The sequence below is a fragment of the Somniosus microcephalus genome, chromosome 4 (genome assembly GCF_052327205.1).
Source record: "Somniosus microcephalus isolate GS21.2 chromosome 4, FLI_Smic_1.0, whole genome shotgun sequence".
Taxonomy (NCBI): Eukaryota; Metazoa; Chordata; class Chondrichthyes; order Squaliformes; family Somniosidae; genus Somniosus; species Somniosus microcephalus.
This window is the reverse complement of record NC_140990.1, coordinates 513,341-632,348: the sequence shown is the minus strand read 5'-3', so window position 1 is coordinate 632,348 and position 119,008 is coordinate 513,341. Positions and strand designations below refer to the sequence as shown.

The following is a 119,008-nucleotide window of genomic DNA, read 5'->3' as shown; positions in this document are numbered from 1 at the left end:
GGGCATAATCTAAGAATAAGGGGCTGCCCTTTCAAAACTGAGATGAGGAGAAACTTCTTCACTCAGAGGGTAGTAAATCTATGGAATTTGCTACCCCAGAGAGCTGTGGAAGCTGCGACATTAAATAAATTTAAAATGGAGATAGACAGTTTCCTAGCAGATAAGGGAATTAGGGGTTACGGGGAGAGGGCAGGGAAGTGGACGTGAGTCTAGATTCGGATCAGCCATGATCCTATTGAATGGCGGAGCAGGCCCGAGGGGCCGTATGGCCTACTCCTGCTCCTACTTCTTATGTTCTTATGTAAATCTTCTACCGGCATGTAAACAGTAAGCGGATAGTAAGAGGTGGGGTGGGGCCTATTACGGACAAAGAAGGTGATATATGCTTGGAGGCGCAGGGCAAGGCTAGAATACTCAATGAGTACTTTGTATCGGTGTTTACTAAGGAGGTGGATGCTGACAAAATATCGGTAGAAGTGGAAAAGGTAGAAGCAATGGAAGGGGTGATAATTGATAGACAGGATGTACTAGAAAGGCTGGGTATACTTAGTGTGGATAAGTCACCTGGGCCAGATGGCTTGCATCCCAGGTTGCTCAGGGAATTGGGGGAGGAGATAGCGGAAGGGCTTGCCATAATTTTCCAATCTTCCCTAGATGCGGGGGAGGTGCCTGAGGATTGGAAAGTGGCAAATGTGACACCATTGTTCAAGAAAGGGTGTAAGGACAATCCTAGTAACTACAGGCCGGTCAGTTTAACATCAATGGTGGGTAAAGTTTTAGAAACAATAATCAAGGAAAAAATTAACGGGCACTTGGAGAGGTTTAAGCTAATTAAGGAGAGCCAACGCAGATTTGTAAAAGGCAGATCGTGTTTGACTAATCTAATTGAATTTTTTGATGAAGTAACAGGCAGGCTTGACGAAGGGAATGCAATGGATGTTGTCTACATGGATTTTAGGAAGGCGTTTGACAAAGTACCACATAGAAGGCTGGTTAACAAAATTGAGGCTCATGGAATAGGTGGGTCAGCGGCAGCTTGGATAAGGAATTGGCTTAAGAACAGAAAACAGCGAGTTGTGGTAAATGGCTGTTTTTCAGACTGGAGGATGGTAGACAGTGGTGTTCCCCAAGGGTCAGTGCTGGGGCCACTGCTTTTTTTGATATATCTAAATGACCTGGATATTGGAATACAGAGTAGAATTTCTAAATTTGCCGACGACACCAAACTTGGGGGTGTGGCAAACAGTGAGGATGATACCAATTGACCGCAACAGGACATAGAAAGGCTAGCAGAATGGGCAGACAAGTGGCAGATGGAATTTAATACAGAGAAGTGTGAGGTGATGCATTTTGGCAGAAGGAACAGGGAAAGGCAATAAACAGTTAATGGCACAGTTTTAAAGTGTGTGCAGGGACAGAGGGACCTGGGAGTTAATGTGCGTAGGTCCCTGAAGGTGGCAGGACATATTGAGAGAGTGGTTAGCAAAGCATATGGGATCTTGGGCTTCATAAATAGAGGTATTGAGTACAAAAGTAGAGAAGTTATGCTGAACCTTTATAAAGCGCTGGTTAGGCCACAACTGGAGTATTGCGTCCAGTTCTGGTCACCACACTTTAGGAAGGATGTGAAGGCCCTTGAGAGGGTGCAGAGGAGATTTACCAGAATGGTTCCGGGGATGGGGGATCTTAGCTACAAGGACAGGTTGGAGAAGCTGGATTTGTTTCCATTAGAGCAAAGGAGGTTGAGGGGTGATTTGATGGAGGTGTACAAGATTATGACGGGTTTGGATAGGCTAGACGGGGAAAGGCTGTTCCCACTAGTTGATGGTACAAGGACTAGGGGACACAGATTTAAGGTTTTGGACAAGAGATACAGGGGGGATGTGAGGGAAAACTTTTTTACGCAGCGAGTGGTGAGGACCTGGAACTCGCTGCCGATGGAAGTGGTGGAAGCGGAGACACTCAATGTTTTCAAGGGGAGACGGGATAGGCACTTGAGGGAAATAAACTTGCAGGGCTACGGGGATAGAGCGGGCGAGTGGGACTGACTGGATTGCTCTACAGAGAGCCGGCGTGGACTCGATGGGCCGAATGGCCTCCTTCTGTGCCATTATGACTCTATGACTCCTCAGCCAGGGGAAATATCCTCCCATCTACCCTGTCAATCCCCCTCAGAATCTTATATGTTTCAATGAGATCACCTCTCATTCTTCTAAACTTAAGAGAGTACAGGCTCAATCTCTCCTCATAGGACAACTCTCTCATCCCAGGAACCAGTCTGGTGAACCTTCGTTGCACCACCTCCAAAGCAAGTATATCCAAGGCAGTAGACAGAAGGCTGGAAACTATAGACCTGTTAGCCTAACATCTGTGGTAGGTAAAATGTTGGAGTCCATTATTAAGGAGACAGTAACAGGACATTTGGATAATCATAATTTAATAGGACAAAGTCAGCATGGTTTTATGAAGGGGAAGTGATGTTTGACAAATTTGCTGGAGTTCTTTGAGGAAGTAACATATAGGGTGGATAAAAGGGAACCAATGGACGTAGTGTATTTAGACTTCCAAAAGGCATTTGACAAGGTGCCACACAAAAGATTATTGCTTAAGATAAAAAATCACGGGATTGGGGGTAATATTCTGGCATGGATAGAGGATTGGCTATCTAACAGAAAGCAGAGAGTTGGGATAAATGGTTAATTCTCAGACTGGCAATCAGTAACTAGTGGTGTTCCACACGGGTCAGTGCTGGGTCCCCAACTCTTTACAATCTATATTAACGATTTGGAGGAGGGGACCGAGTGTAACATATCAAAGTTTGCAGATGATACTAAGATGGGAGGGAAAGTAGTGAGTGAGGAGGACATAAAAAACCTGCAAGGGGACATAGACAGGCTAAGTAAATGGGCAGAGATTTGGCAGATGGAATACAATACTGGAAAGTGTGAGGTTATGCACTTTGGCAGGAAAAATCGTAGAGCAAGTTATTATCTTAATGGCAAGAAACTGGAAAGTACTGAAGTACAAAGGGATCTGGGGGTCCTGGTGCACGAAACTCAAAAAGTTAGTATGCAGGTGCAGCAAGTGATTAAGAAGGCCAATGGAATGTTGGCTTTCATTGCTAGGGGGATAGAATATAAAAATAGGGAGGTATTGCTTCAGTTGTACAAGGTATTGGTGAGACCGCACCTGGAATACTGCATACAGTTTTGGTGTCCATACTTAAGAAAAGACATACTTGCTCTCGAGTCAGTACAAAGAAGGTTCACTCGGTTAATCCCGGGGATGGACATATGAGGAGAGGTTGAGTAGATTGGGACTCATTGGAGTTCAGAAGAATGAGAGGCGATCTTATTGAAACATATAAGATTGTGAAGGGGTTGGATCGGGTGGATGCGGGGAGGATGTTCCCGATGATGGGTGAAACTAGAACTAGGGGGCATAGTCTTAGAATAAGGGGCTGCTCTTTCAAAACTGAGATGAGGAGGAACTACTTCACTCAGAGGGTGGTAGGTCCATGGAATATGCTGCCCCAAAAAGCTGTAGAAGCTACATCATTACATAAATTTAAAACAGAAATAGACAATTTCCTAGAAGTAAAGGGAATTAAGGGTTACGGGGAGTGGGCAGGAATTTGGACATGAGTCTAGGTTTGGATCGGTCATGGCCCTGTGGGTAGCGGAGCGGGCCCAGGGGCTGTGTAGCCTGATCCTGCTCCTATTTCATGTGTCTAATTCTGTTAGATTCAGGAGATAGTTCTGTGATAGTAGATTTGCGGTTAGGATCAGATCAGCCATGATCTTATTGAATGGCGGAGCAGGCTCGAGGGGCCGATTGGCCTACTCCTGCTCCTATTTCTTGTGTTCTTATGTTCCTTAGATAAGGAGACCAAAACTGTGCACAGTACTCCAGGTGTGGTCTCACCAAAGCCCTGTACAATTGTAGTAAGACTTCCTTACTGTAGGTAAGCATGCAGGTGCAGCAGGTGGTTAAGAAGACAAATGGTATGTTGGCCTTCGTAGCAAGAGGGTTCGAGTACAAGAACAAGGATGTCTTCCTGCAGTTATACAGGGCCTTGGTGAGACCACATCTTGAGTATTGTGTGCGGTTTTGGTCACCTTACCTAAGGACGTTCTTGCCATGGAGGGAGTGCAGCGAAGATTCACCAGGCTGATACCTGGGATGGCAGGAATGACGTACGAGGAGAGATTGTGTCAATTGGGCTTATACTCACTGGAGTTTAGAAGATTGAGAGGGGATCTCATCGAAACCTATAAAATTCTGTCAGGTCTGGACAGACTAGATGCAGAAAGGATGTTTCTGATGGCCGGGGAGTCCAGAACCAGGGGTCATAGTCTAAGGATAAGGGGTAAGCCATTTAGGACTGAAATGAGGAGGAATTTCTTCACCCAGAGAGTGGTGAACCTGTGGAATTCTCTACCACAGAGGGCGGTGGAGGCCAGTTCATTAAATATATTCAAGAAAGAGTTGGATATGTTTCTTGAGGCTAAAGGGATCAAGGGATATGGGGAGAAGGCAGGGACAGGGTACTGAATTTGGATGATCAGCCATGATCTCATTGAATGGCGGAGCAGGCTCGAAGGGCCGAATGGCCGACTCCTGCTCCTATCTTCTATGTTTTGTAATAAAGGCTAACGTGCCATTTGTTTTTAAAATTCGTTTTTTATGGGATGTTGGTGTTGCTCCTCCCTAATTGCTTGCTGTACCTGCATGCAAATCTCTGTGTTTCCTGTATGACGACACCTAAATCTCTCTGAATTCTAGGGAATATAGGCCTAGTCTCCTCAATCTCTCCTTATAGGACAATCCTCCCATTCACCACCAGTCTGGGAACCTTCGTTGCACCATCTCTAAGGCAAGTATATCCTTCCTTAGGTAAGGAGACCAAAAGTGTACACAATACTACAGGTGTGGTCTTATCAGGCACCTCAAAGCACTGGAGAGGTACCACCAACGCTGCCTCCGCAAGATCCTGCGAATCCATTGGCAGGATAGGCGCACCAACGTCAGTGTTCCCGCTCAGGCCAACATCACCAGCATCGAAGCTTTGACCACGCTCGATCAGCTCCGATGGACGGGTCACATTGTCCGCATGCCCGATACGAGACTCCCAAAACAAGCGCTCTACTCGGAGCTCCGGCACGGCAAGAGAGCCCCAGGTGGGCAGAGGAAACGCTTCAAGGACACCCTCAAAGCCTCCTTGAAAAAGTGCAACATCCCCAACCGACACCTGGGAATCCCTGGCCCAAGACCGCAGAAAGTGGAGGAGAAGCATCCGGGAAGGCGCCGAACACCTCGAGTCTCTTCGCCGGGAGCAAGCGTAAGCCAAGCGCAGGCAGCGCAAGGAGCGCACGTCAACCCAAGCACCCCACCCACCCGCCCCTTCAACCACCGTCTGCCCCACCTGTGACAGAGACTGTAGGTCCCGCATTGGACTCATCAGTCACCTGTGAACTCATTTTTAATGTGGAAGCAAGTCATCCTCGGTTCCGAGGGACTGCCTAAGAAGAAGAAGCTATAATTGCAGTAAGACATCTTTAATAACAACAGAAAATGCTGGAAAAACTCAGCAGGTCAGGCAACATCCGTGGAGAGAAATTTGAGTTGACGTTTCGGGTCGAACCCTTCTTCAAAACTGGAAAGAAAAGAAACTAGATTGAAGGCAGGGCTGCGATCGGACAAAAGAATAAAAGAAACAAAAGAAGTAAAAGAGATTAGAAGCTAGACGAGATGGTAATAGGCTGAGATTAGGTGTAGTGTACTGGCAGGGCAAGAGATAGCTGCCAGGTGTGAGAGAGAAACAAAAGGAAAGGGGGGGGGGCAAAGGAGTGGAAAAATTACAAGAAAAAATGAAATAGGGGCCGAGGTTATGATCTGAAATTGTTGAACTCGATATTGAGTCCGGAAGGCTGCAGACTGCCTAATCGGAAGATGAGGTGCTGTTCCTCGAGTTTACGTTGAGCTTCCGTGGAACAGTACAAGAGGCCAAGGATGGTGAGGTCCGAGTGGGAATGGAGCGGTGAATTAAAATGACAGGCGACCGGAAGCTCGGGGTCACCCTTACGGACTGAACGGAGGTGTTCCGCTAAGCGGTCACCCAATCTGCGTTTGGTCTCCCCAATGTAGAGGAGACCGCATCGTGAGCAGCGAATACAGTATACTAGATTGCGAGAAGTACAAGTAAATCGCTGTTTCACCTGGAAGGGGTGTTTGGGGCCCTGGGCAGTGGGAAGGGGGGAGGTATAGGGGCAGGTGTTACATCTCCTCCGCTTGCACGGGAAGGTGCCAGGCGAAGGGGAAGGGCTGTTTGGGGTGATAGAGGAGTGGACTAGGGTGTCTCGGAGGGAGCGGTCCCTGCGGAATGCTGAAAGGGGAGGGGAGGGGAAGATACGTTTGGTGGTGGGATCACTTTGGAGGTAGCGGAAATGCCGAAGGATGATCCGTTGAATGTGGAGGTTGGTGGGGTGAAAGGTGAGGACAAGGGGAACCCTATCGTGGTTCCGGGAGGGAGGGGCAGGGGTGAGGGCAGAAGTGCGGGAGATAGAACTGACACGGTCGAGGGCAATATCAACCACGGTAGAGGGGAATCCTCGGTTGCAGAAAAAGGAAGACATGTCTGAAGCACTGGTGTGGAAGGTGGCATCGTCGGAGCAGATACGGCGGAGACGGAGAAACTGGGAGAATGGAATAGAGTCCTTACAGGAAGCGGGGTGGGAGGAAGTGTAGTCCAGGTAGCTGTGGGAGTCACAGAATCACAGAATCACAGAATCTACAGTGCAGATAGAGGCCATTTTGGCCCATCGAGCCTGCACCGACACATATCCCACCCTATCCCCGTAACCCCACGTATTTAATCCCCTAACACTAAGGGTCAATTTATCATAGCCAAATCAACCTAACCTGCACATCTTTGGACTGTGGGAGGAAACCGGAGCACCCGGAGGAAACCCACGCAGACACAGGGAGAATGTGCAAACTCCAGACAGACAGTGGGCTTGTAGTGAATATTGGTCGATAACCTATCCCCAGAGATGGAGACGGAGAAGTCGAGGAAGGGAAGGGAAGAGTCCGAGATGGACCATGTGAAGGTGAGGGAAGGGTGGAAATTGGAGGCAAAGTGAATGAAATTGTCAAGTTCGGGGCGAGAGCAGGAAACGGCACCGATACAGTCATCAATGTATTGGAAAAAGAGGTGAGGGAGCGGACCCGAGTAGGACTGGAACAAAGATTGTTCTTTACTCTTATACTCTGATCCTTTTGCAAAGGATAACATACCATTTGCTTTCTGTACCTACATGTGATTCCTGTACAAGGTCCCTCTGAACACCAACATTTCCCAGTCTTTCACCATTTAAAAAAACTCTTGCTTTTCCATTTTTCCTACCAAAGTGGATAACTTCACAATTCTTCACATCATGTTCCATCAGCTATGTTCTTGCCCACTTACTTAACTTGCCTATATCCCATGGCAGCCTCTTTGCATCCTCCTCACAACTTACTTTCCCGCCTAGCTTTGTATCGTGAGCGAACTTGAATACATTGCACTCGGAAGCGAGATAAGAGGACGAGGGCGAAAGGAATAGGAGATAAGAACATAAGAAATAGGAGCAGGAGTAGGCCGGTTGGCCCCTCGAGCCTGCTCCGCCATTCAATGAGATCATGGCTGATCTTCTACCTCATCTCCACTTTCCTGCACTATCCCCATATCCCTTGATTCCCTTAATATTCAAAAATCTATCGATCTCTGTCTTGAATATACTCAACGACTGAGCCTCCACAGCCCTCTGGGGCAGAGAATTCCAAAGATTCACCGCCTTCTAAGTGAAGAAATGTCTCCTCCTCTCAGACCTAAATGGCCGACCCCTTATTCTGAGACTGTGACCCCTGGTTCTAGACTCCCCAGCCAGGGGGAAACATCCTCCCTGCATCGACCCTGTCAAGCCCTGTAAGAATTTTGTATGTTTCAATGAGATCACCTCTCGTTCTTCTAAGCTCTAGAGAATATAGGCCTAGTCTACTCAATCTCTCCTCATAGGACAATCCCCCCATCCCAGGAACCAGTCTGGTGAACCTTCGTTGCACTCCCTCTGAGGCAAGTATATCCTTCCTTAGGTAAGGAGACCAAAACTGTTCACAATACTCCAGGTGTGGTCTCACCAGGGCCCTATATAATTGCAGTAAGACGTCTTTACTCTTATACTCAAATCCTCTTGTAATAAAGGCCAACATACCATTTGCTTTCCTAATTGCTTGCTGTACCTGCGTGTTAACTTTCAGTGATTTGTGTACAAGGACACCCACGTCCCTCTGAGCACCAACATTTCCCAATCTCTATTTAAAAAATACTCTGATTTTCTATTTTTCCTACCAAAGTGGATAACTTCACATTTCTCCACATTACATTCCATTTGCCATGTTCTTGCCCACTCACTTAGCCTGTCTATATCCCCCTTGAAGCCTCCTTGCATCCTCCTCACAACTTACATTCCCACCCAGCTTTGTATCATCAGCAAACTTGGATATATTACATTTAGTCCCCTCATCCAAATCATTGATATAGATTGTGAATAGCTGAGGCCCAAGCACTGATCCTTGCGGTACCCCACTAGTTACAGCCTGCCAACCTGAAAATGACCCGTTTATTCCTACTCTCTGTTTTCTGTCCGATAACCAATCCTCAATCCAGGCTAGCATATTTCCCCCAATCCCATGAGCCTTAATTTTGTTTAATAACCTCTTGTGGGGCACCTTATCGAATGCCTTCTGAAAATCCAAATACACCACATCCACTGGTTCCCCCCTTATCTATTCTGCTCGTTACAACCTCAAAAAACTCCTAACAGATTTGTCAAACACGATTTCCCTTTAATAACCGTAAACTCGAGGAACAGCACCTCATCTTCCGATTAGGCAGTCTGCAGCCTTCCGGACTCAATATCGAGTTCAACAATTTCAGATCATAAGCTCGGCCCCCATTTCATTTTCTCTTGTAATTGTTCCACTCCTTTCCCCCCCCCCCCCTTTTCCTTTTGTTTCTCTCTCACACCTGGCAGCTATCTTTTGCCCTGCCAGTACACTTTACACCTAATCCCAGCCTATTACTATCTCGTCTAGCTTCTAATCTCTTTTACTTCTTTTGTTTCTTTTATTCTTTTGTCCGATCGCAGCCCTGCCTCCGATCTAGTTTCTTTTCTTTCCAGTTTTGAAGAAGGGTCCGACCCGAAACGTCAACTCAAATTTCTCTCCACGGATGTTGCCTGACCTGCTGAGTTTTTCCAGCATTTTCTGTTGTTATTTCCCCTTAATAAATCCGTGTTGACTCTGCCCAATCCTATTATTATTTTCTAAGTGCCCTGTTACCACGTCCTTAACAATAGATTCTAGCATTTTCCCTACTACTGATGTCAAGCTAACTGGTCTGTAGTTCCCCGATTTCTCTCTCCCTCCTTTCTTAAATAGTGGGGTAACATTTGCTACCTTCCAATCCACGGGAACCGTTCTAGAATCTGTGGATTTTTGGAAAACGACAATGATGATACAGTAAATGAAGTAGGGATGGGAGGAGGCTCGTGTGGAGCATACACGTCGGCACGGACCAGTTGGGCCGAATGGCCTGTTTCTGTGCTGTAAATACTCCGTAACAATGTCACATCGAGGGGGGCGGGGCAGTCCCGAAGGCACGGAATACGCAGGCACGCACCGCCGTCTGATGTCAGTTTTAAAAGTACAATTATTACAGTTGAAATATTTATTAATTCCGTTCATTTAATATATTCCAATTTATCAAACTGCGCCTTTAAATGGAACCTGCGTGGATTGGCGTGCGCAGACGACCAATGAGAGGAGACGTCAATCAGTTGGAGGAGCAGTCCTCCAACCAATTGCGGAGCGGAGAGGCAGTGACCTGCACTGGTAAAAGAAAGACTTGCATTTATATAGCGCCTTTCACGACCACCGGACGTCTCAAAGCGTTTTAGAAACATAGAAGATAGGCGCAGGAGTAGGCCGTTCGGCCCCTCGAGCCTGCTCCGCCATTCAATGAGATCATGGCTGATCATCCAAATTCAGTACCCGGTCCCTGCTTTCTCCCCATACCCCTTGATCCCTTTAGCCTTAAGAAATATATCTAACTCCTTCTTGAATATATTTAATGAATTGGCCTCAACTGCCTTCTGTGGTAGAGAATTCCACAGGTTCACCACTCTCTGGGTGAAGAAATTCCTCCTCATCTCTGTCCTAAATGGCTTACCCCTTATCCTTAGACTGTGACCCCTGGTTCTGGACTCCCCGACCATCGGGAACATCCGTCCAGCATCTAGTCTGTCCAGTCCTGTTAGAATTTTATAATGTTTCAATGAGATCCCCTCTCATTCTTCTAAACTCCAGCGAGTACAAGCCCAATCGACCCAAGCTCTCCTCATACGTCATTCCTGCCGTCCCAGGTATCAGTCTGGTGAATCTTCGCTGCACTCCCTCCATGGCAAGAACATCCTTCCTCAGATAAGGCGACCAAAACTGCGCACAATACTCAAGGTGTGGTCTCACCAAGGCCCTGTACAACTGCAGCAAGACATCCTTGTTCCTGTACTCGAACCCTCTCGCTACGAAGGCCAACATACCATTTGCCTTCTTAACCGCCTGCTGCACCTGCATGCTTACCTTCAGCGACTGGTGCACAAGGACACCCAGGTCTCGTTGCACTGCCCCTTCTCCCAATCTATTGCCGTTCAGATAATAATCTGCCTTCCTGTTTTTGCCACCAAAGTGGATAACCTCGCATTTATCCACATTATTATTATTCTGACCTCCGACAGCGGCAAGAAGCCGAGTCGTGGCAGTTTGGAGAACTACCCCCACTGACTAACTCGGCCACCGTGGGAGACTCGGACTCGGACACATTGCCGGTTATTGAGGTGTTGTTTTCGGAGTGAGAATTTTGCCGGTTAATAGAGAATTCCGGATATTTAGGTGCCGTTTAAACGAGAGTTTCCTGATAAGTACTTGTTGTAATGTAGGAAACGCGGCAGCCAACTGGCGCACAGCAAGCTCCCACAAACAGCAACGTGATCATGACTAGATCATCTGTTTTAGTGATGTTGATTGAGGGATAAATATTGGCCCCAGGGAGAACTCCCTCTGCTCTTCTTCGAAATAGTGCCATGGGATCTTTTATGTCCACCTGAGAGGGCAGACGGGGCCTCGGTTTAACATCTCATCCGAAAGACGGCACCTCCGACAGTGCGGCACTCCCTCAGCACTGCACTGGGAGTGTCAGCCGAGATTATTGTGCTCAAGTCTCTGGAGTGAGACTTGAACCCACAACCTTCTGACTCAGAGACGAGAGAGAGTGCTGCCCACTGACTAACATATCAAGACCTACTGACGATAGCAAAATACTGCGGATGCTGGAAATCCGAAATAACAACAGAAAACGCTGGAAAAACTCAGCAGGCCAGGCAACATCCGTGGAGAGAGAGACAGAGTTAACGTTTCAGGTCGAAACCCTTCGTCAAGACTGAAGAAGCACAGGAAATGAAACAGATTAAAAGGCCAGTTTGGGGGCTGGGAGAGAACAAAAGAGAAGTGAAGAGACATTAAGAGGTATTCAAAACGAGACGAGATGGTGATAGGATTAGTGGAGACAAAAGACGGCTCTAGATTAGGTGTGAAATGCGCTGGCAGAATGGGAGACAGCTGCCATGTGGGAGAGAGAAAAAGGGGGGAGGGGGAAAGGGCCAAAACAAAGGTGTGGATAAAAAATATAAGTAAAAATGTAATAGGGGCCGAGGTTATGATCTGAAATTGTTGAACTCGATATTGAGTCCGGAAGGCTGTAAAGTGCCTAATCGGAAGATGAGGTGCTGTTCCTCGAGCTTACGCTGAGCTTCCGTGGAACAATGCAAGAGCCCGAGTACGGTGAGGTCCGAGTGGGAATGGAGCGGTGAATTAAAATGACAGGCGACCGGAAGCTCAGGGTCCCCCTTACGGACTGAACGGAGGTGTTCCGCAAAGCGGTCACCCAATCTGCGTTTGGTCTCCCCAATGTAGAGGAGACCGCATCGTGAGCAGCAAATACAGTATACTAGATTGCAAGAAGTACAAGTAAATCGCTGTTTCACCTGGAAGGGGTGTTTGGGGCCCTGGACAGTGGGAATAGGGGAGGCATAAGGGCAGGTGTTGCATCTCCTGCGCTTGCATGGGAAGGTGCCGGGCGAAGGGGAAGGGGTGCTGGGGGTGGTAGAGGAGTGGACTAGGGTGTCTCGGAGGGAGCGGTTCCCTACGGAATGCTGAAAGGGGAGGTGAGGGGAAGATGCATTTGGTGGTGGGATCACGTTGGAGGTGGCGGAAGTTGATCCGTTGAATGTGAAGGCTGGTGGGGTGAAAGGTGAGGACAAGGGAAACCCTATCGTGGTTCCGGGAGGGAGGAGCATGGGTGAGGGCAGAAGTGCGGGGGATAGATCGGACACGGTCGCTCTCAGCTTCTGATGCTTTCTAAAGGTTAAAAGAAAACACGCTAACAATTGCAAGACTTGCTCTCTCAGCTTAATACGCTTTCTAAAGGTTAAAAAAGTTATGCAATGGGAATACTGTACTTTTTCTTTCACACTCACACATACATACCCAAAGTCTCTGTTTAAAAAAAACTCAATCTGCTTGAATAAAACTTTTGAATTTGTACTCTAGCCTCTCTTGAAATAATTCTGAAAAACAAATAAGCAGAAAATATTGGATTAGTACAACTAAGCGAACGGTATTTGTGCATCCTGGGAAATTAGGTACATTACGCAAGCTTAGACTGTGGAATCTAGTCACAGTTCTCGGCAGACTTGGGAATCCAGGTGCAAAGATCACTAAAATGTCAACAGAAAATAAGCCAAAAGGCTAATGGAATGCTGGCCATTATATCGAGAGGACTAGAGTACAAGGGGGTAGAAGTTATGCTGCAGCTGTACAAAACGCTGGTTAGACCACACCTGGAGCACTGGGAGCAGTTCTGGGCACCACACCTTAGGAAGGATATACTGGCCTTGGAGGAAGTGCAGCGTAGGTTTACCAGAATGATACCTGGACTCCAAGGGTTAAATTACCAGGAGAGATTTTACACAAACTAGGGTTCTGTTCCCTGGAATTTAGAAGGTTGAGGGATGATCTGATCGAAGATTTCAAGATATTAACATAGAAACATAGAAGATAGGAGCAGGAGTAGGCCATTCGGCCCCTCAAGCCTGCTCCGCCATTCAATGCGATCATGGCTGGTCATCCAAATTCAGTACCCGGTCCGTGCTTTCTCCCCATACCCCTTTAGCCTTGAGAAATATATCCAACTCCTTCTTGAATATATTTAATGAATTGGCCTCAACTGTCTTCTGTGGTAGAGAATTCCACAGGTTCACCACTCCCTGGGTGAAAAAATTCCTCTTCATCTCTGTCCTAAATGGCTTACCCCTTATCCTTCGACTGTGACCCCTGGTTCTGGACTCCCCAACCATCGGGAACATCCTTCCTGCATCTAGTCTGTCTAGTCCTGTTAGAATTTTATAAGTTTCGATGAGATCCCCTCTCAATCTTCTAAACTCCAGTGAGTACAAGCCCAATCGACCCAATCTCTCCTCATACGTCATTCCTGCCATCCCAGGTATCAGTCTGGTGAATCTTCGCTGCACTCCCTCCATGGCAAGGACATCCTTCCTCAGATAAGGCGACCAAAACTGCACACAATACTCAAGGTGTGGTCTCACCAAGGCCCTGTACAACTGCAGCAAGACATCCTTGTTCCTGTACTCGAACCCTCTCGCTACGAAGGCCAACATACCATTTGCCTTCCTAACCGCTTGCTGCACCTGCATGCTTACCTTCAGCGACTGGTGCACAAGGACACCCAGGTCTCGTTGCACTTCCCCTTCTCCCAATCTATTTCCGTTCAGCTAATAATCTGTCTTCCTGTTTTTGCCACCAAAGTGGATAACCTCGCATTTATCCACGTTATATTGCATCTGCCATACATCTGCCCAATCATCCAACCTGTCCAAATCATCCTGGAGTTTCTCGGCATCCTCCTCACAGCACACACGCCCACCCAGCTTTGTGGGGGACAGATAGGGTAGATAGAGAGAAACTATTTCTGCTGGTTTGGGGATTCTAGACTAGGGGTCATAATCTAAAAATGAGAGCCAGACCTTTCAGGAGTGAAATTAGGAAACACTTCTACAGACAAAGGCCTAGAAATTCAGTAAGGCCCCGCCAGGTCTTCAGCGCCCGAAATTTAGCGCTCGCCCGGATTCCCGCAGCGCCCGCCTGAAATTCAGTTGCGACGGGCCAAGACGGAGGCGGGCGCTACTGCAGGGTTTGGCCGCCTCGCTTGGGGCGATGAAATTCTATTTCAGGCATCCAGCTGCCGCTGCGCCACCCGATGCGGTGCGGCAGGCTGGGGTACTGCAGGCCTCCTCCTTCTCTTAAGGAGAAGCTGCCTGCAGCCGTGAGATCGCCGCTGGATTCCCCCGGCAAATGAGCCCGGCACCACGGAGAAGTGCCGGGCTCGCGGGAGTCAGACAACAATGCCGCGGGGGGGGTGGTGCAGGAGTCCGGGGAGGGAGGTGCGGCCATGCAGCCACCGGGAAAGCGGCCGGCCGCCCCTCCACCTTTATGCGCCGGCCTCTCGGAGCTGCAAGGCCCCGTTTTCCAAACGTTGTTTGCGGCCGCTGCGGGCGAGGCGGCCGCAACTGAATTTGGCCCTCGGAATGGAATCGCGTTGGAACTGGGGCGCTGCGCACACCGATGACGTCATCGGTGCCGGCGCAGCGCTACCGGCTAACGCCGATGTTAGGGCCCAACTTAATTTCGGACACTAAAAAACTTCCGGCGCAACCCACTCTTTCGCCCCTAAGTGGGCGCAAACGCAACTGAATTTCTAGGCCAAAGGGTGGTAGAAGTTTGGAACTCTCTTCCGCAAACGGCAATTGATGCTGGATCAATTGTTAAATTTAAATCTGATATTGATAGATTTTTGTCAACCAAAGATATTAAGGAATATGGAGTTAGGTCTCAGATCAGCCATGATCTCATTGAATGGCGGAACAGGCTCGAGGGGCTGAATGGCCTCCTCCTGTTCCTATGGGCAAAAATAACAATTTATATTTATAGAACGCCTTTAACCTAGTAAACCGTCCCGAGGTGCTCCACAGGAGTGTTATAAATTTGACACCGAGCCACGTAAGGAGAAATGAAGGCAGATGACCAAAAGCTTGGTCAAAGAGGTTGGTTTTAAGGAGCGTCTTAAAGGAGGAGAGAGAGGTAGTGAGGTGGAGAGGTTTCGAGAGGGAATTCCAGAGCTTAGGGCCTTGGCATAGAAACATAGAAGATAGGAGGAGTAGGCCATTCGGCCCCTCGAGCCTGCTCCGCGATTTAATGAGATCATGGCTGATCATCCAAATTCAGTACCCTGTCCCTGCCTTCTCCCCATATCTTTTGATCCCCTTACCCTCAAGAAATATATCCAACTCCTTCTTGAATATATTTAATGAATTGGCCTCTACTGCCTTCTGTGGTAGAGAATTCCACAGGTTCACCACTCTCTGGGTGAAGAAATTCCTCCTCATCTCAGTCCTAAATGGCTTACCCTTTATCCTTAGACTGTGACCCCTGGTTCTGGGCTCCCCCGACCATCGGGAACATCCTTCCTGCATCTAGTCTGTCTCGTCCTGTTAAAATGTTAGAAGTTTCAATGAGGAGAGGTAGAGAGGCGGAGAGGTTTAGGGAGGGAATTCCAGAGCTTAGGGCCCAGGCAGATGAAGGCACGTCTGCCAATAGTTGAGTGATTATAATCAGGGATGCTCAAGAGGCCAGAGGAATGCAGCTATCTTGGAGGGTTGTGGGGCTGGAGGAGATTACAGAGATAAGGAGGGGCGAGGGCCATGGAGGGATTTGAACACAAGGATGAGAATTTGAAAATCGAGGCGTTGCTTAACCGGGAGCCAATGTAGGTCAGCGAGCACAGGGGATGATGGGCGAACAAGACTTGATGCTAGCCCCGGCTTCTGTATGAGGCCGAGGACTTTAATGAAATAAACTTAAAACACAATGGCCTAGAAATTCACTTTGGGGCGGCCAGCTCGCTCGCGCCCAAAAGTTAGCGCTGGGCGGGGAGCCATTAGCGACTGTCAGATATTCAGTGTTTGCGCCCCAATTCGGAACCGGGCGCTATACCAGGGTGTGCCCGCCTCCGCTTGGGGCGCTGACACTGAATTTCAGCGCTCTTGGCGCCGCTGCGCCAGCCGCTGCGGAGCGGCAGGCTGCGGTACTGCAGGCCTCCTCCTTCTCTTAAGGGGGAGCTGCCTGCAATGGGGAGATCGCCGCTGGAGAGTGCCGTCAAATGAGCCCGGCACCACGGAGAAGTGCCGGGTTCGCGGAAAGCAGCCGGCAATGCCGCGGTGGGGGGGGGGGTGGAGGAGGCCGGGGAAAGATACCTAGGATGGCAGAAATGACGTATGAGGAGAGATTGGGTCGATTGGGCTTATATTCGCTGGAGTTTAGAAGAATGAGAGGGGATCTCATTGAAACGTATAAAATTCTAACAGGACTGGACAGACTAGATGCAGGAAGGATGTTCCCGATGGTCGGGGAGTCCAGAACCAGGGGTCACAGTCTAAGGATAAGGGGTAAGCCATTTAGGACAGAGATGAGGAGGAATTTCTTCAGCCAGTGAGTGGTGAACCTGTGGAATTCTCTACCACAGAAGACAGTGGAGGCCAATTCATTAAATATATTCAAGAAGGAGATGGATATATTTCTCCAGGCTAAAGGGATCAAGGGATATGGGGAGAAGGCAGGGACAGGGTACTGAATTTGGATGAGCAGCCATGATCTCATTAAATGGCGGAACAAGCTCGAGGGGCCGAATGGCCAACTCCTGCTCCTATCTTCTATGTTTCTAAACCTTTGAAAGTGGCAGGATAGGTTGAGAAATATGTCAAAAAAGCACATGGGATCCTTGGCTTTCTTCGACAACACCTCCCGAACCCGCGACCTCCACCGCCTAGAAGGACAAGGGCAGCAGGCACATGGGAACACCATCACCTCCAAGTTCCCCTCCAAGTCACACACACACCATCCTGACTTGGACATATATCGCCGATCCTTCATGGTCGCGGGATCAAAATCCTGGAACTCCCTCCCTAACAGCACTGTGGGAGTACCTTCACCACACGGACTGCAGCGGTTCAAGGCGGCGGCTCACCACCACCTTCTCAAAGGGCAATTAGGGGCGTGCAATAAATGCCAGCCTCGCCAGCAACGCCCACATCCCAGGAACAAATAAAAAATAAATAAACAAGGGGCATAGAGTACAAAAGTTATTGATAAACCTTTATACAAACACCGATTAGGCCTCAGCTGGAGTATTGTGTCCAATTCCGGGCAGCACACTTTAGCAAGGACTTCAAGATCTTGGAGAGGATGCGGGTATCAGTAGATGAGGGACTTCAGTGGCGTGGAGAGACAGCAGAAAATGGGATTGTTCTCCTTCGAGCAGAGAAGGTTAAAGGGGAGATTTCATCGAGGTGTTCAAAATCATGAAGGGCTTTGATAAGAGTAGATAAGGAGGGACTGTTTCCAGTGGCAGGAGGGTCGGTATGCAAAGGACAGCGTGATTTGGACAGGTTGGGTGATTGGGCAGATGCATGGCAGATGCAATATAACGTGGATAAATGCGAGGTTATCCACTTTGGTGGCAAAAACAGGAAGGCAGATTATTATATGAATGGCAATAGATTGGGAGAAGGGGAAGTGCAACGAGACCTGGGTGTCCTTGTGCACCAGTCGCTGAAGGTAAGCATGCAGGTGCAGCAGGCGGTTAAGAAGGCAAATGGTATGTTGGCCTTCGTAGCGAGAGGATTCGAGTACAGGAGCAAGGATGTCTTGCTGCAGTTGTACAGGGCCTTGGTGAGACCACATCTTGAGTATTGTGTGCAGTTTTGGTCACCTTAACTGAGGAAGAATGTTCTTGCCATGGAGGGAGTGCAGCGAAGATTCACCAGGCTGATACCTGGGATGGCAGGAATGACGTATGAGGAGAGATTGGGTCGATTGGGCTTATATGCGCTGGAGTTTAGAAGAATGAGAGGGGATCTCATTGAAACTTATAAAATTCTAACAGTACTAGGCAGACTAGATGCAGGAAGGATGTTCCCGATGACGGGGGAGTCCAGAACCAGGGGTCACAGTCTAAGGATAAAGGGTAAGCCATTTAGGACTGAGATGAGGAGGAATTTTTTCACCCAGAGAGTGGTGAACCTGTGGAATTCTCTACCACACAAGGCAGTAGAGGCCAATTCATTAAATATATTCAAGGAGTTGGATATATTTCTTAAGGCTAAAGAGATCAAGGGATATGGGGAGAAGGCAGGGACAGGGTACTGAATTTGGATGATCAGCCATGAGATCATTAAATGGCAGAACAGGCTCGAGGGGCCGAATGGCCTACTCCTGCTCCTATCTTCTATGTTTCTATGTTAAAACTCTAGTTAGGCCACAGCTAGAATACTGCGTGCCGTTCTGGTCACCACATTACAGGATGTGATTGCACTGGAGCGGGGTGCAGAGGAGATTTACGAGGATGTTGCCTGGGCTGGGGAATTTTAGCTATAAGCCGAGGTGGCTGGGGTTGTTTTCTTTGGAACAGAGGAGGCTGAGGGGAGACCTAATTGAGGTGTATAAAATTATGAGGGGCCTAGAGTGGATAGGAAGGACATATTTCCCTTAGCAGAAGGGTCAATAACCAGGGGGCATAGATTGTAAGTAATTGGTCGGAAGTTTAGAGGGGAGTTGAGGAGACATTTTTTCACCCAGAGGGTGGTGAGGGTCTGGAACTCACTGCCTGAAAGGGTGGTAGAGGCAGAAACCCTCATCACATTTAAAAAGTGCTTGGATATGCACTTGAAGTGCCGGAACCTACAAGGCTACGGACCAAGTGCTGGAAAGTGGGATTAGGGAGGATAGCTCTTTGTCGGCCGGCACAGACAAGATGGGCCGAATGGCCTCCTTCTGTGCTGTAAATTTCTATGATTCTAAGCCACAGGTTTAAGGCAATTGGCAAAAGAACCAAAGGTGAGAGGAGGAGATTTTGATCACGCAGCGAGACGTGATGATCTGGAATGCACTGGAAGCAAGTCAATAAATCCCTGAAGGCAGCAGGACAGGTAGATAAGGTGGTTTAAAAGGCATATAGGATACTTGCCTTCATTAGCCGAGGCATAGAATATAAGAGCAGGGAGGTTATGATGGAGCTGTACAAAACGCTAGTTAGGCCACAGCTGGAATACTGTGTGCAGTTCTGGTCGCCACACTACAGGAAGGATGTGATTGCATTGGAGAGGGTGCAGAGGAGATTCACCAGGATGTTACCTGGGCTGGAGCGCTTCTGCTATGAAGAGAGACTGGACAGGCTGGGGTTGTTTTCCTTAGAGCAGAGAAGGCGGAGGGGGGACCTGATTGAGGTGTACAAAATTATATGGGGCATAGATAGGGGAGATAGAAAGGAACTTTTCCCCTTAGTAGAGGGGTCAATAACAAGGGGGCATAGATTCAAGGTAAGGGGCAGGAGGTTTAGAGGGGATTTGAGGAAAAACATTTTCACCTAGAGGGTGGTTGGAATCTGGAACTTACTGCCTGACAGGGTGGGAAACATAGAAGATAGGAGCAGGAGTAGGCCATTCGGCCCCTTGAGCCTGCTCCGCCATTCAATGAGATCATGGCTGATCATCCAAATTCAGTACCCTGTCTGCCTTCTCCCCATATCCCTTGATCCCTTTAGCCTTAAGAAATATATCCAACTCCTTCTTGAATATATTTAATTAATTGGCCTCAACTGCCTTCTGTGGTAGAGAATTCCACAGGTTCACCACTCTCTGGGTGAAGAAATTCCTCCTCATCTCTGTCCTAAATAGCTTACCCCTTATCTTTAAGCTGTGACCCCTGGTTCTGGACTCCCCGACCATTGGGAACATCCTTCCTGCATCTAGTCTGTCTAGTCCTGTTAGAATTTTCTAAGTTTCAATGAGATCCCCTCTCATTCTTCTAAACTCCAGCAAGTATTAGCCCAATCGACCCAATCTCGCCTCATACGTCATTCCTGACATCCCAGGTATCAGTCTGGTGAATCTTCGCTGCACTCTCTCCATGGCAAGAACATCCTTCCTCAGATAAGGCGACCAAAACTGCACACAATACTCAAGGTGTGGTCTCACCAAGGCCCTGTACAACTGCAGCAAGACATCCTTGTTCCTGTACTCGAACCCTCTCGCTACAAAGGCCAGGAACCCTCACAACATTCAAGATGCATTTAGATGAGCACTTGAAACGCCATAGCATACAAGGCTACGGACCAAGTGCTGGAAAATAGGATTAGAATAGACAGGGCTTGATGGCCGGCGCGGACGCGATGGGCCGAAGGGCCTCTTTCTGTGCTGTATAACTCTATGTCTCTGTAATAATAACCTTCAATTTGAATTGGATAAGTACTTGAAAGGAGACATTTTGCAAGGCTACGGGGAAAGGGCGGCAGGGGGGGGGTACTAATTGGACAGCTCTATCAAAGAGCCGGCGCGGACACGATGGGACGGAGGGCCTCCAGCCGAGGACACAGACTGAAGCTAATTGGCAAAAGAACCGGGGTGGGGGGTAGAGGGTAAAGGGGGAAATGAGATGAGGAGACACCAGAGGCCGCCCTTCCAGTCCCCCTAAGCTCTCCCAACCCGGCAAACAAACAACATGCTGACAAGACGGCGAGTTCTGGCTAAACTGTCAAGGTCAAGTTTATTAAGAAACCGAAAATAATACAGAAGCAAAAATGGACCAATTAGCAGAAGTAGTGGAGCCGCTCCAGAGTAACTTGGAAAGTGTCTCGGAAACAATTAAGAGTTCCAAACGCTCGCGAGTCTCTCTTCGATAAACTTTGAAAGACGAGTCTTTTCCGTGGCCCCCGCCCGCACCCTCCTCCTTCCGATAGTGTCAAATAGGGAGACTAAGGAAATGTTTTTCGTTACCTTTTTAGAGAGCCTGGGTCCCCTGCTGTTGGGGGGGATCTTTGATCGTGACTCCTTTCTTCTTGAAGCGGTACTTCAGTTGGCTGCGGGCCGCTTTCAGGAGCTCTGGCGAGTTCCTGACATACTCGTAGAAGTCAGCGCAGGACATGCTGAAGTTCAGCTGCACCTGCAGCTCGGCCTTGACCAGCCCCTCGCTCAGCCGGTTGCGCTCCTTGCTCCAGAGCTGGGTCATGAGCCGGAAGACCCGCTCGCAGTAGCCGTTGGAGACAGGGATGGAGAGAACGAAGGAGACCAGCTGGAAGAGCTGGCTGCTCTCGTCGGCGGGCAGCTGCTTGAAGACCGCCACCCAGCGCTGGTCCACCCGCTGCTCCTGGGCGACGGCCTGGGCCCGCACCCGGTGCAGGGCGCAGTAGTCGTCGTAGAGCTTGTCCAGGTCCAGGTCCAGGCCCAGGCCCCGGGCGAGCGTCTCCACCTCGGCCCACCTCACCTCCCGGTCCAGCGACAGCGCCGCCATCTGCTTGTAGACCGACGCCTCAAAGTCGTAGCGCTGCCGCAGGAAGTCGACGCAGCGGGCGAGGGCCGCGCCCGCCTCCTCCTCGAAGCGGCGCCGCTCGTCGGGCGGCAGGGTGGGCAGCAGGGCCTGGGCCGACTGCCCGTAGAAGCGGTCCTCCCTCCGCCGCTGCAGCTTGGCCAGCAGGGCGCCCAGCACCCGGTCCAGCTCGGTGCAGGTGGCTTCCGGGCGCTCCAGCTTCGCCAGGGCCTGGTGGAAGGCCCCCATCAGGTGGTGGGCGAAGTGGACGTAGCAGAGGGGCCAGGCCTCCCGCCGGCCGAAGGCCTGCCACACCACGCCGGCGCAGTCCTCCTCGCCGGCCGCCAGGAAGTGGGCCTGGAGGGCGGCCCAGCCCTGCACCACCTGGCCCAGGGCCGGCAGCAGCGAAAGCCAGCGCACCGGCGCCCGGCGCAACAGTTCCTTGTACTCCAGCTCCAGGAAGGCGAAGAAGCCGCGCAGGGCGGGCGGGGTGCGCTCGGCGCTGCAGGCGGCCGAGGCGGAGGCGGCGGACAGCTCGCCACAGACCTTCAGCACCAGCCACTCCACGTCGAAGCTCAGCGCCTTCAGCCCCCGGCGCACGCAGTCGTGCAGCAGCCGGCAGCGGCAGCTGACCTGCAGCAGGGAGCCGTGCAGCGCCCGCAGCCGGCGGCAGGCCGCCCCGTGCTTGGCCACGTCCGCCGGGGCCACGTCGGCGATGTAGGCCGAGACGCAGCCCGCGTCCAGCCGGTTGGCCCGCAGGATGCCGGACAGGCGCGAGGCGATGGCCTGGCCTGCCCGGTCCGCCCCCTCCTCCTCCCCGACCCCCACGTCCTCCTCCTCCCCACGGTAACAGTCCAGCAGGCCATGCCCCAGGCCCCGGGCTCGGTCGAAGTAGCGCACGGCCAGCGGGAAGTAGTTGCGGCCGCCCCGGTTGGAGGCGTCGGTGGCCAGGGAGAAATAGCCGGCCTGCCGCAGCTCCCCGACCAGCAGCTCCCGCGCCCGGGGGGCCAGCACGTTCTCGGTCAGGCTGGCCGCCTTGGTGCGGCCGCAAGACACCGGCCGGGAGGAGGAGCAGGAGGAGGAGGAGGAGGGGGAGGCCTCCTGGGGCTCCGAGCTCCTCCGCAGCAGCAGCTGGTTGCTGCAGTCCAGGCTGGAGTAGCTGAGGTGGTGGGTCACGCCCCGGTAGATCTCGGCCAGCTCCGCCGCGGTGGCCTGGTCCTCCTGGGCCTCGCCCTGCCGCGGAGGAGGAGGTGGAGGTGGGGGGTCCGGCGGAGGGGGGCGCCCCCGGTTCCTCACCGCCTCCTTGTGGCGGCTGCAGCCGGCGTGCCCGCTGATGGCCCGCCGCCCCTCGTACTTGATGGAGAAGGCCTGGCGGCAGAGCAGGCACTGGGCCGTCGAAGCGTCCACCTTGCGCAGCCAGGGCCGGTACTCGGGGTGCTGGGCGCACCAGTTGTCGTTGTAGGTGCAGTAGTACTTCCGCCGCTTGGCGCCTGAGCCAGGCCCGGCCCCCGGGGCGCCTCCTCCTCCGCCTCCCACCGTCACCATCACCACATCCGGCCCCACCAGCTTCTCCATCCGACACTCGCCCAGCCCCGGGCCCCCTGCAAAGACAAGGAACCGACGTTTAGTTATAGGAGGGACAGGAGGCCATTCATAGAAACATAGAAGATAGGAGCAGGAGTAGGCCATTCGGCCCTTCGAGCCTGCTCCGCCATTCAATGAGATCATGGCTGATCATCCAAATTCAGTACCCTGTCCCTGCATTCTCCCCATATCCCTTGATCCCTTTAGCCTCAAGAAATACATCCAACTCCTTCTTGAATATATTTAATGAATTGGCCTCTACTGCCTTCTGTGGTAGAGAATTCCACAGGTTCACCACTCTCTGGGTGAAGAAATTCTTCCTCATCTCTGTCCTAAATGGCTTACCCCTTATCCTTAGACTGTGACCCCTGGTTCTGGACTCCCCGCCATCGGGAACATCCTTCCTGCATCCAGCCTGTCCAGTCCTGGCAGAATTTTATAAGTTTCGATGAGATCCCCTCTCATTCTCCTAAACTCCAGTGAGTATAAGCCCAACCGACCCAATCTCTCCTCATACGTCATTCCTGCCATCCCAGGTATCAGTCTGGTGAATCTTCGCTGCACTCCCTCCATGGCAAGAACATCCTTCCTCAGATAAGGTGACCAAAACTGCACACAATACTCAAGATGTGGTCTCACCAAGGCCCTGTACAACTGCAGCAAGACATCCTTGTTCCTGTACTCAAACCCTCTCGCTACGAAGGCCAACATACCATTTGCCTTCTTAACCGCCTGCTGCACCTGCATGCTTACCTTCAGCGACTGGTGCACAAGGACACCCAGGTCTCGTTGCACTTCCCCTTCTCCCAATCTACTGCCGTTCAGATAATAATCTGCCTTCCTGTTTTTGCCACCAAAGTGGATAACCTCACATTTATCCACATTATATTACATCTGTCATGCTTCTGCCCAATCACCCAACCTGTCCAAATCATACTGGAGTTTCTCTGCATCCTCCTCACAGCACACACGCCCACCCAGCTTTGTGTCGTCTGCAAACATTCAGCACCTCTCGTAGAGAGAGGAGGCCATTCAGCATCTCTCGTAGGGGCAGGAGGCCATTCAGCCCCTCTCGCAGGGACAGGAGGAGGTCATTCAGCCCCACTCACAGGGACAGGAGGAGGCCATTCAGCCCCACTCACAGGGACAGGAGGAGGCCATTCAGCCTATCTCACAGGGACAGGAGGCGGCCATTCAGCCCACCTCACAGGGGCAGGAGGAGGCCATTCAGCCTATCTCACAGGGACAGGAGGAGGCCATTCAGCTTATCTCACAGGGTCAGGAGGAGGCCATTCAGCCCCACTCACAGGGACAGGAGGAGGCCATTCAGCCTATCTCACACGGTCAGGAGGAGGCCATTCAGCCCCACTCACGGGGACAGGCCATTCAGCCCCTCACTGGGACAGGAGGAGGCCATTCAGCCCCACTCACAGGGACAGGAGGAGGCCATTCAGCCCCTCTCACAGGGACAGGAGGCCATTCAGCCCTTGTCGCAGGGACAGGAGGCCATTCAGCCCTTGTCGCAGGGACAGGATGAGGCCTTTCAGCCTATCTCATAGGGACAGGAGGAGGCCATTCAGCCTATCTCACAGGGACAGGAGGAGGCCATTCAGCCCCTCTCACAGCCCCTCTTAAATAAAGGAAATTACGATGGTATGAGGCGCGAGTTGGGTAGGATTGATTGGGGAATGTCACTCAAAGGGTTGACGGTGGATAGGCAATGGCAAACATTCAAAGACCACATGGATGTACTACAGAATTTGTTCATCCCAGTTTGGCATAAAAATAAAACAAAAATGGTGACTCAGCCATGGCTAACAAGGGAAATTAGGGATAGCATAAGATCCAAGGAGAGGACATATAAATTGGCCAGAAAAAGCAGTAAACCTGAGGATTGGGAGCAGTTTAGGATTCAACAACGGAGGACAGAAGGATTAATTAAGAAGGGGAAAATAGAGTATGAGAGTAAGCTTGCAGGGAACATAAAAACTGACTGTAAAAGCTTTTATAAATATGTGAAGAGTGTTGTGTTTTGAGTTTTGCTTCAATGAAGTTTGTCCCAGTTCCCGGGTGTTACCTGAAGGGGATGCTGGGGGACTCGGTTTTACTTTGCCTTTCACTTTCAGTTTCCGGTTCTGCCATGCAAACAATGTGCTGTAATGTCCACCCATTTACTCAGTAAATAGTGAAAGGTACATTCCGTCTCCTCTATTCATTACTGTTCGATCAAGATGCAATACTGGCGACGAGGCGGCTGTTGAACTCTCTAGAAGGACGGAGATAGACATGCGAACCTACAGCCGTGATATTGGAAATTGCGACGAGCGGGCCACTCAGCTAGCAACATCAACGGCATTTTGATAGTTGGCTAGCTGCGACGTAGACGGCGGACAGAGTATTGTGCGGGCCAGGCAACTACCGTGAGTGTAGCTACCGTAACTCTGGCCGGAGGAGAAAAAGAATTTTTTTTTTTTTTTTTTAAAGTCCGTGGATCTTAAAGGGACAGTGCACATTAAAACTATGACGACCTTGGGAGGTATTGAAGAGTTCTCTGGGGATAAGGACAGTTCATGGGAGGAATACGCAGAAAGACTGGGGTGTTTCTTTGAGGCCAATAACATTGACAAAGAAGAGAAGAAGCGCTCTGTTGCTAAGTGTATGCGGAGCTGCTACTTACTCCGTCCTGCGTTCATTGGTGGCTCCTCGTAAACCTAGTGAGGTGGATTATGCTGATTTGATTGAGAAGCTGCAGAAACATTTTAACCCAAAACCCTCAGAGATTGTGCAGCGTTTCCATTTTCACAATTGTAAACAACAGCCTGGACAATCTATTTCAAGTTACATTGCTGAGTTGAGGAAACGCTCATTACATTGTAATTTTGGTGACCATTTAGATAATATGCTCCATGATCGGATTGTGTGTGGAGTGCTGGACTCAGCATTGCAGATACAGCTGTTAGCGGAGAAGGCCCTGACGTTCCGGCTGGCCGAGGAGACGGCTTTAGCAGCAGAGGCTGCATCGATGAACACACGTATGCTCCGTACAGAGGCAGCACCATCTCAGGCCGCCGAGGAGGTGCACAAGACCACACACGCAGCTGCTGCTGCGAGAGACATGGAGGCAACTAAAGAGACAGGAAGAAAATGTTTCCGTTGTGGGGCTCTCCATGGTTCCACTACATGCAAATTTGTGTCAGCGGTATGTCATTTCTGTAAGAAAAGAGGACACATAGCTCGTGTCTGCATGAAGAAAGCTCAGGCTGCTGCAGCAGAGCCAACACAAGCATCGCAGACACACACCCTGACACTGGAGGACAACGATGAGTACACAGTGTATACCACGGAAGCTGAGCAGCTACCCCACAGACGGTGGGGATACACGGCAAATGTGATCATAAATGGGGCACCACTCTGCATGGAGGTGGATTCAGGCTCAGCGTGTTCGTTGATAAGTGAAGAGACTTACAATAGGCTGTGGCCAAGTGACCCCCCCGGCGATGGCTCAGGTCAGTGGCGTGCTACGGCAGTGGTCCCAAGCTCAACTCCAGGTGCTGGGTATGATTCATGTGGAAGTTAAGTATCAGGCAGTCAAGGACACACTTTCACTTTATGTGGTGGCGGGGCAGGGCACAAGCCTGCTGGGCAGAGATTGGTTTGAGCCCCTCGGTATTGAAGTGACAGAAGTACACACGGTACAGCGACAGCCCATAATGCCTATGTTGGAGAACTATGAAGAGGTTTTTGGTGAGTTCGGGGCCTGTCGGGGACCGCCAGTCTCAATCGAAGTGGACCCAGGGGTAGCGCCTAAGTTCTTCAAGGCGCGACCAGTTCCTTTTGCGTTGCGCAAGAAGGTGGATGAGGCCCTGGATAAGCTGGTGAACCAAGGGGTTCTCTTGCCAGTGAAGAACTCCCGTTGGGCCACCCCTATCGTGCCCATTGCAAAGAAGGATGGGGGCCTGCGAATCTGTGGAGATTACAGATGTACAGTTAATACTGCTGTGTTACCAGATGTGTATCCCTTACCAACAGTTACAGAGCTGTTTTCAACACTGGCTGGAGGCACTCTGTTCACCAAGCTGGATCCCAAGCAAGCATACCAGCAACTGGTCCTGGATGAAGAGTCAGCCGAGCTGTTGACAATCAACACCCACAGAGGACTTTTCCGAGCCACAAGGCTGCAGTTTGGGGTGTCTACGGCTGTGGCAATCTTTCAGAGGTTCATGGACACCCTGTTGGCTGGTGTTCCGGGAGTTCAGCCTTACTTGGATGACATACTGATTACAGGCAAGACACAGGAAGCCCATGATGAGTGGCTGCAGGAAGTACTACGCCGGCTGGCTGAGGTAGGACTACGCCTTCAGAAGGAGAAACGTGCGTTCGCTGCCAATGGGGTGGAGTTCCTGGGATTCCGAGTGGACAAAGACGGTGTGCATCCGACTACGGAGAAGGTGGAGGCTATCAGGAGCGCTCCCACCCCCAAGAACAAGACCGAACTGCAGGCATTCCTCGGACTGTTAAACTTCTACAGTTGTTTTCTCAAGGGCAAAGCCACAATCTTAGAGCCACTGCACAGGCTGTTAGACCAAGCAGCAGTGTGGAACTGGACCTCAGCTCATGAAACAGCCTACAGACAGGCAAAGGAACTGCTACAAGCAGATAAGGTTCTGGCACACTATGATGAAAACAAGCCATTGGTGTTGGTGTGTGATGCCTCACCATACGGGCTGGGAGCTCTGTTGGGTCACATAGAGCCAGATGGCCGGGAAGCGCCTATCAGTTTTGCCTCAAGAACACTCTCAACAACAGAACGTAATTACGCCCAGATTGACAAGGAGGCCCTAGCCATCATATTTGGGGTAAAGAAGTTCAGCCAGTACCTGTTAGGGAGACAGTTCGTCATCTACACAGACCACAAGCCACTCTTGGGGCTCCTGCATCACTCCAAGCCCATGCCCCAGATCATATCACCGCGTATGCTTCGGTGGAGTCTGATGTTGGGGGCCTACAGTTATGAACTTTGCTACAGGTCTGGGAAGATGCTGGCGAATGCTGATGCTCTGAGTCGCTTGCCATTGAACCGGCCGATGGCTGAGACGCCACCACCCCTGGAGGTGCTGCTACTGGAGGAGGTTCCGGAGGCCCCACTCCGTGCCCAGCGGATTGGCAGCCTCACACAGAAAGATCCAGTCTTATCACGGGTGCTCCGCTGGCTGCTGCACGGCTGGCCCTCCGAGGTCCAGGAGGAGCATTTCAAGTCCTTCGTTCAGAGGTGCCATGAAATGTCTGCACACAAGAACTGCGTGCTCTGGGGAAGCCGTGTGGTGGTTCCTGCCACCGCAAGAGGAGGTGCTGAAAATGCTGCATGACTCACACCCTGGGATTGTGCACATGAAGGCGTTGGCGAGAAGCTACGTCTGGTGGCCGGGGTTGGACCGAGACGTGGAGGAGGTGGTAAAGAGCTGTGAGACATGTCAGCTGACTCGCCATAGCCCATCCAAGGCTCCCCTTCACCTCTGGGAGTGGACCACTCGTAAATGGTCAAGACTCCACATTGACTTTGCAGGGCCATTTCAGGGGAAGGTCCTTTTGATAGTGGTGGATTCTCATTCGAAATGGCTGGAGGTGGCTATCATGAGCTCCATGACATCCAGTGCAGTGATCAACGCGTTGCGTTTGCTGTTTGCCACACATGGGGTCCCCAACGTGCTGGTTTCGGACAATGGTGCAGCCTTCGCGTCAGCCAAACTCAGCAATGGGGAAGAGTCCTGCCGAGATGCTGATGGGTCGCCGGCTGGCGACTGCACTGGACCAGCTACACCCGGACTGCAGGGATGAGATGCACACAAAGCAAGAAGAGCTGGCTAAGAAGTACCAGGGCACCGCCAGGCAGTTCGAGCCGTCAGAGACTGTGTTTGCCCGTTGCTATGCAGGAGGAGACAAATGGATGCCTGCCATGGTGGAGCAGGCCACGGGTCCCCGTCGTACAGCGTCCGTACACCTGATGGCCAGCTACACAGACGCCACGTAGACCAGTTACGGGGTCGTACTCCGGTGAGAGTAACAGAGACGTCACAGGCTAGGCCATTGTCTCTGCCACCTCTGCCAGGCAGTGACGGCCTGCTTCCTGCAACAACGACGGAAGCCACATCGACAGAAGGTGTCACGGAGTCATCAGCCACGGAGGAAGGTTTTCCTGCGGCTGGCAGTGGCACCCTGACTATGCCTGTCCAGCGGCGCTCAAGTCGGGTTAGATTCCGTCCCAGACGCCTGGAGGACTAAGGGGTTTTATCTGGGGGAAAGGAGTGTTGTGTTTTGAGTTTTGCTTCAATTAATTTTGTCCCAGTTCCCGGGTGTTACCTGAAGGGGGTGCTGGGGGGCTCGGTTTTACTTTGTCTTTCACTTTCAGTTTCCGGTTCTGCCATGCAGACAATGTGCTGTAATGTCCACCCATTTATTCAGTAAATAGTAAAAGGTACATTCCGTCTCCTCTATTCATTACTGTTCGGTCAAGATGCAATAAAGTGAAAAAGATTGGTGAAGTCAAGCGTAGGTCCCTTGCAGTCAGAATCAGGGGAATTTATAATGGGGAACAAAGAAATGGCATCCCAATTAAATACATATTTTGGTTATGTCTTCACAAAGGACACAAATAACCTCCCAGAGATGTCGGGGAATATAGGGTCTGATGAAAAGGGAGGAACTGAAAGAAATCAGTATTTGTAGGGAAATGGTGTTAGGGAAATTGATGGGATTGAAAGCCGATAAATACCCAGGGCCTGATAATCTACATCCTAGGGTACTTAAGGAAGTGGCCCTAGAAATAGTAGATGTATTGCTGATCATCTTCCAACATTCGATGGAATCTGGAACAGTACCCATGGATTGGAGGGTAGCTAATGTTACCCCACTATTCAAAAAAGGTGGTAGAGGGAAAACGGGGAATTACAGACCAGTAAGTCTGACATCAGTAGTGGGGAAAATGCTAAGAGTCCATTATAAAAGATGTAATAGCAGAGCAATTGGAAAACAGTGACAGGATCGGACAAAGTCAACATGGATTTACAAAAGGTAAATCGTGCTTGACTAATCTACTGGAATTTTTTGAGGATGTAACTGGTAAAATAGATGGGGGAGAACCAGTGGATGTGGTGTATTTGGACTTTCAAAAGGCTTTCGATAAGGTCCCGCATAAGAGATTAGCGTGTAAAGTTAAGGCACATGGGATTGGGGGCAAGGTATTGACTTGGATAGAGAACTGGTTGGCAGACAGAAAGCAAAGAGTTGGAATAAACTGGTCTTTTTCCGAGTGGCAGGCAGTAACTAGTGGGGTACCGCAGGGATCGGTCCTTCGACCCCAGCTATTCACAATATATATTAATGATCTAGACAAGGGAACTAGACGTAATATCTCCAAGTTTGCAGACGACACAAAGCTGGGTGGGCGTGTTTGCTGTGAGGAGGATGCCGAGAAACTCCAGGATGATTTGGACAGGTTGGGTGATTGGGCAGAAGCATGGCAGATGCAATATAACGTGTATAAATGCGAGGTTATCCACTTTGGTGTCAAAAACAGGAAGGCAGATTATTATCTGAATGGCACTAGATTGGGAGAAGGGGAAGTGCAACGAGACCTGGGTGTCCTTGTGCACCAGTCGCTGAAGGTAAGCATGCAGGTGCAGCAGGCGGAAATGGTATGTTGGCCTTCGTAGCAAGAGGATTCGAGTACAGGAACAAGGATGTCTTGCTGCAGTTGTACAGGGCCTTGGTGAGACCACATCTTGAGTATTGTGTGCAGTTTTGGTCGCCTTATCTGAGGAAGGATGTTCTTGCCATGGAGGGAGTTCAGCGAAGATTCACCAGGCTGATACCTGGGATGGCAGGAATGACGTATGAGGAGAGATTGGGTCGACTGGGCTTGTACTCGCTGGAGTTTAGAAGAATGAGAGGGGATCTCATTGAAACTTATAAAATTCTAACAGGGCTAGAGGGACTAGATGCAGGAAGGATGTTCCCGATGGTTGGGGAGTCCAGAACCAGGGGTCACAGTCTAAGGATACGGGGTAAGCCATTTAGGACAGAGATGAGGAGGAATTTCTTCACCCAAAGAGTGGTGAACCTGTGGAATTCTCTACCATAGAAGACAGTTGAGGCCAATTCATTAAATATATTGAAGAAGGAGTTAGATATATTTCTTAAGGTTAAAGGGATCAAGGGATATGGGGAGAAGGCAGGGACAGGGTACTGAATTTGGATGATCAGCCATGATCGCATTGAATGGCGGAGCGGGCTCGAGGGGCTCACTCAGAGGGACAGGAGGAGTCCAATCAGTCTCACTCAGAGGGACAGGAGGAGGCCAATCAGTCTCCTTCATAGGGACAGGAGGAGGCCAATCAGTCTCATTCATAGGGACAGGAGGAGGCCATTCTTCCCACCTCATAGGGGCAGGAGGAGGCCAATCAGCCTATCTCACAGGGACAGGAGGATGCCATTCTGCCCACCTCATAGGGGCAGGAGGAGGCCATTCAGCCCCTCTCATTGGGGCAGGAGGAGGCCATTGAGCCTATCTCATAGGGACAGGAGGAGGCCATTCAGCCCCTCTCACAGGGACAGGAGGAGGCCATTCTGCCCACCTCACAGGGACACGAGGAGGCCATTCAGCCCCTCAAGCCCGTTCTGCCATTCAATACGATCGTGGTTGATCTGTACCTCAACTCCCACTGACCCACCTTGGTTCCGTAACCCTTAATGCCCTGACTTACCCAGCACAAAGTCGATCGATCACAGCCTAGTCACTTTGCTTCCCGACTGTGGCCAGGCAACCAGCCGCTGACCCTTAAAAACAAAGAAAGACTTGCAGTTATACTCTGCATAGCATCACCTCAGGGCGTCCCAATAGAGCTTTATAACCAATTATTGTATAGAATGTACAGCACAGAAACAGGCCGTATGGCCCAACTGGGCCGTGCCAGTGTTCATGCTCCACACGAACCTCCTCCCACCCCTCGTCATCTCACCCTATCAACACATCCTTCTATTCCTTGCATTTATCTAGCTACACCATCTAGAGGAACCTTGGTGTGCATGTACATAGATCCCTGAAGGCAGCAGGACAGGTAGATAGGGTGGTTAAAAAGGCATATGGGATACTTGCCTTCAATAGCCGAGGCATAGAATACAAGAGCAGGGAGGTTATGATGGAGCTGTACAAAACGCTAGTTAGGCCACAGCTGGAATACTGTGTGCAGTTCTGGTCGCCACACTATAGGAGGGATGTGATTGCATTGGAGAGGGTGCAGAGGAGATTCACCAGGATGTTACCTGGGCTGGAGCGTTTCAGCTATGAAGAGAGACTGGACAGGCTGGGGTTGTTTTCCTTAGAGCAGAGAAGGCTGAGGGGGGGGACCTGATTGAGGTGTACAAAATTATGAGGGGCATAGATAGGGTAGATAGAAAGGAACTTTTCCCCTTAGTAGAGGGGTCAATAACCAGGGGGCATAGTTTCAAGGTAAGGGGCAGGAGGTTTAGAGGGGATTTGAGGAAAAACTTTTTCACCCAGAGGGTGGTTGGAATCTGAAACTCACTGCCTGAAAGGGTGGTAGAGGCAGGAACCCTCACAACTTTCAAGAAGCATTTAGATGAGCACTTGAAACGCCATAGCATACAAGGCTAGGGACCAAGTGCTTGAAAATGGGATTAGAATAGACAGGGCTTGATGGCCGGCGCGGACACGATGGGCCGAAATGCCACTTTCTGTTCTGTATAACTCTATGACCTTAAATGTATCTCCGCCATTCGCCTCAACCACTCCCTGTGGCAGCGAGTTCCACATTCTCGCCACTCTCTGGGTAAAGAAGTTTCATGCTGTCTACGGAGGTCACGGTCCATCATCGAAGACCCTACCCACCCCAGCCACAGTCTGTTCGCCCCCCCCTGCCATCTGGGAGACGCTACAGATGCATTCGCACCCGAACGACCAGATTTAGGAACAGCTTCTTTCCCAGGGCTGTCATCCTACTGAACTCCACAAATAAACTCTAAAGCCTACACATCTGCCAATGCACTTTATTATGTTTATGTATTACAAGCCAAATGAATGTTGTATGTTTAAATGTCTCCAAATGTACACTCTCGGGATCCGCAAGCCTACGTTTCGTTGTACTGCACTTGTGCACTAACAATGACAATAAAGTTGATTATTATTGGATTTATTAGTGACGATCTTATATTCATGGCCCCTAGATTTCGACACCCCCACAAGTCTACCCAATCGAACCCCTTCATCATAATTTTAAAGACCTCTATCAGATCATACCTCAGCACTCTCTTTTCCAGAGAAAAATAGTACTTTTTGAAATGTAGTTCACTGTAGAATCTTACAGCACAGCAGGAGGCCATTCGGCCCATTATGCCTGTGCCGGATCTCTGAAAGAGCTGTGCGATTAGTCCCCGGACCGGTGACGCCGTAAAATGTTTTCCCTTCAAGTATTGAACCCAAATCCCTTTTGAACATTGCTAAAATACTCCTGCGCAGCACCTTGGGACATTTTACTGCATTAAAGGCGCTATATAAATACAGGTTGTTGTGGTTTTTGTTGAATCTGCTTCCACCGCCCTTTCAGGCAGCGCATTCCAGATCACAACAACTCGCTGTGTAAAAAAGTGTCTCCTTGATATACCTATCAATTCCTCCAATAAAAGGCGAAGAGTTACGAAGGTGACTAAAGGTTTTTATTGACTAAATAACAGCCCACTCTCGTGGGTGATCCGATCCAAGCAGGAGGAATACCAGCCAGTCGCTCACCTTTATACCTGGCCTGGTGGGTGGAGCCAAGGCGGAGTCGGCAGTGGTCATCCCAGGTATAGCAGTGTGGCAAGAGGCGACCTCGTACCGTGATACAATAGTGGTCAGTGATACAGTTATAACGAACAGTGGTGAACAGTGCTAACGATAGTGAACGTGGTTTACCACATTCACCCCTTGTTTAGAATTAAGTCCGGCGGGGTGAAGTGTACTACCAATTCTGGTAGGTCAGTCTGTCCGGAGGCTTCGTAAGCCTCTCCGATCGCCGCAGCGGTGGTGTTGCCTTATCCGGTGCTGGTGCCTTATCCGGTGTTGATGCTGGTGTTTGCGTGGTCGGCGAGGGCTCGTGGGGTTCCGGCATGCCGTCTACCTGGACTGAGGTTGGGGGGGGTGGTGGCGGTGTTTCCGGATCGGCTGAGGGTGCGAGGTCTCGTAGGGAGACAGTGTCCTCCCGCCCGTCTGGGTACGCCACGTAGGCGTACTGGGGGTTGGCGTGCAGGAGGTTCACCCTCTCGACCAGGGGGTCCGTTTTATGGGTCCTCACGTGTTTCCGCAGCCAGACCGGCCCCGGGGCGGTCAGCCAGGTTGGTAGAGTGGTTCCCGTAGTCGACTTCCTGGGGAAAACGAACATTCGTTCATGGGGGGTGGTGTTAGTGGCCGTGCAAAGTAATGACCGGATGGAGTGCAGCGCTGTCGGGAGGACTTCTTGCCAGCGGGAGGTTGGGAGGCCCTTAGACTTTAAGGCTAAGAGGACGGCCTTCCATACCGTCGCGTTCTCTCTTTCCACCTGACCGTTACCTCTGGGGTTGTAGCTGGTGGTCCTGCTTGCTGCAATACCTCTCTCTAGGAGGAATTGCCGGAGTTCCTCGCTCATGAAGGAGGAGCCCCGGTCGCTGTGTATATAGTTCGGGAACCCGAACAAGGCGAAGAGGGCATTCAGGCACTTAATGACCGTGCTACTGGTCATGTCGGGGCAGGGGAAGGCAAAGGGGAAACGGGAGTACTCATCAACGATGTTGAGGAAGTACACATTACGGTCAGAGGACGGGAGGGGCCCCTTAAAGTCGATGCTCAGGCGCTCGAAGGGGCGGGTGGCCTTGATCAGGCTTGCTCGGTCCGGCCTATAGAAGTGCGGTTTGCACTCCGCACAGGTCTGGCAGTTCCTGGTCATGGTCCTGACCTCCTCGATGGAGTAGGTCAGGTTGCGGGCCTTAATGAAATGGTAGAGTCTGGTGACTCCGGGGTGGCAGAGCTGGTCGTGGAGGGTCTGAAGCCTATCGATATGCGCGCTGGCGCATGTCATTCGTGAAAGGGCATCAGGGGATTCGTTCAGCTTGCCTGGCCGGTACAAGATCTCATAATCGTAGGTGGAGAGCTCGATTCTCCATCTCAAAATCTTGTCATTCTTGATTTTGCCCTTCAGCTTGTTATTAAACATGAAAGCCACCGAACGCTGGTCGGTGAGGAGGGTAAATCGTTTGCCTGCCAGGTAGTGCCTCCAGCGCCGTACTGCCTCCACGATCGCCTGGGCCTCTTTCTCGACCGACGAATGTCGGATCTCGGGGCCCTGTAGGGTCCTTGAGAAGAAGGCCACTGGCCTCCCCTCCTGGTTTAGGGTGGCGGCTAAGGCGAAGTCGGAGGCGTCGCTCTCCACCTGAAAGGGGATGGACTCGTCCACTGCGTGCATCGTGGCCTTGGCTATGTCTCCCTTAATGAGGGAGAAGGCCGCGCACGCCTCCTCCGTGAGGGGGAAGGAAGTGGCTTTCAGGAGGGGTCTGGCTTTGTCCGCGTAATTGGGTACCCATTGGGCATAGTAGGCGAAAAGCCCCAGGGTTCTCCTAAGTGCTTTAGGGCAGTGGGGGAGGGGTAGCTCCATGAGGGGGCGCATTCTTTCTGGGTCGGGGCCGATGATTCCGTTCTCCACTACGCAGCCGAGGATGGCAAGGCGCGTGGTGTTAAACACGCATTTCTCCTTATTGTAGGTGAGGTTCAGCCGTTGGGCCGTACGGAGGAATTTCTCCAGATTCGCGTCATGTTCCTGCTGGTCGCGGCCGCAGATAGTGACGTTATCTAGGTAGGGGAATGTAGCCTGCAGTTCGTTCTGGTCAACCATCTGGTCCATCTCCCTTTGGAAGACCGAGACCCCATTAGTGACACCGAAGGGGACCCTAAGGAAGTGGTATAGGCGCCCATTCGCCTCGAAGGCGGTATACTGGCGGTCCTCAGGGTGGATAGGGAGTTGGTGGTAGGCCGACTTCAGGTCGATGGTCGAGAATACTTTATACTGTGCAATCTGATTGACCATGTCAGATATGCGGGGGAGGGGGTATGCGTCCAGCTGGGTATATCTGTTTATGGTCTGGCTGTAGTCGATGACCAGGCGGTTTTTATCGCCGGTCTTTACGACTACGACCTGGGCACGCCAGGGGCTGCTGCTCCCCTCGATAATGCCCTCTTTCAGGAGGCGCCGCACCTCAGAGCTAATGAAGGCTCTGTCCCCGGCGCTATACCGCCTGCTTTTGGTAGCGACGGGTTTGCAGTCAGGGGTAAGGTTAGCAAACAGAGAGGGTGGCGGGACCTTGAGGGTGGAGAGGCTGCAGGTGTTACGCGGTGGGCGGTTTAACGTTTGCTGGTTGTTGACTGTGAGTGGGGGGAGGGGTCCACCGTATGCTAGGGTTACGCTTTGGAGGTGGGATTGGAAGTCCAGCCCTAGTAGGACGGCAGCGCAGAGATGGGGGAGGACGAGGAGTTTAAAGTTTTTATACTCCGTGCCCTTAACCGACAGGGTCACGACACAGTAGCCGCTGATGTCCGTGGCGTGGGACCTCGATGCCATCGAGATTCGGCTGCGCGTTGGTAGGACAGAGAGGGAGTAGTGGCTCACCGTGTCTGGGTGGATGAAGCTCTCCGTGCTTCCGCTGTCGAACAGGCAGGTCGTGGCGTGGCCGTTCACTTTGATGTCCATCATTGACTTGGACAGATGGTGCGGGCGGGCTTGGTCCAGGGTGACGGAAGCTAGTGTGTAGCTGAGCGAGTCGTTGTCATCTGCGGGCGAGGCGGTCGGGCGTGGTGAGTAAAATGGCGTCTCCCACGAGGTAGGGCCCCATGAGGCACTATTGGGGTCGGTTGCCTTAATCAAAGATGGCCGCCCCCATGACTCATGTGTGGGGATGCTGGCCTCAGTTGCCCTAAACAAAGATGGCCGCCCCCATGACTCATGTGTGGGGATGCTGGCCTCAGTTGCCCTAAACGAAGATGGCCGCCCCCATAGTTCGCATGCGGCACTGCTGGCCTCTGAGGATCCGCTCCTGCAGGCCTTGGAGAAGTGGCCTTTCTTCAGGCAGGTTCTACATATGGAGTTCTTGGCTGGGCAGCGCGACCTCGGGTGCTTCTCCTGGCCACAAAAAAAACAGCCGGCGGCCCGATCGCGGATGCCCGATGTCGGGGCCGGTGCCGGGGGTGGCGGGGCCGGTCGGGTCCGGGACGCCGACGCAGAGGTAGGTCCCGGGGGCGGCGCTGGGAAGGGTGCTGTGGTAGGGGTCGGGCCCGAGTCCCAGGGTCGCGAGCAGTACCTGGTGAATGCTTCCTGATCTTGGTGGGCCACTTCCAGGGAGATAGCGAGGGCTTCAGCTTTTTCCATGCTGAGGTCTTTAGCTTCCAGCAGTCTTTGCCGTGAGTACTCGGACCGTAGGCCTTTCAGGAATGCGTCGCGGATATTATCTTCAGTATTTTCGGCTGCCGACACCGATTTAAAGTCACAGTTCCTGGCGAGTGCATATAGCGCCTGTGAGAATTCGGCTACTGATTCTCCTGGCTGTTGCGGCCGTGATCTTAGGAGGTGCCTAGCGTACATGTAGTTTACCGGGGTCCGGTACTTCTGTTTCAGCAGGTTGATGGCGGTCTCGTAGGTAGTCATGTCCTCGATGAGAGTGTATACTCTCGGGCTCAGTTGTGCCTGCAGGACACTTAGTTTGGATGCCTGAGGGACGCTGGATTCTCTCAGGTATGATTCGAAGCAGACCAGCCAGTGTTTAAAGTCTGCGGCTGAGTTTGCTGCTCGTGGGTTCAGGTCCAGGTACGGCGGTCTGAGGGCTCGCAGCCAAGCTGGCTGGTGTGGCTGTGCTCCTGGGAGCTGCGCTGGTGGCTCCTCCGCCGGTTGTGACTCGTTGTCGGACATCATTAAATTTAGTCAATAAAATTGATATACCTATCAATTCCTCCAATAAAAGGCGAAGAGTTACGAAGGTGACTAAAGGTTTTTATTGACTAAATAACAGCCCACTCTCGTGGGTGATCCGATCCAAGCAGGAGGAATACCAGCCAGTCGCTCACCTTTATACCTGGCCTGGTGGGTGGAGCCAAGGCGGAGTCGGCAGTGGTCATCCCAGGTATAGCAGTGTGGCAAGAGGCGACCTCGTACCGTGATACAATAGTGGTCAGTGATACAGTTATAACGAACAGTGGTGAACAGTGCTAACGATAGTGAACGTGGTTTACCACACTCCTCATGTCACCTCTGGTTCTTTTGCCAATTAACCATCAAATCTGTGTCCTCTGGTTAGCAACCCTCCTGCACTTGAAACAGATTCTCTTTCAAAATGCTTCATGATTTTGAACACACCGATCAAATCTCCTCTCAATTCTTCCAATAGTGGCTGTGGGAACTTTTACATCCACCCATGACCCTCGATTTAAACGTCTCATTCAAAATACGGCCTCTCCACCACTGCGGCGCTCCCTCAGTAAAGCGCCTCCGACAGTGCGGCGCTCCCTCTGTACTGCCCCTCCGACAGTGCGGCGCTCCCTCAGTACTGCCCCTCCGCACAGTGCGGCGCTCCCTCAGTACTGCCCCTCCGACAGTGCGGCGCTCCCTCAGTACTGCCCCTCCGACAGTGCGGCGCTCCCTCAGTACTGCCCCTCCAACAGTACAGCGCTCCCTCAGTACTGCCCCACAGGCAGTGCAGCGCTCCCTCAGTACTGAACCTCCGACAGTGCTGCGCTCCCTCAGTACCGCGCCTCCGACAGTGCGGCGCTCCCTCAGTACTAATCCTCCGACAGTGCAGCGCTCCCTCAGTACTAACCCTCCGACAATGCGGCGCTCCCTCAGCACTGCCCCTCCGACAGTGCGGCGCTCCCTCAGCACTGCCCCTCCGACAGTGCGGCGCTCCCTCAGCACTGCCCCTCCGACAGTGCGCCGCTCCCTCAGCACTGCCCCTCCAACAGTGCGGCGCTCCCTCAGCACTGCCCCTCCGACAGTGCGGCGCTCCCTCAGCACTGCCCCTCCAACAGTGCGGCGCTCCCTCAGCACTGCCCCTCCGACAGTGCGGCGCTCCCTCAGCACTGACCCTCCGACAGTGCGGCACTGCCCCTCCGACAGTGCGGCGCTCCCTCAGCATTGCCCCTCCGACAGTGCGGCACTGCCCCTCCGACAGTGCAGCACTCCTTCAGTACTGCCCCTCTGACAGTGCAGCACTCCCTCAGCACTGCCCCTCCGACAGTGCGGCGCTCCCTCAGCACTGCCCCTCCGACAGTGCGGCGCTCCCTCAGCACTGCCCCTCCGACAGTGCTGTGCTCCCTCAGTACTGCCCCTCCGACAGTGCGGCGCTCCCTCAGTACTGCCCCTCCGACAGTGCGGCGCTCCCTCAGTACTGCCCCTCCGACAGTGCGGCACTCCCTCAGTACTGCCCCTCCGTCAGTGCGGCGCTCCCTCAGTACTGCCCCTCCGACAGTGTGGCGCTCCCTCAGTACTGCCCCTCCGACAGTGTGGCGCTCCCTCAGTACTGCCCCTCCCACAGTGCGGAACTCCCTCAGTACTGCCCCTCTGACAGTGCGGAGCTCCCTCAGTACTGCCCCTCCGACAGTGCAGCGCTCCCTCAGTACTGCCCCTCCCACAGTGCGGAGCTCCCTCAGTACTGCCCCTCCGACAGTGCGGTGCTCCCTCAGTACTGCCCCTCCGACAGTGCGGCGCTCCCTCAGTACTGCCCCTCCGACAGTGTGGCGCTCCCTCAGTACTGCCCCTCTGACAGTGCAGCACTCCCTCAGTACTGCCCCTCCGACAGTGCAGCGCTCCCTCAGTACTGCCCCTCCGACAGTGCGGAGCTCCCTCAGTACTGCCCCTCCGACAGTGCGGAGCTCCCTCAGTACTGCCCCTCCCACTGTCAGTACTGCCCCTCTGACAGTGCGGAGCTCCCTCAGTACTGCCCCTCCCACAGTGCAGAGCTCCCTCAGTACTGCCCCTCCGACAGTGCGGAGCTCCCTCAGTACTGCCCCTCCCACAGTGCGGCGCTCCCTCAGTACTGGAAGTGTTGGCCTGGATTTTGGGTTGGATTGGAGAACCCTGCAGTGCTGATTTTGAGAAACCCAATCCAGGCTGCCACTGATGCAGAAGCCAGAGTGCTGCCACTGAGCCTGGGTTGACTCCTCAATCAGGGGGACATTGGCAGTGACAGTACCAGCAGCAATGAGTGCAGTCGCAGGGCCCCACCTCTGGGTTTATGCTGCATCTGGGGAAATCGGCCCCTTGGTCACAGGCCTGGACTGTCGCAAAGTGAAGCCAGACTGTCGCAAAGTTCTGCCGGACAGCCGCTCGCTGCGCACGTGACGCCCTCTCCGGAGGCCGCGCCGCTGATGGAGGTTCTTGCCGCCGCGCTCGGTGTTTATAAAAGGCCGCCGTTTGCCCCCCGGCCCCGCTGCTCCTGGTCCCCGGAGTTGTTGTTTTTTTGGGACGGGGGCTGCTAGCTGATCCGCGGGCGGCCTCTGTCTCTGTGGCTTTCTCTCGCACTGCGCATGCTCGGGCAGCTGATGAACCGCTCTGCGCATGCTCAGCACTCGCAGACCCGCCCCACACTGCGCATGCTCGACACTCGCAGACCCCCTCGCAACGTACTGCGCATGCTCGGCATTCACAGACCCGCCCCACACTGCGCATGCTCGGCATTCACACACACCCCTCACAACGCACTGCGCATGCTCGACACTCACCCCCCCCTCACTGCGCATGCTCGGCACTCGGAGACTCGTCCCACACTGCGCATGCTCGGCACTCGCGCGCGCGCACACACACACATACCTCACAACGCACTGCGCATGCTCGGCACGCACACTACCCCTCACAACGCACTGCGCATGCTCGACACTCACACACACCCCTCACTGCGCATGTTCGGCACTCGGAGACTCGCCCCACACTGCGCATGTTCAGCACACACACACACCGCACTGCGCATGCTCAGTACCAACAGATCCTCCCCGCACCGCGCATGCTCGCACTCCTCTCTCAGCCAACAAGCCTGTCGGCCATTGGAGATTGAATCACAGAATAGTGTTTGCATTTCATAGATAAACTATAAGGACCTCCAAACTGGAACACAGATGGTTTTTTTTCCAGACCCTCATATGTGCCTTTGTTATCAAATTCCAATTCAAATTCAAATTGCTTTATTGGCATAATGACAAGGTACATCTTATGTTACCAAAGCATCGAAAAACATTCATGGTTGAACACATAAACGCAGATCTATCCATACATACAGTGTATAAACAGATATATCCCTGAGTGTATAAATATACACTCATAATATGTATATAATCTTTTCTTAGGTTTAATGGTTGTCCCTCTGCTTATGGCAAGCTGTAACATAGTTTGCCGTTAAACATAGAAGATAGGAGCAGGAGTAGGCCATTCGGCTCTTCGAGCCTGCTCCGCCATTCAATGCGATCATGGCTGATCATCCAAATTCAGTACCCTGTCCCTGCCTTCTCCCCATATCCCTTGATCCCTTTAGCCTTAAGAAATATATCCAACTCTTTTTTGAATGTATTTCATGAACTGGCCTCCACCGCCCTCTGTGGCAGAGAATTCCACAGGTTCACCACTCTCTGGGTGAAGAAATTCCTCCTCATTTCAGTCCTAAATGGCTTACCCCTTATCCTTAGACTATGACCCCTGGTTCTGGACTCCCCGACCATTGGGAACATCCTTCCTGCATCTAGTCTGTCCAGGCCTGACAGAATTTTATAGGTTTCGATGAGATCCCCTCTCAATCTTCTAAACTCCAGTGAGTATAAGCCCAATCGACCGAATCTCTCCTCATACGTCATTCCTGCCATCCCAGGTATCAGCCTGGTGAATCTTCGCTACGCTCCTTCCATGGCAAGAACGTCCTTCCTCAGGTAACTTCTAACTTAGCAGGACCAGATGTCCAGGATATCTTTTCAACTCTACCGGACACAGGAGAGCCAGCAGACTACACTGCGGCGGTTAGTGCTTTGAATCACTACTTCGTGCCCCAGGTCAACGCAGCATTTGCTAGCCAGACTTTTTATAAGTTGTCCCAGAAGACAGGTGAGACTGTGCAACAATTTGCTACTCGCTTGCGGCAGGCTGCTAAAGACTGTGCTTTTGGGGGGGATGCGGATAATCAAATAAGAGACGCTATCCTGAGTAGGTGCACGTCAGCCTATGTGCGGAGGAAATTGCTAGAGGAAGGGCCAAGGTCTAACGCTCGCCCGCACGTTACAATTGGCCTCACAATGTGAAAACGTCGAGGAACAGATGTCAGCCATGTCATGTACAGAGAAGGCGGAGACAGATACTGTTTGTCGTGTTACACAGAAAAGAGGGTAATATGCAAAAAGCTCAACAGAGAAACCAAAGGGAAATGGCGATAGGAACGAAAGGAAATGTTACAGATGTGGACACAGACCACATGGGCAGAGATCCAAAATGCCCAGCACGGGGACAAACGTGTCATAAGTGCAAGGGAAAGGATCATTTCTCCAAAGTATGCCGCACAAAGGGTACAAAGAAACACAGTGTGAACAATGTAGAGGAAATGACTTTGCATTTGCTGTTACTGGAAATAACGTGACAGAGAGACTTACCTTTTGTGTAGGGGGAGTAAACCTGAGAATGTTAATTGATTCGGGTGCAACTAGTAATGTGATAGATGAGAATACATGGGAAGGATTAAAGTCAGAACACATTAAGTGTCAGTCACATGTCCCTAAGACAGAGAGAAAGTTATTCTCTTATGCTTCTAGCCGACCACTGTCAGTTAAAGGTGTATTCACATGTGGGATTACAATAGGTAAGAGAACTGAGCAGGCGGAGTTCATTGTGGTTAAAGGCCATGGAGAGCCGTTGCTAGGAAGGGAGACAGCCATGAAACTGGGAGTTTTAAAAATAGGCGCAGATGTCTCAGCTGTGGTAGATGTAAGACAGCTACAAGAACAGCGGTATCCAAAGGTGTTCCAGGGAGTAGGAAGGCTGAACACAAAACAGATCAGTTTGTATATCGACCCACAAGTGAAGCCTGTGGCCCAGCCACTCAGGCGTATACCATTCAACTTAAGGGGGGCAGTAGAGGCCAAAATAAAACAATTGAGGGACATGGACATTATCGAACCTGTAACTGGTCCCACCCAATGGGTAAATCCTGTGGTTATTGTACCAAAAGCGGATAAGGATGTAAAGTTATGCCTAGACATGAGACGAGCAAACCAGGCAATAGTGAGGGAACGATATCCAATCCCCACCGTTGATGAGATACTCCAAGGTATGAACGGCTCGACGGTGTTTAGTAAGCTAGACCTGAAATGGGGTTATCACCAGCTAGACCTGACCCCTGAGTCACGAGAAATCACAACGTTTGCAGTACATAACGGAGTATACAGGTACAAGAGGCTGATATTCGGTGTATCTTCAGCTAGTGAGCAATATCAGCACGAGATAGCTAATGCCTTAGCTGGAATAGAGGGTGTTGAAAACATCTCAGACTACATTATCGTGCATGCACATGACCAGGAAAGGCACGACAGACGCCTGCACGCTGTCATGACCAGACTAATGGAAAGTGGACTGACACTAAACTCAGAGAAGTGCCAATTCAACATGGACCGATTGATTTTCATGGGAATCCTGTTGTCTGAAAAGGGCATCGGACCAACAGCAGAGAGAGTGCGAGCGGTGGCAGAAGCTCGGGAACCAGAGAATGCTACAGAGGTGAGGAGTTTCTTGGGACTCGTTGGGTACAGTAGCAGATTCATCCCGCAGTTCGCAACGCTATCAGAGCCACTGCGACGCCTGACGAGAAAAGACACACCATTTAAATTTGGATCACAACAGAGACAGTCATTCAGTGCACTCAAGGAAGAGTTGGCCAGAGCCGGCACTTTAGCATATTTTGATAAGGACGCACCAACCAAGGTGATAGCAGATGCCAGTCCTGTAGGTTTAGGCGCAGTACTAGTTCAGGACCAACAGGGACAAGAGGTGCCAATATGCTATGTTAGTCATAGTTTAACAGACTGTGAGAGGAAATACTCTCAAACAGAGAGGCCTTAGCTCTTGTATGGGCTTGTGAGAGGCTGCATCCATATGTGTATGGCCGAAAATTTAACTTGGTAACTGACCATAAGCCATTACAAGTGATATACCGCCCACACGCTAAACCCCGTGCCCGTATAGAGAGATGGGTACTTAGATTACAGCCGTATGATTTTAAGGTGATACACATTCCAGGCAAGCAAAACATTGCAGACCCACTGTCACGATTGCTGGGGGAGACAGCAAAACAGGAGAGACATTCTCATGGCTCAGATGAGTATGTGAGATTTGTAGCTGTGAGTGCGACACCAAAAGCACTCACTACTAGAGAGGTGGAGGAAGCCTCTGCTACCGACCCAGAGCTGATTGAGGTACGGAAGGCAATCACAAACGGACATTTTGAGAACTGTAAAGCTTATGCAGCAATTGCAAACGAGCTGTGCGTAGTGGGGTACCTAGTTCTTCGGGGAACACGCATCCTGCTGCCCACAGTGTTACACACACAAGCCCTGGTGTTAGCACATGAAGGACACTTGGGAATAGTTGGAACAAAGCAACATCTCAGAACCAAGGTTTGGTGGCCTGGCATGGACAAGGCAGCTGAAAAACACTGTAAAGTGTGCCACGGCTGTCAGATAGTAGCCAGACCCGACCCACCTGAACCGTTGAGACCAACACCATTACCGGAGGGCCCCTGGCAGGATGTAGCTATAGACTTACTGGGACCCTTGCCATCCAACCACTCCATTTTTGTGGTAGTTGATTATTATAGTCGCTACTATGAATACGACATCATGACCTCCACAACAACAGAGAAGGTTATTGATAGTTTAGAGTCAATCTTCAGCCATCATGGTTTGCCAATCACCTGCAAATCTGATAATGGTCTCCAATTCAGATCTGAATTATTCAAAGAATACTGTGAGAACAACGGGATCAAACACCTGAAAACGACAGCAAAATGGGCTCAGGCTAACGGAGAAGTCGAGCGCCAGAATGCATCGCTGATGAAGAGAATCAGAATTGCTCAGTCAGAAGGACTAGATTGGAAAGGTGAACTTAGAAAATATGTGACTGTGTACAGGAGCATTGACCATGCCACGACAGGAAAGAGCACGGCAGGGCTGCTCTTTAAACGGAAAATGAGAGGAAAGCTGCCAGACATCACAGAGTCGCATGCAGACATGGAAGTACGTGACCGGGACGCAGAACAAAAAGGCAAGTCCAAACTGTACGCAGATGAACAGCGGAGAACACAATACTCAGAGGTGGAAGTTGGCGACACGGTGCTGGTACAGCAGGACAAAGTGGACAAGTTCACCACTCCTTTTAATGCCACACCCCACAAAGCTTTGAGTAAAACAGGGAGTCAAGTAGTAGTAGAATCTCCAGACGGAGCACGCTACTCGAGAAACACTACGTTTGTGAAGAAATACAGAACCAATGGACCAAAGGAGACACTCCATGAGCAGGAGGAAACACAAGGGACTGAGGACAGTATAGTAGACCCTGACACACATACCACTGTGACACAGGCAATACCCACTGACACCAACATGTCAGACATACCCAATACAGCCAGACCTCAAAGGGTTAAAAGAAAACCCCAAAGAATGTCTGATTATGTCACAACATAAACTGTGCGAGAACTGCATGGGTGATGTTAAATGTTTAAACCTGGGAATTATTTAGTTGTGTGGTAATACACAAGTTTGTAAAAAGTTTATAAATCAAGTAAGTTATGCAGAGTTATTGTAAGCAACTGTTTGTAAACTGCAAGTTTGTTTCCAAGGAAAAGGGGGATGTCGTGTATTGATTGCGAGTTTGACACCAGTCAATACGGTAATGTAATGTGCGAGTTTGACACCAGTAAATACGGTAATGTAATGTGCATTGCATCATGGGAATTACCCGGGAAAACGGCAGTCAGCCATTTTACACAATAAAGAGAACATCGTAGTTATAAGCCTGTCTGCCTGATTCTATGCTTTAATGCGTTCATACAACACAATGCACTCCCAACGTCACACCCTCCGTAACCATCAGCTCGTCCAAAACTCTGCTGCCTCTTGTTCCATCACCCCCTGTGCTCGCTGACCTACATTGGCTCCCGGTCCAGCAACGCCTCGATTTTAAAATTCTCATCCTCCTCTTCAAATCCCTCCATTGCCCTCGTTCCTCCCTATCTCTGTAATCTCCTCCAGCCCCCACAACACACTGAGATCTCTACGTTCCTCCAACTCTGGCCTCTTGAGCATCCCTGATTTTCTTCGCCCCACCACTGCTGGCCGTGGCTTCAGCTGCCTGGGCCCTAAGCTCTGGAAGTCCCTCCCTAACCCTCTCCGCCTCTCCTTTAAGATGCTCCTTAAAAGCTGCACTGCAGCACCTCCCAAACCGGCGACCTCCACCAGCCAGAAGGACAAGGGCAGCAGGCGCATGGGAACACCACCACCTCCAACTAACCCCTCCAAGTCACACACCACCCTGACTTGGAAGTATATCGCCGATCCTTCATCATCGCTGGGTCAAAATCCTGGAACTCCCTCCCTAAAAGCACTGTGGGAGCACCTTCACCACACAGACTGCAGCAGTTCAAGAACATAAGAAATAGGAGCAGGAGTAGGCCATTCGGCCCTTCGAGCCTGCTCCGCCATTCAATGAGATCATGGCCGATCTTCTACCTCAACTCCATTCACCGGCCCTATCGCTATATCCCTTGATGCCCTTACTATTCAGAAATCTATCGACTTCGGTTTTGAATATACCCAATGACTGAGCCTCCACAGCCCTCTGGGGTAGAGAATTCCAAAGATTCACCACCCTCTGTGTGAAGAAATTTCTTCTCATCTCAGTCCTGAATGGCCTACCCTTTATCCTGAGGCTGTGGCCCCTGGTTCTAGACTTCCCAGCCAAGGGAAACATTCTCCCAGCATCCACCCTATCAAGCTCTGTAATAATTTTGTATGCTTCAATGAGATCCCCTCTCATTCTTCTGAATTCAAGAGAATACAGGCCTAGTTTACTCAATCTCTTCTCATACGACAGTCCCGCCATCCCAGGAATCAATCTCGTGAACCTTCGTTGCACTCCCTCTATGGCAAGTATATCCTTCCTTAGGTAAGGAGACCAAAATTGTACACAGTACTCCAGGTGTGGTCTCACCAAGGCCCTATATAATTGGAGTAAGACTTCTTTACTCCTGTACTCAAATCCTCTTGTAATGAAGGCCAGCATACCATTTGCCTTCCTAATGGCTTGCTGCACCTGCACATTCACTTTCAGTGACTCAAGTACAAGGACACCCAGGTCCCTTTGAGCATCTATCTGCATTCCCCAATCTTTCGCCAATCAGGAAATACTTGCCTTTCCGTTTTTTCTACCAAAGTGGATAACTTCACATTTATCCACATTATATTCCATCCGCCATGTTCTCGCCCACTCACTGAGCCTGTCGAGATCTCCTTGAAGCCTCTTCACAACTGACACTGCCACCTAGCTTTGTATCGTCAGCAAATTTGGAAATGTTACATGTAGTCCCCTAATCCAAATCATTGATCTAGATTGTGAATAGCTGGGGCCCAAGCACCGATCCTTGCGGTACCCCACTAGTCACAGCCTGCCATCCTGAAAAAGACCCGTTTATCCCTACTCTTTGTTTTCTGTCTGTTAACCAATTCTCAATCCATGCTAGTATATTACCCCCAATTCCATGTGCCCTAATTTTGTTCACCAACCTCTTGTGTGGGACCTTATCGAAGGCATCTGAAAATCCAAATACACATCTACCGGTTCCCCTTTGTCTACTCCACTAGTTACATCCTCAAAGAACTCCAATAGGTTTGTTAAACAGGATTTCCCTTTCATAAATCCATGTTGACTCGGCCCAATCTTACTATTAGTTTCTAAGTGCCCAGTTATTGCATCCTTTATAATAGATTCCAGCATTTTCCCAACTACTGATGTGAGGCTAACAGGTCTGTAGTTCCCCGTTTTCTCTCTCCCTCCTTTCTTAAATAGCGGGGTTACATTTGCTATCCTCCAATCTGCAGGAACCATTCCAGAAGCTATAGAATTTTGGAAGATGACAGCCAATGCGTCCACTATCCCAATGGCCACCTTTCAAAACCCTAGGATGTAGGTCATCTGGTCCTTGGGATTTATTGACTTTTAGTCCCATTAATTTTGCTAGTGCTGTTCTTTAACAAGTAATAATTTCTTTAAGTTCCTCATTCTCGTCACACTCTCGTTCTCGTATTTCTGGGAGTTTTTTTGTCTTTCTCTGTGGAAAGAAACAAAGTATTTATTTAATTTCTCTGCCATTTCCTCATTCCCCATTATAAATTCTCCCGTCTCTGACTGTAAAGGACCTACATTTACCTTCGCCAGTCTTTTCCTTTTCACATACCTATAGAAGCTTTTACAATCCATTTTTATATTTTCTGCTAGTTTGTGCTCATATTCCATTTTCCCTTTCTTTATTAATTTCTTGGTCCCCCTTTGCTGATTTCTAAAAAGATCCCAATCCTCAGGCTGAACACTTTTTCTGGCAACTTTATAAGCTTCCTCCTTTGACTTAATACTAGCTTTAATTTCTTTTGTTAGCCTTGGTTGGATCACTTTTCCTTTTGGGTTTTTATGCCCTAGAGGAACATATGTTTGTTGCAAATTATGCATTATTTCCTTGAATGTTAGCCATTGTATGTCCACCTTCATACCTTTTTAAAAATTCATTGATGGGATGTGGGCGTGGCTGGCTAGGCCTGCATTTAGTGCCCATCCCTAATTGCCCTTGAGAAGATGGTGGTGAGCCGCCTTCTTGAACCGCTGCAGTCCATATGGTGTAGGTACACCCACAATGCTGTTAGGAAGGGAGTTCCAGGATTTTGGCCCAGCGACAGTGAAGGAAAGGCGATACAGGTCCAAGTCAGGATGGTGTGTGGCTTGGAGGGGAACTTCTAGGTGGTGATGTTCCCATGCGTCTGATGCCCTTGTCCTTCGAAGTGGTAGAGGTCGCGGGTTTGGAAGGTGCTGTTGAAGGAGCTTTGGCGAGTTGCTGCAGTGCATCTTGTAGATGGTACACACTGCAGCCACAGTGCGCCGGTGGTGGAGGGAGTGAATGTTGAAGGTGGTGGATGGAGTGCCAATCAAGCGGGCTGCTTTATCCTGAACGGTGTCGAGCTTCTTGAGTGTTGTTGGAGCTGCACTCATCCAGGCAAGTGGAGAGTATTCCATCACACTCCTGACTTGTGCCTTGTAGATGGTGGAAAGGCTTTGGGGAGTCAGGAGGTGAGACACTCGCCGCAGAATTCCCAGCCTCTGACCTGCTCTTGTAGCCACAGTATTTATATGGCTGGTTGAAATAAAGAATAGATTTGCCTTTCTAATCTAGGCTTTATTAACTTAAAAATCCTGTAGCACATCTTCAACACCCAGTCCCAACTAAAGGCTGGAAAGAACTGAATTTAAGATGGCCACCACAAATCACATGACATCAACTACCAATGAGATTACAGCATATATCCCAAGGCAGGAAACAAACAACCAATCACAATACTTCTTACTAATCATAAAGAATAATCACCACATTCACCCCTCCTTTTAAAATATACTCCAACCTAAATAACCTTTACAATTTATAATTAATTTACAACTAAAACTATGCAGACAAAATAAAACTATTCAACATGACACAATACTAAGTGAGCAACAACAAATAGTAACATTGCACATAAGTATTAAGTATCTCTCAACTAAAATATAATATAATATTTCAACAATTTTAAAACATTACTATCAATTTAAAAGTCCATTTTCAATCAGTCGACCGGATATCTTGTTCGTGTCGACCTTCTTAACCTTGGTGAAATTCCTTGCCCTCCCACACCAGGAGACACAGAAGTATCTTCTGCAGGAAGGCTATCCATACCCCGATTTTCAACGGTTTCCGGATTAGAAATCCCATCAGGTGGAAAACTGGGACGGTCATGAACATCCATCGAGGGCTGACTAATAGAAGTATAATTATCTGCAGTCGGATTGGAAATATTCGTAGTATCTGTAACAGCATCCACATTATCTGAATCATGACTATTGTTAATATCCTCAGAAGAGGGCTGGCCACCACAAGGAGCCAAGTCTTTAATTGAAACGGTACTTTCTTTCCCATCTTGGAATCGAATATGAGCATATTGGGAATTTGCCTCCAACAGCTCCACCTCCTCCACTAAAGGATCATATTTTGACAATCTAACATGGCGTCGAAGCAGCACAGGTCCCTGCATAGTAAGCCATGAAGGTACCGAATATCCCGTAGTAGATCTCCGCGGATAGTTAAAGAGCCTTTCATGGGGGGTCACATTAGTAGCTGTTGAAAGCAATGATCTAATGGAATGCAGGGCATCAGGCAGTACCATTTCCCACTGTGTATTCTTAAGGTTCCGGGATGTCAAAGCCAACATAACTGCCTTCCAGATCACCCCATTGTATCGTTTGCACTGTCCATTACCCTGGGGATTATACGGGGTAGTTCTGCTAGTAGAAATTCCCCGACTCTGAAGGTATTCCTTCAACTGGGAAGACATAAAAGAACTTCCCTGATCAGAATGGATATACGCAGGCATCCCAAAGATGACAAAAAGTTGAGTCAGACATTTGATAACTGTAGCAGCTGATACATCTGCGCAAGGAAAAGCAAAAGGGAACCTTGAAAACTCATCCACAACAGTAAATATATATCGGTTTTGAGTAGTTGAAGGAAGAGGCCCCTTAAAATCGACGCTCAAACGTTCAAAAGGAGAAGTAGCCTTTATAAGATGAGCTCGTTGAGGCTTAAAGAAATTCGGTTTACACCGAGCACAGATAGAACATGATGAAGTCATCCGCTTGACGTCTTCAACTGAAAAGGGCAAATTCTTACTGCGTACGAAGTGTATCATCCTCGTAACCCCAGGATGGCATAAGGCATTGTGAAGATTAATAAGCGTATCTCCGTGAATCACAGAACAATAAGCCCTCGACAGCGCATCAGCAGCAACATTATCCTTCCCCGGACGATAAACTATATCAAAATGGTAACATGCCAACTCAATCCTCCACCTCATTATTTTATCATTCTTAATCTTTCCAAAATGTTTGACATCAAACATAAAAGGACACAGACTTTTGATCAGTTACCAACGTAAAATGTTGCCCCGATAAATAATGTCTCCATTTACGCAGTGCTTCTACTATTGCATACGCCTCTTTCTCTATTGAAGAATGCCTTTTTTCACTATTGTTCAAGGTACGTGAGAAAAAGGCCACAGGTCTTCCATTTTGGTTCAGAGTAGCCCCAATTGCAAAATCAGAAGCGTCCATCTCAATCACAAAAGGAACCTGCTCATCAATAGAATGCACAACTGCTCCAAGGATATCCTTTTTAAAATTATCAAAACACGTCCTGGCCTCCCATGATAGAGGATATGTCGTAACCCGAATAAGAGGCCGGATCTTCTGTGAAAAATTTGCAATCCAATTAGAATAGTAAGAAAACAGTCCAACAACTCGTTGCAAAGCCTTAGAATTAGTAGGACAAGGTAAATCAATCAATGGTCGCAGACGTTCTGGGTCTGGTTTAATCTTGTTTCCCGAGATAATGTACCCCAGTAGATTTACCTCAGTGGTCGAAAAGGTACACTTCTCTTTATTGAAAGTTAAACCAACTTTTTCCGCAGCTTGAAGGAATCTTTCTAAATTAGAATCATGCTCCACCCTTGATTTGCCACACACCGTGATGTCATCTAAGTATGAAAAGGTGTCAGAGAAAGAGTTATCACTTATAAAAGCATCCATTGCCCGTTGAAAACAAGCAACACCATTAGTAACACCAAATGGTATTCGGCAAAACTGATACAGCTTTCCACCAGCCTCAAAGGCCGTATATGGTTGATCCTTCTTAACAATAGGAATCTGATGATAAGCACTCTTTAAGTCAATAGTGCTAAAAACCTTATACGGAGATACTTTATTGATAAGCTCATCAATCTTAGGCAAAGGGTATGCATCTAATTGAGTATACCTATTAATAGTTTGGGAATAATCTATCACCATTCGTTTCTTATGTCTCTCGTTAGTCGTGACAACTACCTGTGCCCGCCAAGGCGAACAACTAGGTTCAATGATTCCTTCCAATAAGAGACGTTGAACTTCAGAATTAATAAATTCTCTATCCTGACTGCTATACCTTCTTGACTTGGTAGCAATTGGCTTACAATCCGGCATCAAATTGGAAAAAAGTGATAATGGAGAAATGGATAAAGAGGTTAATCCACAAATAGATAAAGGTGGCTTAGTCCCTCCAAATGAAAGACTAAGAGACTTGTGTAACTGAAGCACATCATGATCAATCAAAATATCCGCACAGAGATTAGGCAAAACAGATAGGCGTATATCAGTATACGTATTACCTAGAAGAATCAATTTCACAAGGCAACAACCAGCTACTTGTGAAGTGAGAGTCGTCTGAGCCATACACACCTGATAGGAAACAGGCGAAATTTTCAAATGCTTCTCCTTTGCAAACTGAAGACTTATAAAACTCTCGGTACTGCCCATATCTATAAGGGCCTTCACTTCCAACCCATTAACTTGGGCCGTAACTATAGCTTTGTTTAGGCCATGAGCAAATGCAGCAGAAATTGATGCAATAAACGCCCTATCTAAAGGCTGAATAGTCACAGAGGAGGTAATTGAACCTGATGATTTACACACACGTGCGTAATGACCTCTCTTGCCGCATTTACTACACACAGCCTCCCGAGCAGGACACTTCAGACGAGGGTGCCGGACGTTCCCACAAAAATAACACTTCTGAATCCTAGAGGCAACAGCCGCTGAAGTAGAAACTGTTTCAGAATCTAGTAAACCACTCCTATTAAGTCCACATAATTCCTTTTCATCCGGAACTGCCGAAACCACAGTCACAGGCCGATTAAAAAGAGCATAAGAATCCGAACTTCTCTGAGCCACATCCAATGTAGAAGCTTGCTCAAAAGCACTCTTAAGATCCAAAGTCTTATTTTCTAACAACCGCTGACGAATTGATCTAGACAGTAATCCATTAATAAAAGCATCCCGTACCGATTCTTCCTTATATTCTTCAGCCGTCACGGCCTTATAATTACAGTTAACACTAAGGCACCGAAGTGCTTGTAAATAAGTATCCAAAGATTCTCCCACCTGCTGCCTACGGGCAGATAGAAGGTGACGTGCAAATACCTCATTCTTTGGTTTAACAAAAATCTTCTCCAATGTAGAAATAGCCACTTCGTAAGTTTTACATGCCAAAATATACTTATACACATCCGGAGCAATGTAGTTGATCAGCATATTCAGCTTATTTAGAGACTCTTGATCCAACACGCCCAAAAAGTTTTTAAATGTACAATACCAGTGTTTCCATTTATCATCCACTCCTGCAGAATTAGGGTCAGCATTGAATCGTTCTGGTTGAAGATATCGCTCCATTCTGACATAAAGTTAATAAATTGAAATAAAGAATAGATTTGCCTTTCTAATCTAGGCTTTATTAACTTAAAAATCCTGTAGCACATCTTCAGCACCCAGTCCCAACTAAAGGCTGGAAAGAACTGAATTTAAGATGGCCACCACAAATCACATGACATCAACTACCAATGAGATTACAGCATATATCCCAAGGCAGGAAACAAACAACCAATCACAATACTTCTTACTAAACATAAAGAATAATCACCACACTGGTCCAGTTCAGTTTCTGATCAATGGTAACCCCCAGGATGTTGATAGTGGGGGATTCAGCGATGGTAATGCCACTGAATGTCAAGGGGAGATGGTTAGAGTCTTGCTTGTTGGAGATGGTCATGCCTGGCACTTGTGTGGTGCGAATGTTACTTGCCACTTGTCAGCCCAAGTCTGAATGTTGTCCAGGTCTTGCTGCATATGGACACGGACTGCGTCAGTATCTGACGAGTCTCGAATGGTGCTGAACAGTGTGCAATCATCAGCGAACATCCCCACTTCTGACCTTATGATGGAGGGAAGGTCATTGATGAAACAGCTGAAGGTGGTTGGGCCTAGGACACTGCCCTGAGGAACTCCTGCAGTGATGTCATGTGATTGAGATGAATGACCTCCAACAACCACAGCCAACTTCCTTTGTGCTAGGTATGATTCCAACCAATGGAAAGTTTTCCCCTCGATTCCCATTGACTTCAGTTTTGCTAGGGCTCCTTGATGCCACACTCGATCAAATGCTGCCTTGATGTCAAGGGCAGTCACTCTCACTTCACCTCTTGGGTTCAGTTCTTTTGTCCATGTTTGGTGTAGTCACCACGGCGGCCCACCATCACCATCTCGACGGCAACTAGGGATGGGCAGTAAATTCTGGCCTCGCCAGCGACGCCCACATCCCATGAACGAATAAAAAAAACCTCTTGGACCAAGGCCTGCCCTAATATTATGTGGCTCGGTGTCAAATTTTGTTTGATAATCGCTCCTGTGAAGCGTCTTGGGAGATGATACATTAAAGGCGCTATATAAATGCAGGTTGTTGTTGTTGAAGTATACATGGTGTGCTGGCCTTCGTAGCAAGAGGGTTCACGTACAGGAACAAGGATGTCTTGCTACAGTTGTACAGGGCCTTGGTGAGACCACACCTTGAGTATTGTGTGCAGTTTTGGTCGCCTTATCTGAGGAAGGACGTTCTTGCCATGGAGGGAGTGCAGCGAAGATTCACCAAGCTGATACCTGGGATGGCAGGAATGACGTATGAGGAGAGATTGGGCTTATACTCGCTGGAGTTTAGAAGATTGAGAGGGGATCTCATCGAGACCTATAAAATTCTGTCAGGCCTGGACAGACTAGATGCAGGAAGGATGTTCCCGATGGCCGGGGAGCCCAGAACCAGGGGTCACAGTCTAAGGATAAGGGGTAAGTCATTTAGGACTGAAATGAGGAGGAATTTCTTCACCCAGAGAGTGGTGAACCTGTGGAATTCTCCACCACAGAGGGCGGTGGAGGCCAGTTCATTAAATATATTCAAGAAAGAGTTGGATATATTTCTTAAGGCTAAAGGGATCAAGGGATATGGGGAGAAGGCAGGGACAGGGTACTGAATTTGGATGATCAGCCATGATCTCATTGAATGTTGGAGCAGGCTCGAGGGGCCGAATGGCCTACTCCTGCTCCTATCGTCTATGTTTCGATGTTCCCCACGGGTCGATATTAGGAGCACTGCTCTTTTTGAATATATATTAATGACCTGAACTTGGATATAGAGGGCACAATTTCAAAATTTGTAACTGCCACAGAACTCAGCAATGTAATCAACGACATAGAAGATAGGAGCAGGAGTAGGCCATTCGGCCCCTCGAGCCCGCTCCGCCATTCAATGAGATCATGGCTGATCATCCAAATTCAGTACCCTGTCCCTGCTTTCTCCCCATATCCCTTGATCCCTTTAGCCTTAAGAAATATATCCAACTCCTTCTTGAATATATTTAATGAATTGGCCTCCACTGCCTCCTGTGGTAGAGAATTCCACAGGTTCACCACTCTCTGGGTGAAGAAATTCCTCCTCATCTCTGTCCTAAATGGCTTACCCCTTATCCTTAGACTGTGACCCCTGGTTCTGGACTCCCCCGACCATCGGGAACATCTTTCCTGCATCTAGTCTGTCTAGTCCTTGAGTTACTGACCTCCCCCCACTGAGTTACTGACCCCCCCCTCCCCCGCTCCGAGTTACTGACCCCCCCTCCCCCGCTCCGAGTTACTGACCCCACCTCCCCCGCTCCGAGTTACTGACCCCCCTCACCCCTCCCTGAGTTACTGACCCCCCTCCTCCGCTCAAGTTACTGATGCCCCCCGCTCGAGTTACTGACCCTCTGGCGTAATAAAGACTCACTACACACTTGGTTGTACATAAAGCAAGGCTTTAATCGACTTGTAACAAATAAACATGGAGGTCTAGTTAGTAGTCACTAGCTTCCTGTTTCCAGATTGTCTCTGGCCAAGGTGGGCCCACGCCCGAGTATTTATACTCCTCGGACGGCGCCCTCAGCTGGCCGTTCAGTAGTACTTCCTGAGTTACCTCTTGTAGAAGTTGCGATTTATGACAACCCCCCCCACCGCCCGAGTTCCTGACCCTCCCCCGCCCGAGTTCCTGACCACCCCCGCCCAAGTTCCTGACCTCCATCCCCGCCCCCCGCCCAGGTTTCTGACCTTCCCTCCCCCTCACCCCCGCAATAGATGGGGCATTGTGTGTGGGTCACCGATTGTTAACAGGTTTATTGGGTATGAAGTGAATAGTGACAGTGTCGGGACTTCCAGATTTCGTCCAGTCCAATGATCTCACTTCCCACACACGCACCGAGCTTTCCAAGAAATCAACCAGGTCTAGGGGGAGAAGGAGAAGGAGAACGTGGAGCGGGTGTAAAGGGGGTGGGGTTGGAAGAACGTGATCCGTCTTAACATCTGGCTCACATTCACCCTCTCATCTGCCCCCCCCACTTTAGACCTGGATCACGTTCTTCTCCCATCCCCACTGTGCTTCCCATACTCTTTACCCCCACCAGGTTCCTGACCTCCTCTCTCTCCCTGCCCCTCTCAACCCCCCTTTCTCTCTCCTCCAATTCCCTCTCTCTCCTCCCCTTTCTCTCTCCCTCTCTCTCCCCCTCCGATTCCCTGTTCCCCCGAATCCCTCTTCCTCTCCCCCCAACTCCCGCTCTGATTCATAGAAACATAGAAGATAGGAGCAGGAGTAGGCCATTCGGCCCCTCGAGCCTGCTCCGCCATTCAATGAGATCATGGCTGATCATCCAAATTCAGTACCCTGTTCCTGCCTTCTCCCCATATCCCTTTAGCCTTAAGAAATATATCCAACTCTTTCTTGAATATATTTAATGAATTGGCCTCTACTGCCTTCTGTGGTAGAGAATTCCGCAGGTTCACCACTCTCTGGGTGAAGAAATTCCTCATCTCAGTCCTAAATGGCTTACCCCTTATCCTTAGACTGTGACCCCTGGTTCTGGACTCCCCGACCATCGGGAACATCCTTCCTGCATCTAGTCTGTCTAGTTCTGTTAGAATTTTATAAGTTTCAATGAGATCCCCTCTCAATCTTCTAAACTCCAGTGAGTATAAGCCTAATCGACCCAATCTCTCATACGTTATTCCTGCCATCCCAGGTATCAGCCTGGTGAATCTTCGCTGCACTCCCTCCATGGCAAGAACATCCTTCCTCAGGTAAGGCGACCAAAACTGCACACAATACTCAAGCTGTGGTCTCACCAAGGCCCTGTACAACTGCAGCAAGACATCCTTGTTCCTGTACTCGAACCCTCTCACTACGAAGGCCAACATACCATTTGCCTTCTTAACCACCTGCTGCACCTGCATGCTTACCTTCAGCGACTGGTGCACAAGGACACCCAGGTCTCGTTGCACTTCCCCTTCTCCCAATCTATTGCCATTCAGATAATAATCTGCGACACCTGTTTTTGCCACCAAAGTGGGTAACCTCGCATTTATCCACAGTATACTGCATCTGCCATGCTTCTGCCCAATCACCCAACCTGTCCAAATCATACTGGAGTTTCTCGGCATCCTCCTCACAGCACACACACCCACCCAGCTTTGTGTCGTCTGTAAACTTGGAGCTATTACATCTAGTTCCCTCGTCTAGATCATTAATATATATTGTGAATAGCTGGGTGTCCCAGGACTGATCCCTGCGGTACCCCACTAGTCACTGCCTGCCACTCGGAAAAAGAGCCGTTTATTCCAACTCTTTGCTTCCTGTCTGCCAACCAGTTCTTTATCCAAGTCAGTACCTTGCCCCCAATCCCATGTGCCTTAACTTTACATGCTAATCTCTTATGCGGGACCTTATCGAAAGCCTTCTGAAAGTCCAAATACACTACATCCACTGGTTCTTCCTTATCTATTCTACCAGTTAAATCCATGTTGACTTTGTCCGATCCTGTCATTGTTTTCCAAGTGCGCTGCTATTACATCCTTTATAATGGACTCTAGCATTTTCCCCACTACCGATGTCAGGCTTACCGGTCTGTAATTCCCTGTTTTCTCTCTACCACCTTTTTTGAATAGTGGGGTAACATTAGCTGCCTTCCAATCCATGGGAACAGTTCCAGAGTCTATAGAATTTTGGAAGATGACCAGCAATGCATCTACTATTTCTAGGGCCACTTCCTTAAGTACCCTAAGATGCAGATTATCAGGCCCTGGGGATTTATCGGCCTTCAATCCCATCAATTTCCCTAACACCATTTCCCTACAAATACTGATTTCTTTCAGTTCCTCCCTTTCATTGGACCTTATGTTCCCCGACATCTCTGGGAGGTTATTTGTGTCCTCCTTTGTGAAGACTGAACCAAAGTATGTATTTAATTGGTCTGCCATTTCTTTGTTCCCCATTATAAATTCCCCTGATTCTGACTGCAAGGGACCTACGCTTGACTTCACCAATCTTTTTCTCTTCACATATCTATAGAAGCTTTTACAGTCAGTTTTTATGTTCCCTGCAAGCTTACTCTCATACTCTATTTTCCCCCTCTTAATTAATACCTTTGTCCTCATTTGCTGAATCCTAAACTGCTCCCAATCCTCAGGTTTACTGCTTTTCTGGCCAATTTATATGTCCTCTCCTTGGATCTTATGCTATCCCTAATTGTTAGCCACAGTTGAGTTTTATTTTTGTTTTATTTTTTTGCCAAACAGGGATGAACAAATTCAAATTTGAAAACAAGGATGAGAATTTTAAAATCGAGGCGTTGCTTAACCGGGAGTCAATGTAGGTCAGCGAGCACGGGGGTGATGGGTGAACGGGACTTGGTGCGAGTTAGGACATGGGCAGCCGAGTTTTGGATGACCTCAAGTTTACGTAGGGTAACACGTGGGAGGCCAGCCAGGAGTGCGTTGGAATAGTCAAGTCTAGAGGTAACAAAGGCATGGATTTCAGTTCTCCCTCATGTATTTATCTAACGTTCCCTTAAATGTATCGATGCTAGTCGCCTCAACTACTCCTTGTGTTAGCCAGATCCACATTCCCACCAGTGTGCCAGTGCAGCCTTCGGTCGTCTGAGGAAGAGAGTGTTTGAAGACCAGGACCTCAAACCCGGCACTAAGCTCATGGTCTACAGCACAGCAGTGATACCCGTCCTCCTGTATGCCTCAGAGACATGGACCGTGTACAGCAGGCACCACAAAGCACTGGAGAGGTACCACCAACGCTGCCTCCGCAAGATCCTGCAAATCCATTGGCAGGATAGGCGCACCAACGTCGGTGTTCTCGCTCAGGCCAACATCCCCAGCATCGAAGCTCTGACCACGCTCGATCAGCTCCGATGGACGGGTCACATTGTCCGCATGCCCGATACGAGACTCCCAAAACAAGCGCTCTGCTCGGAGCTCCAGCACGGCAAGAGAGCCCCAGGTGGGCAGAGGAAACGCATCAAGGACACCCTCAAAGCCTCCTTGAAAAAGTGTAACATCCCCACCGACACCTGGGAATCCCTGGTCCAAGACTGCACAAAGTGGAGAAGCATCCGGGAAGGAGCCGAACACCTCGAGTCTCTTCGCCGGGAGCAAGCGGAAGCCAAGCGCAAGCAGCGGAAGGAGCGCATGTCAACCCAAGCACCCCACCCACCCGGCTCTTCAATCATCGTCTTCCCCACCTGTGACAGAGACTGTAGGTCCCGCATTGGACTCATCAGTCACCTGAGAACACATTTTTAATGTGGAAGCAAGTCATCCTCAGTTACGAGGGACTGCCTAAGAAGAAAGAAGACTCTCTGAGTAAAGGAGCTTCGCCTGAAATTCTCTGCGGATTTGTTAGTGATTATCTTATATTTATGGCCCCTAGTTTTGAACTCCGCCCACAAGTGATGCCAAAAGCTAATTATTTTATCAGAAAATAATTTCTTAATTGAGAGGAGATCTCATCGAAACCTATAAAATTCTGTCAGGCCTGGACAGACTAGATGCAGGAAGGATGTTCCCGATGGCCGGGGAGTCCAGAACCAGGCGTCACAGTCTAAAGATAAGGGGTAAGCCATTTAGGACAGAGATGAGGAGGAATTTCTTCACCCAGAGAGTGGTGAACCTGTGGAATTCTCTGCCACAGAGGGCGGTGGAGGCCAATTCATTAAATATATTCAAGAAGGAGTTGGATATATTTCCTAAGGCTAAAGGGATCAAGGGATATGGGGAGAAGGCAGGGACCGGGTACTGAATTTGGATGATCAGCCATGATCTCATTGAATGGCGGAGCAGGCTCGAGGGGCCGAATGGCCTACTCCTACTCCTATCTTCTATGTTTAAAGGGACACTGCAGCCCCGACAAGTCATCAAATAGCTCTCCTTCGAGCAGAGAAGGTTCAGGGGAGATTTGAAGGAGGAGTTTAAATATCAGGATGGTGAAAATAAGGAGAAACTGTTTCCAATGGCAAGAGGGTCGGTAACCAGAGGGCACGGATTTAAAGCGACTGGAAAAAGTAGAGCGAAAGGGGAGGTGAGGAGAATTTTATTTACGCAGCAAGTTGTTGTGATCTGGAATGCGCTGCCTGAAAGGGCGGTGGAAGCAGATTCAATAGTAGCTTTCAAAAAGCAAGACGCCGGGGAGCACAAGGAGCAGGAGTCGGCCATACGGCCCCTCGAGCCTGCTCCTCTATTCAATAAGATCATGGCTGATCTTCGACCTCAACTCCACTTTCCCGCCCGATCTCCATATCCCTCGATTCCCCCAGAGACCAAAAATCTATCGATCTCTGCCTTGAATATACTCAACGACTGAGCCTCCACAGCCCTCTGGGGCAGAGAATTCCAAAGATTCACCACCCTCTGAGTGAAGAAATTCCTCCTCCTCTCAGTCCTAAATGGCCGACCCCTTATTCTGAGACTGTGACCCCTGGTTCTGGACTCCCCAGCCAGGGGGAAACATCCTCCCTGCATCTAGTCTGCCAAGCCCTGTAAGAATTTTATAGGTTTCAATGAGATCACCTCTCATTCTTCTAAACTCTAGAGAATATAGGTCCAATCGACCCAATCTCTCCTCATAGGACAACCTTCTCAACCCAGGAATCAATCTAGTGAACCTTCGTTGCATCGCCTCTAAGGCAAGTATAAGAACATAAGAAATAGGAGCAGGAGTAGGCCAATCGGCCCCTCGAGCCTGCTCCGCCATTCAATAAGATCATGGCTGATCTGATCCTAACCGCTAATCTACTATCACAGAACCATCTCCTGAATCTAACAGAATTAGACACACGAAATAGGAGCAGGATCAGGCTACACGGCCCCTGGGCCCGCTCCGCTACCCACAGGGCCGTGTCCGATCCGAACCTAGACTCATGTCCAAATTCCTGCCCACTCCCCGTAACCCTTAATTCCCTTTACTTCTAGGAAACTGTCTATTTCTGTTTTAAATTTATGTAATGATGCAGCTTCTACAGCTTTTTGGGGCAGCATATTCCATGGACCTACCACCCTCTGAGTGAAGTAGTTCCTCCTCACCTCAGTTTTGAAAGAGCAGCCCCTTATTCTAAGACTATGCCCCCTAGTTCTAGTTTCACCCATCGTCGGGAACATCCTCCCCGCATCCACCCGATCCAACCCTTTCACAATCTTATATGTTTCAATAAGATCGCCTCTCATTCTTCTGAACTCCAATGAGTAGAGTCCCAATCTACTCAACCTCTCCTCATATGTCCATCCCCTCATCCCCGGGATTAACCGAGTGAACCTTCTTTGTACTGACTCGAGAGCAAGTATGTCTTTTCTTAAGTATGGACACCAAAACTGTACGCAGTATTCCAGGTGCGGTCTCACCAATACCTTGTACAACTGAAGCAATACCTCCCTATTTTTATATTCTATCCCCCTCGCAATGAAAGCCAACATTCCATTGGCCTTCTTAATCACTTGCTGCACCTGCATACTAACCTTTTGAGTTTCGTGCACCAGGACCCCCAGATCCCTTTGTACTTCAGTACTTTCCAGTTTCTTGCCATTAAGATAATAACTTGCTCTACGATTTTTCCTGCCAAAGTGCATAACCTCACACTTTCCAGTATTGTATTCCATCTGCCAAATCTCTGCCCACTTACTTAGCCTGTCTATGTCCCCTTGCAGGTTTTTTATGTCCTCCTCACTCACTACTTTCCCTCCCATCTTAGTATCATCTGCAAACTTTGATATGTTACACTCGGTCCCCTCCTCCAAATCGTTAATATAGATTGTAAAGAGTTGGGGACCCAGCACTGACCCCTGCGGAACACCACTAGTTACTGATTGCCAGTCTGAGAATGAACCACTTATCTCTAGGTAAGGAGACCCACCTTCAATTTGTGTCCTCTGGTTACCGACTCTTCTGCCACTGGAAACAGTTTCTCCTTATTTACTCTATCGAATATGTACATGATTTGGAACTCCTCTATCAAAGCTCTCCCCGAGCAGTTGAAGCTCTAGTCAGTGTGAACTCACTGGTAGGTCAACATTGGGATTAACAGGTGAATTCCTTCCCACACACGGAACATATGTGTGGTTTGTCTGCGCTGCGATCGCTGCTCTCTCCTTCCATGTGCAAAGGCCGATGATATTCAGGTCCTGATGAATCCAGCAACTCTGTCTGATACTGACGTGATGTTTGGTCTGAGTTTCCTGTCTGTAAATGCTCCACTTCTAAAAGCCTGTAAAAGGAGTGTAGAAAGGGGTAAGAGGGAGTGTGAGGAACAGGGGGATTCAATTTGATCCTGGCCCATCTGTATCTTAACCATATTTACCCGCCTTGGTTCCATAACATTTAATACCCTTACCCAACAAAAATCAATTAAGTTTTGACATTTTCAATTGACTCCCCAGCCTAGTATTGCCCCTCCGACAGTGCGGCGCTCCCTCAGTACCGCCCCTCCGACAGTGCGGCGCTCCCTCAGTATTGCCCCTCCAACAGTGTAGTGCTCCCGCAGTACTGCCCCTCCGACAGTGCGGCACTCCCTCAGCCCTGCCCCTCCAACAGTGTAGCGCTCTCTCAGTACTGACCCTCTGACAGTTCAGCGCTCCCTCAGTACTGCCCCTCTGATAGTGCAGCATTCCTCAGTACTGCCCCTCCAACAGTGCGGTGCTTCCTCTGTACTGCCCCTCCGACAGTGCAGCGCTCCCTCAGTACTGCCCCTCAGGCAGTGCGGCGCTCCCTCAGTACTGCCCCTCCGACAGTGCAGCGCTCCCTCAGTACTGCCCCTCCGACAGTGCAGCATTCCTCTGTACTGCCCCTCCGACAGTGCGGCGCTCCCTCAGTACTGCCCCTCAGACAGTGCGGCGCTCCCTCAGTACTGCCCCTCCAACAGTACAGCATTCCTCAGCACTGCATGCGTGTGTCAGCCTAGATTTTTGTGCTCATGTCTCTGGTGTGAGACTTAAACTCACAACCTTCTGACTCAACAGGCGAGACTGCTGCCCGCTGAGCCCGTGCGTCAAATTTCCGTCTGATTCGCGCTGCTGTGGGGCGCCTCGGGACGTTTCTAACTCGGTTAGAGGCACAGTCAAAAATCCCCAGTTGTTGTTGTTGTTGGAATGGCGGCCTCACAATCCCAAAATCCCTCGCGCTTCGGAAACCGCTCTATCCCGTGAAACATGCTCTCGCACGCGCATGCGCCAGAGTGGGAGGGGGGGTGGGGAGCGCGTTAACCGCGCCGGCGTAAAGACTCGAGTTTTACCCGATTTCATCGATTGGAGCGGAAAGCAGGGGGCGCGGTAAAGTAAGCAAGGTGGGTCGGGGGGCGAAAAGCGTTGATAAATAAAGGAAAATACGGAGCTGAGAGTCCGGACATGTTCAGCCCCTCCTAACCAAGATGGCGCCGGTGTCGGCCGCGCAGTGCGCTGAGGATCACGTGATCCCATCCGCCCCGCCTGATTGACGTGAGCTCCAACCAATAGCCATCGGGGAGGGAGGGGGCGGAATCGGATGACCGAGCCGGGCGCTGGTGGGACCTCCAACCAATCGCGGCGCACTCAAGTGGGCGGGACTTGCACCCGGGCTCTTGCTGGCCACCGCGCATGCTCGGGCTGCACACTCCCAACAATGGGCAAGTCAGGGTCAAGTTGTTTGAAGGGTTGCTGCAGAATTGTTGGGCCAGGACGCCTCACATTGAAGTCAATGCAAATCAGGGGGAAAAATTCTCCACTGGCTGGAGTCACACCTAGCACAGAGGAAGATCAGAGACTCGCAGAAATTTACAGAATAAGGCCATTCGGCCCATCGTGTCTGCGCCGGCCGAAAAAGAGCCAAACACCCTCATCCCATTAGACTCTGGAACAGTTCCCATGGATTGGAGGGTAGCTAATGTTACCCCACTGTTCAAAAAAGGTGGTAGAGAGAAAACAGGGAATTACAGACCGGTAAGCCTGACATCGGTAGTGGGGAAAATGCTAGAGTCCCATTATAAAAGATGTAATAGCAGAGCACGTGGAAAAACAGTAACAGGATCGGACAAAGTCAACATGGATTTACAAAAGGTAAATCGTGCTCGGCTAATCTGCTGGAATTTTTTGAGGATGTAACTGGTAGAATAGATAAGGGAGAACCAGTGGATGTGGTGTATTTGGACCTTCAGAAGGCTTTCGATAAGGTCCCGCATACGAGATTAGCGTGTAAAGTTAAAGCAGATGGGATTGGGGCAAGGGACTGACTTGGATAGAGAACTGGTTGGCAGACAGGAAACAAAGAGTTGGAATAAACGGGTCTTTTTCCGAGTGGCAGGCAGTGACTAGTGGGGTACCGCAGGGATCGGTCCTAGGACCCCAGCTATTCACAATATATATTAATGATCTAGACGAGGGAACTAGATGTAATATCTCCAAGTTTGCAGATGGCACAAAGCTGGGTGGGCGTGTGTGCTGTGAGGAGGATGCAGAGAAACTCCAGTATGATTTGGACAGGTTGGGTGATTGGACAGAAGCATGGCAGATGCAGTATAAAGTGGATAAATGCGAGGTTATCCACTTTGGTGGCAAAAACAGGAAGGCAGATTATTATCTGAAAGGCAATAGATTGGGAGAAGGGGAAGTGCAACGAGACCTGGGTGTCCTTGTGCACCAGTCGCTGAAGGTAAGCATGCAGGTGCAGCAGGCGGTTAAGAAGGCAAATGGTATGTTGGCCTTCGTAGCGAGAGGGTTCGAATACAGGAACAAGGAAGTCTTGCTGCAGCTGTACAGGGCCTTGGTGAGACCACATCTTGAGTATTGTGTGCAGTTTTGTTCGCCTTATCTGAGGAAGGATGTTCTTGCCATGGAGGGGGTGCAGCGAAGATTCACCAGACTGATACTTGGGATGGCAGGAATGACGTACGAGGAGAGATTGGGCTTATACGTGCTGGAGTTTAGAAGAATGATAGGGGATCTCATTGAAACTTATAAAATTCTAACAGGACTAGACAGACTAGGTGCAGGAAGGATGTTCCCGATGGCGGGGGAGTCCAGAACCAGGGGTCACAGTCTAAGGATAAGGGGTAAGCCATTTAGGACAGAAATTAGGAGGAATTTCTTCACCCAGAGAGTGGTGAACCTGTGGAATTCTCTACCACAGAAGGCAGTTGAGGTCAATTCATTAAATATATTCAAGAAGGAGTTAGATATATTTCTTAAGGCTAAAGGGATCAAGGGGTATGGAGAGAAAGCAGGGACCGGGTACTGAATTTGGATGATCAGCCATGATCTCATTGAATGGCAGAGCAGGCTCGAGGGGCTGAATGGCCTACTCCTGCTCCTATCTTCTATGTTTCTATGTTTATGCACGCATGGTATTTTGAATGGGCCGCACAGCCCGTTAAAGGGACCATGCACCCAACATAAAAAATTAAAGGGAACGGTGATGCCGATAGGACGAGATGAAGTGGGGTGGGAGGCAATGTTCCCTCTAATATTTTTTTTTTTTTAAGTGCTTGGCTCTTTCAAATTTTTTTCAATTTAAAGCCGGAGCGGCCTGCGTGGGTCCTCCAGAGCCTGCCGTCGAGCGGGAACATTGGTGGGAGGAGGCTCATGTGGAGCGTAAACACTGACATAGAAACACAGAAGATAGGAGCAGGAGTAGGCCATTCGGCCCCTCGAGCCTGCTCCGCCATTCAATGCGATCATGGCTGATCATCCAAATTCAGTACCCTGTCCCTGCCTTCTCCCCATATCCCTTGATTCCTTTAGCCTTAAGAAATATATCCAACTCTTTTTTGAATATATTTAATGAACTGGCCTCCACCGCCCTCTGTGGCAGAGAATTCCACAGGTTCACCACTCTCTGGGTGAAGAAATTCCTCCTCATTTCTGTCCTAAATGGCCTACCCCTTATCCTTAGACTGTGACCCCTGGTTCTGGACTCCCCCGACCATCGGGAACATCCTTCCTGCATCTAGTCTGTCTAGTCCTGTTAGAATTTTATAAGTTTCAATGAGATCCCCTCTCATTCTTCTAAACTCCAGCAACTATAAGCCCAATCGACCCAATCTCTCCTCGTACGTCATTCCTGCCATCCCAGGTATCGGTCTGGTGAATCTTCGCTGCACTCCCTCCATGGCAAGAACATCCTTCCTCAGATAAGGCGACCAAAACTGCACAATACTCAAGGTGTGGTCTCACCAAGGCCCTGTACAACTGCAGCAAGACATCCTTGTTCCTGTACTCGAATCCTCTCACTACGAAGGCCAACATACCATTTGCCTTCTTAACCGCCTGCTGCGCCTACATGCTTACCTTCAGCGACTGACATGGACCAGTTGGGCCGAATGGCCCGCTTTCGGTGCTGGACATTCTGTGCAATCGCACATGATTACTTCAGGAGGAGGACACAAGAGAGGTTAGCAGTTTGGATAGATTGGCAGTTTTAAATTTAATGCTGAAAAAAAGTGAGAGCAGATACATTGTGGGACACTATGTACACTAAATTTACACTAATAGAAATAAACAACTTGCATTTCTATAGCGCCTTTCACGCCCTCAGGACATCCCAAAGCGCTTTACAGCCAATGAAGTAATTTTGAAGTGTAGTCACTGTTGTAATATAGGAAACGCAGCAGTCAATCTGCGCACAGCAAGCTCCCGCAAACCGCAATGTGATAATGACTGGATCATGTTTTTCCCGCCCCCCCCCCAGTGATGTTGGTTGAGGGATAAATATCGGCCCCCGGGACAACCTTCCGATCGTGGCCGTGCGATCTTTTACATCCAGCCGAGGAGAGCAGACGGGGCCTCGGTTTAACGTCTCATCCGAAAGACGGCACCTCCGACAGTGCTGCGTTCCCTCAGCACTGCACTGGGAGTGTCAGCCTAGGTTTTGTGCTGAAGTCTCTGGAGCGAGAACCGTCCGAGGCGAGAGTGCGACCCACCGAGCTGACACTAAACGGCCAGAGTTCAAAACCAGCAGAGAGATTTACAGAAGGTCAAGATGGCGCCCGAGACGGTCCGGCGCTAGCGCGCTCGCCCTGCTTCGGGCGGCCCGCTCTCGCCGCTCGCTCCCGCAACCGGAGCGAGGTGTTAGGCGAGTCGGGCGGAGGCAGCGCAGCGCATCGGGACGCAGCAGCAGCCACGTCGACCCGTTAGAGCACGTCGGCCGTCTGCTCCTCAGCGGGAAGGCATTCCGACTGGGAGGAGGGGAGCTGAACACGGTGGCCAAAGGCCGGACCGGAAGCGGGAGTAGCAGGCCCGGGCCGTCAGACCGTGGAGCCGGCGACGGTGAGGTGGAGGCCGCGGCGACCGGAGGATGTGTTCGGCGAGTCGGGCGGAGGCAGCGCAGCGCATCGGGACGCAGCAGCAGCCACGGCGACTCGTAGTCCGACTGGGAGGAGGGGAGCCGGGAATGGTGGCCAGAGGGTGAGCGGGAGAAGCAGGCCACCACACGTGGAGCCGAGCCAGCAACAGTGAGGAGGAGGCCGCGGTGACGAGGAGGACGGAGCGGCTGAGGGACATCGTGCTCCCACTGCCACTGGATGCCATTGAATTGACTTTCTGAACACGGCGCTGTAAAAATAGCTGACGTGTCCCGATGGGGAGTAAGCATTCCATTGTACTGGTAGATATGGCAAATAAAAAATTGAATTGAAGTCACTAAAAGTGGGCTAACATGTTGATAATCATTTTTTTTTAAAATGCTATGTTTTATATTCACAAATAGAGTTAATGCTAAACCGACACAACTTACTGGTTAGGTTTCAGTTAGAACAGTTCTTGGGCACTTCAACTTTAGGAAGGATGTCAGAGAGAGACTTTACACAGCACCTTTTCCCAACCTTTACAGCCAATGAAGTACTTTTTGAAATGTGGTCGCTGTCCTAACTCGCACCAAGTCCCGTTCACCCATCTCCCCTGTGATTGCGGGCCTACTCTGGCTCCCGGATAAGCAACGCCTCGATCTTAAAACTCTCATCCTGGTTTTCAAATCCAACCGTGGCCTGGTCCCTCCCTATCTCTGTAACCTCCTCCAGCCCAGAACCCGCCGAGATCCATGCGATTCTCAATTCTAGCCTCTGGAGCATCCCATCCCCCTGATTTCAATCGCTTCCACCATTGGCGAGGGAACTAGATGTAATATCTCCAAGTTTGCAGACGACACAAAGCTGGGTGGGCGTGTGTGCTGTGAGGAGGATGCTGAGAAACTCCAGTATGATTTGGACAGGTTGGGTGATTATATTGCATCTGCCCAATGTGGATAAATGCGAGGTTATCCACTTTGGTGGCAAAAACAGGAAGGCAGATTATTATCTGAAAGGCAATAGATTGGGAGAAGGGGGAAGTGCAACGAGACCTGGGTGTCCTTGTGCACCAGTCGCTGAAGGTAAGCATGCAGGTGCAGCAGGTGGTTAAGAAGGCAAATGATATGTTGGCCTTCGTAGCGAGAGGGTTTGAGTACAGGAACAAGGGTGTCTTGCTGCAGTTGTACAGGGCCTTGGTGAGACCACACCTTGAGTATTGTGTGCAGTTTTGGTCACCTTATCTGAGGAAGGACGTTCTTGCCATGGAGGGAGTGCAGCAAAGATTCACCAGGCTGATACCTGGGATGGCAGGAATGACGTATGAGGAGAGATTGTGTCGATTGGACTTGTACTGGCTGGAGTTTAGAAGAATGAGAGGTGATCACATTGAAACTTATAAAATTCTAACAGGACTGGACAGACTGGATGCAGGAAGGATGTTCCCGATGGTCGGGGAGTCCAGAACCAGGGGTCACAGTCTAAAGATAAGGGGTGAACCATTTAGGACAGGGATGAGGAGGAATTTCTTCACCCAGAGAGTGGTGAACCTGTGGAATTCTCTACCACAGAAGGCAGTAGAGGCCAATTCATTAAATATATTCAAGAAGGAGTTAGATATATTTCTTAAGGCTAAAGGGATCGAGGGATATGGGGAGAAAGCAGGGACAGGGTACTGAATTTGGATGATCAGCCATGATCTCATTGAATAGCGGAGCGGGCTCGAGGGGCCGAATGGCCTACTCCTGCTCCTATCTTCTATGTTTCTATGATCTTCAGCTGCCCCAAGTTCTGGAATTCCCTCCCTAAACCTGTCTGCCTCTCTCTCTCCTCCTTAAAACCTACCTCTTTCACCAAGCTTCTGGACAGATGCCCTAAGATCACCTTGTGAGACTCCGTGCCAAATTTTGTTTGATAACCCTCCTATGAAGCGCCGTGGAGCATTTTACATCATTTAAGGCGCTATAATTTAAGGCATTAGGAACAAGGTGGATGAATTAGTTGTGGAAATAGAGGTAAACAAGTATGATTTGATTGGGATTACAGAAACGTGGCTGCAGGGTGGGCAAGGCTGGGAACTTAACATCCAGGGATATACAATATTTAGGAAGGATCGGCAAAAAGGTAGGGGAGGTGGGGTAGCATTGCTGGTAAAGGAGGGGATTAATGCAATGGAAAGGAAGGATATTAACTCGGATGAAACGGAATCTGTATGGGTAGAAATGAGAAATAGCAAGGGGAGGAAAACGTTAGTGGGTGTGATATATAGGCCTCCAAATAGTAATATGGAGGTGAGGGAAGGCATAAAAAGGGAAATTAGAGAAGCGTGCGATAAGAGCACAGCTGTCATCATGGGTGACTTTAATTTACATATTGATTGGACTACCCAAATTAGTAACAATTCTGAGGAGGAGGAATTCCTGGAATGTTTTCGGGACGGTTATCTGGACCAATATGTCGAGGAGCCGACTCGAGATCAGGCCATTTTAGACTGGGTATTGTGCAATGAGAAGGGACTTATCAGCAATCTTCTTGTACGAGGCCCCTTGGGTCAGAGCGATCATAATATGATCGAGCTCTCAGTCGAGACGGAGAGTGAGGAAATTGAATCAGAGACTAAGGTCCAGAACTTAAATAAAGGGAATTACGAGGGTCTGAGACGGGAATTGGGTAAGATTGATTGGGTGGTGTTTCTGGGGGGATTGACAGTGGAGAGACAATGGCAAGCATTCAAAGATAGAATGGAAGAATTCCAGAACATGTTTATACCGGTTTGGCATAAAAATAAACCTAAAAAGGTGACTCAACCGTGGATAACGAGGGAAATTAGGGACAGCATAAAATCAAAAAAAAGGGCATATCAACTGGCAAAAAAAAGCACCAGACCGGAAGATTGGGGGCAGTACAGGATACAGCAAAAGAGGACAAAGGGATTAATCAGGAAGGGGAAAATAGAATACGAAAGTAAACTTGCAGCAAACATAAAGACAGACTGCAAAAGCTTTTATCGGTATATCAGGAGGAAAAGACTGGTAAAATCCCAAGTCGGTCCCTTGCAGTCCGATTCGGGAGAATATATAATGGAGAATAAGGAAATGGCAGACCAATTAAACTCATACTTTGGTTCTGTATTCACAAAGGAGGACACAAATAACCTCCCAGGAATATCGGCAAACATAGGGACTAATGAGAGGGAGGAGCTGACAGAAATTAGTATCTCTAGGGATATGGTGTTGGGTAAGTTGAGGGGACTGAAGGCCGACAAATCCCCGGGGCCTGATAAACTACATCCTAGGGTACTTAAGGAGGTGGCCCTGGAGATAGCAGATGCTCTAAGGATCATCTTCCGGAACTCCATTGACTCGGGAACAGTACCCGTGGATTGGAGGGTAGCTAATGTTACCCCAATATTTAAAAAGGGGGGTAGAGAGAAAGCAGGGAATTATAGACCAGTAAGCCTTACATCGGTTGTGGGCAAAATGCTAGAGTCCATTATTAAGGATAAAATAGCGGAGCACTTGACAAATGGGGAAAGGATCGGACAGAGTCAACATGGATTTACAAAGGGTAAATCGTGTTTGACTAATCTGCTGGAATTTTTTGAGGAAGTAACTGGTAAAATAGATGGGGGAGAGCCAGTGGATGTGGTGTACCTTGACTTCCAGAAAGCCTTCGATAAGGTTCCACACAAAAGATTATCATGCAAAATTAAGGCTCATGGGATTGGGGGCAAAGTATTAACGTGGATAGAGAACTGGCTGGCGGATAGAAAACAGAGAGTTGGAATAAACGGCTCGTTTTCGGAGTGGCAGGCAGTGACCAGCGGGGTGCCGCAAGGATCTGTCCTGGGACCCCAGCTGTTCACAATATATATAAATGATCTGGATCAGGGAATTGGATGCAATATTTCCAAATTCGCTGACGACACTAAACTAGGAGGAGGGGTGGGCTCTGATGAGGATGTCAGGAGGCTACAGTGCGATTTGGACAGGTTGGGGGAATGGGCGGATACGTGGCAGATGCACTATAATGTGGATAAATGCGAGGTTATCCACTTTGGGGGTAAAAACAGGAGGGTAGATTATTATCTAAATGGCAATAGATTGGGAGATGGGGAAGTGCAGAGGGACCTGGGTGTTCTTGTGCACCAGTCACTGAAGGAGAGCATGCAGGTGCAACAGGCGATTAAGAAGGCAAATGGTATGTTGGCCTTCATATCAAGGGGGTTCGAGTATAGGAATAGGGATACCTTACTACAGCTGTACAAGGTGCTGGTGAGACCGCATCTGGAGTATTGTGTACAGTTTTGGTCGCCCCATCTGCGGAAGGATGTTCTTGCCATGGAAAGAGTGCAACGGCGATTCACCAGGCTGATACCTGGAATGGCGGGAATGACCTACGAAGAGAGATTAAATAGTTTGGGCTTGTACTCACTGGAGTTTAGAAGATTGAGAGGGGATCTCATCGAAACATATAAAATTATGGCAGGCCTGGACAGGCTGAATTCAGAGAGAATGTTTCCAATGGCCGGGGAGCACAGAACCAGGGGCCACAGTCTAAAAATAGCGGGCAAATCATTTAAAACAGAGATGAGGAAGAATTTCTTCACTCAAAGAGTGGTGAGCCTGTGGAATTCCCTGCCACAGAGGGCTGTGAAGGCTAATTCAATAAATATTTTCAAGAGAGAATTGGATATATTTCTGAAGGCTAAGGGGATTAAGGGTTACGGAGAAAAGGCGGGGACGGGGTACTGAACTGGTAAGATCAGCTATGATCTCAGACGAAGATCAGCCATGATCTCATTGAATGGCGGAGCAGGCTCGAAGGGCCGAATGGCCTACTCCTGTTCCTATCTCTATGTTTCTATGTTTCTATAAATACAAAGCTGTTTATTGTAATGCAAGAAACGCGGCGGCCAATTTCCGCGCACAACAAGGTCCCACGAGAGGAACAGGCTAACGTGACCCTGGAGCAAGCAGATATAACTCCGAGGACAGACTAGAGAAAAGACGCCTCTTTCGTTAGCACATAGACGGGGAAGAGGAAACCAGACCGAGGCATTCAAGATTCTGAGAGCTTCTGCCCCAGTAAACAAAGCACTGGGGTTCCTTTCTAGAGGGATAGAATTGAAAAGCGGAGAAGTGATGTCAAACTTGTGTAGAACCTTGGTAAGACCACACTTGGAGCACCGTGCACAGTCCTGGTCTCCCTAGACCTTGGTTAGACCACACTTGGAGCACTGTGCACAGTCCTGGTCTCCCTATACCTGGGTTAGACCACACTTGGAGCACTGTGCACAGTCCTGGTCTCCCTAGACCTTGGTTAGACCACACTTGGAGCACTGTGCACAGTCCTGGTCTCCCTAGACCTTGGTTAGACCACACTTGGAGCACTGTGCACAGTCCTGGTCTCCCTAGACCTTGGTTAGACCACACTTGGAGCACTGTGCACAGTCCTGGTCTCCCTATACCTTGGTTAGACCACACTTGGAGCACTGTGCACAGTCCTGGTCTCCCTATACCTGGGTTAGACCACACTTGGAGCACTGTGCACAGTCCTGGTCTCCCTATACCTGGGTTAGACCACACTTGGAGCACTGTGCACAGTCCTGGTCTCCCTAGACCTTGGTTAGACCACACTTGGAGCACTGTGCACAGTCCTGGTCTCCCTATACCTGGGTTAGACCACACTTGGAGCACTGTGTACAGTTCTGGTCTCCATATACCTTGGTTAGACCACACTTGGAGCACTGTGCACAGTCCTGGTCTCCCTATACCTGGGTTAGACCACACTTGGAGCACTGTGTACAGTTCTGGTCTCCCTATACCTGGGTTAGACCACACTTGGAGCACTGTGCACAGCTCTGGTCTCCATATACCTGGGTTAGACCACACTTGGAGCACTGTGCACAGTCCTGGTCTCCCTAGACCTTGGTTAGACCACACTTGGAGCACTGTGCACAGTCCTGGTCTCCCTATACCTGGGTTAGACCACACTTGGAGCACTGTGTACAGTTCTGGTCTCCATATACCTTGGTTAGACCACACTTGGAGCACTGTGCACAGCTCTGGTCTCCATATACCTGGGTTAGACCACACTTGGAGCACTGTGTACAGTTCTGGTCTCCATATACCTTGGTTAGACCACACTTTGAGCACTGTGCACAGCTCTGGTCTCCATATACCTGGGTTAGACCACACTTGGAGCACTGTGCACAGTTCTGGTCTCCATATACCTTGGTTAGACCACACTTGGGGCACTGTGCACAGTTCTGGTCTCCATATACCTTGGTTAGACCACACTTGGAGCACTGTGCACAGTTCTGGTCTCCATATACCTTGGTTAGACCACACTTGGAGCACTGCACAGTTCTGGTCTCCATATACCTTGGTTAGACCACACTTGGAGCACTGTGCATAGTTCTGGTCTCCATATACCTTGGTTAGACCACATTTGGAGCACGGTGCACAGCTCTGGTCTCCATATACCTTGGTTAGACCGTACTTGGAGCACTGTGCACAGTTCTGGTCTCCATATACCTTGGTTAGACCACACTTGGCGCACTGTGCACAGTTCTGGTCTCCATATACCTTGGTTAGACCACATTTGGAGCACGGTGCACAGCTCTGGTCTCCATATACCTTGGTTAGACCACATTTGGAGCACTGTGCACAGTTCTGGTCTCCATATTATAGAAAGGAGATAGAGGCACTAGAGAAGGTGCATTTAAGGAGAAGCTGTTTAAGTACATGAGGAAGAGAAGGATATGGTTAGATGAAGAGGGGTGGGAGGAGGCTCGTGTGGGGCATGGACCAGTTGGGCTGAATGGCCCATTTCTGTGCTGTAAATTCACTATCAAAGCTCCTCGTAATTTTGAGCACCTCTATTATATCTCCCCTTAGCCTTCTCTGCTCCAAAAAAAGGAGAATAATCCCAGTTTCTCCAGTCTCACCACATAACTGAAGTCCCTCGTCCCTGGTATCGTTCCAGTAAACCCTTCTGCACCGTCTCCAAGACCTCGACATTCTTCCTGAAGTGTGGTGCCCTGAATTGGATGCTACACTCCAGCTCCTAAGCCGTGATTTATGAAGGTTTGGCAACAACTTCCTTGCTGACCGAGGACTTTTGTTAACCAAACGGATACGGGCCAAAGGCAAGAGGTAGATGGAGTTAGGTCACAGATCCGCCATGATCTCTCATTGAATGGCGGAACAGGCACGAGGGGCTGAATGGCCTCCTCCTGTTCTAATGTTCTTATGTTTTGTACTCCATGCCTCGATAAATAAAGCCGAGGATCCCGTGTGCTTTTTTTAAACAGCCTTCTCAACTTGTCCTGCCCACCTTCAACGATTTGAGTACGTACAGCCTCTCTGTCCCTGCACCCCCTTTAAAATTGTACCAGTGCATATTTAATTTAAATTTAGAGTTTTCATTTATTTTGAGAGCTCAAAAGCCTCGGGTTCTCCCAAGAGCCTGGGCTAGGATTTGACATTTTTTGGTGTATCCCTGGCACCATTCGAGTAAATCTCCTCTGCCCCCTCTCCAAGGCCTCGACATCCTTCCTAAAGTGTTCCTAAGATTGATACGATTCCACGCAAGTCAGCATCAAAAGTCCCCCCGACAGCCAGAATTATCATTGCGCAGTTCTGATTAACAGCCGAATCGAACCACTCGCACAGGAGATGGGACGGACGAGTGAATCTCTTCCCACGCACGAAGCGGGTGAACGGCCTCTCCCCGGTGTGAACTCTCCAGTGTCTCAGCAGGTTGGATGAAGGAGCGGGTCTCTTCCCACGCACTGATCGGTGAACTCCAACTCGCTGAATTTGCTGGTGACTCACCAGGCTTGATGAATGAGCGAATCCCTTCCCACACACAGAGCAGGTGAACGGCCTCTCCCCGGTGTGAACTCTCCGGTGTCTCAGCAGGTTGTATGAAGGAGCGAGTCTCTTGCTACGCACTGATCTGTGAATTCCTTCGAGCGAGAGCTGGAACTGTTTCTGGCTGGGAGCCAAGATCACCTCTTACAGAAAAGGTAGGGGATTCAGGGCCAGAATGATCCCCTGGACCGGTTTCGATCGCCAAGATGGGTCAGAGAGGAATTTCCCAGATTTCCAACACCCCATTTCCAAAAATTGGCCTGGGGTTTCTAAATCTGGTTTTTTGCCTCTCCCAGGAAATCACATGGTTTTGGATGGGGTGGGGGAGTGTATATTGTAATATACAAGCTATCGCAATAGTATGGGGCAGGCTGGATGGACCGGGTGGTCTTTACCTGTCTGTCATTGTTCGTCTGTTTGTATGAGCAGGTGAACGGCCTCTCTCAAGTGTTTCGGAAGGTTGGAGGACGGAGTGAATCACTTCTCACACACTGAGCAGGTGAACGGCCTCTCCCCGGTGTGAACTTGCTGGTGTCCCTTCAGTTCCCCGGATTATTTAAAGCTCTTCCCACAGTCAGAACAGTTAAACAGTCTCTCATCAGTGTGAACTCGCTGGTGTGTCAGCAGGGTGGATGACGGAGCGAATCCCTTCCTACACACAGAGCAGCTGAACGGACTCTCCCCGGTGTGAACTCGTTGGTGTCCCTTCAGTTCCCCGGATCTTTTAAAGCTCTTCCCACAGTCAGAACAGTTAAACAGTCTCTCATCAGTGTGAGCTCGCTGGTGTGTCAGCAGGTTGGATGACTGAGTGAATCCCTTCCCACACACGGAGCAGGTGAACAGACGCTCTCTTCAGCATGTAGGGCAGGTGTTGCGTCAGCTCCTGGAAGCTTTTAAAGCTCTTGCCACAGTCAGAACATGTAAACGGCCTCTCTCCAGCGTGAACAAGCTAGTGTGTCAGCAGGTGGGACGACAGAGCGAATCTCTTCCCCCACACAGCAACTGAATGGCCTCTCCCCCTTTTCCCCCCTCCCTCCTCTCTCTCCTCTCGCTCTCTCTCCTCCCCGTCTCTCTCCTCTCCCCCCTTCCATGTCTCTCCTCCCCCTCCGTCTCTCTCTCGCTCTCTCCTCCCCTCCGTCTCTCTCTCCTCTCGCTCTCTCCCCCGTCTCTCTCTCCCTCTCTTCCCCCTCCGTCTCTCTCTCTCTCTCCTCTGTCTCTCTCTCTCTCCCCCCCTCCGTCTCTCTCTCTCCCCCCCTCCGTCTCTCTCTCTCTCCTCCCCCTCCGTCTCTCTCTCTCTCCTCCCCCTCTGTCTCTCTCTCTCTCTCCTCCCCCTCCGTCTCTCTCTCTCCTCCCCCTCCGTCTCTCTCTCTCCTCCCCCTCCGTCTCTCTCTCTCCTCCCCCTCCGTCTCTCTCTCTCCTCCCCCTCCGTCTCTCTCTCTCCTCCCCCTCCGTCTCTCTCTCTCCTCCCCCTCCGTCTCTCTCTCTCCTCCCCCTCCGTCTCTCTCTCTCTTCCCCCTCCGTCTCTCTCTCTCTCCTCCCCCTCCGTCCATCTCTCTCTCCTCCCCCTCCGCCCCCTCTCTCTCCTCCCCCTCCGTCCCCCTCTCTCTCCTCCCCCTCCGTCCCTCTCTCTCTCCTCCCCCTCCGTCCCTCTCTCTCCTCCCCCTCCGTCCCTCTCTCTCCTCCCCTCCGTCCCTCTCCTCCCCCTCCGTCCCTCTCTCTCTCCTCCCCCTCCGTCCCTCCCTCTCTCTCTCTCTCCTCCCCCCCCTGACCCTCTCTCTCTCTCTCTCTCTCTCTCTCTCCCCCTCCGTCTCTCTCTCTCTCTCCCTCCATCTCTCTCTCTCCCCCCCGTCTCTGTCTCTCTCTCTCTCTCCCCCTCTCTCCCCCATCTCTCTCTCTCTCTCCCCCCGTCTCTGTCTCTCTCTCTCCCTCCCGTCTCTGTCTCTCTCTCTCTCCCCCTCGTCTCTCTCTCCCCCTCCATCTCTCTCTCCCCCTCCATCTCTCTCTCCCCCTCCATCTCTCTCTCTCTCTCTCTCTCTCCCCCGCCGTCTCTCTCTCTCACTCTCTCTCTCCCTGCTCCGTCTCTCTCTCCCTCTGTCTCTCTCTCTCTCTCTCTGTCTCTCCCCTCCGTCTCTCTCTCTCCCCCCCTCCGTCTCTCTCTCTCCCCCTCCGTCTCTCCCCCTCCCCCCTCCGTCTCTCTCTCTCTCCCCCCTCCGTCTCTCTCTCTCCCCCCCTCCGTCTCTCTCTCCCCCCCGTCTCTCTCTCTCCTCCCCCTCCGTCTCTCTCTCTCTCTCCTCCCCCTCCGTCTCTCTCTCTCTCTCCTCCCCCTCCGTCTCTCTCTCTCTCCTCCTCCTCCGTCTCTCTCTCTCTCTCTCGCTCTCTCCCCCGTCTCTGTCTCTCTCGCCCCGTCTCTCTCTCTCTCCCCGTCTCTCTCTCGCCCCCGTCTCTCTCTCTCTCCCCGTCTCTCTCTCGCCCCCGTCTCTCTCTCTCTCTCTGTCTCTCTCTCGCCCCCGTCTCTCTCTCTCTCTCTCTCTTCCCCCCTCCATCTCTCTCTCCCCCTCCGTCTCTTCCCCTCCGTCTCTCTCTCTCTCTCTCCCCGCTCCGCCTCTCTCTCTCCTCCCCGCTCCGTCTCTCTCTCTCTCCTCCCCGCTCCGTCTCTCTCTCTCTCTCTCCTCCCCGCTCCGTCTCTCTCTCTCTCTCTCCTCCCCGCTCCGTCTCTCTCTCTCTCCTCCCCTCCGTCTCTCTCTCCTCCCCTCCGTCTCTCTCTCCTCCCCTCCGTCTCTCTCTCCTCCCCTCCGTCTCTCTCTCCTCCCCTCCGTCTCTCTCTCCTCCCCTCCGTCTCTCTCTCCTCCCCTCCGTCTCTCTCTCCTCCCCTCCGTCTCTCTCTCCTCCCCTCCGTCTCTCTCTCTCTCTCTCTCTCTCGCTCTCCTCCCCTCCGTCTCTCTCTCTCTCCTCCCCTCCGTCTCTCTCTCCTCCCCTCCGTCTCTCTCTCCTCCCCTCCGTCTCTCTCTCTCTCTCTCCCCCCCTCCGTCTCTCTCTCTCTCTCTCCCCCCTCCGTCTCTCTCTCTCTCCCCCCGCCGTCTCTCTCTCTCTCTCCCCCCCTCCGTCTCTCTCTCTCTCCTCCCCTCCGTCTCTCTCTCCTCCCCTCCGTCTCTCTCTCCTCCCCTCCGTCTCTCTCTCCTCCCCTCCGTCTCTCTCTCCTCCCCTCCGTCTCTCTCTCCTCCCCTCCGTCTCTCTCTCCTCCCCTCCGTCTCTCTCTCCTCCCCTCCGTCTCTCTCTCCTCCCCTCCGTCTCTCTCTCCTCCCCTCCGTCTCTCTCTCTCTCTCTCTCTCTCGCTCTCCTCCCCTCCGTCTCTCTCTCTCTCCTCCCCTCCGTCTCTCTCTCCTCCCCTCCGTCTCTCTCTCTCTCTCTCTCTCTCCCCCCCTCCGTCTCTCTCTCTCTCTCTCCCCCCTCCGTCTCTCTCTCTCTCTCCCCCCCGCCGTCTCTCTCTCTCTCTCCCCCCCTCCGTCTCTCTCTCTCTCCTCCCCTCCGTCTCTCTCTCCTCCCCGCTGTCTCTCTCTCCTCCCCTCCATCTCTCTCTCTCTCCTCCCCTCCGTCTCTCTCTCTCTCCTCCCCTCCGCCTCTCTCTCTCTCTCCCCCCTCCGTCTCCCTCTCTCTCTCTGTCTCTCCCCATCCGCCTCTCTCCCCCCTCCGTCTCTCTCTCTCTCTCTGTCTCTCCCCCATCCGTGTCTCTCTCTCTCCTCCCCTCCGCCTCTCTCTCTCTCTCCTCTCCCCATCTCTCTCTCTCCTCTCCCCATCTCTCCTCCCCCTCCGTCTCTCTCTCTCCTCCCCCTCCGTCTCTCTCTCTCTCTCCTCTCTCTCTCTCCTCTCCCCCGTCTCTCTCTCTCTCTCCTCTCCTCTCCCCGTCTCTCTCTCTCTCTCCTCTCCCCCGTCTCTCTCTCTCTCCCCTCTCCCCCGTCTCTCTCTCTCTCTCTCCTCTCGCCCGTCTCCCTCTCTCTCGCCCGTCTCCCTCTCTCTCGCCCGTCTCCCTCTCTCTCGCCCGTCTCCCTCTCTCTCGCCCCCGTCTCCCTCTCTCTCGCCCCGTCTCCCTCTCTCTCCCCCCGTCTCCCTCTCTCTCCCCCCGTCTCCCTCTCTCTCCCCCCGTCTCCCTCTCTCTCCCCCCGTCTCCCTCTCTCTCCCCCCGTCTCCCTCTCTCTCCCCCCGTCTCCCTCTCTCCCCCCCTGCCGTCTCCCTCTCTCTCTCTCTCCTTTCCCCGACTCTCTCTCTTCTTTCCCCGACTCTCTCTCTCTCTCTCTCTCTCTCTCCTCTATCCTTCCACCCCCCTTCCCCCCCCCCGGCCGGCCCCTCAGCAGGCGGGCTGCGCCAGGGCCTCCCCGGCCGGCCCCTCCCGCTCGGCGTGGACCCTCTGGTGCCGCAGCAGGTTGGAGGAGTAGAGGAAGCGCTTGGGGCAGCGACCGCAGCGGAAGGGCCGCTCGTCGGTGTGGACCCGCCCGTGCTGGGCCCGCTCCCGGGCGCTCTTGAAGCGCTTGGGGCAGGTGGAGCAGGGGAAGGGGCGGCGGTCGGTGTGGACCCGCTGGTGGGTCAGCGCGTCGGCCGAGCGGGCGAAACGCTTGCCGCAGCGGCCGCAGGGGAAGGGGCGCTCGCCGGTATGCACCCGCTGGTGCATCATCAGCTCCTTGGCGCTCTTGAAGCGCTTGTGGCAATCCGGGCAGGCGAAGGGCCGCTCGTCCGTGTGGACCCGGTGGTGGGTCAGCAGCTTGGAGGAGCAGGGGAACCCCTTGCCGCACAGTGAGCAGGTGAACGGACGCTCGCCGGTGTGGACTCGCTGGTGGGTCAGCAGGTTGGAGGACTGGGTGAAGCCCTTCCCGCAGACCCCGCAGGTGAACGGCCTCTCGCCGGTGTGGACTCGCTGGTGGGTCTCCAGTTCCGACGGGTAGTTGAAGCGCTTCCCGCAGTCCCCGCAGGTGTAGGGCTGGGCCCCGGTGTGGACGCGCCGGTGCCGCGCCAGGTTGGAGGAGCGGCCGAAGGTGCGGCCGCACACGGCGCAGGGGTAGAGCTTGGCCGCGCCGCGCGGCTCGCCCCCCGCCGGATAGATGAAGTGAAACGGCCGTTCCAGAGCCCGGCCGCAGGCATGGCCCTCCAGGTCGGAGGCTTGGCCAAAGGCCAGGCCGCAGGCGGAGCACACGTAGGCCGGGCCAGCGCCGCGCCGCTCGATCTCCGCCTCCGACGGGTAAAGGAAGCGATACGGCTGCTCCAGAGCCCGGCCGCACCCGTGGCCCTCCAGGTCGGAGGCTTGGCCGAAGGCCAGGCCGCAGGCGGTGCACACGTAGGCCGGGCCCGTGCCGTAGCCAGCCAGGCTGCACCGCTCGGTTTCCGCCGCCCCGGGCGGGTAGAGGAAGTGATAGGGTCGCTGCTCCATGGCCTGGCCACACGTGTGGCTCACCTGCTCGGAGAACTGGCTGAAGGCCAGGCCGCACGCAGAGCAGATGTAGAGTTTGTCGGCGCCGCCGTCGGCGCTCTCGCCTTCCGCGGGCAAAGCCCGCTGGTGGTGATATCCGGCCCCCGGCAAGTCGAAGGACTCGGTCAGGTCCTGCCGCGACGTTTGGCTGGAGCTCCCCATCTGCAAAATCCGCCGCTGCCAATAGCCTGCAAAGCGAGTTTGGAGAAAAAAGGAGTGAGAGGGAAACAGAAGAACATAAGCAACAGGAGCAGGAGTCGGCCAATCGACCCCGCGAGCCCGCTCCGCCATTCAATGAGATCATGGCCGATCATCCAAACTCAGTACCCTGTCGCTGCCTTCTCCCCATATCCCTTGATCCCTTTAGCCTTAAGAAATATAGCTAACTCCTTCTTGAGTATATTAATGAATTGCCCTCTACTGCCTTCTGTGGTAGAGAATTCCACAGGTTCACCACTCTCTGGGTGAAGAAATTCCTCCTCATCTCAGTCCTAAATGGCTTATCCCTTATCCTTAGACTATGACCCCTGGTTCTGGACTCCCCCGCCATCGGGAACATCCTTCCAGCATCTAGTCTGTCTAGTCCTGTTAGAATTTTATAAGTTTCAATGAGATCCCCTCTCATTCTTCTAAACTCCCAACGAGTATATAAGCCCAATCGACCCAATCTCTCCTCATACGTCATTCCTGCCATCCTAGGTATCAGCCTGGTGAATCTTCGCTGAACTCCTTCCATGGCAAGAATATCCTTCCTCAGGTAAGGCGACCAAAACTACACAAATACTCAAGGTGTGGTCTCACCAAGGCCCTGTACAACTGCAGCAAGACACCCTTGTTCCTGTACTCGAACCCTCTCGCTACGAAGGCCAACATACCATTTGCCTTCTTAACTGCCTGCTGCACCTGCATGCTTACCTTCAGCGACTGGTGCACAGGGACACCCAGGTCTCGTTGCACTTCCCCTTCTCCCAATCTATTGCCGTTCAGATAATAATCTGCCTTCCTGTTTTTGCCACCAAAGTGGATAACCTCGCATTTATCCACATTACACTGCATCTGCCATGAATCTGCCCAATCACCCAACCTGTCCAAATCATACTGGAGTTTGTTGGCATCTTCCTCACAGCACACACACGCCCACCCAGTTTTGTGTCGTCTGCAAACTTTCTTATCTAGTCTCTGGATAGCAGCATACATTACACATTCATAGTCAGCACTATCCTTTCAGAGGGATTTGACTTTTGAAAATTCACGGTTGAATTCCTTTGCGATCACAATGAAATTGGAATAACTGAAAGCAAGTGGGAAATGATGCTTAGCGAGAATATCCACAAGATGCATAATTTTAAAGGGAGAGCTGGAGAATCTACTAAGTCCATGATTACTTCATCATATGGGAAACTGTAATGTTCTATGATATTCTTTCTTCGTGTCATGTGTAATATTCCCCAAGTTAAACTTAGACAAGTCGTCTGTAGTTTAAAACCCTATCATTAAATGACTGACAGTGTATATGATATGATGTAATGCTGATGTTGAAAACGGGACATCTACCTTTGGAAATCATAAGAACATAAGAAATAGGAGCAGGAGTAGGCCAATCGACCCCTCGAGCCCGCTCCGCCATTCAATAAGATCATGGCTGATCTGATAGTGTCCTCAACACCACTTTCCTGCTCTCTCCCCATACCCCTCGACTCTCCTGTAGTTCAAACATCTGTCTATCTCTGCCTCGAATATATTCAATGACTCCGCCCCCACAGCTCTCTGGGGTAGAGAATTCCAAAGATTCATGACCCTCAGAGAAGAAATTCCTCCTCATCTCCGTCTTAAATGGGCGACCCCTTATTCTGAAACTATAAGAACATAAGAACATAATAAGTAGGAGCAGGAGTAGGCCATATGGCCCCTCGGGCCTGCTCCGCCATTCAATAGGATCATGGCTGATCCGAACCTAGACTCACGTCCACTTCCCTGCCCGCTCCCCGTAACCCCTTATTCCCTTATCTGCTAGGAAACTGTCACAGAATCACAGAATCACAGAAACCTCACAGTGCAGATAGAGGCCATTTCGGCCCATCGAGCCTGCACCGACACATATCCCACCCGATCCCCGTAACCCCTACACCAACACATATCCCACCCTATCCCCGTAACCCCACGTATTTAATCCCCCTAACACTAAGGGTCAATTTTTTTATCATAGCCAATCAACCTAACCCGCACATCTTTGGACTGTGGGAGGAAACCGGAGCACCCGGAGGAAATCCACGCAAACACAGGGAGAATGTGCAAACTCCACACAGACAGTCACCCAAGGCCGGATTCGAACCCGGGTCCCTGGCGCTGTGAGGCAACAGTGCTAACCACTATGTCTATCTCCATTTTAAATTTATTTAATGTTGCAGCTTCCACAGCTCTCTGGGGTAGCAAATTCCATAGATTTACTACCCTCTGAGTGAAGAAGTTTCTCCTCATCTCAGTTTTGAAAGGGCAGCCCCTTATTCTTAGATTATGCCCCCTAGTTCTAGTCTCACCCATCAGTGGAAACATCCTCACCGCATCCACCCGATCAAGCCCCCTCACAATCTTGTATGTTTCGAAAAGATCGCCTCTCATTCTTCTGAACTCCAATGAGTAGAGTCCCAACCTACTCAACCTTTCCTCATGCGTCAACCCCCTCATCTCCGGAATCAACCGAGTGAACCTTCTTTGAACCGCCTCGAGAGCAAGTATATCTTTTCTTAAATATGGAAACCAAAAGAGCACGCAGTATTCCAGGTGTGGCCTCACCAATGCCCTGTATAACTGCAGCAAGACTTCCCTGTTTTTATACTCCATCCCCCTTGCAATAAAAGCCAAGATTCCATTGGCCTTCCTGATCACCTGCTGCACCTGCATACTAACCTTTTGTGTTTCATGCACCAGGACCCCCAGATCCCTTTGTACTGTAGCACTTTGCAGTTTCTCTCCATTTAGATAATAACTTGCTCTTTGATTTTTTCTGCCAAAGTGCATAACCTCACACTTTTCAACATTATATTGCATCTGCCAAATCTCTGCCCACTCACTTAGCCTGTCTATGTCCTTTTGCAGGTTTTTTATGTCATCCTCACTCATTGCTTTCCCTCCCATCTTTGCATCTATGCCCCCGAGTTCTAGATTCCCCCACGAGGGGAAACAACCTCTCAGCATCCACCCTGTCGAGCCCCCTCAGAAATTATATGTTTCAATAAGATCACCTCTCGTTCTTCTAAACTCCAATGAGTATAGGCCCAACCTGCTCAACCTTTCCTCATAAGACAACCCCTTCACGTCAGGAATTAGCCTCGTGAACCTTTTTTAGACCAATACGTTGAGGAGCCAACTAGGGAACAGGCTATCCTAGATTGGGTATTGTGCGATGAGAAGGGGTTAATTAATAATCTTGTTGTGCGGGGTCCTTTAGGGAAGAGTGACCATAACATGATAGAATTCTTCATTAAAATGGAAAGTGAAGAAGTCCAATCTGAAACTAGGGTCCTAAATCTAAACAAAGGAAACTACGAAGGTATGAGGAGTGAGTTGGCTATGATAGATTGGGGAGCTTCATTAAAAGGCATGACGGTGGATAGGCAATGGCTAACATTTAAGGAATGAATGCATGAATTGCAAGAGGTATACATTCCTTTGTGGCGCAAAAACACAAAAGGAAAAGTGGCCCAACCATGGCTAACAAAAGAAATTAAGGATAGTATTAGATCCAAAGAGGAGTCATATAAAGTTGCCAGGAAAATTAGCAAGCCTGAGGATTGGAAGCAGTTTAGAGTTCAGCAAAAAAGGACCAAGAGATTGATTAAGAGGAAAAAATAGAGTACGAGAGTAAACTTGCAAGGAACATAAAAGCGGATTGTAAAAGCTTCTACAAGTATGTAAAAAGAAAAAAGATTAGTGAAGACAAATGTAGGTCCCTTACAGTCAGAAACGGGAGAATTTGTAATGGGGAACAAGGAAATGGCAGAGTAACTAAACGAATACTTTGGTTCTGTCTTTACGGAAGAGGACACAAATAACTTCCCAGAAATGCTAGGGAACCAAGGGACTAATGAGAAGGAGGAACTAAAGGAAATTAATATTTCTAAAAAAATAGTGCTGGAGAAATTAATGGGACTGAAAGCTGATAAATCCCCAGGGCCTGATAATCTGCATCCCAGAGTACTAAAAGAGGTAGCCATGGAAATAGTGGATGCATTGGTTGTCATCTTCCAAAATTCTATAGATTATGAACAGTTCCTGCAGATTGGAGGGTGGCAAATGTAACCCCACTATTTAATCTTAATCATAATCATAATTAATTTTATTGTCATAGTTAGTGCACAAGTGCAGTACAACGAAATGTAGGCTTGCGGCTCCCGGCTCCCGAGAGTGTACATTTAGATTAAGACATTTAAACATTCAACATACATTTGGCTTGTAATACATTAACATAAACATAACCATAATAAAGTGCATTGGCAGATGTGCAGGCTTTAGAGTTTATTTGTGGAGTTCAGTAGGATGACAGCCCTGGGAAAGAAGCTGTTCCTAAATCTGGTTGTTCGGGTGCGAATGCATCTGTAGCGTCTCCCAGATGGCAGGAGGGCGAACAGACTGTAGCTGGGGTGGGTAGGGTCTTTGATGATGGTCCGTGACCTCCGTAAACAGCGTTTCTGGTATATGTGCTCTATGGTCGGTAGCCGGGTGCCGGTAATGCGTTGGGCAGTTTTGACTACCCGTTGCAGGGCTTTCCGGTCATAGTAGCTACAGCTGCCATACCATACTGTGATACAGTTTGTCAGGATGCTTTCTATTGTGCAGCGGTAAAAGTTAGAGAGGATCAGGGGTGACAGGTTACATCCCTTCAGCCTCCTTAGGAAATATAGGCGCTGCTGGGCCTTCTTCACCAGAGAGGAGGTATTGAGGGACCAGGAGAGGTCTTCTGTGATGCGGACTCCGAGGAAGTTAAAGCTGTCCACCCTTTCCACCACAGCCCCATGGATGTGGATGGGGGTGTGACTTCCGCCTTTAGACTTCCTGAAGTCCACAATGATTTCTTTGGTTTTCTTGATGTTAAGGGCCAGGTTGTTATCGGCGCACCACTTCACGAGATGCTGGACCTCCTCCCTGTAGGCTGACTCATCGTTGTTAGTGATCTACCGTGGTATCATCCGCAAAGCCAGTGTTCCCACCTCTCTTGACCAACACCAGTTTGCCCATCGTGCAAACAGATCAACGGAGGATGCAATCACAACTGCTCTACATTCTGCACTGAATCACTTAGATGGTAAAGAGACCTACATCAGAATGCTGTTCATAGACTACAGCTCAGCATTCAACACTATCGTCCCCAACAAGCTGGCCACCAAACTCCACACTCTTGGCCTGAAAACTTCCCTCTACAACTGGACCCTGGACTTCCTAACAAACAGACCCCAGTCTGTCAAATTAGGTAACCACACCTCCCCCCCCCCGACCCTGAACACGGGGGCCCCACAAGGATGTGTGCTGAGCCCCCTCCTCTACTCCCTCTTCACCCACGACTGTGTGGCTGTTCATGGTTCCAACACCATCATCAAAAAAAGGAGGGAGAGAGAAAAGAGGGAACTACAGACCGGTTAGCCTAACATCAGTAGAAGGGAAAATGCTGGAGTCTATTATAAAGGATGTGATAACAGGACACTTAGAAAATATCAACGGGACAAAGTCAACATGGATTTATGAAAGGGAAATAGTGTTTGACAAACCTACTGGAGTTTTTTGAGGATATAACTGGTAGAACTGATAAGGGAGAACCAGTGGATGTGGTGTATTTGGATTTTCAGAAGGCCTTTGATAAAGTCCCACTTAAGAGGTTAGGGTGCAAAATTAAAGCACATGGGATTGGGGGTAATATACTGGCATGGATTGAAAATTGGTTAACCGACAGGAAACAGAGAGTAGGAATAAATGGGTCTTTTTCAGGGTGGCAGGCGGTGACTAGTGGGGTACCGCAGGGATCAGTGCTTGGGCCCCAGCTATTCACAATATATATCAATGAATTGGATGAGGGAACCAAGTGTAATATTTCCAAGTTTGCCGACGACACGAAAATAGGCGGGATTGTGAGTTGTGAGGAGGATGCAAAGAGGCATCAAGGCGATTTAGACAAGTTGAGTGAGTGGGAAATACATGGCAGGTGCAATATAACATGGATAAATGTGAAATTATCCACTTCGGTAGGAAAAACAGAAAGGTAGAGTATTATTTAAACAGTGATAGATTGGGAAATGTTGATGTACAAAGGGACCTGGGTGTCCTTGTACACCAGTCACTGAAAGCAAACATGCAGGTGCAGCAAGCAGTTAGGAAGGCAAATGGTATGTTGGCCTTCATTGCAAGAGGATTTGAGTGCAGGAGCAAGGATGTCTTACTACAGTTGTACAGGGCCTTGGTGAGACCACACCTGGAGTACTGCGTGCAGAGTTAGTCTCCTTACCTAAGAAAGGATATACTTGCCATAGAGAGAGTTCAGCGAAGGTTCACCAGACCGATTCCTGGGATGGCAGGACTGTCGTATGAGAGATTGGGTCGACTAGGCCTGTATTCACTAGAGTTTAGAAGAATGAGAGGGGATCTCATTGAAACGTGGATGTTTCCCCTGGCTGGGGGTCTAGAACGAGGGGTCACAGTCTCAGGATACGGGGTAGGACATTTAGGACTGAGATGAGGAGAAATTTCTTCACTCAAGAGGGTGGTGAACCTGTGGAATTCTCTACCACAGAAGTCTGCAGAGGCCAAGTCACTGAATATATTTAAGAAGGAGATAGATAGATTTCTAGGCACAAAAGGCATCAAGGGGTATGGGGAGAGGGGGGGGAATATGGTATTGAGATAGAGGATCAGCCCTGATCATATTGAATGGTGGAGCAGGCTCAAAGGGCCGAATGGCCTACTCCTGCTCCTATTTTTCTATGTTTCTCTGCACTGCATCCAATGCAAGTATATCCTTCCTTAAATAAGGAGACCAAAACTGTACGCAGTACTCCAGGTGCGGTCTCACCAGCGCCCTGTATAGTTGCATCAAAACTTCCCTACTTTTATACTCCATCCCCCTTGCAATAAAGGCCAACATTCCATTAGCCTTTCTAATTACTTGCTGTACCTGCATGCTAACTTTCAGAAGTTAGCATGCAGAAGCAACAATAAGGAGGCACATTCATAGGACAGTCAGGGTTGAAAGTCACGCTGACAGGGGATGAAGTGTGGGTTGAGAACTGTTTGTAAAATCGGAAGCACCTTGTGACGTTTCACTATTTTAAAGGCGCTATATAAATACTACTTCTTGTTGGTATAGATTTCTGTACTGTGAACCGTCCATTTTGAGAGACTTCAGGCTTTCTTGAACAGTCTCTCTGTTTTCTGAAGATGAAATTTATATCCATTTTTTCCCCCCATAGTTTCCACATGTACGCTGACCCAGCTTTACATCACTACTTCTCTCAACCCCTCCACTGTCTCTAAATGGTCAGACTGCATGTCCGACATCCAGTTCTGGATTAGCAGAAATGTTCTCCAATTAAATATCGAGAAGACCGAAGCCATTGACGTATGATACGATGATTGGGATTACGGAAACATGGCTCCAGGGTGACCAGGGCTGGGAACTCAACATCCAGGGGTATTCAATATTCAGGAAAGACAGGCAAAAAGGAAAAGGAGGTGGGGTAGCATTGCTGGTTAAAGAGGAGATTAACACAATTGTAAGGAAGGATATTAGCTCTGATGATGTAGAATCTGTATGGGTAGAGCTGAGAAATACCAAGGGACAGAAAACGTTAGTGGGAGTTGTATACAGACCCCCAAACAGTAATGCGAAGGTTGGGGATGGCATTAAACGGGAAATTAGAGACGGGTGCAATAAGGGCACAGCAGTTATCATGGGTGACTTTAATCTACATATAGATTGGGCTAACCAAATTAGTAACAGTACTGTGGAGGAGGAATTTCTGGAGTGTATACAGGATGGTTTCCTGGACCAATATGTCGAGGAACCAACTAGAGATCACGCCATCTTAGACTGGGTATTATGTAATGAGAAAGGAATATTTAACAATCTTATTGTGCGAGGCCCCTTGGGGCGTAGCGATCATAATATGATCGAATTCTTCATTAAGGTGGAGAGTGAAGTATTTGACTCAGAGACTAGGGTCCTGAATTTAAATAAAGGAAACTACGATGGTATGAGGCGCGAGTTGGGTAGGATTAATTGGGGAATGTTACTCAAATGGTTGATGGTGGATAGGCAATGGCAAACATTTAAAGATCGCATGGATGAACTACAGAATTTGTTCATCCCTGTTTGGCATAAAAATAAAACAAAAAAGGTGAATCAACTGTGGCTAACAAGGGAAATTAGGGATAGCATAAGATCCAAGGAGAGGACATATAAATTGGCCAAAAAAAGCAGCAAACCTGAGGATTGGGAGCAGTTTAGGATTCAGCAAAGGAGGACAAAGGGATCAATTAAGATGGGGGAAATAGAGTATGAGAGTAAGCATACAGGGAACATAAAAACTGACTTTAAAAGCTTCTATAGATATGTGAAGAGAAAAAGATTGGTGAAGTCAAGCGTAGGTCCCTTGCAGTCAGAATCAGGGGAATTTATAATGGGGAACAAAGAAATGGCAGACCAATTAAATATATACTTTGGTTCTGTCTTCACAAAGGAGGACACAAATAACCTCCCAGAGATGTCAGGGAACATAGGGTCTAATGAGAGGGAGGAACTGAAAGAAATCAGTATTTGTAGGGAAATGGTATTAGGGAAATTGACGGGATTGAAGGCCGATAAATCCCCCGGGCCTGATAATCTACATCCGAGGGTACTCGAGGAAGTGGCCCTAGAAATAGTAGATGCATTGCTGGTCATCTTCCAAAATTCTATAGACTCTGGAACAGTTCCCATGGATTGGAGGGTAGCTAATGTTACCCCACTATTCAAAAAAGGTGGTAGAGAGAAAACGGGGAATTATAAACCGGTAAGCCTGACATCGGTAGTGGGGAAAATGCTAGAGTCCATTATAAAAGATGTAATAGCAGAGCACTTGGAAAACAGTGACAGGATCAGACAAAGTCAACATGGATTTACAAAAGGTAAATCGTGCTTGACTAATCTACTGGAATTTTTAGAGGATGTAACTGGTAAAATAGATAAGGGAGAACTAGTGGATGTGGTGTATTTGGACTTTCAGAAGGCTTTCGATAAGGTCCCGCATAAGAGATTAGCATGTAAAGTTAAGGCACATGGGATTGGGGGCAAGGTACTGACTTGGATAGAGAACTGGTTGGCAGACAGGAAGCAAAGAGTTGGAATAAACGGGTCTTTTTCCGAGTGGCAGGCAGTGACTAGTGGGGTACCGCAGGGATCAGTCCTAGGACCCCAGCTATTCACAATACATATTAATGATCTAGACGAGGGAACTAGATGTAATATCTCCAAGTTTGCAGATGACACAAAGCTGGGTGGGCGTGTGTGCTGTGAGGAGGATGCCGAGAAACTCCAGGATGATTTGGACAGGTTGGGTGATTGGGCAAAAGCATGGCAGATGCAATGTAACGTGGATAAATGCGAGGTTATCCACTTTGGTGTCAAAAACAGGAAGGCAGATTATTATCTGAATGGCAATAGATTGGGAGAAGGGGAAGTGCAACGAGACCTGGGCGTCCTTGTGCACCAGTCGCTGAAGGTAAGCATGCAGGTGCAGCAGGCGGTTAAGAAGGCAAATGGTATGTTGGCCTTCGTAGCGAGAGGATTCGAGTGCAGGAACAAGGATGTCTTGCTGCAGTTGTACAGGGTCTAGGTGAGACCACACCTTGAGTATTGTGTGCAATTTTGGTCGCCTTATCTGAGGAAGGATGTTCTTGCCATGGAAGGAGTGCAGCGAAGATTCACCAGACTGATACCTGGGATGGCAGGAATGACGTATGAAGAGAGATTGGGTCGATTGGGCTTATACTTGCTGGAGTTTAGAAGATTGAGAGGGGATCTCATTGAAATTATAAAATTCTAACAGGACTAGACAGACGAGATGCAGGAAGGATGTTCCTGATGGTGGGGGAGTCCAGAACCAGGGGTCACAGTCTAAGGATAAGGGGTAAGCCATTTAGGACAGGGATGAGGAGGAATTTCTTCACCCAGAGAGTGGTGAACCTATGGAATTCTCTACCACAGAAGGCAGTTGAGGCCGATTCATTAAATATATTCAAGAAGGAGTTAGATATATTTCTTAAGGCTAAAGCGATCAAGGGATATGGGGAGAAGGCAGGGACAGGGTACTGAATTTGGATGATCAGCCATGATCTCATGAAATGGCGGAGCAGGCTCGAGGGGCCGAATGCTCCTATCTTCTACGTTTCTATGTTCGGCCTCAGACAAATGTTAGGGAGAGGGATGGAGTCAGTGGCTAGGGAACGGAGTTGGTGGGGTGTCTGTCCCTTTAACTACAATTCATAGAATTATAGAAATTTACAGCACAGAAGGAGGCCATTCGGCCCATCGTGTCCGTGCTGGCCGACAAAGAGCTCTCCACCCTAATCCCCCTTTCCAGCACTTGGTCCGTAGCCTTGTAGGTTACGGCACTTCAAGTGCATATCCAAGTACTTTTTAAATGTGATGAGAGTTTCTGCCTCTACCACCCTTTCAGGCAGTGAGTTCCAGACCCCCACCACCCTCTGGGTGAAGAAAGTTCTCCTAAAACCCCCTCTAAACCTCTGACCAATTACTTTAAATCTATGCCCCCAGTTATTGATCTGTCTGGTAAGGGAAATAGGTCCTTCCTATCCATTCTATCTCGGCCCCTCATAATGTTATACACCTCAATTAGGTCTCCCCTTAGCCTCCTCTGTTCCAAAGAAAACAACCCCAGCCTCTCCAATCTTTCCTCGTAGCTAAAATTCTCTAGTCCTAGCAACATCCTCGTAAATCTCCCGTCTCGAGCAGTCACATCTTTCCCGCAATGGGGCAACCAGAACTGCACGCAGCACTCTAGCGGTGGCCTAACTGGTGTTTTGTACAGTTCAAGCAGAACCTCCCTGCTCTTACATGATACAGAAATAGAGAGGCACTGACGTATGAGGAGAGATTGGGTCAATTGGGCTTGTACTTGCTGGAGTTTAGAAGAATGAGAGGGGATCTCATTGAAACTTATAAAAGTCGAACAGGACTGGACAGACTGGATGCAGGAAGGATGTTCCCGATGGCCGGGGAGTCCAGAACCAGGGGTCACAGTCTAAAGATAAAGGGTAGGCCATTTAGGACAGAGATGAGGAGGAATTTCTTCACCCAGAGAGTGGTGAACCTGTAGAATTTCCTACCAAAGAAGGCAGTTGAGGCCAATTCATTAAATATATTCAAGAAGGAGTTGGATATATTTCTTAAGGAAAGGGATCAAGGGATATGGAGAGAAGGCAGGGACGGGGTACTGATTTCGGATGATCAGCCATGATCACATTGAATGGCGGAGCAGGCTCGAGGGGCCGAATGGCCTACTCCTGCTCCTATCTTCTATGTTTCTATGTATTCAATCTTTCCTTGTAGCTGAAATTCTCTAGTCCTGACAACATCCTCGTAAATCTCCCATCTCGAGCAGTCACATCTTTCCTGCAGTGCGGATGACCAGAACTGCACGTGGTGGCCTAACTGGTGTTTTTGTACAGCTCAAGCAGAACCTCCCTGCTCTTACATGATAGAGAGAGGGGCACTGCCCCTTTAAATACCTGGGGGGCACCCTTTAAATGGCCAAGCAATTTTTTTTGTTGAAAAGGGGGCCGCAGTCCCCTTTGACTCACCCCCCCATCCTCTCACCCACCACAAATACTCACAAGAGAGAGAGAGAGGAGGAAGAATGATGGTCTTTGTCCCTTTAAAAGTGGCTGCCCACCAAAATGTTCACAGCACCAGGGCTCTTTGTTCTGGATAAAAGTCGAAAAGAGAAAAGGTTCACTTATTTTTAAATGAATGCAATTGATGAATAGCCTTGCAATAAAGGTAATGCAAAGGAATAAACACTCACAAGCTGGGTTTTTTTCCACCCCCTCCTCCCCTTCCCTTTAACAGCTCCTGCAGACAATGAAAGCAGGAAAGCGGCCTGCAGCCCACCGAGGTCCCGCCCCACTCCCTCCCGCGCCACCATTGGTTGGAGGACCGTCAGCCCGCCCGGTCCTCCCAGCGTTTGCCGCGCTCCTGATTGGCAGCCGCTTCGCGTCAATCAAACCTCCGCCTCCGATTACGCGCTGACGCATACACGCAACGCCCAGGGGGAGTCGGTTGGATCGGCGCACGCAGCCCACCGAGGTCCCGCCCCCTACCGCGCCGCCATTGATTGGAGGACCGTCAGCCCGCCCGGTCTTCCCAGCGTTTTCCGCGCCCCTGATTGGCGGGCGCCTCGCGTCAATCACACCCTCCGATTACGCGCTGACGCCAGCACGCAACGCCCAGGGGTCGGTTGGATCGACGCACGCCTCCGTAAGGTAAAAAAAAGACACCCCACACAAATGAGGAAAAACAATAATAATAATAATCGCACTTTAGAGCGGAGGAGGTCGGGGGAATTAATTTGTATTTTCAATTTGTTCGGAAAAAAAATTTGAAAAGGTTCCCAACGGTGCGAGGCGGGCTGCGCATGCGCTCCAGCCAACCTTTGACACCCCACGTGGGCCGCGCCCGGCCACGCCCACTTGTCTTCCCCTGCACCAATCACAGCGCGGGCACCCCTCGTGGTGTCGATTGACAGCGGTGTCAGCCAATGAGGTGCAGGAAGGGGCGGGACCAGGGCCAGGAGTGACAGCAAGCCTGAACTAACTCAATTAAATACGCCATGGTGTGGAGATGCCAGTTGGACTGGGGCGGACAAATGTAAGAAATCACACAACACCAGGTTATAGTCCAACAGCTTTATTTGAAATCACAAGCTTTCGGAGCGCTGCTCCTTCGTCAGGTGAAGTGGAGAGATGCATAAAGACACAGCATATATAGTCAGAGAATAATGCCAGATGATTACAGGTAATCTTTCTAACTGCCATTTATCACACCTCGGCAGAGAGATAATCACAGCAATCAAAGGTGTAAATGGTGTCCAAACAGGTCAGTCAGGAAAACATTACATCAAAGAACAATGAGGTGGGGTCACAAGGGGTCAAATGTTGCAGGTGCTGGGGTCTGTATGAAAAACAAAAAAACAGACAAAAAACATTTTTTTTGCTGGAAATCACAGCAGGTCTGGCCGCATCTGTGCGGAGCGAACAAGCCAATGACGACTCGAGTCTGGATGACCCTGCGTCAGTTGGGGTTACATGTAGCGTGACATGAACCCAAGATCCCGGTTGAGGCCGTCCTCGTGGGTGCGGAACTTGGATATCAGTTTCTGCTCGACGATTTTGCGTTGTCGTGTGTCTCGAAGGCCGCCTTGGAGAATGCTTACCCGGAGATCGGAGGCTGAATGTCCTTGACTGCTGAAGTGTTCCCCGACTGGGAGGGAACACTCCTGCCTGGCGATTGTTGCGCGATGTCTGTTCATCCGTTGTCGTAGTGTCTGCATGGTCTCGCCGATGTACCATGCTCCGGGGCATCCTTTCCTGCAACGTATGAGGTAGACAACGTTGGCCGAGTCACATGAGTATGTACCATGTACCTGGTGGGTGGTGTCCTCACGTGTGATGATGGTATCTGTGTTGATGATCTGGCATGTCTTGCAGAGGTTGCTGTGGCAGGGTTGTGTGGTGTCGTGGTCGCTGTTCTCCTGAAAGCTGGGTAATTTGCTGCGAACGATGGTCTGTTTGAGGTTAGGCGGCTGTTTGAAGGCGAGTAGTGGAGGCGTGGGGATGACCTTAGCGAGGTGTTCGTCGTCATCGATGACATGTTGAAGGCTGCGAAGAACATGGCGTAGTTCTCCGCTCCGGGGATGTACTGGACGACGAAGGGTACTCTGTTGGTTGTGTCCCATGTTTGTCTTCTGAGGAGGTCTATGCGATTTTTCGCTGTGGCCCGTCGGAACTGTCGATCGACGAGTCGAGCGTCATATCCCGTTCTTACGAGGGCGTCTTTCAGCGTCTGTATGTGTCCATCGCGTTCCTCCTCGTCTGAGCAGATCCTGTGTATTCGCAGGGCTTGTCCATAGGGGATGGCTTCTTTAATGTGGTTAGGGTGGAAGCTGGAGAGGTGGAGCATCCTGAGGTTGTCCGTGGGCTTGCGGTAGAGTGAAGTGCTGAGGTGTCCGTCTTTGATGGAGATTCGTGTGTCCAAGAATGAAACCGATTCTGAGGAGTAGTCCATGGTGAGTTTGATGGTGCGATGGAACTTGTCGATGTTATCGTGTAGTCTTTTCAGTGATTCTTCGCCGTTGGTCCATAGGAAGAAAATGTCGTCGATGTATCTGGTGTATAGCGTTGGTTGGAGGTCCTGTGCAGTGAAGAAGTCTTGCTCGAACTTGTGCATGAAGATGTTGGCATATTGGGGTGCCCTCGTAAGAACGGGATATGACGCTCGACTCGTCGATCGACAGTTCCGACGGGCCACAGCGAAAAATCGCATACACCTACAGACGCTGAAAGACGCCCTCGTAAGAACGGGATATGACGCTCGACTCGTCGATCGACAGTTCCGATGGGCCACAGCGAAAAATCGCATACACCTACAGACGCTGAAAGACGCCCTCGTAAGAACGGGATATGATGCTCGACTCGTTGATCGACAGTTCCGACGGGCCACAGCGAAAAATCGCATAGACCTCCTCAGAAGACAAACACGGGACACAACCAACAGAGTACCCTTCGTCGTCCAGTACTTCCCCGGAGCGGAGAAACTACGCCATGTTCTTCGCAGCCTTCAACATGTCATCGATGACGATGAACACCTCGCTAAGGCCATCCCCACGCCTCCACTACTCGCCTTCAAACAGCCGCCTAACCTCAAACAGACCATCGTTCGCAGCAAGGTACCCAGCTTTCAGGAGAACAGCGACCACGACACCACACAACCCTGCCACAGCAACCTCTGCAAGACATGCCAGATCATCAACACAGATACCATCATCACACGTGAGGACACCACCCACCAGGTACATGGTGCATACTCATGTGACTCGGCCAACGTTGTCTACCTCATACGTTGCAGGAAAGGATGCCCCGGAGCATGGTACATTGGCGAGACCATGCAGACACTGCGACAACGGATGAACGGACACCGCGCAACAATCGCCAGGCAGGAGTGTTCCCTCCCAGTCGGGGAACACTTCAGCAGTCAAGGACATTCAGCCTCCGATCTTCGGGTAAGCATTCTCCAAGGCGGCCTTCGAGACACATGACAACGCAAAATCGTCGAGCAGAAACTGATAGCCAAGTTCCGCACCCATGAGGACGGCCTTAACCGAGATCTTGGGTTCATGTCACGCTACATGTAACCCCACCTGACGCAGGGTCAGCCAGACTCAAGTTGTCGTTGGCTTGTTCGCTCCACGCAGATGCGGCCGGACCTGCTGTGATTTCCAGCAAAAAAAATGTTTTTTGTCTGTTTTTTTGTTTTTCATACAGACCCCAGCATCTGCAACATTTGACCCCTTGTGACCCCACCTCATTGTTCTTTGATGTAATGTTTTCCTGACTGACCTGTTTGGACACCATTTACACCTTTGATTGCTGTGATTATCTCTCTGCCGAGGTGTGATAAATGGCAGTTAGAAAGATTACCTGTAAACATCTGACATTATTCTCTGACGATATAAGCTGTGTTTTTATGCATCTCTCCACTTCACCTGACGAAGAAGCAGCACTCCGAAAGCTTGTGATTTCAAATAAAGCTGTTGGACTATAACCTGGTGTTGTGTGATTTCTTACATCAATTAAATACCTGCATGCAGCCAAAAAAAAACTTTTATTTAGTCAGCCAAAAAACAGCAAAGCAAATGAGGTTTGCTGAGTCAGCAAAGCCTATTTTAGAAACAGAAACATAGAAGATAGGAGCAGGAGTAGGCCATTCGGCCCCTCGAGCCTGCTCCGCCATTCAATGTGATCATGGCTGATCATCCAAATTCAGTACCCGGTCCCTGCTTTCTCCCCATACCCCTTGATCCCTTTAGCCTTAAGAAATATATCTAACTCCTTCTTGAATATAGTTAATGAATCGGCCTCTACTGCCTTCTGTGGTAGAGAATTCCATAGGTTCACCACTCTCTGGGTGAAGAAATTCCTCCTCATCTCAGTCCTAAATGGCTTACCCCTTATCTTTAGACTGTGACCCCTGGTTCTGCACTCCCCCGCCATTGGGAACATCCTGCATCTAGTCTGTCTAGTCCTGTTAGAATTTTATAAGTTTCAATGAGATCCCCTCTCATTCTTCTAAACTCCAGCGAGTATAAGCCCAATCGACCCAGTCTCTCCTCATACGTCATTCCTGCCATCCCAGGTATCAGCCTGGTTAATCTTCGCTGCACTCCCTCCATGGCAAGAACATCCTTCCTCAGATAAGGCGACCAAAACTGCACACAATACTCAAGATGTAGTCTCACCAAGGCCCTGTACAACTGCAGCAAGACATCCTTGTTCCTGTACTCAAATCCTCTTGCTATGAAGGCCAACATAACCATTTGCCTTCTTAACCGCCTGCTGCACCTGCATGCTTACCTTCAGCGACTGGTGCACAAGGACGCCCAGGTCTCGTTGCACTTCCCTTTCTCCCAATCTATTGCCATTCAGATAATAATCTGCCTTCCTGTTTTTGACACCAAAGTGGATAACCTCACATTTATCCACGTTATACTGCATCTGCCATGCTTCTTCCCAATCACCCAACCTGTCCACATCATCCTGTAGTTTCTCGGCATCCTCCTCACAGCACACACACCCACCCAGCTTTGTGTCATCTGCAAACTTGGAGATATTACATCTAGTTCTCTCGTCTAGATCATTTATATATATTGTGAATAGCTGGGGTCGAAGGACCGATCCCTGCGGTACCCCACTAGTCACTGCCTGCCACTCAGAAAAAGACCCGTTTATTCCAACTCTTTGCTTTCTGTCCACCAACCAGTTCTCTATCCAAGTCAATACCTTGCCCCCAATCCCATGTGCCTTAACTTTACACGCTAATCTCTTATGCGGGACCTTATCGAAAGCCTTTTGAAAGTCCAAATACACCACATCCACTGGTTCTCCCCCATCTATTTTACCAGTTTTATCCTCAAAAAATTCCAGTAGATTAGTCAAGCACGATTTACCTTTTGTAAATCCATGTTGACTTTGTCCGATCCTGTCACTGTTTTCCAAGTGCTCTGCTATTACATCCTTTATAATGGACTCTAGCATTTTCCCCACTACCGATGTCAGGCTTACCTGTTTTCTCTCTACCACCTTTTTTGAATAGTGGGGTAACATTAGCTACCCTCCAATCCATGGGTACTGTTCCAGATTCCATCGAATGTTGGAAGATGATCAGCAATACATCCACTATTTCTAGGGCGACTTCCTTAAGTACCCTAGGATGTAGATTATCAGGCCCTGGGGATTTATCGGCCTTCAATCCCGTCAATTTCCCGAACACCATTTCCCTACAAATACTGATTTCTTTCAGTTCCTCCCTTTCATCAGACCCTATGTTCCCCGACATCTCTGGGAGGTTATTTGTGTCCTCCTTTGTGAAGACAGAACCAAAATACTCTGGCCTAGAAATTCGGTGGGGTTAGCGCCCAATTAGAGGCGTTAGAGGGCCTTGCGCCGGAATTATAGCCGCGATCGAAATTGCGTTGGGCCCTACCATCGGCGTTAGCCGGTAGCGCTGCGCCAGCACCGATGACGTCATCGGTGTGCGCAGCGTCCCAGTTGCCGTGGTAACGCGGCCGGACGCCCAAATTCAGCTGCGGCCGCCTCGCCCGTGGCAGCCGCAACCAACGATTGTTCAATGGGATGTTGCAGCACGTAGCGCCGGCGCATTAAGGTGGAGCGGCGGCCGCCTGCCCGCACCTCCCTCCCCGGACTCCTCCACCACCCCCCCGCGGCACTGATGTGTGTGTGGCCCGCGAGCCCGGCACTTCTCCGAGGTGCCGGGCTCATTTGTCGGGCGAATCGACCGGTCAGCGGTCGGCTGCAGGCAGCTCCTCCTTAACAGAAGGAGGAGGCCTGCAGTACCCCAGCCTGCCGCACTGCATCGGGTGCCGCAGCGGGGGATTAGCGCCGCAAACCTGCATTCAGCGCCCATAGCGAGGCGCTGAAACCCTCCATTAGCGCCCGCAGCCGTCTGGGCGCGGGGCAGCTGAATTTTTGGCAGGCGCAGCGGCAATTATCGCGGGCGCAAAATTTCGGGCGCAAAAGCCCTGGCGGAGGCAATCCTAATTTCTAGGCCTATGTATTTAATTGGTCTGCTATTTCTTTGTTCCCCATTATAATTTCCCCATATTCTGACGGCAAGGGACCTACGCTTGACTTCACCAATCTTTTTCTCTTCACATACCTATAAAAGCTTTTAGAGTCAGCTTTTATGTTCCTTGCAAGCTTACTCTCATATTCTATTTTCCCTTTCTTAATTAATCCCTTTGTCCTCCTTTGTTGAATTCTAAACTGCTCCCAATCCTCAGGTGCTAAGCTTGAATAAAGGAGACTATGAAGGTATGAGAGCGGAATTGAGTAGAGTGGATTGGGAAAATAGATTAAAGGGTAAGACGATACATGATCAGTGGTGTACATTTAAGGAGTTATTTTACAACTTCCAAAAAATATATATTCCACTGAGAAGAAAAGGGTGTAAAAGAAAAGACAGCCATCCGTGGCTAAGTAAAGAAATTAAGGATAGTATTCGACTAAAAACAAGGGCATATAAGGTAGCCAAATCTAGTGGGAGGATAGAGGATTGGGAAAACTTTAAAAGACAGCAAAATATAACAGAAAGATTGATTAAGAAAGGGAAGATAGATTATGAAAGTAAATTAGCAAAAAATATAAAAACAGATAGTAAGAGTTTTTATAGTTATATAAAAAGAAATAGGGTGGCTAAAGTAAATGTTGGTCCCTTAGAGGATGAGACCGGGAAATTAATGGTTGGAAATATGGAGATGGCAAAAACACTGAATGAATATTTTATATCAGTCTTTACAGTAGAAGACACTAAGAATATCCCAACACTGGACAAACAGGGGGCTAAAGGGGGGGAGGAGCTAAACACGATCAAAATCACTAAGGAAGTGGTACTCGGTAAAATAATGGGACTCAAGGCGGATAAATCACCTGGACCTGATGGCTTACATCCTAGGGTCTTGAGGGAAGTGGCGGTAGGGATTGTGGATGCATTGGTAATAATTTTCCAAAACTCCCTGGACTCAGCAAAGGTCCCGGCAGACTGGAAAACTGCTAATGTAACACCCTTATTTAAAAAGGGCAGTAGACAGAAGGCTGGAAACTATAGACCGGTTAGCCTAACATCTGTGGTAGCTAAAATTTTGGAGTCCATTATTAAGGAGACAGTAACAGGACATTTGGATAATCATAATTTAATAGGACAAAGTCAGCATGGTTTTATGAAGGGGAAGTCATGTTTGACAAATTTGCTGGAGTTCTTTGAGGAAGTAACATATAGGGTGGATAAAGGGGAACCAGTGGACGTAGTGTATTTAGACTTCCAAAAGGCATTTGACAAGGTGCCACACAAAACATTATTGCTTAAGATAAAAAATCACGGGATTGGGGGTAATATTCTGGCATGGATAGAGGATTGGCTATCTAACAGAAGGCAGAGAGTTGGGATAAATGGTTCATTCTCAGACTGGAAATCAGTAACTAGTGGTGTTCCGCAGGGGTCAGTGCTGGGTCCCCAACTCTTTACAATCTATATTAACGATTTGGAGGAGGGGAACGAGTGTAACATCTCAAAGTTTGCAGATGATACTAAGATGGGAGGGAAAGTAGTGAGTGAGGAGGACATAAAAAACCTGCAAGGGGACATAGACAGGCTAAGTAAGTGGGCAGAGATTTGGCAGATGGAATACAATACTGGAAAGTGTGAGGTTATGCACTTTGGCAGGAAAAATCGTAGAGCAAGTTATTATCTTAATGGCAAGAAACTGGAAAGTACTGAAGTACAAAGGGATCTGGGGGTCCTGGTGCACGAAACTCAAAAAGTTAGTATGCAGGTGCAGCAAGTGATTAAGAAGGCCAATGGAATGTTGGCTTTCATTGCTAGGGGGATAGAATATAAAAATAGGGAGGTATTGCTTCAGTTGTACAAGGTATTGGTGAGACTGCACCTGGAATACTGCGTACAGTTTTGGTGTCCATACTTAAGAAAGGACATACTTGCTCTCGAGCCAGTACAAAGAAGGTTCACTCGGTTAATCCCGGGGATGAGGGGATGGACATATGAGGAGAGGTTGAGTAGATTGGGACTCTACTCATTGGAGTTCAGAAGAATGAGAGGCGATCTTATTGAAACATATAAGATTGTGAAGGGGTTGGATCGGGTGGATGCGGTGAGGATGTTCCCGATGATGGGTGAAACTAGAACTAGGGGGCATAGTCTTAGAAGAAGGGGCTGCTCTTTCAAAACTGAGATGAGGAGGAACTACTTCACTCAGAGGGTTGGTAGGTCCATGGAATATGCTGCCCCAAAAAGCTGTAGAAGCTACATCATTACATAAACTTAAACCAGAAATAGACAGTTTCCTAGAAGTAAAGGGAATTAAGGGTTACGGGGAGCGGGCAGGAATTTGGACATGAGTCTAGGTTCGGATCGGTCATGGCCCTGTGGGTAGCGGAGCGGGACCAGGGGCCGTGTAGCCTGATCCTGCTCCTATTTCGTGTGTCTAATTCTGTTAGATTCAGGAGATGGTTCTGTGATAGTAGATTGGCGGTTAGGATCAGATCAGCCATGATCTTATTGAATGGCGGAGCAGGCTTGAGGGGCCGATTGGCCTACTCCTGCTCCTATTTCTTATGTTCTTATGTTTGCTGCTTTTTCTGGCCAATTCATATGTCCTCTCCTTGGATCTTATGCTATCCCTAATTTCCCTGGTTAGCCACGGTTGAGTCACCTTTTTTGTTTTATTTTTATGCCAAACTGGGATGAACAAATTCTGTAGTTCATCCATCCGATCTTTGAATGTTTGCCATTGCCTATCCACCGTCAACCCTTTGAGTGCCATTCCCCAATCATTCCTACCCAACTCACGCCTACCTTTCCCAGCATTACACGTACCACATAACAAAAACTCCTGGATTTTTTTCTTTTAAATGAACTACAAATCCAGTTTAATAACAGGTTTGTGGAGCTTTCCTGATCTCCTTACAGAAGGTTTTGATGTTGAACCTATTTTTGGGCTGTTTTGTTTTGGCTCCGAAATCAAAGATGATCCTATTTCTATCTCGGACTTGTTTGGAACCTGGTGCTTCAGTCTCTGAAGTCTAAACAGAGTCAAACTCCTGTATGTGTTCACAATCAAGTGGTTCAAGATCACTGTCCAATCCAGGCCAGTAAACAAAGCTTCTTGCGATTGATTTCATACTGACGATCCCTGGCTGTTCAGTATGAAGTTCGGCCAGAATTCTATCTCTTAAGTAGGTACCACCTGTCTGTTTCCCCACTTGATACAACCTTGCTCACAAGACAATTCAGTATGGCGGTTATGGAATGGTTTCAACTCTGTGTCCAGACACTGATCAGTCCATCCATTCAAGCTGTTTTCAGACACTCTTTTCAGTACTGAGACCTTTTGAGACTCATTTGCAATCTCAGTTGCATTCACGGGAAAGTCTTTGTCAACTGCACCTAGCGTCAACATGGAAACAAAGAAGATAGGAGCAGGAGTAGGCCATTCGGCCCTTCGAGCCTGCTCTGCCATTCAATATGATCATGGCTGATCCTCTATCTCAATACCATATTCCCCCCCTCTCCCCATACCCCTTGATGCCTTTTGTGTCTAGAAATCTATCTATCTCCTTCTTAAATATATTCAGTGACTTGGCCTCCACAGCCTTCTGTGGTAGAGAATTCCACAGGTTCACCACCCTCTGAGTGAAGAAATTTCTCCTCATCTCAGTCCTAAATGTCCTACCCTGTATTCTGAGACTGTGACCCCTCATTCTAGAATCCCCAGCCAGGGGAAACATCCTCCCTGCATCCAGTCTGTCTAGCCCTGTCAGAATTTTATACGTTTCAATGAGATCCCCTCTCAATCTCCTAAACTCCAGTGAATACAGGCCTAGTCGACCCAATCTCTCCTCATACAACAGTCCTGCCATCCCAGGAATCAATCTGGTGAACCTTCGCTGCACTCCCTCTACGGCAAGTATATCCTTTCTTAGGTAAGGAGACCAAAACTGCACACAGTACTCCAGGTGTGGTCTCACCAAGGCCCTGTATAACTGTAGTAAGACATCCTTGCTCCTGTACTCAAATCCTCTTGCAATGAAGGCCAACATACCATTTGCCTTCTTAACTGCTTGCTGCACCTGCATATTTGCTTTCAGTGACTGGTGTACAAGGACACCCAGGTCCCTTTGTACATCAACATTTCCCAATCTATCACCATTTAAATAATACTCTACCTTTCTGTTTTTCCTACCGAAGTGGATAACTTCACATTTATCCACATTATACTGCATCTGCCACATATTTGCCCACTCACTCAACTTGTCTAAATCGCCTTGAAGCCTCTTTGCATCCTCCTCAATACCTGGTGCCGATTTTAATATGATAAGGCAGGATCTGGCCAAAGTGGACTGGGAGCAGCTGCTTATAGGAAAATCCACATCAAAACAGTGGGAGACTTTCAGAAGGGAAATAGAGAGAGTACAACGCCAACATGTTCCTGTAAAGGTCAAGGGAGGGACCAACAAGCAAAGGGAACCTTGGATGACAAGGGATATACAAAAATGCATTAGAAATAAGAGGGGGGCTTTTGGCAGTTACAAAAGACTAAAGACAGAAGAAGCCCTAGAGGAGTATAAAAAGTGCAGGGGCATACTTAAAAAAGAAATTAGGAGGGCGAGGAGGGGCCATGAAATAACACTGGCGAGCAAAATAAAGGAAAATCCTAAGATGTTTTATAAGTATATTAAGGGCAAGAGGATAACCAGGGAAAGGGTAGGGCCCATTAGGGACCAAAGTGGCAATCTGTGTGTAGAGCCAGAGGATGTAGGTGGGGTTTTAAATGAATTTTTTGCATCTGTGTTCACTATGGAGAAAGACATAGAAATTGGGCAAGGGGAGTGTGACATACTTGAACATATTAGCATCGAGAGGGAGGAGGTGCTAGCGGTTTTAGCGGGCCAAAAAGTGGATAAATCCCCAGGCCTGGACGAGATGTATCCCAGGCTGCTGTGGGAGGCAAGGGAGGAGATTGCAGGGGCTCTGACACTAATTTTCAGAACCTCTCTGGCCACAGGGGATGTACCAGAGGACTGGAGAACAGCTAACGTAGTACCATTATTCAAGAAGGGTAGCAGGGATAAACCAGGGAATTACAGGCCAGTGAGTCTAACATCTGTGGTGGGGAAATTATTGGAAAAAATTCTGAGGGACAAAATTAATCTCCACTTGGAGAGGCAAGGATTAATCGGGGATAGTCAGCATGGCTTTGTCAAGGGTAAATCATGTCTAACAAATCTGATCGAATTTTTCGAGGGGGTGACTAGTGGGGTGGATGAGGGAAATGCTGTGGATGTGGTGTACATGGACTTCAGTAAAGCTTTTGACAAAGTCCCGCATAGGAGACTGGTCAAGAAGGTAAGAGCCCATGGGATCCAGGGTGCCTTGGCGCGTTGGATCCTAAACTGGCTGAGTGGCAGGAGGCAGAGGGTGATGGTCGAAGGTTGCTTTTGTGACTGGAAGCCTGTGTCCAGTGGGGTACCTCAGGGATCGGTGCTGGGTCCCTTATTGTTTGTGATCTACATAAATGATTTGGATGAAAATGTAAAAGGTATGATCAGTAAGTTCGCAGATGACACGAAAATTGGTGGGGTGGTAAATTGCGAGGAGGAAAGCCTCCGGCTACAGGACGATATAAACGGGTTGGTCAGATGGGCGGAAAAGTGGCAAATGGAATTTAACCCTGAAAAGTGCGAGGTGATGCATTTTGGACGGACAAATAAGGCAAGGGAATACACAATGAGTGGTAGGACCCTAGGAAGTACAGAGGGTCAGAGGGACCTTGGTGTACATGTACATAGATCCCTGAAGGCAGCGGAGCAGGTAGATAAGGTGGTTAAAAAGGCATATGGGATACTTGCCTTCATTAGCCGAGGCATAGAATATAAGAGCAGGGAGGTTATGATGGAGCTGTACAAAACGCTGGTGAGGCCACAGCTGGAGTACTGTGTGCAGTTCTGGTCGCCTCACTATAGGAAGGATGTGATTGCTTTGGAGAGGGTGCAGAGAAGATTCACCAGGATGTTACCTGGGATGGAGCGCCTCAGCTATGAAGAGAGGCTGGACAGGCTGGAGTTGTTTTCCTTGGAGCAGAGAAGGCTGAGGGGGGACCTGATTGAGGTGTACAAAATAATGAGGGGCATAGATAGGGTAGATAAAGAGGAACTTTTCCCCTTAGTGGGGGGGTCAATAACAAGGGGGCATAGATTCAGGGTAAGGGGCAGGAGATTTAGAGGGGATTTGAGGAGGAACTTTTTCACCCAGAGGGTGGTTGGAATGTGGAACTCAATGCCTGAAAGGGTGGTAGAGGCAGGAACCCTCACAACATTCAAGAAGCATTTGGATGAGCACTTGAAATGCCATTGCATACAAGGCTATGGACCAAATGCTGGAAAATGGGATTAGACTGGACAGGGATGGATGGGCGGCGCAGACACGATGGGCCGAAGGGCCTCTTTCTGTGCTGTAAAACTCTATGGCCTAGAAATTGGGTTTTGGCGCAGCAACGGCTTTAGCGCCGGAAGTTAGTGCTGGAGCTAAGTCGCGCTGGTCGGGCCAAAAATTCACTACTTCTGCGCCCAAACGGCTGCCGGCGCTGCTGAAAGCTGTTAGCGCCTGAAAACTGGCGCTATGCGCTGAATTTCAGCGCTATTCCGGCGCTGCGGCGCCCGCTGCGGTGCGGCAGGTTCGGGAAGTGCAGGCCTCCTCCTTCCCTTAAGGAGGACCTGCCTGCACCCGGCCGCGGCCCGCGATAATCTTATTAAAAATGAGCCCGGCACCTCGGACAAGTGCCGGGCTTGCTTCTGTTCCGGGGGGGGGGGGGGGGGGAAGTCCGGGGAGGGAGCTGCGGCCAGGCGGGCGGCGGGAAAGCGGCCGGCCGCCGTGGGGCCTTTAATGCGCCGGCGCAAACTTGTGCAAGGCACCTCTGCCAGAACGTTGCTTGCGGCTGCCACGGGCGAGGCGGCCGCAAGTCAATTTCCCAGTTCGGGCGGGTTACCATGGCAACCGGGACGCTGCGCACACCGATGACGTCATCGGTGCCGGCGCAGCGCTACCGGTCTACCGCGGCGGAAGGGCCCCAGGCAATTTAGGCGCCGGCGCCAATTGCAGCGCTAGGCCCTCTAGCGCCGCAAAATCGGCGCTAAGGGCACTGAATTTCTAGGCCTATGACTCTCTATGACTCTATGGTGCATTGTGCACAGTTTTGGTCTCCTTCTTAAAGGAAGGATATACTTGCCATAGAGGGAGTGCAACGAAGGTTCACCAGATTGGTTCCTGAGATGGGGTATTGTTCTATGAGGAGAGATTGAGTAGACTAGGCCTATATTCTCTAGAGTTTAGAAGAATGAGAGGTGATTTCATTGAAACATACAAAATTCTTACAGGGCTTGACAGGGTAGATGCAGGGAGGATGTTTCCCCTGACTGGGGAGTCTAGAACCAGGGGTCACAGTCTCAGAATAAGGGTTCGGCCATTTAGGACTGAGATGAGGAGAAATTTCTTCACTGAGAGGTGGTGAATCTTTGGAATTCTCTGCCCCAGAGGGCTGTGGAGGCTCAGTCATTGAGTATATTCAAGACAGAGATCGATAGATTTTTGGATATTAAGGGAATCAAGGGATATGGAGATTGGGCAGGAAAGTGGAGATGAGCTGGGTGGGAGGGTATGCTGCGAGGAGGATGTCGTGAAACTCCAGTATGATTTGGACAGGTTGGGTGATTGGGCAGAAACATGGCAAATGCACTATAATGTGGATAAATGTGAGGTTATCCACTTTGGTGGCAAAAACAGGAAGGCAGATTATTATTTGAATGGCAATAGATTGGGAGAAGGGGAAGTGCAAAGAGATCTGGGTGTCCTTGTGCACCAGTCGCTGAAGGTAAGCATGCAGGTGCAGCAGGCGGCTAAGAAGGCAAATGGTATGTTGGCCTTCGTAGCAAGAGGGTTCGCGTACAGGAACAAGGATGTCTTGCTACAGTTATACCGGGCCTTGGTGAGACCGCACCTTGAGTATTGTGTGCAGTTTTGGTCACCTTACCTGAGGAAGGACGTTCTTGCCATGGAGGGAGTGCAGCGAAGATTCACCAGGCTGATACCTGGGATGGCAGGAATGACGTATGAGGAGAGATTGTGTCAATTGGGCTTATACTCACTGGAGTTTAGAAGATTGAGAGGGGATCTCATCGAAACCTATAAAATTCTGTCAGGTCTGGACAGACTAGATGCAGGAAGGATGTTTCTGATGGCCGGGGAGTCCAGAACCAGGGGTCATAGTCTAAGGATAAGGGGTAAGCCATTTAGGACTGAAATGAGGAGGAATTTCTTCACCCAGAGAGTGGTGAACCTGTGGAATTCTCTGCCACAGAGGGCGGTGGAGGCCAGTTCATTAAATATATTCAAGAAAGAGTTTGATATATTTCTTGAGGCTAAAGGGATCAAGGGATATGGGGAAAAGGCAGGGACAGGGTACTGAATTTGGATGATCAGCCATGATCTTATTGAATGGCGGAGCAGGCTCGAAGGACTGAATGGCCTACTCCTGCTCCTATTTTTTATGTTCCTGGGCAGAACAGTAGAGTAGAAGTCAGAGGACGTAATGCTGGGTTCATAGATCACCGCTCAGACCAGCATCCACTCTGGCCATCAAGAAACAAGGGAGAGGTTCCAGTACTGGAGGCACTGCTTTTCAGCCTGGTGCCCGAGCGATGGGTTACAGTAGCGTAGTGGTTATGTTACTGGACTAGTAATCCAGAGGCCTGGACTAATGATCCCGCGACATAAAAGGGAACCCAAAAATCTTCTACCGGCATGTAAACAGTAAGCGGGTAGTAAGAGGCGGGGTGGGGCCTATTAGAGGCAAAGAAGGTGATATATGCTTGGAGGCGCAGGGCAAGTCTAGAATACTCAATGAGTACTTTGTATCGGTGTTTATTAAGGAGGTGGATGCTGACAAAATATCGGTAGAAGTGGAAAAGGTAGAAGCAATGGATGGGGTGACAATTGATAGACAGGATGTACTAGAAAGGCTGAGTATGCTCAGAGTGGATAAGCCGCCTGGTCCAGATGGCTTGCATCCCAGGTTGCTAAGGGAATTGAGGGAGGAGATAGCGGAAGGGCTTGCCATAATTTTCCAATCTTCCCTAGATGCGGGGGAGGTGCCTGAGGATTGGAAAGTGGCAAATGTGACACCATTGTTCAAGAAAGGGTGTAAGGACAATCCGAGTAACTACAGGCCGGTCAGTTTAACATCAGTGGTGGGTAAAGTTTTAGAAACAATAAGACAAAAATTAACAGGCACTTGGAGAGGTTTAAGCTAATTAAGGAGAGCCAACGCAGATTTGTAAAAGGCAGATCGTGTTTGACTAATCAAATTGAATTTTTTGATGAAGTAACAGGGAGGATTGATGAAGGGAATGCAATGGATGTTGTCTACATGGGTTTTCGGAAGGTGTTTGACAAAGTACCACATAGAAGGCTGGTTAACAAAATTGAGGCTCATGGAATGGGTGGGTCAGTGGCAACTTCGATAAGGAATTGGCTTCAGGACAGAAAACAGCGAGTTGTGGTAAATGGCTGTTTTTCAGACTGGAGGATGGTAGACAGTGGTGTTCCCCAAGGGTCAGTGCTGGGGCCACTGCTTTTTTTGATATAAAAAAAGAAATCGGCACGGGCTCGATGGGCCGAATGGCCTCCTTCTGTGCCATTATGACGCTATGACTATAAGTCTGGCATCGGTAGTGGTGAAAATGCTAGCGTCCATTATAAAAGATGTAATAGCAGAGCACTTGGAAAACAGTGACAGGATCGGACAAAGTCAACATGGATTTACAAAAGGTAAATCATGCTTGACTAATCTGGAATTTTTTGAGGATGTAACTGGTAGAATAGATAAGGGAGAACCAGTGGATGTGGTGTATTTGGACTTTCAGAAGGCTTTCGAATAGAAACATAGAAGATTGGAGCAGGAGTAGGCCATTCGGCCCCTCGAGCCTGCTCCGTCATTCAATGCGATCATGGCTGATCATCCAAGTTCAGTACCCTGTCCCTGCTTTCTCCCCATATCCCTTGATCCCTTTAGCCTTAAGAAATATATCCAACTGCTTCTTGAATATATTTAATGAATTGGCCTTTACTGCCTTCTGTGGTAGAGAATTCCACAGTTTCACCACTCTCTGGGTGAAGAAATTCCTCCTCATCTCTGTCCTAAAAGGCTTACCCCTTATCTTTAGACTGTGACCCCTGGTTCTGGACTCCCCGGCCATCGATAACATCCTTCCCGCATCTAGTCTGTCCAGTCCTGCCAGAATTTTATAAGATTCAATGAGATCCCCTCTCATTCTTCTAAACTCCAGCGAGTAGAAACATAGAAACATAGAAGATAGGAGCAGGAGTAGGCCATTCGGCCCTTCGAGCCTGCTCCGCCACTCAATGAGATCATGGCTGATCATCCAAATTCAGTACCCTGTCCCTGCCTTCTCCCCATATCCCTTGATCCCTTTAGCCTTAAGAAATATATCCAACTCTTTCTTGAATATATTTAATGAACTGGCCTCCACCGCCCTCTGTGGCAGAGAATTCCACAGGTTCACCACTCTCTGGGTGAAGAAATTCCTCCTCATTTCAGTCCTAAATGGCTTACCCCTTATCCTTAGATTATGACCCCTGGTTCTGGACTCCCCGGCCATCAGAAACATCCTTCCTGCATCTAGTCTGTCCAGGCCTGACAGAATTTTATAGGTTTCGATGAGATCCCCTCAATCTTCTAAACTCCAGTGAGTATAAGCCCATTCGACACAATCTCTCCTCATACGTCATTCCTGCCATCCCAGGTATCAGCCTGGTGAATCTTCGTTGCACTCCCTCCATGGCAAGAACGTCCTTCCTCAGGTAAGGCGACCAAAACTGCACACAATACTCAAGGTGTGGTCTCACCAAGGCCCTGTACAACTGTAGCAAGACATCCTTGTTCCTGTACTCGAACCCTCTTGCTACGAAGGCCAACATACCATTTGCCTTCTTAACCGCCTGCTGCACCTGCATGCTTACCTTCAGCGACTGGTGCACAAGAACACCCAGGTCTCTTTGCACTTCCCCTTCTCCAAATCTATTGCCATTCAAATAATAATCTGCCTTCCTGTTTTTGCCACCAAAGTGGATAACCTCACATTTATCCACATTATAGTGCATTTGCCATGTTTCTGCCCAATCACCCAACCTGTCCAAATCATACTGGAGTTTCACAACATCCTCCTCACAGCTTACCCTCCCACCCAGCTTTGTGTCGTCTGCAAATTTGGAGATATTACATCCAATTCCCTCGTCCAGATCATCATTAATATATATTGTGAACAGCTGGGGTCCTAGGACCCATCCTTGCGGTACCCCACTAGTCACTGCCTGCCACTCGGAAAACAACCCGTTTATTCCAACTCTTTGCTTTCTGTCCGCCAATCAGTTCTCTATCCAAGTCAATACCTTGCCCCCAATCCCATGTGCCTTAATTTTGCACGCTAATCTCTTATGTGGGACCTTATCGAAAGCATTCTGAAAGTCCAAATACACCACATCCACTGGTTCTCCCTTATAAGAACATAAGAACATAAGAAATAGGAGCAGGAGTAGGCCAATCGGCCCCTCGAGCCTGCTCCACCATTCAATAAGATCATGGCTGATCTGATCCTAACCTCAAATCTTCTATCACTCTGCATCCACCCGAACCCATGTGATCTCCCGGGAGAGGCGAAAAACCAGATAAAAGACCCAATGGCCAATTTGGGAGAAAAAAATCTGGGAAATTCCTCTCCGACCCATCTAGGCGATCGAAATTCTTCCAGGAGATCACTCTGTCCCTATATTTTCTACAGTACTTACCTTCTGTAAAGGCGATCTCCACCCCAGCCTGGAACAGGAATAAAACCATCTCCTGAAATCTAACACAGAATTAGAACACAGTAGGAGCAGAACCAGGCTACACGGCCCCTGGGCCCACTCCACTACCCACAGGGCCATGACCATTCCGAACCTAGACTCATGTCCAATTTCCTGCCCGCTCCCCGTAACCCTTAATTCCCTTTACCTCTAGGAAACTATCTATTTCTGTTTTAAATTTATTTAATGATGTAGCTTCCACAGTTTTCTGGGGCAGCAAATTCTACAAACCTACCACCCTCTGAGTGAAGAAGTTTCTCCTCATCTCAGTTTTGAAAGAGCAGCCCCTTATTTTAAGATTATGCCCCCTAGTTCTAGTTTCACACTTCATTGGGAACACCCTCACCGCATCCACCCGATCAAGCCCCTTCACAATCTTATATGTTTCAATAAGATCGCCTCTCATTCTTCTGAACTCCAATGAGTAGAGTCCCAATCTACTGAACCTCTCCTCATATGACCACCCCCTCATCCCCGGGATTAACCGAGTGAACCTTCTTTGTACTGACTCGAGAGCAAGTATGTCTTTTCTTAAGTATGGACACCAAGGCCTAGAAATTGAGTGCCCTTAGCGCCGATTTTGCGGCGCTAGAGGGCCTAGCGCTGCATTTGGCGCCGGCGCCGAAATTGCCTGGGGCCCTTACGCCGCGGTAGACCGGTAGCGCTGCGCCAGCACCGATGATGTCATCGGTGTGCGCAGCGTCCCGGTTGCCATGCCGACGGGCCCCAGCGCCGAAATTCAGTTGCGGCCGCCTCGCCCGTGACAGCCGCAACTAAGACTCTGGCAACAGAGTCTTACGAGTCTTTGCGCCGGCGCATTAAAGGCCCCGCGGCGGCCGGCCGCTTTCCCGCCGGCCGCCTGGCCGCAGCTCCCTCCCCGGACTTCCCCCCCCCCCCCCCCGGAACAGAAGCAAGCCCGGCACTTGTCCGAGGTGCCGGGCTCATTTTTAAAAAGATTTTCGCGGGCCGCGATCGGGTGCAGGCAGCTCCTCCTTAAGGGAAGGAGGAGGCCTGCACTTCCCGAGCCTGCCGCACCGCATCGGGTGCCGCAGCGCCGGAATTGCGGCGCGAAACGGCAGTTAGCGCCGATTTACCGCCGCAAAGACCCTTCAGTAGCGCCGGCAGCCGTTTGGGCGCGGCCCTGCTGAATTTTTGGCGCGCGCAGGGGGACTTAGCGCCGGCACTAACTTCCGGCGCTAAAGCCCTGGCTAAGCCAAAACTCAATTTCTAGGCCCAAAACTGTATGCAGTATTCCAGGTGCGGTCTCACCAATACCTTGTACAACTGCAGCAATACCTCCCTGTTTTTATATTCCATCCCCCTAGCAATAAAAGGCAACATTCCATTGGCCTTCTTGATCACTTGCTGCACCTGCATACTAACTTTTTGAGTTTCATGCACCAGGACCCCCAGATCCCTTGGTACTACAGTACTTTCCAGTTTCTTGCCATTAAGATAATAACTTGCTCTATGATTTTTCCTGCCAAAGTGCATAACCTCACACTTTCCAGTGTAATACCCACTGGAAATGTTATGTACGCTAAGTATGGTTATCAATCTTTAACTTAGACACTGTATTATCATTGTTATAAATCCCTGGGTTAAAGTTGCCCATGTGAAGGTACGGCAAGAACTTTTAAGGACACAATGCGACTAAGAGCAGACTTTCCATAATTCTGCACCAGTATCAACTGTTGCAGACAGTGAGGCTGCGCAGTCTCCAGGCAGAATCCCCAGGAGGACGGGGTGGAGTCGGGTTTTTCGAGCGGGAAGAAAAGTGCGACTGGATGAAAAGAGGGCAGGAGCTCTTAAAAGAGGGCTCAGGAGGCAAATGGCTGCCGCATCCCGTCCCGGGCTTCCAAACTCGGCCGCCGCCCTTCGTATTAGTAGCTCTGCATCCAGAACTCAAAGTGGGATTCAGTGATCATGAAGAGAATTCAACGAAGGGGTTCGGAGTCGTAAGTCTTGTAGACATTATACAGACCATGAGCTCCAACTTAAGCGCGCCAACGAAAGAGTGCATTCGAATTTGGACACAGGGACAGATTCTCCTTTGAATCCATATAAATGGAGAATGTATGTTTATTATGTCTAGATTCATTCTAATGTATGCAAATGTCTAATTTAGGTCATTGACCCGTAATCTTCTTATACTGTCTGACGTTAAAACTATAAAGTAAGATAATTAGAATTAAGCCATTGTAGTAGTGATCTCCTTACTGGACTATAGAATACTGTCTACAACAGAGACCACATCTCACATATATCTAGAGAACCGTGAAGTGGTTACACCAGTATTGTATTCCATCTGCCAAATCTCTGCCCACTTACTTAGCCTGTCTATGTCCCTTTGCAGGTTTTTTATGTCCTCCTCACTCACTACTTTCCCTCCCATCTTAGTATCATCTGCAAACTTTGATATGTTACACTCGGTCCCCTCCTCCAAATCGTTAATATAGATTGTAAAGGGTTGGGGACCCAGCACTGACTCCTGCGGAACACCACTAGTTACTGGTTGCCAATCTGAGAACGAACCATTTATCCCAACTCTGCTTTCTGTTAGAGAGCCAATCCTCCACCCACGCCAGAATGTTACCCCCAATCCCGTGATTTTTTATCTTGAGCAATAATCTTTTGTGTGGCACCTTGTCAAATGCCTTTTGGAAGTCTAAATACACTACGTCCACTGGTTCCCCTTTATCCACCCTGTATGTTACTTCCTCAAAAAACTCAAGTAAATTTGTCAAACATGACTTCCCCTTCATGAAACCATGCTGAGTTTGTCCTATTAAATTATGTTTATCCAAATGTCCCGTTACTGTCTCCTTAATAATGGACTCTAACATTTTACCAACCACAGATGTTAGGCTAACAGGTCTATAGTTTCCAGCCTTCTGCCTACTACCCTTTTTAAATAAGGGTGTTACATTAGCAGTTTTCCAATCTGCCGGGACCTTTGATGAGTCCAGGGAGTTTTGGAAAATTATTACCAATGGATCCACAATCCCTACCGCCACTTCCCTCAAGACCCTAGGATGCAAGCCATCAGGTCCAGGGGATTTATCTGCTTTAGTCCCATTATTTTACCAAGTACCACTTCCTTAGTGATTTTAATCGTACTTAGTTCCTCCCCCCCTAGAGCCCCCTGTTTGTCCAGTGTTGGGATATTCTTAGTGTCCTCTACTGTAAAGACTGATACAAAATAATTGTTCAGTGTTTTTGCCATCTCCATGTTTCCCACCATTAATTTCCCGGTCTCATCCTCTAAGGACCAACATTTACTTTAGCCACCCTTTTTCTTTTTATATCACTATAGAAACTTTTGCTGTCTGTTTTTATATTTTTTGCTAATTTACTTTCATAATCTATCTTCCCTTTCTTAATCAATCTTTTAGTTTTTTTTGCTGTCTTTTAAAGACTTCCCAATCTTCCATCCTCCCATTAGATTTGGCTACCTTATATGCCCTTGTTTTTAGTCGGATACTATCCTTAATTACTTTACTTAGCCACGGATGGCTATCTTTTCTTTTACACCCTTTTTTCCTCAGTGGAATATATTTTTTTTGGAAGTTGTAAAATAACTCCTTAAATGTACGCCACTGATCATGTACCGTCTTACCCTTTAATCTATTTTCCCAGTCCACTCGAATCAGTTCCGCTCTCATACCTTCATAGTCTCCTTTATTGAAGCTAAGCACGCTTGTTTGAGATCCAACCTTCTCACCCTCTAATTGAATATGGAATTCAACCATGTTATGGTCACTCATTCCAAGGGGATCCTTTACTAGGACATTTTTAATTAATCCTGTCTCATTACACAGGACCAAATCTAAGGTTGCTTGCCCCCTGGTCGGTTCAGTTACATACTGCTCAAGAAACCCATCCCTAATACACTCAATGAACTCATCCTCAAGGCTGCTCTGCCCAATTTGATTTGTCCAGTTAATATGATAATTAAAATCCCCCATAATTATAGCTGTTCCCTTATTACAAGCCTCAACTATTTCCTGATTAATACTCTGTCCAACAGAGTTGCAACTGTTCGGAGGCCTATATACTACACCCACTAGTGTTTTTTTCCCCTTATTATTCCTTATCTCCACCCAAACTGTTTCACTATCCTGCTCCTTTGACCCAATATCATTTCTCTGTATTATAGTGATTCCTTCCTTTATTAACATAGCCACCCCACCTCCTCTCCCTTCCTGCCTGTCCTTCCTGATTGTTAAATAACCTGGTATGTTTAATTCCCAGTCATGGTCACCCTGCAGCCATGTTTCTGTAATGGCCACAAGATCATACCCATATGTCGTTATTTGTGCCGTTAACTCATTAATTTTGTTACGAATGCTACGTGCATTCAGATAAAGAACTTTCAAATATGTTTTGTAACACTTAGTTCCTGTTTTTTCCCTTTTTAGTACTTTACTTTTTACTCCATACCTTCTGTCCCTTCCTGACATGTTCTGTTTTTTAATTCCCCCACTGCTACCTAAGTCTATGACCTTCTCTGTTGTCATTTCTATTATTTGCTCTCTAGAAACCTCCCCCCCACTAATTAGTTTAAAGCCCTCTCTACAGCCCTAGTTATATGATTCGCCAGGACTCTAGTCCCAGCACTGGCCAAGTGGAGTCCGTCCCAATGGAACAGCTCCCTCCTGTCCCAGTACTGGTGCCAGTGTCCCAAGAAGCAAATCCCATTTCTCCCACACCAGTCTTTGAGCCACGCATTTAACTCTTTAATTTTATTTATCCTAGCCAAATTCACTCGTGGCTCAGGTAATAACCCAGAGATTATTACCCTTGAGGTTCTGTTTTTTAATTTGACCCCTAGCTGCTCTTACTCCTTTAACAGAACCGTCTTCCTTGTCCTATCTACTTCATTTGTACCAACATGGACCACGACAACTGGATCCTCCCCCTCCCACTCCAAGTTTCTTTCCAGCCCAGAAGAGATGTCCTTAACCCTGGCACCGGGCAGGCAACACAGCCTTCGGGACTCCCGCTCTTGACTGCAGAGAACCCTATCTATCCCCCTAATGATACTATCCCCTACCACTACAACATTCCTTTTTACTCCCTCCACTTGAATGGCCCCCTGTACCACAGTGCTGTGGCCAGGTTGCTCATCCTCCCTGCAGTCCCTGCTCCCGCCCTCACAGGTAGTAAGAACCTCAATCCTGCTGGACAAGAGCAAGGGCTGCGTCTCCTTCAACACTACATCCTGGATCCCTGTACCTTCCTCACTCGTAGTCACACCGTCCTGTCCCTGACCACGGACTACATCTGCAGTAATTAACTTCATAGGTGTGACCATCTCCTGAAACATAGAGTCCAGGAACTTCTCCCCCTCCCTGATGTGTCGCAGTGTCTGAAGCTCGGTCTCAAGCTCCATAACATGGAACTTGAGTTCCTCTAGCAGCAAACACTTGTCGCAGATGTAATCACCGTGAGCCTCAATGGGGTCCACCGGCTCCCACATCTCGCAACAGTAACACATCACCTGCTCCATTCTATATAATTAATTAAATTTCTTATTATTAGTTATGAAGACCCTGCCCGGATATAGATGATAATATCACACCACTATTCAATAGGACTTACCAACTTAAAGGTATAAAAGAGAAGAGAAGGAAGAAAACCAACCAACCAGCTGATCACCAACCTCCTCCTTGAATACTGTCTGTGGGGCCTGTTTGGTTGACTCGTCTCGCTGCTCCGCTTCTGCAGTGCTGTCTAAGCCTGGGAGTGGGGGGAAAAACAGAGCAAAAAACACACCCTCACCTCCCACTTGCCCGAACTCTCCCACTTACCAAAACTCCAGCAGCACTCAATGCACAAAGCACTCCGTGCACAGCACTAGCCCCGCCCCTTTTATAGCCGGATTCTACTTCCAGTTTAAACTGCCCAATAGTTTAATATACCCTTAAAAAATTAAACTTACTTCAAATAATTGACTTTTTAACACACTAAAATTCACAAAATACTCTTAAATGATTTTTCTCCCACTTACCAAAACTCCAGCAGCACTCAATGCACAAAGCACTATTTTACCAGTTACATCCTCAAAAAATTCCAGTAGATTAGTCAAGCGTGATTTACCTTTTGTAAATCCATGTTGACTTTGTCCGATCCTGTCACTGCTTTCCAAGTGCTCTGCTATTACATCTTTTATAATAGACTCTAGCATTTTCCCCACTACCGATGTCAGGCTTACCGGTCTATAATTCCCCGCTTTTTCTCTACCACCTTTTTTGAATAGTGGGGTAACATTAGCTACCCTCCAATCCATGGGTACTGTTCCAGAGTCTATCGAGTTCTGGAAGATGACCAGCAATGCATCTACTATTTCTAGGGCCACTTCCTTAAGTGCCCTGGGATGCAGATTATCAGGCCCTGGGGATTTATCGGCCTTCAGTCCCATCAATTTTCCTAACACCATTTCCCTACAAATACTGATTTCTTTCAGTTCCACCCTTTCATCAGACCCTATGTTCCCCGGCATCTCTGGGAGGTTATTTGTGTCCTCCTTTGTGAAGACAGAACCAAAGTATGAATTTAGTTGGTCTGCCATTTCTTTGTTTCCCATTATAAATTCCTCTGATTCTGACTGCAAGGGACCTACGCTTGACTTCACCAATCTTTTTCTCTTCACATATCTGTAAAAGCTTTTACAGTCAGTTTTTATGTTCCCTGCTAGCTTACTCTCATATTCTATTTTCCCTTTCTTAATTAATCCCTTTGTCCTCCTTTGTTGAATCCTAAACTGCTCCCAATCCTCAGGATTATTGCTTTTTCTGGCCAATTTATATGTACAAGCCCAATTGGCCCAATCTCTCCTCATGCATCATTCCTGCCATCCCAGTTATCAGCCTGGTTAATCTTCGCTGCACTCCTTCCATGGCAAGAACATCCTTCCTCAGATAAGGCGACTAAAACTGCACACAATACTCAAGATGTGGTCTCACCAACGCCCTGTATAACTGCAGCAAGACATCCTTGTTCCTGTACTCAAACCCTCTTGCTATGAAGGCCAACATACCATTTGCCTTCTTAACCGCCTGCTGCACCTGCATGCTTACCTTCAGTGACTGGTGCACAAGAACACCCAGGTCTCATTGCACATCCCCTTCTCCCAATCTATTGCCATTCAGATAATAATCTGCCTTCCTGTTTTTGACACCAAAGTGGATAACCTCACATTTATCCACGTTATATTGCATCTGCCATGCTTCTGCCCAATCACCCAACCTGTCCAAATCATCCTGTAGTTTCTCGGCATCCTC

At 49.5% G+C, this 119,008-nt stretch overlaps 2 protein-coding genes across 4 annotated transcripts; both read right to left on the bottom strand.

The window, feature by feature from the left end:
• Positions 1-5,548: 5,548 nt before the first annotated feature.
• On the bottom strand, positions 5,549-64,243 carry LOC147117931 (uncharacterized). 3 transcript variants are annotated; one of them, XR_015077886.1, is made up of 5 exons: positions 40,458-40,740; positions 31,932-32,004; positions 21,060-23,189; positions 12,643-12,722; positions 5,549-5,656 (listed from the first exon to the last, which is right to left on the bottom strand). XR_015077886.1 is itself a non-coding variant. In XM_085984265.1 (4 exons), the coding sequence occupies exon 4, from the start codon at positions 23,161-23,163 to the stop codon at positions 21,064-21,066; it is 2,100 nt and encodes a 699-aa protein (XP_085840391.1). In that variant the 5' UTR covers positions 23,164-23,189; positions 31,932-32,004; positions 62,672-63,022; positions 64,046-64,243; the 3' UTR covers positions 20,804-21,063. The 3 variants fall into 3 exon arrangements, 2 of the variants coding, with proteins under 2 accessions (XP_085840391.1, XP_085840390.1); XM_085984265.1 differs by lacking the exons at positions 5,549-5,656; positions 12,643-12,722; positions 40,458-40,740 and adding exons at positions 62,672-63,022; positions 64,046-64,243 and having other exon boundaries at positions 20,804-23,189; XM_085984264.1 differs by lacking the exons at positions 5,549-5,656; positions 12,643-12,722 and having other exon boundaries at positions 20,804-23,189.
• Positions 64,244-80,243: 16,000 nt separating this feature from the next.
• On the bottom strand, positions 80,244-93,555 carry LOC147117930 (uncharacterized). Its single transcript, XM_085984271.1, has 3 exons — positions 93,466-93,555; positions 93,275-93,364; positions 80,244-81,585 (listed from the first exon to the last, which is right to left on the bottom strand). Exon 3 carries the CDS (start codon positions 81,557-81,559, stop codon positions 80,285-80,287), a length of 1,275 nt encoding a protein of 424 aa, XP_085840397.1. The 5' UTR covers positions 81,560-81,585; positions 93,275-93,364; positions 93,466-93,555; the 3' UTR covers positions 80,244-80,284.
• Positions 93,556-119,008: the final 25,453 nt, after the last annotated feature.

Excerpts from the sequence above, each read along its gene's own strand:
- LOC147117930 (XM_085984271.1), bottom strand. The coding sequence starts at position 81,559 with ATGGGGAGCTCCAGCCAAACGTCGCGGCAGGACCTGACCGAGTCCTTC.
- LOC147117931 (XM_085984265.1), bottom strand. The coding sequence starts at position 23,163 with ATGGAGAAGCTGGTGGGGCCGGATGTGGTGATGGTGACGGTGGGAGGC.